General features: G+C 43.0%; 1 protein-coding gene across 1 annotated transcript; it reads right to left on the bottom strand.

Moving 5' to 3' along the window:
* Positions 1-7965: 7965 nt before the first annotated feature.
* SPTLC2 (serine palmitoyltransferase long chain base subunit 2) lies at positions 7966-120309 on the bottom strand. Its single transcript, XM_003260811.4, has 12 exons — positions 119972-120309; positions 93595-93789; positions 74158-74312; positions 71943-72091; positions 65302-65426; positions 58386-58479; positions 52736-52841; positions 51008-51227; positions 47492-47618; positions 17243-17378; positions 14017-14146; positions 7966-8355 (listed from the first exon to the last, which is right to left on the bottom strand). Exons 1-12 carry the CDS (start codon positions 120113-120115, stop codon positions 8236-8238), a joined length of 1701 nt encoding a protein of 566 aa, XP_003260859.1. The 5' UTR covers positions 120116-120309; the 3' UTR covers positions 7966-8235.
* Between the last annotated feature and the right edge of the window lie 9338 nt (positions 120310-129647).

The following is a 129647-nucleotide window of genomic DNA, read 5'->3' as shown; positions in this document are numbered from 1 at the left end:
ATCTTTTATTCCAGCCTGGGGTTTGCTTTTCAGTCTTTTGAAATTTTCATTTTGATCAAGTCCAACTTATCAGTAATGCTTTTTGTGTCCTCAGAAATCATTCCTAAAGTCACAGATTTCTATTTTCTTCTAGACATTTTATAGTTTTAATTTTTGTGTTCAGATGATTTATTTTGAATTATTGTGTATCTATGAGTTAAGGGTTGAAGGTCATTTCGGCCCATATGGATATTTAGTTGTTCTGGGACCATTAGTGGAAATAACTGTACTTACCCCACTGGAACTACCTTGGCAACTCTGTTGAAAATCAACCAACCTTCTATGTGTGGATCTATTTCTGGACTCTAGTATGTTTTACTGATCTATATGACTATCTTAATGCCAATGGTAGTGTCTTGATTACTGTAGCTTTACAGAAAGTCTTGAAATCAGGTAGTGTAAGTTCTTTTTCAAAATTGTTTTGACTATTCTAGGTCCTTTAGATTTCCAAAAAAAGTTTATCAAATTGTCCATGTCTACAAAAAAAACGCTAAGAGTCATCTGTTTCCACACTTTAAACTCCTCACTGGGCCGGGTGTGGCAGCTGATGCCTGTAATCCCAGTATGTCAGGAAGCTGAGACGGGAGGATTGCTTGAGGCCAGGAATTCGAGACTGGGCAACACAGTGAAACCCCGTCTCCACTTTAAGTAATAATTTAAAAAAAATTTTAAAAACCCAACCGTTGGCCGGGCGCTGTGGCTCACGCCTGTAATCCTAGCACTTTGGGAGCCCGAGGCAGGTGGATCACGAGGTCAGGAGATCGAGACCATCTTGGCTAACACGGTGAAACCCCGTCTCTACTAAAAATACAAAAAATTAGCCAGGCATTGTGGCGGGCGCCTGTAGTCCCAGCTACTCGGGGGGCTGAGGCAGGAGAATGGCCTGAACCTGGGGAGGCAGAGCTTGCAGTGAGCCGAGATCATGCCATTGCACTCCAGCCTGGGCGACAGAGCGAGATGCCGTCTCAAAAACACAAAAAACAAAAAACAAAGAACCCAATCCTGTCACTGGTCTGACTCCAACCCCTGCATAAGAGAAAGACCTCACCAAGATCTACAAAGCCCAGTGGGTCTGCCTCTACCACCTCCCCACTACCTCACCTCACCATACAGTTTTTAATCAAGTTCCAACTGTACTTTATTTCAGACCTTCCACTTCCTCAGTTTTCTCTCTCACCCGTCTTTACCAGATCATGGTTACTGTCTTTTTTATTTTTTTTGAGACAGTCTTGCTCTATTGCCCAGGCTGGAGTGCAGTGGTGTGATCTTGGCCTCAGCCTCCCAAATAGCTGGAATTATAGGCACACACCACCATGCCTGGTTAATTTTTGTATTTTTAGTAGAGACGGGATTTTGCCATGTTGGCCAGGCTGGTCTCAGACTCCTGACCTCAAGTGATCCTCCTGCCTCAGCCTCGCAAAGTGCTAGGATTATAGGCGTGAGCCACCGTGCCCGGCCTGGTTACTTTTACCAAGCTCTTTACTTTTCTTCCATAGCACTTAACAGTTTGTAAAATGACATGTATGTTCATGTGTTTATCTGTTTACTGGCAAGTAGGAACCACAAAGCTCAGTGTGCTGCCCAGCAGAGAGATAGCACTCAATATGTATTGGTTGAATGAAGAAAGGCAGATATATCTTTCTGAATATTTTATTAGGGCAAAACAAGATATTTGCATGGGATGCTTCTTAAGTCATCTCAAGTAGTTCCCCTTCAGTTCTTAACATGCACTCTCAAAATCAACCCACCTACCCCAACCCAATACTCATCGCTTCACAGTCATCCAGTAAAGTACAAAATAAAAATAAAAAAATCATCATCTGGCAAAAAGGGGAAACAGGGTAAGAGAGTGATATTTTAACACATTACTAAGATGTTTAAGCTTTTATTTACACATCTCCTTCTCTCAGTTTCCCAGGTTATATGAACATTACAGCAATAGAAAGGGGTTATCATCACAGCACCCCCTTGCAAATTCCAGTTTACAGGTAACTTGGTCAGGGGAAAAATATGGGCCAACGAAATAAGATCTCAGCTCTCCCATAAGCCATTGCTCTCTTCTTCTTCTCTTTCCCCCTTCTCTTAATGTTAGCTGCCTATTACAGAGAGGGATCATCAAGACTGTGTGGACATGCTAGCTGAATTGACAGGGTGGTTTCCAGTGTCCTGTGAAGAACCAGCAAGGATGCTTTTTATAATTCCAACCACTGGCTTCATATCACTGAGGTAACAAGACTGAGTGTTAAGGGTAAAGGCACCACGCCACCCTGGTCAGAGACATGTACTCCACTTTCCAGGAAGACCTGGGCCAAATGACCAAGCTTTGCACGAGAAACCTGGGAATAGTGTTGGAAAAAGCAGACTCTGAGTTGGCTTGAGTCTCCTTGTGCATAGAAGCATCCACTCATCCATGCAGATGGCAACAAGGCAGGACACTCAGAAAGTGTAAGATCAAGGTACTGCTCTTATCTGCACCTTTCATTCAACTTCCCCTCAAGTGCTCCAAAAAGAACAGAGCTTTGGGTATTGCTTCATTAAGAACACAGTAACTGCAGTTTAAAAGCCATTGCATCCTTTAGGGTCAGTTTATTACAACTTATCCTACCAGAAAGAATCACAGTTTAAGGCCATTTATCATGTGCACTACGTAGTAAACAAAACCTTGTCCCCAGCTCCCCCACCAAGCCACTCCCAAGGGTGGACTGTGAATGTGAACACTTCCAGACTCACCAGAGATTAGAAAAAACATTTCTATTAGGGGCTTAAACTAGCCCTTTTGGTTTCCTCCCTAGAAAAGAGCTGCTTAGAAAACAGATGTCACTGGAAATGACAAAAGGAACAACAGTATTTTCTATACATTAAAAGCAAAGGGATCATTGGCTAGCGCTAGCATTTCTTCTGTGTGATAGGGAAGCCAGCCCTCTAATTTGGCTCTCTGGCTGGGCACATGGCAATGGCTAGGGGCCTGGGCACAATTTTTTTTTTTTTTTAGACAGTCTCCCTCTGTCACCAAGGCTGGAGTGCAGTGATACGATCTTGGCTCATTGCATCCTCTGCCTCTTGGGTTCAAGCAATTCCTGTGCCTCAGCCTCCTGACGCAGCTGGGATTACAGGCATGCGCCACCATGCCCGGCTAATTTTTGTAATTTTAGTAGAGATGAGGTTTCGCCATGTTGGCCAGACTGTTCTCGAACTCCTGGCCTCAAGCAATCTGCCCGCCTCAGCCTCCCAAACTGTTGGGATTACAGGCATGAGCCACTGCGTCCAGCTATGGGCACACATTTCATGTGGATAAAGTTGAGGCGAGAAAAAGACATGCTTTTCTTCACACGGAAGGTATTTTTTAAACTGGTTTAATGTATTAAGATGGCTGCTGGGCACTGAGCATCCACGTGAAGCAAGTAGCAGCGTATCTGCTGTAGGTTCTGGGACTGAAAAAAAAAAATCCCTGTAAGTTCTTGGCTTAGTAGCCAAAAAATAATCTTTGCTTTTTTTTTTTTTTTTTTTTTTTTTTTTGAGACAGAGTCTCGCTCTGTCACCTAGGCTGGAGTGCAGTGGCGCGATCTCGGCTCACTGCAAGCTCCGCCTCCCGGGTTCATGCCATTCTCCTGCCTCAGCCTCTCCGAGTAGCTGGGACTACAGGCGCCCGCCACCACGCCCGGCTAATGTTTTGTATTTTTAGTAGAGACGGGGTTTCACCATGGTCTCGATCTCCTGACCTCGTGATCCGCCCTCCTCGGCCTCCCAAAGTGCTGGGATTACAAGCGTGAGCCACCACGCCTGGCCTAATCTTTGCTTTTTATACCTCCCCCATTCACAACCCCTTTGGGCTAAGCTGATTTTTTGAGATGGGGTCTTGCTGTGTTGCCCAGGCTAGACTCAAATTCCTGGATTTAAGCAAGCCTCCGACCTCAGCCTCTCAAGTAGCTGGGATTGCAGGCTGCATCCACACCCAGCTCCTAACAATTTTTTCCCCCTCTTATTGAGCCAGGGTCTCACTCTGTCACTCAGGCTGGAGTGCAGGGGTGCAATCATGGCTCACTGCAGCCTTGACCTCTCAGGCTCAAGTGATTCTCCCACATAGGTGGGACTACAGGCAGGCATCACCATGCCTGGTTAATTTAGAAAAAAATTTTTGTAGAGACAGGGTCTATCTTGCCCTGGCTGTCCTAACAATTCATAATCTTCATGAATGTGGACAGTTTGAAGGAAAACCACTACTCTCACCTCTTTTTCTAAGCACACAGTTATTGCAAGTAGAGATTAAAACTCATTGGCTTACCTAGAACACCAAGAGAGGAAAGATACCTTGGGAATTAAGTCATAGCAATGCTTCAAACAAGACAACTGCCCATAACCCTACAAATTACTGCAAAACAACAATTACCCACATTCTTTCTTGGCCTACGGCATGACCAGCAGTTCTGCACTGTTGCCCAATCCCAGATCACTAGGAACCAGAAATCCTTATCAATTTGGAAAAAGGGGAAAACCAGAAAAGTAGTGGTAAATGTCATCACTTTTTTCCTCCCTGAGAAATCAGGAAATCTCTCCATGGAAGCCACTCATCCCCCTGGTTTTCACCAATAAGAAGGAAGCAAAGTGTATTTACACACTAGAAAATTCAGCTAGGCTGAACTAGTTGAAAAATTTAGATGCAGCCTTCCTTAGGTAATGAAGAAATTTGAAAAAAAATTTTTTTTAAAAGCCAAAGGAGCTAGCTTAAGCCCCTAATGAAAAGCCTCCTCCTGAAATGTAAGGCTAAGTGTAAAAACAGAACCAAGGCGTCTGATATGCTATCTTCAAAGCCCAGCACCACCATATATTGGTTTTCTCTAGAGTAGGAATTTTAAAAATCAAGAACTTGAAGGTACAGAAAGAAAGAAAGGCCAAGTAAAGGAGGAAGACATTACAGAGACAAATCACTGGAAGCATGTTCAACTCCTTGGTGTTTGAAGAGGCATGACACAAATGTAGAGCCCTTAGTGGTTGTGTAGGATGCTTCTGTTCACCTTGATGACTACAGAAGCAAGAATCCTGTTTTAAAATCCTCGCCCTATCATGAATGTTTAAGATAGTGACTAAAGCACTACGATGGCTGGATTCTTCAAACAAATAAGCAGTACTTTGGGGGTTCTAGAGACTAGAAGCTTTTTTTAAAGGTAAGGATTTCCTATCCAAAGCAAAGCAAAAAGTTGAAAAAGTGCTATAAAGTCCATGCCCCTGCTAAGTTAAAGCTTTTAAAAAAATATGCGAGGAGAAACCGCCACTGCTGCTTGGTCCACTCATATGGGCTTTTGACGTCTCCTAGCTATACATTCCCTGGCTTCTCATGTGATCTGCTGAAAGAGGTCTTATAAACCTGAAATAGGTAACAGCAATGCTGAATAAAAAGAGGAATGAGAAAAAGTGCTAAGGACTAGTCACACCTCTATCAATCGACTCAGATGATCGGTTTTGGTAGTCATGGTTAACGGATATATGTTTGAATCCTATCAGAGTCTTGAATCAGGCCGTGTTAAACTGTGTATGAAACTACTCTTGTATGCCCCAAATCGACTTATTCTCAATGACTGTATTTATATATACTTGTATTCCTCCAAGTACTTGGATAAACGATGATACCTAGGATATGACTGGACCCTAGATTTACATTACAGTTTCAAGAAGAGACAACCATGTATAATGTCTACATAACATTTTGTTCTTTAGAAAGTACAGAGGTCCTGGATAGATCACAGGAGATTTGTCTCTTCAAAATAAACTTGTAACAAAATTACACTTATCTTGAAATAACTTTGTATCAACAAAGTGATATAGATATATTTTAAATGCCGGTACTGACATTTGAATTTGCAGTGACTTCATGCAAGCCAAAATAAAAAGACTAGCAGGTAAGTTCATTGCTTATAAGTTTGTGACTTTTACAAACCCTACATTTACATTATTAAATAGTAACTGCACTGCAAAAGCTATCTGGTATTCCAGTGGGATTCTACGGTAGGAAACTAGAAGTGCAGGAAAGGTTGACAATGTATTTGATTTTATAGGACTCCTATTTAGTTACCACAACCTCCTTCTTACTTTAACCTATACATGCTAAATATAGTCTCTGCATCTCTCCTTGGTTCTTTCATTCATCTTTTTCTGTTCTTTAAAAAAGTAAAATAAAACTTTGGAATATCTCAAGGGCTTATTAAAGCTCTCAGATGCTGACAGTGACTAAACGTTAACTCATACTCAAGACATTAAAAACAAAACTTCACAAACAATATTACTTACATCCTCTGCTACACGTAATGTGCACAAACATATCACAGCTGATGACAACACACCCAGGAGAATTTGTATTGAGAATCTTTACCGATAAAAGGAGCAATTTCAAAAACTTAAATGTGTAACATGACTTTTTTTTTGAGACACAGTTTTGCTGTGTCACCCAGGCTAGAGTGCAGTGGCATGATCTCGTCTCACTGCAACCTCCACCTCCTGGGTTCAAGCGATTCTCCTGCCTCAGCCTACCGAATAACTGGGATTACAGGCGCCCGCCACCACGCCCAGCTAATTTTTTGTCTTTTTAGTAGAGATGGGGTTTCACCATGTTGGCCAGGCTGGTCTCGAACTCCTGACCTCAAGTGAGCCACCTGCCTCAGCCTCCCAAAGTGCTAAGATTACAGGTGTGAGCCACTGCACTCGGCCTGTAACATGACTTTCATACACTGTTTTTCCATTCTGTTCCCAATCCTTCTCCTGTAATAATTGATGGATACAAAAAGACAAACTGATCCTGGGTATAATATGCCAAAAGTCCTCTTCACTTAAACTTTGGTTCAACTGAAAAAATAACTTTAAAATGGTGATTTTCAGATTTGTTCTTTGGTCAGGCAGTATAAAGCTCTCTGAAAGAAGTCCCTTTACCTGGTTATAGTATGAAAACAGTCAAAATAGAAAATGTCACTTTAGGAAAGAGATCTATGTGTTCAGAATTTCTCAGAAAAAAGAAAAAAAATGTAGACAGGCAGACCCTAGTCCCAGATGCCAGATTCAATTGTCTTAGGACATCAAGAATAAAAGAGAACTAGCATTCAGAAGAGTAATATTTAAGTGGGTTAGCTTCTAAAAGGCCTAAATTAATAACCTAATCCTTAAATAGGAACATGATAAATGATTTCTGAGCAGAGGATTTACCAATATTTTCCTTTATCAGTTTAAATCCTAATCTGGACCCAGACCTAGCCACAGACTGTCATAATTTTCAAACGTAGAAAGCAGTAGGAAATGCAAGCCACAGACTCTGCAAGGAGTAATCAGTTCTTTCCACACTGCCCCTGCCCCTCACCCACCAGGAGTGCACATCACTCTACGGAGCAGCTTTGTACCCAACACTCCGATGTGAGAGTGGCCTTCCCACCAAGGTGGGATATGGGTGCTTTGAAAACAGTAAAGGCTTTAAAAAGGGGGTGGGACGTGCTATGGTTAGAGCTTGGGAAGAACCAGAATTTGCGCACATCCTCAGACTGTGACCATTATGAAGAAATATTTGATGGTAAAGGAAGAAATCATCTGGTGACCAGAAGAAAATGGAGTAAGACCAAACCCTTGGGAGATTACACAATAAGCCTTTCAGCAGTCATCGCTTACTGTTTTTCTTAAAAGGCTAAACTTAAGATTAAAGGGTGAAAACTTCCATTGATTACTTGAATGGTTAAATAAGGATTCCAAGGTTGGCCACCTCTGAGACCTGGATGGGAAGTAAGTGGAAGGCACTTGCTCCCTAGGGAGGAGGGCCAGGTAAGTCTCCAGGCTGTGGAGCCAGGGCCAGCAGTAGCTCTTGATAGGCCCAAGTCTGCAAGGTGCTGGGAGAGGGGAATGGCCTGTGTGGTTAGCCAGAGACAGGCTAGGGTCAGCGTGATTTCACAAGTAGAATGGTTACAAAATAAAATGTTTTTTTAATGGACCGAAAAAGCAAAGTGAGTCACCTTCATTTTTAAAGGTGAGATTTAGCAAAGGAAGGATTTGAAGCAGTTTTTTACTATTTACAAAATGTCATTTAGAGTGGAGGTGGCCACCTTCAGTAGTTGAAGCAATGTCTTTCACATGAGATGGCCACAGAAGTGTGGTTCCCGGAACTGGCTCACAAAGGCCACAGGCTGTCCTGGGTGAGGGAGAGTTCCTCTGAGGGAGCACCAAAAAGGCTCAGTCTTCTGTTTCTTCGTAAGTCGTCTCGTCAAAGGGCCTGTCCAGTAGAGGTACCAACCGATGACGGGAATACTTCAGCTGCAATAGGTCCCCAACTTCATCTATCTCCTTTAAAGCCTAAAATATACAAGACAAAGTAGAGGTCTGTCAGAGCCAGTGGGATGCAGGCATGCCTGGTGTTTTACTTTGCTAAAAACAATCATGGCAAGATTATCCTTTGGCAGGACTTATGTCTAGTTCATTTACAAGATGAGACTGCAATACAGGTGTGGAAGGAGCTGCTTTTGAACAAGGCCTTCAAGCTCACCATGAATAATGGGTTGTGAATAGCCAGGTATGCAGAATAAAGGCTATAATTCAAAGTATGATATGCCTGGTAGAAAAAGTTATATGCACTCTGAACTCACAAAACCGACTACAATTTGTCATCTCTCCCTTTTGTTTTTGAGATGCAGTCTCGCTCTGTTGCTCAGGCTGGAGTGCTATGGCGCCATCCAACCTCACTGCAACCTCCACTTCACAGGTTCAAGTGATTCTCCTGCCTGAGCCTCCCAAGTAGCTGGGATTACAGGTGCCTGCCACCATGTTCAGCTAATTTTTGTATTTTTATAGAGATGGGGTTTCACCATGTTGGCCAGGCTGGTCTCGAACTCCCAACCTCAAGTGATCCACTGCCTTGGCCTCCAAAGTGCTGGCATTATAGGTGTGAGCCAACGAGCCCAGCAACTTTTTTTTTTTTTTTTTTTTTTGAGACAGAGTCTTGCTTTATTACCCAGACTGGAGTACAGTGGCACCATCTCAGCTCACTGCAACCTCTGCCTCCTGGGTTCAAGAGATTCTCTGCCTCAGCCTCTTGAGTAGCTGGGACTACAGGCACGTGCCATCACGCCCAGCTAATTTTTGTAGAGATGGGGTTTTGCCATGTTGGCCAGGCTAGTCTTGAACTCCTAGCATCAAGTTACCCACCCGCCTCTGCCTCCCAAAGTGTAAGGATTACAGGCATGAGCCACCACACCTGGGGTCTTAAACTTCATTTTTTAAAAAAATCAGTGTTTGGAAAGAAAAAACTGCCAACAGTATTACTGATGTATTCTAGCACAAGAAAAAATATTCATTTCAAAATGTGAAAAATATAAAAGCAAATAAGAGCTGAACTTCAATGTGCTATCACAACAGCGGTACCTCTGGGAAGAGGTGTAAGTGAAAGCTCCATATGGAAACAATTTGAGTCTGAAATTAAGCTGGGAGAACCCATTGACCATTTATTTACCTGACCTCTGTGACAAGATGTAATAATTTAAGACAAAACTCAAAGCTGGCCGGGCGTGATGGCTCATGTCTGTATAATCCCAGCACTGTGGGAGGCTGAGGCGGGCAGATCACCTGAGGTCAGGAGTTTGAGACCAGCCTGACCAACATGGAGAAACCCTGTCTCTACTAAAAATACAAAATTAGCTGAGCGTGGTGGCACATGCCTGTAATCCCAGCTACTCAGGAGGCTGAGGCAGGATAATCGCTTGAACCCAGGAGGCAGAGGCTGCAGTGAGCCAAGATCACGCCACTGCACTCCAGCCTGGGCAACACGAGCAAAACTCCGTCTCAAAAAAAAAAAAAGAGTCAAGGCTGAACACGGTGGCTCAAGCCTGTAATCACAGCACTTTGGGAGGCCAAGGCAGGTGGATCACTTGAGCCCAGGAGTTTGAGACCAGCCTGGGCAACATAGCAAGACCTCGTCTCTTAAAAAAAAAAAATTACCAGGCATAGTCCCAGCTACTCTGGTGGCTGAGGTGGGAAGATCCCTTGAGGCCGGGAGGTGGAGGTTGCAGTGAGCCAAGATCATGCCACTATACTCCAGCCTGGGTGACTGAGTGAGACCCTGCCTCAAAATAATAATAATAAGACAAAAGTGCACATGACTAAGATCACAAAGTAATGGACATTTATAAACTCTGACTGCAGAAGAATCTAGAATTTTTTCATCAATGTAGAAAAGTAATCATTAGATAGAAAAAAAAAAATCTTCAGTAGCCCAAGCGGATCTAGATTACAAGATTTCCTCTGATCCCACTCCAAATATTTCAGACAAATCAGTGTCACGTGAATAGAAGATGACATTCTAATGAGTGCTGACTCTTGTGTGGGGTATTTGGGTATGTTAGGGACAGGCAGCCAGTACATGCATCACCATTCATTAACAAACAGTCTACACAGAACCTCAAGATCACAGGTAAGGTGGGTTTCTAGGAGAAAAACATGTATTCATCATAGAGCTGAGTAACTGAATCCTCTAGGACAGCCATCCTGCCACTCCCCTGAGCCAATATCCTTGCGATTCCCATTTTATAAAATAACAAAATTACAGCTTTGAGATACAATTCACATTCAACAAAATTCACTTTTAAAGTATACAATTCATTGCTTCTAAGTATATTCATAGAGTTGTGCAACTTTTGTCACTATCTAGTTTTTGAGTACTTTTATCACCCTAAAAAGCAACCCCATACACGTTACATCAATCCTCACTCCTCCCTCCTCTCAGGCTGGCTGCCACCAATCTATTTTCTGACCCTATGGATTTGCCTGTTGTGGACATCTCTTATAAATGGAATCGTAAATTACATGGTCTTTGTTTTGGCTTCTTTCATTTAGCCTAATGTTTTCAAGGTTTATCCATGCTATAGGGTTAAAACTTCACTCTTCTGCATCCCTAGTACTGTTTGTTGAAGAGACTATTCTTTTCTCATTGACTGGTCTTGGCTTCCTTGTTGAAAACAAATTGGCCATAGATGCTTGTGCTTTATTTCTGAACTCTCAATTCTACTTCACTGGTCTATATGTCTATCCTATGCTAGTACTCGACTGTTGTAATTACTGTAGCTTTGTAGTAATTAGCTTTGTTTTAAAATTAAGAAGTGTGAGTCCTCCCACTTTGCTTTTCCTTTTCAATACTATTTTAGCTATTCCCTGCCAGTTCCATATAAATTTGAGGACCAGCCTTTTAATTTCTGCAAAAAAGGGCCAGTGGCTTAGGGTCTCCCAGTCCATTTTTTTCTGAGAAATGCTGAACACAGGATCTGTAGGTCGCTATATTGCCATCTTAACAATATTAAATCTTCCAATCCATGAACACAGGATGTCATTCTATTTCTTTAAGTCTTCTTTAATTTCTTTCAGCAAACGTTTTATAGTTTTCAATATACACATCTAAAAATACAGTGTACAAGTGTAAATTAGCTAGTGTACAAGGGAAAGCTTTTTCTTTTTCTTTTTTTTTTTTTTTTTTGAGACAGAGTCTCGCACTGTCGCCCGGGCTGGAGTGCAGTGGTGCAATCTCAGCTCACTGCAACCTCCGCCTCCCAGGTTCAAGTCGTTCTTCCGCCTCAGTCTCCCCAGTAGCTGGGATTACAGGTGCCCCTCACCATGCCTGGCTAATTTTTTGCATTTTCAGTAGACATGAGGTTTCACTATGTTGGCCAGGCTGATCTCAAACGCCTGACCTTCCAAAGTGCTGGGATTACAGGTGTGAGCCACCGCGCCCAGCCAGGAAAGGCTTTCTTGATTAAGTTTATTACTAGATATTTTATTCTTTTGAAAATTGTAAAAGAAATTTTCTTTTCATTTGTTCATTGCTGGTGTATAAAAGCACTAATTTTTTGTGTGCTGATCTTTTACCCTGCAACTTTGCTGAATTCATTTATGAGCTCTAGCTGTGTGTGTGTGTGTGTGTGTGTGTGTGTGTGTGTGCGCATGCATGTGTGTGTGTATTTTACATCACTTTCTATATACAGAATCATGTCATGGGGCCCATTATTAAATGAAAATTAATTTGTATCTCATAATGGTCTACTACATGTTTAGTTCCATAAAACATCGTAAGACAAAATGACTTTAACAAATCCATGGTTTCAAAAAAATGCACTTTATGCTTTAAAAAACTAAATGGGAGGCAAAGCCCAACAATCCCTCAAGAGAATCTTATGAAAAGGATTAGAACTCTCAACTGGCAAACATTCTTGTTGGCAACAGAAATCTCCTTAGATATCCTAAGGAGATATCCTGGTTACATCTAAATTCTTTCATGAATGTGTACAGTTCTCAGAAGTCAAAGTTGTTGTCAGAAGGCATGGATTACTGCCATAGACACTGGTTATAGTTACATAGACTTTTTTTTAAAGGCACGTTGAAATTCTGAGTTAACAGGTGAACATGAGAAAAGAAAAAAGAAAATTCTTAAAACATCAATAGAGTAGGAGGGAAAGAAAAGCTGAAATCTCTAGGTTAAAAAAAAATCATTGCAGAAATTCACCAGTAAAATTTCTGAGAAATGAGAAAAATCTATTGGAAAAATCTGACAGGCGTAATCAAAATAAAGAAAAAAGATACAGTATCAAAAAGTTGAATCTAATTGGATATTGTCAGAATGTGATTAAGAATATGCTCACAACACTGTGCCTATAGTTAACAATACTGTATTCTACATGGAAAAATTTGTTAAGAGGACAGATCTCATGTTAAGTGTTCTTACTACAATTTTGTTTTTTAAAAGGGAATACACTCATACTCGTAGAAATTTTGCCGTGTAGAAATAGAGAAGAAAGTCAAAAGTCTTCGGCTATTCAGGAATATAAAATGTCCATCAAATTGTTACGATGAACTTTTATAAAGAAGCATTCATAATGTTTAAGATTAGCAGCTCTTGCCAGGCAGTGGCTCATGCCTGCAATCCCAGCACTTTGGGAGGCTGAGGCGGGTGGATCACCTGAGGTCGGGAGTTCGAGACCAGCCTGACCAACATGGAGAAACCCCGTCTCTACTAAAAATACAAAACTAGCTGGGCGTGGTGGCGCATGCCTGTAATCCCAGCTACTCAGGAGGCTGAGACAGAACTGCTTGAACCCAGGAGGCGGAGGATGTGGTGAGCTGAGATCACGCCATTGCACTCCAGCCTGGGCAACAAGAGTGAAACTGTCTCAAAAAAGGAAAAAAAAAAAAGAAAAAAAATTAGTAGCTCTCTAACTCATTAATGGGTATTTCTAGCAACTAATTTTATGCAAATGTCATGTTCTAAAGCTTTATAAACTCCCAGATGGCAATACTGATTTAAACTCTGAAATCTTAGATTCGCAACAATAACATATTAAGAGAATATATACAGATGAGAATATATTGAGATCATAAATAATTAAGTTTAGTAATAATGATCCCCAACTAGATGCCTGGCAGTGTGGTGGGTGCTGGGATATAGATGAGTAAAACAGACTTATTCCTATCCTCAATATTTATCTAATGGAGAAGACTGCTATTAAATAATTATAGGTGTGAAGAATTTAGTAAGGGAGAATCTCAGGATTCCAAGGGAACACAGAGCAAGAAGGTGTGGGGCGCCCCTGAGCAATTTTCCTTTAAGTGGAGATGTGAAGAATGAGTGGCAGTCAGCCAGGCAGAGGGGAGAGAAAGCTCAAGAGAGAAAATTTTAGACAGAACAACATATGAGAAAGCTTAGTGTAGAAATAGCTAGAGTGGAAAGAGAATTGTAGAGTCTATAGTGAGGGAGACAGTGGAGCAAGACAAAGCCGGAAAATTCTCCAGAGCTCTCATGATGCAGGTGTGGTGGGTGACAGTTTTTTTTGTAAATGCCAGTGTTTTCGGTAGCACTGTCACCTCCTCTGTCTTAGGTGCTCACAAGAACATCAAGATCAACATATTATGAATTTCATCTAATATACAGGCCCTTTTAATAAAAGGCATATTTATATCAAGGTGAAAGTGCCTACTTACAGTATCAAGTATTTCTTTGGTATGAGCTGCTGACAGGCAAAACCTGGCTCTGGACTCAATAATTGGGGTGGCAGGAAATCCAACCACAACGACACCGATGTTCCGCTTCAGCATCTCCCGTCCAAAGGCGCTGCAAAGGGGAAAACAAGGAACAGAAACCAGGAGGAGTAAGAAAGCACTCATTACAGAGGACTTGCTGTCCTCAATGATTTCAACTCTTTGGTGATGCAAGCATTGGAGACTTCTAATAGGAGTTTCCTTTAACTCCTTTTAAAGTTAAAATTGACAGCTCACAAATACTTTTAAAGTCAACCCTAAGGCAGTCTTCTCCTATATGGTGTCCTTCACAAAACTGAAATAACCAGCCTGGGCAACATGGCGAAATCCCGTCTCTACCAAAAATACAAAAAATCAGCTGAGTATGGTGGCATGCACCTGTAGTTCCAGCTACTCAGTAGACTGAGGCATGAGAATCTCTCAAAGCTTGGAGGCAGAAGCTGTAGTAAGCCAAGATCACATGACTGTACTCCAGCCTGAGCAACAGAGCAAGATTCTGTCTCAAAAAAAACAACAACAACAAAAAAAGTGTCCCTGATATGTAATAGTGGTTCAGAGGCTTCAAAATGAACCTGTATTTAATTAAAATCTGGTCCTTGAAATGTTAAGCTTCGCAGTTTAACATTAATCCTCAAATTCTGAGGATTCTGCAGCTGTGGGGGATCTGCTATAACATGGCACATCTTTTCTGCTAGCAGAATGGCTGACTGGCATGAACTCTCCAGATCACGCATTTCTTTGTCTTGGGAACAACACTGCTTCAGAATTCAGGGCTTCCTTTGGTGTCTGTCAGGCCAGTTCACCTGCTGGCTTCAGGTGATTACTCAGACCACACAACTCATGTTTAACAATCCCCCACCCCTATCATAAGCCAAACTGGAGGCCTGAGGCCTTACTCCACATCTGTGTCTTGTCTAAATAACACATTCTAACTTTTATTTAATTTTGTCTACTAAATTATGTTTTGGTTTTTTTTTGAGTCTCTCGCTTTGTTGCCAGGCTGGAGTGCAGTGGCGCGATCTCGGCTCACCACAACCTCTGCCTCCCAGATTCTAGCAATTCTCCTGCCTTAGCCTCCCGAGCAGCTGGGATTACAGGTGTGCACCACCACACCCAGATAATTTTTGTATTTTCAGTAGAGACGGGGTTTCACCATGTTGGCCAGGATGGTCTCGATCTCCTGACCTTGTGAGCCACCCACCTCAGACTCCCAAAGTGTTGGGATTATAGGTGTGAGCCCCTGCGCCCATCCCAAATTATGTTGCTTTTTGTCTTTTCCTCTTGTTGACCTCCCTTATGTTTTAACTTTTCCTTTAAGCTGTTTACAGCATTTGTTTGAGAACACAAAAATCTGGCCAGGCCACTGGCTCGTGCCTGTAATCCCAGCACTTTGGGAGGCCGAGGCAGGCAGATCACCTGAAGTCAGGAGTTGGAGACCAGCCTGGCCAACATGGTGAAACCCCATCGCCACTAAAAAATACAAAAATTAGCCAGGTGTGGTGGCACACATCTGTAATCCCAGCTGCTGGGGAGGCTGAAGCACAAGATTTGCTTGAACCTGGGAGGTGGAGGTTGCAGTAAGCCGAGATTGCGCCATTGCACTCCAGCCTGGGCAATATAGATCCTGCACATTTGGCATTACATTAATGCCAGTCTTTTCAGCCTTTTCCCACTCTCTGTAGTACCAGTACATCTTCCTCAACATACCTCCTTTGTGTCAGCATGAACCTGGGTGCCCTGTATCTTCAGCACACGCTCCCAAACTGTCTAGTGCCTTATTCTAATTCTTCACCTTCTCTAAATCTTTCCTAATTACAGTGTACACAGTCAGTTACACCTATGTAGAATAAAGGAGACACAGCTTTCTTTAAAGAGAGAGCTCTAGACTGAGTCCTTTGGATTGATAACTCTTCGTGTTTGTTTATGAGAATTCCACTTAAAGAAGAATGAAGAAAATCCTTCCCCATCCCCTCTGAAGCCTTAATACCAACTGCCCATATGACTTCATGTTGAAACCCAAATCCCTCTTTTTCTCTCAGGGAGCACATTTTCCTTACTTCCCTTTCATTGTATTTGAATCACATTACTTCCAGGTTCCCTGATTTAATTTCCTCTCTCATATTCATTTCAGTAAATGTTTACTGAGTGTCGGAGACTGTGGTGGATACTGGGGATTCAAAAATTTACAAAAATTACTCCTTCAATGAGTTCAATCAAACTGGAGAAATGCTTTAAGATCCAGCTCAAAACTCACCCATCCAACAAGATGTGCCTTTCTTACTGAGCCTATACTAAGCAGGTTACTCCTTTATTCTACATCTTCAGGGCCACTTTGCATATAATAAAATTTGTTCAGTATAATTACTGTTCATTTGCTTTTCAAATGTCTTCTGGTTTCATTATACATCTGGACTTCTCAAATACATTGAAAGCTATCCTAGGGCAAGGCTTTCCATTACGTATGCCTCGTACAAACCAAAGAAGCTGGTGTAAACTGCACACCTGGTAAGTATCCAGTAACACACTCTGATAAAACCTCTCTGACCTCATGGCCCACTGCTCGCCCTGGGGCAGGGTGCTCCAATTCCAGGGACCTCTTTGCTACTCTTCGGTCAGCTAAGCAAGCTCGCTCCTGCACTGTGGCCTTTGCACAGATGCTTCTTTCTCCAGTGGCTGTCAGCTCCTTCAAATCTTCACTCAGATGTCATTTTCCTTCCCAAGGAGGCTTCCTTACCCTGACCAACCTATTTAATAGTGTTATCTGCCTGCCCACAGGGCACTCTCAACTCCCCATATAGGTCCTGCTCTACTTTTTCCATAGCACTTGACACCTTCTAACACAGTACACAGTTCATTTGTTTATTATGTATGTCTGACTGTTGCCCCCTACTAGACTGTAAGCTCCACAAGGACAAAGATGCTTGTATTTTATTCACTGATCTATCCCAGGCCCCTAGAGAGTACATGAAACTCAAATGTTTATTGAAAGAACAACAAATTAACATACTTTACAATTTGGAATCCACTATTTGATCTATGGCATATGTACGAAATGAAGGTTAACATAGTAAGGACAAGACCACTTTCCCTACCAAAATACGTAAGCCCTAGTCTCACATTACAGATAAGGATAAGGACAGACTAGTCTGTGATCTGCAACAAAACGTACCCAATTTTGGCAGGCATGTAGAGCATCAAAGGCACTACTGGAGAGTCTTCATTTCCATAGATGATGAAGCCCATCTCTTTCAGGCGTCTCCTGAAATACCTGGTGTTTTCAGCTAACTGTTGTACACACTCTTTACCTGGAAAGTCATGGTGAGAGAAAACAAAATAATATTAAGTAAAAAGGAATGGAAAAAAGACAGTAATCTCCTATCTCCATTCTATCTAATCAGTTCTGTTTCGCTTTTTTCCATTTCACCATAAAATATTTTACACAGTAAACCGTATGGAATATAAAGTAAAATGTCTCATTTTGTATTCTGTCATTCTACCTGTTAATAGCAGAAGTTATAATAATGTAAAAAACATTTAATGGAGCGTTAGCATCCTCAAAGAATTTCAGCCATACCCCCTCACTGAGCACTCCACAAATCCCTTGACAGTAGGTAGGATATTTATGATTATCTTCATATTATAGGTCAGGAGACTCTCACCAAGGTAGTGACATGCCTACAGCTGGAAATGCCTACAGCTGGACAATAGTGCCTACAGTTGGACAAGTAGCAAGTGGCACAGCTGCAACTAGAATTTACGTCTTCTAACTTTAAGATTCATTCCAATTAACTGTGCTGCAAATAAATTTTACACATAAGACCAGAGATGAAGCCCTTAGACCCCCAAATTTTCATCTTCTGAGTTTCATTTTGTTGTTTCCTTACAATTCTTTCTTTTTTTCTTTTTCTTTTTTTTTTTGAGACGGTGTCTCACTCTGTCGCCCAGGCTGGAGTGCAACGGCACGATCCCGGCTCACTGCAATCTCTGCTTCCTGGGTTCAAGCGATTCTCCTGTCTCAGCTTCCTGAATAGCTGGGGTTACAGGTGCACATCACCATGCCCAGCTAATTTTTTTTATTTTTAGTAGAGACAGGTTTTCGCCATGTTGGCCAGGCTGGTCTCGAATGCCTAACCTCAAGTGATCTGCCCACCTTGGCCTCCCAAAGTGCTGGGATTACAGACGTGAGCCACCGCGCCTGGCCTGTTTCCTTAAAATTCTTACCAGACAACAGCAACGTATCTGTAATAGTATAAAATCGTATCTTTAATCCTATTATGCTCATCTTCCCTAAAACACAAATAGATTAAAACACACATTTCTAACTGACTAAATATTTGGGCAGGTTTTGACATTATTGTAAGTCAATCTTTGAAAAGATATCCAAACAATTGTTCTGTTATACAGAGCAACGCAATAAATGTAAAAGATCCGCTTGTAAAGGGCTAAGAACTATTTTAGAATCTTCTCAACCATACTCATGAATAAAAGGCTGCAGTAATATTCATATATAGATTATAAAATCAGCAAGTTCATATTTTTAAAAGTCCAAGCATGATACATGACATAAGTTCTTATGATGAATTAACCAGACCTACAGATAGCTAACAAATGTCCTTAGAATTAGAATACTAACATATCCATCATTCATGGGAAGCTACTCTAGATAAGTTGGCCACAAATAAGTCAAAATTAATACTCTTTATGTAGATAATTTCAAGTTGATCAGAGAAAAACACTCAAGCTTAGATTAGCCTAGTGTGAGCACTGAAGAGCATCATTTATGTCGTTTAAGTTACAAAGAAGAAAGCAGACATTAAAGTGTGTTATATTTAAGTATGTTGGGAACTGATGAGCCAAGTCCCCTAATTTCCCCCTAGAAGTATCAATACATGCTTAATCTACATTTAGAAGATAAGACTTCTTCTGGCCATGGAGTACTAGAGGCTGGATTTATCTTCCTGCTGTAAACAATAGGAAACTGGACAAAGTACATAAACAATGACTTTTAGACACTGAACCACGGGGAGGGCCAGACTGTGCTGCCTGAAGGCAGGTTACAGGCCGCTGCACAGGGAAGGAGGGCCCAGTCTTGCCAGGTGAGGACATCTGAGATTGGAGTGCAGAGCTGTCAGTGAGATCAGAGCTGGGGAGGCTGCCGGGGCTAGAATTTGTTGGGCAGTGTACAGGAGCGGGGGGGAGGGGGTACGATGAGAGAGCTTTAGGGATCTGCAGAAGGGTCCCTTTGAACTTTGGGAAGGGTACTGATTTCTATACGAATGAAAAGAAACTAGCAGAGGCTGGGGAAAAGATCCATCAGAAAGCAATAGGCCAAACAATTCCTGCACTCACATGGAGCTGGGAATAGTTTGTATTTTTGTCCACCAAAATGTAAAGATCTTATAATATGTGGGTTGTCTAACAGAGTCCTCAGAAGGGGACTCCACTCCTATCACCTTGGTAGTGGAGACAAATGAACCCTAGACTAAAACTTGGTCTGAACCCACCCTAACCTTAAAAGCAAGCTTTGAAAGGATCCTATTGATTCCAAGAACAAAGTCCAACATTACCTAAAGGAAAACAACAAGATATATAAACTAGCAATGTAAAATTAATGTCCTACATTTAATTTTAAAATTCCAGGCATTCAAAGAAACAGGAAAATATGACGTACAACCAGGGGAAAAGTCAGTCAATAAAAACCAACCAAAAATAACAGAGTATTAGCAGATACGGATGTTAAAGGCCATTAAAAATATGATCTATATGTTCAAAAAGGTAGAAGAAACATGAGGAGAGAAAGGAAATATATGAAAAGGAACAAATGATTGCTAAGGCAACAATGCTGATGAATCTCAAAACATAATGTTCATTGAAATAAGCCAGACATGAGACTGCACACTGTATGAATTCATTCGTTTGTATGAAACTCTAAAAAGACATACTGTAATGACAGAAAACAGATTCATGGTTGCCAGAAAGTATGGGAAAGGGGCTGATAGCAAAGGGGCAGAAGGGAACTTCCAGGAGGGATGATGAAAATATTCTAACCTTGATTGTGGCATGGGATTACAGGTGTGAGCCACTATGCTGCCCAGCCACCACCTTTAAAAAAATCGCAAACCTTTTAGCTATCTAATCACAAATTAACTAGCCTCTGTTAAAAAAAAAAAGTTTTTTCAAACTAAAAATGGAACTACCATACAATCCAGGAATCCCACTACTGCTGTTTATCGAAATAAAATGAAATCAGTGTATCAAAGGGATGTGTGCACAGCTATGTTTACTGCAGCACTATTCACAATAGCCAAATACGGAATCAATCTAAATATCAGCGGATGAATGGATAAAGAAAATGTGGCAGATACACACAACGGAATACTATCCAGCCATGAAAAGAATGAAATGCTGTCACTTGCACAACATGGATAGGTCTGAAGCTCATGATGTTAAGTGAAATGAGCCAGGCACGGAAAGACACATATCGCATGTTCTGACTCATGTGGGAGCTAAAAAAGTTGATCTCATGGAGGTAGAGAGTAGAACAGTGGTTACCAGAGGCTGGGAAGGGTAGGGAAAGGGGGATTGAAAAGAGGTTGGTTAATGGGTACAAACATATACGTAGATAGGAGGAACAAATTATAGCGTTTGATAGCACAGGATGACTACAGTTAACAATAGTTTACCGTGTATTTCAAAATAGCTAGAAGAGCTGAAATGTTCTAAACACAAAGAAATGATAAAAGTTTGAGGTGACGCATATCCTACTCTGATTTTAATCAGAGTATTTGATACTGTATGCATGTATCAAAATATCATATGTACCCCATAATTATTATTATGTATCAATTTTTAAAAAAGGAAAGCCAGGCATAGTGGTGTGATTCTGGCTACTTGGGGGGCTGAGGTAGGAGGATCTCTTGAGTCAGAAGTTTGGGGCTGTAGTGAGCTATGATTGCACCTGTAAACAGCCACTGCACTCCAGCCTGGGTAACATAGTGAGACTCTGCCACTTACGAAAAATGAGCCAGGCGCGGTGGCTCACGCCTGTAATCCCAGCGCTTTGGGAGGACGAGGCGGGCGGATCACCTGAGGTCAGGAGTTTGAGACTAGCCTGACCAAATGTTGAAATCCCGTCTCTACTAAAAATACAAAATTAGCCAGGTGTGTTGGCGCATGCCTGTAATCCCAGCGACTCGGAGGCTGAGGCAGGAGAACTGCTTGAACCTGGGAGGCAGAGGTTGCCGTGAGCCGAGATCGCGCCATTGCACTCTGCCCTGGGCAATAAGCGTGAAACTCCTTCTCGAAAAAAAAAATTTTTTTTTAAATTTAAAAAGGAGGGCTGGGCACAGTGGCTCACGCCTGTAATCCCAGCACTTTGGGAGGCTGAGGCAGGCAGATCACGAGGTCAGGAGATCGAGACCATCCTGGCTAACACGGTGAAACCCCATCTCTACTAAATATACAAAAACATTAGCCAGGCGTGGTGGCGGGCGCCTGTAGTCCCAGCTACTTGGGAGGCTGAGGCGACAGAATGGTGTGAACCCGGGAGGCGGAGCTTGCAGTCAGCCGAGATTACGCCACTGCACTCCAGCCTGGGTAACAGAGTGAGACTCCATCTCAAATAAATAAATAAATGAATAAATAAATAAATAAAGTGGCTTGTTATCCTTTAAAATTGCTAGGCTGAACCATCAAACTGCCAATATGCTACCATTTTTGACCTTAAAACAGGCAATTTCTTACGGTTTAACTTACTAATTTCAAAGAGAATTAACAGGAAAATAAAATAAAATAAATGTAGACAAATCAGTAAGCCTTGGCATTTATACGTTAGAAAATAGTTATCCTTTGCTCTTAAAGTGAAACTGAATCTTAACAGAAAACATGGTTACCCACTTTGACTTGAATATCATATAAAATACCAGTTAAGGCCGGGTGCAGTGGCTCACGCTTGTAATCCCAGCACTTTGGGAGGCCGAGGCGGGCAGATCACGAGGTCAGGAGATCGAGACCACGGTGAAACCCCGTCTCTACTAAAAATACAAAAAAAAATTAGCTGGGCATGGTGGCGGGCGCCTGTAGTCCCAGCTACTCGGAGAGGCTGAGGCAGGAGAATGGCGTGAACCTGGGAGACGGAGCTTGCAGTGAGCCGAGATTGCGCCACTGCACTCCAGCCTGGGCGACAGAGAGACACTCCGTCTCACACACACACAAAAAAAATACCAGTTAATATTTACTGCAAGAAGACCAATTGCTATTTAACGCCAATCTAGTAGCTCAGTCCTAAGGATTTTTCACTGCAGAGTTTCAGCAAGTATCAAGTCTAATACAGACTTGAAACAAAGAAGAAAGTTTAGCATTGTTTAAAAAAATACTAACTCTTAAGAGGTTTTTATCTTTGGCTCAGAAAGAACACAGATGGAAATATAAGAGGTCGGAATTCTTTCCTACTTTTCAAACATAAATCTTTACTTTTAAGGGTGATAAAAAGCATAAAAGCAATTTGGAGGAGAAAAATCTGTAATGACTTGAATTTTACAAATAAACTTAACTGTGTGGCTGTCATTTTGGACTTCTTCAATATGGTTTGTCAGAATAAAACTATTTTTAGGAACTCTACTGTAAAAAATCTACAGCTTGGCATGGAAGAGACAGAGAAAAGTAAACATGTAGTTAATTTCTTGGAAAATGTAGATAACTTTAATAGGTCATTTTTAGTCGTCAACCTCTTTACAATGAATTTTATTCTCAGGAAGAAAGGAATAGATATAAAAGATCAATAGGCTGTAATAGCATCATTAGATTATTTAGCTCTTTTTTTTTTTTTTTTGAGACAGTATCACTCTGTTGCCAGGGCTGGAGTGCAGTGGCGTGCTCCTGGCTCACTGCAAGCTCCGCCTCCTGGGTTCACGCCATTCTCCTGCCTCATACTCCCGAGTAGCTGGGACTACTGGAACCCGCCACCACACCCGGCTAATTTTTTGTATTTTTAGTACAGACGAGGTTTCACAGTGTTAGCCAGGATGATCTCGATCTCCTGACCTCATGATCCACCGGCCTCGGCCTCCCAAAGTGCTGGGATTACAGGCGTGAGCCACTGCGCCCGGCCTCTTTTTTTTTTTTTTTTTAATTGAGACGGAGTGTCACTCTGTTGCCCAGGCTGGAGTGCAGTGGTGCGATCTCAGCTCACTGCAATCTCTGCCTCTCAGGCTCAAGCGATTCTCCTGCCTCAGCTTCCTGAGTAGCTGGGATTACAGGCACGTGCCACCACGCCTGGTTAATTTTTTGTATTTTTAGAAGAGACACGGCTTCACTTTGTTGGCCAGGCTGGTCTAAAACTCCTGACCTTAAGTGATCCATCGCACCTGGCCTAGATTTAGTTCTCTTAAGGAACTAGAAGGCCTTAAAAAGGATGGAGGGTAGAGGTTGAAGGAGCACCACAATTATCTACCTACTGATAACCACTAGATATTGATAACCTTCAATCACGTTTACAAAACAGAATTAGATTTAGAGATCTTTATTAATCACTGCCAAACAGATTTAAGGTGTACCAATTGCTTTTCAATTATTTTTAAAAGGAATGTTTTATCAAGTCTTAATCCAAATTTCTCAAGATTCTCAGCCATGCATGTAATCTTAAGGTTAGAAGGCACTGCTATATTATTACTGAAATAAACTCCATAAGCCCTCCTAGATAGGTGTGACTTAGAACAGACAGTGTTCTATAAATTTTCTGAATGCTCAAGACTGTTTTTTTTTTTTGAAAGCCAGGAAAAGATCCATGTAATAAAGTAAGGAATATAAAGGCAGCAGACATTTTTGTCTTAAACTAGTACTATTTAGCATTATACTTCAAAGAATAGAGCGTACACTCACCTGCTTAAGTAGTAATGATTTCCAGTTTAGCTGATGAGCTTTTATACAACTTATACCATAACCAACAAAAACATGTTTGAGCCTGCAGCTTCAAAAATAACATTTCTGTTGTTAACTGAAATCTTTCAAAGTAAAGGACACAAATATTAAGGATGTTCAGCCAGAGTAGACCTCCTAACTCATATTATACTTCATTACACAGCTCCTAATCTTCTTAGATTCCCTGAATATGCTGATATATAATCTGTCTTCCTGGGGAAAATAAAATAAAATTACTGCTACTCCTCCAACTTATACTTTATAATCTGTCTTCCTAGGGAAAATAAAATAAAATTACTGCTACTCCTCCAACTTATACTTTCCAATTAATTACAGGGCACTGAAAGAATTTGAAATTGAAGAACTTCCCCACCCCTCTTTTCCTCTTTTTTTTTTTTTTTTTTGAGATGGAGTTTCACTCTTGTTGCCCAGGCAGGATGCAATGGCACGATCTCAGCTCACTGCAACCTCCACCTCCCGGGTTCAGGTGATTCTCCTGACTCAGCCTCCCGAGTAGCTGGGATTACAGGTATGCACCACCACGCCCGGCTAATTTTGTATTTTTAGTAGACACAGGGTTTCTCCATGTTGGTCAGGCTGGTCTCGAACTCCTGACCTCAGGTGATCTGCCCGCCTCGGCCTCCCAAAGTGCTGGGATTACAGGCATGAGGCACCATGCCCACCCACCCTTTTCTTCTTAAAGGTTATATTCTCAAAGCAGGTAAAAGTTTTCTATATCAGTTCAGGGTCCCACAAATACAGCTCCAAGAATGGTTTCAGTTAGTTTTCAGCATTAACTAGGAATTAATGGACATAAAGCAGGATAAAATATGGAAAAATACTACCTATCATCTAGCTCTAATATATACTATAATAGCAAATTGTGGTTATTTCATATCTTTTATTTAATAATTTATTATAAGAATTGAAGCTGTCAATTTTTTATTTTAATCATCTGTTTCAAAGGTCTTATTTTTGTTACTTTTTATTTGTTTGTTTGTTTGTTTTTTGAGACAGAGTCTCACTCTTGTCACCCAGGCTGGTATGCAATGGTGCAATCTTGGCTCACTGCAACCTCTGCCTTCCGGGTTCAAGAGATTCTCCTGCCTCAGCCTCCCGAGTAGCTGAGCTTACAGGCACCCGCCACCATGCCAGCTAATTTTTTTGTATTTTTAGTAGAGACAGAGTTTCACCATGCTGGCCAGGCTGGTCTTGAACTTCTGACCTCAAGTGATCCACCCGCCTCAGCCTCCCAAAATGCTGGGATTACAGGCGTGAGTCACCGTGCCCAGCCTTATTTTTGTTATTTGGAAGTACACCTTTTCTCATATTTTACTTTGGTTGGATTATACTACAGAAAGAGAAGGAACACATTTCATTCCTGTAATGTTTCTCTTTGAAAACTTTTTTTTTTTTAAACAAATATGCCTTTTCTAGGACAGTTTAAACCAGGACATGACAAAGTATGTTCTCCACTGAAAGAAATAAACTTACATACCCTTGATGTTTACTTTGCCTGTGTTGTGAGTGTGTCTCTATTGAAATCTAAAACTGGAACTTCTATCTTAAAGACCCAAGTGTTTATAACATCAGATAAGTCAAAGCAAACTACGTTTTCAAAGGCTTTTACCAAAATAATTATGGAAGCTCTTAGTACTGACTCCCTTTAAGCAAAGTGAGTAAAGAAAATAGAAAGCACAGTGCTAGGCCCAATTAATGTGTGTTTTTTTTCACTTTTTCCAGGAAAGCAATTTCTCTTTTTTTTTTTTTTTTTTTTTTTGAGACAGAGTCACTGTCGCCCAGGCTGGAGTGTAGTGGTGCAATCTTGGCCCACTGCAACCTCCACCTCCTGGATTTAAGAGATTCTCGTGCCTCAGCCTCCCAAGTAGCTGGGATTACAGATGTGCACCACCATGCCTGGCTCATTTTTGTATTTTTAGTAGAGACCGGGTTTCACCATGTTGGCCAGGCTGGTCTCAAACTCCTGGGCTAATATGATCCACCTGCCGTGGCCTCCCGAAGTGCTGGGGTTACAGACGTGAGCCACCTTGCCCAGCCCAGTAAAGCGAAGCAGGGGAATATTACATTTTGCTTTGGTTACTACATCTCTAAATATTACCAAGTCAACTCCTAGCCTGCCTTATCTCCTGATAAGACAGTACTTTATAGTCTATCATAAACAAATGAAAGAATATGCTGATTTATATTAATTTAAATTAACTAAGCACTCTCTTGCATTTATGGTGCTACAGCTAACTCCACATGCTAGAGCAACAGCTTAATCTCATCTCAGCTGGAGGCGTCTTGGACTTATGTGGAGGAGGAGACAGGAGTGACTATTGTTATTACATCATTTCCAAGAACTCCAAAGAGTGTGCATAGTAGAAAATCTCAGATGAAATCAGGTAACGCTTTCAAAAAAAGATAGCAAACCTGGGCTAAAAACATTTCAAATTTCCATCATGCTCAACACTTAAACCACAGGATCTTTTTTTAAAATTTTATTTATTTATTTATTTTGAGATGGAGTATTGCTCTGTTGCCCAGGCTGGAGTGCAGTGGCATGATCTCAGCTCACTGCAACCTCCACCTCCCGAGTTCAAGCGATTCTCGTGCCTCAGCCTCCTGAGTAGCTGGGATTACAGGTGCCCGCCACCAGGTTTGGCTAATTTTTGTATTTTTAGTAGAGGCAGGGTTTCGCCGCGCTGGCCAGGGTGGTCTCGAACTCCTGACCTCAAGTGATCCACCCACCTTGGCCTCCCAAAGTGCTGGGATTACTATAGGTGTGAGCCACCAGCCTAAACCACAAGATCTTTCAATACACCATATAAGTAACTTCTGAGAGGAAGAACAGACTTAGTAGGCTTTTCCACCTCTCCCTTTTAGAAACAGGGCATATTTAAGAGTTATGTTACAGCTAAGAAACTAAACTGATGCCCAGTGAGGTTACATATCTTAAAACAGAGAAACCGACTTGACTCCCTGGTTCTTCTGGTTTCAAAGACTGGACTCTTAACCATGACTCAATGATGTACTCTAGCTCCTGTACTGCTAGGATTGACTAAAAGGGAATGTTAAGCACTTAACACAGGAATTTAGAAGAGGAATAAGTGAGTAACTTTGTTTCATTACAAATAATCAACAACGCACGTTGGCCCACCCTGTTGAGACTCATCTCCCTACTGTGAATTCTTCCCTAACACTGCCTCTGCCACAACACACTGCTTCTCCTTCACTCTATTGCATCGTGTAGCATCCCAGGGAAAGAGGTGGGGCCAAAGATTTCCTTCCATCCTGCATTCTCCTTTCCCATTTTAATCTAGGATTTCTGCCATCCTGCATCTTCCAAAGAGGACACCCTGCAAAATTTCAGTCAACCATCTCCAGTGTTTCTCAGTAAGACTGTTGTTGGCATTTTGGGCAGAACAGTTCTTCGTTGTTTAGGCTGTTTAGTCCCTTGCACAACATTGGGCATCGCTGGCCTCTGGGCTGCGCATGCCAACAGTGCCACAGCAACCTAGTGTGTGACCAGAAATACCTCTAGACTATTCCATATGCTTCTCAGGAAGATGGTACTCTTCCTGGTTGACTGTTGTCTACCATAAGCCCTGAAAGTTATTTCTTCACAGGGACCATGACTTTCTTCTTCTTCTTCTTTTTTTTTTTTGTGATGGAGTTTTGCTCTTGTTGCCCAGGCTGGAGTGCAATGGCGTGATCTCGGTCCACCACAACCTCCACCTCCCAGGTTTAAACGATTCTCCTCCCTCAGCCTCCTGAGTAGCTGGGATTAAGGCATGTGCCACCATGCCCAGCTAACTTTGTATTTTTAGTAGAGATGGGGTTTCTCCATGTTGTTCAGGCTGGTCTTGAACTCCCAACCTCAGGTGATCTGCTCGCCTTGGCCTCCCAAAGTGCTGGGATTACAGGCGTGAGCCACTGCACCCGGCCTGGAATGTTTTATACTGCAATCTGGGTAGTGATTAGATGAGTATATTTATTTATGAAAACTGTATGTGTAAGATCTGTACGCTTCATTGTATGAATGTCAATACTTCAATAAGAATAAAAATAAAATTTAAAATACTTGGAAAATTACCCAAAGTTAAACAAAAATGGAATTGAGGTTAAATTTCTCATCTCTCTATTCATGATTTTAAATAGAACCAACTACTATTTAATAATACCCCTTTTACTTAAAAACAACAACAACAACAATAAAATAGAACCATCTAAATATTACAGGTGTGGGCTCAGGAACTCTCCTCTTAACCTTTGGTTTTAAGACAAATCTGGAAAAATACTGAAATTTTTGGTGCTGCGTATTCCAGGAATTTGTAAGACAGGGTAAGTGTTAGGAAAACAGCACTTCAAACTTACATGTCCTGAGGCAAGAAATTAAAGCTAGTCTTCCTTTCTTTCCCTTTCTCTGTTTAAATGCTCACGTGAATGAATACACAGAATAGAAAATCCTGGTAATAAAAATATTCATTTTTTATCTGTGCATTTGCTTTAATTCTCATGAAGACATTTTCCCTAGATATTTTACTACTAGGTTTTTCTTCTGCATACCCTGCCAAGATGGGGAGGCTGACGGACGGCTGGCACAAAAAATTAGTAACTTAATATAAAAATCTGATTCTGGGCCGGGCACGGTGGCTCACACCTATAATCCCAGCACTTTGGGAGGCCAAGGCGGGTGGATCACGAGGTCAGGAGATGGAGACCATCCTGGCTAACATGGTGAAAGCCTATCTCTACTAAAAATACAAAAAATTAGCTGGGTGTGGTGGCGGGTGCCTGTAGTCCCAGCTACTCAGGAGGCTGAGGCAGGAGAACGGTGTGAACCCGGGTGGCAGAGCTTGCAGTGAGCCAAGATAGCACCACTGCACTCCAGCCTGGGCAACAGAGTGAGACTCTGTCTCAAAAAATAAAAACAAAAATAAATAAATAAATAAATAAAATAAAAAATCTGATTCTGACTGCCTTTTTTGGAGGGCTATGGGACAATACAATTGAAATTATGAGGACACAATGGTGTACAAAATTATTCAGCAAAGAAAAAGTTAAAATGACACCACCATAGTAGCAAAGCATGAACAAATGCTTCATGTTAACAGAGAAGGTCAGTTTCAGGTTAAAAAATTTAAATGTCAGCTGGGCACAGTGGCTCACGCCTGTAATCCCAGCACTTTGGGAGGCCAAGGTGGGCCGATCACCTGCAGTTCGGAGTTTGAGACCAGCCTGACCAACATGGTGAAACCCTGTCTCTACTAAAAAAATACAAAAATTAGCTGGGCGTGGTGGTGCACACCTGGAGTTCCAGCTACTTGGGAGGCTGAGTCAGAAGAATTGCTTGAACCCAGGAGGCAGAGGTTGCAGTGAGCCAAGATTGTGCCATTGCACTCCAGCATGGGTGACGAGCGAAACTCCATCGCAAAAAAAAAAAAAAAAAGTAAATGTCTCTGGGTGAGTATAATAGGAATGTGTAACAAAGTCCTCCTAAAACAGCTCTTGTAGAAAGAATATGCTGTCTAGGATGACTGGAATCTGAAATTCTGAAAAGCAAATATGGTAATATTGACAAAGTAATAATTTCTCAGGACCTGACACCTTTACCAAATTAGTATGTTTGACTTCATTTTAAAAGGGGCAAAGCTGAGCAGGGAGTGTACATGCAAGCAGACAGTTTCGGGAAGGCTGGACTTGTACCAGGGCTTACGATGTTCCTGAGCTAAATAAACCTTAGGTAAACAGACCATTCTTTATGTGTGCAAGCATGTCCTTTAACAGTAAGAACTGCTGGGATTCCTGACTCCATTTATTCAGGAAATTTCCAAAAGTAATTTTTACTTCTTTCAAGAAAGGGGAAGTAGGTTGGGCAAATGAACGTTTAGATTTGATAGCAAAAGTAACAAAAAATATTCCTAAGTCTCTGGGGTTTGCTGGTGCCAACTGAATTTTGAATTCCCATTATAACCTCTACTTCTTTCTTTTAGAATAAATATGCGCTGGGCGCAGTGGCTCATGCCTGTAATCCTAGCACTTTTCGGAGGCCGAGGCGGGAGGATCCCTTGAGCTCAGGAGTTCAAGACCAGCCTGGACAATGTGGCAAAACCATGTCTTTACAAAAAATACAAAAATTAGCCGGGCGTGGTGACGCACGCCTGTGGTCCCAGCTACTTGGGAGGCTGAGGTGGGAGGACTGCTTGAGCCTGGGTGGTAGAGGTTGCAGTGAGCTGAGAGCATGCCACGGCACTACAGCCTGCACAACAGAGTGAGACCCTGTCTCTCTCTCTTTCTCTGTCTCTCTCTCTCACACACACACACATACACACACACACACACACAAATGCGTATCTATAAAAAGTCTCAAAGGGAACATGTAAATTTGTTCCACTTCACATTATTTACTCTATATAAATAATAGGTTTCATCAAATTCAATATTACCAATTTTTAAAAAGTGCTCATTTTGAGAAAGATGACACATTCATATTGATAAATTCACCAAATTAAGTGTTAAAAGAAACTGTATACATACAGTGGTTGTGGATATGTTTCAGGATTTCTGAAAGAAACTTAAACACTAAAGAAGTCAAATTAGGAGGCTACTAACATTTCTGAAACCTCAGGGCAGTCTAACTTTATGATATAAAAAATTTTTAACAGAAATCTAGTATATAAAATTAAATAATAAACATTTCACATATTTCAGTGTGTGTATATATATATATATATACACACACACACACACACGCACACACACACGCTACACATAGAGGAGATAGAAATTGATTTCACCAAAGGCAAAAATCTCACCAGAAGACTACACAGAAAGGGGAGAACATATTGTGCACCAGGGAAGCAGATGTCATTAAAAAAACAAATGCTGAGTACTCACGATGCACCAGATATTGCTCTAGACTCTGGACATACTGCAGCAAATGAAATAGACAAAACTCCTGCCTTTATGCAGCTTACATACCAGTGTGGGAGATGGACAACAAACAAAATTAATACTCACTAAAGAAGTGTTTCAGGAAAGACCTGATGCAGCCAAGTGCTATTTCTTTCTTTTTTTTTTTTTTGAGATGGAGTTTCGCTCTTGTTGCCCAGGCTGGGGTGCAATGGTGCCATCTTGGCTCACTGCAACCCTCTGCCTCCCGGGTTCAAGCGATTCTCCTGCCTCAGCCTCCCGAGTAGCTGGGATCACAGGCATACGCCACTACAACTGGCTAACTTTGTATTTTCAGTAGAGACAGGGTTTCTCCATGTTGGTCAGGCTAGTCTCGAACTCCCAATCTCAAGTGATCTGCCCGCCTCAGCCTTCCAAAGTGCTAGGATTACAGCCGTGAGCCACCACACAGCCCCAAGTGCTATTTCTATAAACTGCCAAGGCCCAGAAGCAAAAAGCACACCCAGCATATGCAAGAAATATGAAACAGTGAGTGAGGGGAAGAGTGGGATAGAGGAGGTCAACAGATGGACAGATCCCAAGGGCCCACAGGTCTTCACTGACTTTAGGTGGGATGAGAAGGCCGTTGGGGAGGGTTCTTAAACAGAAGATAGATATGATCTCCCATCAGGATCACACTGAGAGCTATCTATATTTAGAATAGATGCAAAGAGGGAAGCAGAGACACCACAGGAGGGAAGATGGTGGCTTGGATGAACACGGTAGCAAGCGGTAGAAAGTGGACTGAGGATACATTTAGAAGGCAGACAGAAGTGTTACAAACAAGGTATGAAACAAATATTTAATGAATGAATGAATCCTGCATATGGGGAATGAGACCAACATGGACCAGACTGCTTAGAAAAGGGGTCATGGACTCATAAAATTTTACTGGAACTCTCTGCACGGATATCTACAATTCCTGATGTTCAGCATTGCTTATTTAATTTTTCCAAAGCATTTTTGCTTGACTGATTCCTCTACTATTATGACTGGCTGGCTATTAAAACCAGATGAAAGTGGACAGAAATCTAAGTCAAGTAAATAACAATGAGATATGGAGAAGCAGAAAAGTTCAAAGATATTAAGGAGGCATGATCCATAGGCACTGGTGACTAAATACAGGGGATAAAGGAGAGAAATGATGATAGGGATTTCTTGTTTGAACAACTTCATGAATAGTGATGCCATTACCTGAGATAGGAAACACAAAAGAAAAAGTTGGTTTGAGGGGAAACCAGCAAAAAGGCTAAAAACTGTGGAGCCACAACTCAATTTTGGTGGAGCAAGTATTTCTAGAGGCTAGATTTTGAAATGCAGTAGGTCAAGACTACTGCTTCCAAACTTGAACTAGAATATTAAAAATTATTTTCTGAGATGATGAAAAGGTTCTATAAATGGATAGTGATGATGGCTGCACAGCACTGGATGTATGTAATGCCACTGAATTGTACCTAAAAATGGTTAATTTTGTTACATATATTTACACAATAAAAAAGTTTTAAAGTTATTTATTATAGGTGACACTGTTTGCTCACTGTAGGTCAGGTGTTTTTTTGTTTTTTTTCTCTTTATTTTTGACCAATGGATTCACATCACCAGGTGATTTTTTAAACAGCTTTATTGAGATACATATCACATGCCATAAAATTCACCCATTTAAAGCACACAGTTAAATGTTTTTTAGTATAGAGTTCTGCATTTCTCATGACAATACATGTTAGAATATTTTCATCACTCAAAAAGAAACCAGTACCCATTAGCAATCCCCCTTTTCATCCTAGTCCTTCCAGCCTATAGGGTGGGTTTAAGCAAAACTTTTGTGGGAGGTGGGTTGAGTAATATAATTTATTCCAAAGCCACACTTTTCTATGTAAACAAAAGACAAGTAATAACTTTTAAAAAGAAGAAAAAAAAACCTCTCTTAGAGCTCTATTTCTTTTTCTACCATTAGATCAGTGGTAAACATAAAATACTACTAGTAAAAACTCCTACGGACAATTTTCTGCAGTTTAGATGAAAATCATGCAAATCAGTAAATACAAGCAATTTTTAAATTTTAATTTTGTTTTTGTTATTTTCTAACAATGTCTATGTATTTCCTTTTTTTTTTTTTTTTTTGAGATGAAGTCTTGCTCTGTCGCCCAGACTGGAGTGCAATGGCGCAATCTCAACTCACTGCAACCTCTGCCTCCCGGGTTCAAGCGATTCTCCTGCCTCAGCCTCCTGAGTAGCTGGGACTACAGACGCCTGCCACCACACCCAGCTAATTTTTGTAATTTTAGTAGAGATGGGGTTTCACCATCTTGGCGAGGCTGATGAACTCCTGACCCTGTGAGCCACCTGCCTCAGCCTCACAAACTGCTGGGATTACAGACGTGAGCCACTGCACCTGGCCTATGTACTGCTTATCTTTAAAAACCTCGAAGGAACCAAAGAGCGCTATGAAAGATAAAGGGCAGAAGTAAAAAAAAAAAAAAAAAAAAAAAAAAAAAAGTTATGGAAAGATTCCCTATGGCACATTTTAAGACATGTCTCTACTTTGTAATTCATTAATTTGCTCTTGTTTATAAGTTCCTGTTACTGTACTTATGCCGTTTATGTGTGGTCCAGTGTTGCCAGAACAAACTGCAAACTCTGAGGACAAATACTGTTATGTTTTTTTCCCTAGTACCTCCCCCAAGAATACTGAGCAGATAAGCCAAGTTGAAATATGCTGGGAAAATGAAAACACTTTATGTATTCAAACTAATTTAAATTACAAAGCAAAATGACCTATATATTCAATTACATTAAGGCAAACAATCATCTAATAAATTAATAAATATCTAGTACACAAAAAGCATTCTGGAACTGGACCCCATGAGTTCAAACTAGCTCTAATACTAGTAACTATGTGTCCTTGGGTAAGCAACTTAATCTCTTTGTTTCCTTAACCTCTCAGTTTCCTCCTTTTGTAAAACAGGGAAAATAATGTCTAACGTTTAATACTTGTTCTGAGAATTTAATGAAAAGCAGTTAGGACAGTGCTAACTACATGGTAAGCAGATAATAAATGGCGACTGTTATTTCACTTGTTTACGTATTCTTCCCTTAAAATCATGCTGTTCCTATCTTCCATACAACATGTTTTGACCCTTCGGCTTAGCCTTAACTTTGAAAAATGAAATGAATGACTATCTTACTTCCATTGTTGTTTCTCGTTCTCCATTTTCTATTTCCTGTGCACACTCTTATTAATTTTAACACACAACACAAGGACACAGCTGAGTTTACTAACATATAATCACTTCATTCTCTAACGCTCTGATTTAGTTTATAAACAAGCTTCATATATTTTACCCTCTATGATGCTATGAACTTTCCAAAGATTTTGAGGTTTTCCTTTATTCTCCAATTTAGAGTACCTCTACCATCCCAACACCCAGTAATTATCATCCAGGTGAGGCAAATTACCTTTGCAAATCTGAGTGTTCAAGATGGCAAGCAGACACCCTCCTTTTCTGAAAACTACCACTCATGCACACCCCATCATAACAGGGATGGGACCCTGTCTCTACCTGAGTTAATTTTATTCTTAATCTTAATTTTAATCTTAATTATCTAATAATCTAGAATAGACACAGAGGTATGCTTGAATGGAGGACATTTTAAACTTGAAATAAAAGACAGTCATTTTGGATGTCATACATCAAAGCAGTAATGCAGCTTTCATAAATAAAGAGAGAACTAATAATTCCACTATCTTCCTGAATTTCACTTATTATTAGCTTTAATTTGGTTCTTTGGTGATATATAAACTTTTTTTTTTTTTTTTTTTTTGAGACAGAGTCTTGCTCTGTTGCCCAGGCTGGAGTGCAGTGGCTTGATCTTGGCTCAATGCTACCTCTACCTCCTGGGTTCAAACTATTCTCGTGCCTCAGTCTCCCAAGTAGCTGGGATTACAGGCATGCGTCACCACATCTGGCTAATTTTTGTATTTTTAGTGGAGATGGGATTTCGCCATGTTGCTCAGGCTGGTCTCAAACTCCTAACCTCAAGTGATCTGCCAGCCTCGGCTTCCCAAAGTGCTGCGATTACAGGCATGAGCCACTGTGCCCAGCCCCTTAAGAGGCTTTTGAAGCTATATGTTATTTTTTTGTAGCTGGCACATGGTTAAGTAGTCAAAAACAGATTGCTGACTGAATAAACTTCTTATTGTGGCTTGAACTAATAAAAAAACACAATCAAGTCGGGCAAGGTGGCTCACGCCTATAATCCCAGCACTTTGGGAGGCCAGGGCAGGCAGATCACCTGAGGTCGGGAGTTCCAGACCAGCCTGACCAACATGAATAAACTCCGTCTCTACTAAAAATACAAAATTAGCTGGGTGTGGTGACGTATGCCTGTAATCCCAGCTACTCAGGAAGCTGAGGCAGGAGAATCGCTTGAACCTGGGAAGCGGAGGTTGCAGTGAGCAGAGGTCGTGCCATCGCACTCTAGCCTGCCAGCCTGGGCAACAAGAGCGAAACTGTCTCAAAAAAAAAAAAAAAAAAAAAAAGTAATAAGAAGGTCTTCTGGATATGTTTTGAAGATCAGATAGCAATAAAGGAATAATATGCCTTAAAAGGCCTCAAACATCCAAAAAAATGTAATGGACAGAGTTCTTATCTGCTAATAAAACAAATTTAACACCACATTCTCAATTAGCTGTGCATATGCGGGAAGAGGAAGGCACAGCAGCCCAGATCATCAAGAAATGGTCTCCATTTGATTTTGAAGTACATTTTATTTATTTTTACTTTTATTTTTTAATTTTTTAAATTTTTTGAGACAGAGTCTTGCTCAGTCGCCCAGGCTGGAGTGCAGTGGTGCAATCTTGGCTTACTGCAACCTCTGCTTCCTGGGTTCAAGCGATTCTCTTGCCTCAGCCTCCTGAGTAGCTGGGACTACAGACGGCCACCACCATGCTTGGCTAATTTTTGTATTTTTAGTAGAGATGGGGTTTCGCTATGTTGTCCAGGCTGGTCTCGAACTCCTGATCTCAAGTGATCACCCGCCTTAGACTCCCAAAGTGCTGGGATTACAGGCGTGAGCCACCGCACCCAGCACATTTTATTATTTTAAAGGTAGATCTCTCATTGCTAACATTTAATTCTGGCATAAGTCCATATATACCAGTTCCACTGAGAGAGGAAATGAGTGATAATGCATGTTTAGCTGCAGAAGTAGTTTACAATTACAAATGTGCCATACATAATCTGTTCACAGAACCAAAAATATGTGTAACATGTAAAATCTAAGAATAAGGCAAAGTGTAACTGTACTCAGAAGGTATGTTTGCAAAACATTTTATTTATTTATTTATTTTGAGTCAGGGACTCACTCTGTCACCCAGGCTGGAGTGCAGTGGTGTGATCACAGCTCACTGCAATCTCCGCCTGCCAGGCTCAAGTGATCCTCCTGTCTCAGCACTTCAAGTATCTGGGACTATAGGCATGAGCCACCACGCCTGGCTAATTTTTGTATTTTATTTTATTTTTTTGTAGAGACAGAGTTTCACCATGTTGCCCAAGCTGGTCTCGAACTCCTGGGCTCAAGTGATCCACCCGCCTTGGCCTCCCAAAATGGTAGGATTACAGGTTTGAGCCACCAGGCCCAACCTACAAAGTTTAAATATAAATAACAAACTAATTATTACCAAAAGCAGCACATTCATCTATCAAGAGTAACCTTTTCCTAGCAATGCCTTATGATGGCCTACTTTCATTTAAATTACTATTTTGAACTTAGAAATGCAAGGACTCTATGCACACAGGCTGGATGATCCAGACATACACCCATCTAGAGGCGGGGGGCGGGGGGTCATGTGAAAATGTGTTCTAACACTAAGTCATCAAATTTTCTTTTTTTAAAAAAGAAGCAGTCTTTCCTTCGCTCATCTTTTAAAATGATCAATGGTCACTTCCTTTTTTTTTTTTTTTTTTTTTTTGAGACGGAGTCTCGCTCTGTCACCCAGGCTGGAGTGCAGTGGCGCAATCTCGGCTCACTGCAAGCTCCGCCTCCTGGGTTCACGCCATTCTCCTGCCTCAGCCTCTCCGAGTAGCTGGGACTACAGGCGCCCGCCACCACGCCCGGCTAATTTTTTGTATTTTTAGTAGAGACAGGGTTTCACCGTGGTCTCGATCTCCTGACCTCGTGATCCGCCCGCCTCGGCCTCCCAAAGTGCTGGGATTACAAGCGTGAGCCACCGCGCCCAGCCTGGTCACTTTCTTTAACAGCTCTAAAGTGGAGGGAGAAGGCAGCAGATAACACTTTAAACTCTTGTCACAACACTTTCCAGGTCAGTAAATTATATACTCATCAGAAGTATCTAGATGAGATGCATCATGAATATATCTAAGAATATCTAGGCCAGGTGCAGTGGCTCATGACTGTAATCCCAGTGCTTTGGGAGGCCAAGGCGGGTGGATCACCTGAGGTCAGGAGTTCGACACCAGCCTGGCCAACATGGAGAAACCCCGTCTCTACTAAAAATACAAAGAGTAGCCAGGCATAGTGGCACGCGCCTGCAGTCCCAGCTACTCAGGAAGCTGAGGCATGAGAATGCTTTGAACCCGGGAAGCAGAGATTGCAGTGAGCCAAGATTGTGCCACTGCACTCCAGCCTGGGCAACAGAGTGAGACAGACTCTGTGTCCAAAAAAGAAACCAAAAAACAAACAAAAAAACCCACAAAGAATACCTTAAAGTACCAAGTGAAAAGTGAAGAAAGAAGTAGGGTGAGAGGGAGAGCAGAGCATGTAAAGAAAAAAAAAGTCAGTGAAGATATTTTTAAAAACCAGAGTATACTGGTATTTGAATTTATTTCTTTTGTGTTTTTTTTCGCATTATCTCAGAGAAAGAAAGAATCTTATCTAAAAGCTCAAAATGAAAATAAAAGAAATATTAGCTAAAAGACAGGACAGACTGATTTTAACAACATGTTTCCCGTGAGTCCTAAACTAAATGGCACTGGAAAATCTTTCTGTTAAGAAAAGGAAAATAAATGGACCTTCAACAGGCTCTTTACAAGCGAAGGCATTTTCGTGCCCCAGAGAACAGACTTGTAAAAGGGAGATTTATAAGGAACTTCCAGGAAGCATGAGTTCAGTAATTTTCTAACACTGAAGCAAAATAATGGGAACTAGGTTACCATCTCAAAGACACAATCCCTATTTTGCTAGACTGGTGACAAATATCAAAGTGCTCAGCCGGGGCCACTGTCAAGCTAAGGAACATCAAAGTAGACAGATCTGCGTCATCATATCCTAGGGATGCTGTTCTAAAGCAGCCCCTTGGTTTCCTATCTCCCTGTAAGAACTAGAACTGCTTTTGCTAACACCAAGTACTGCACAGTAAATTCCTCTTAAAAGCACGGTTTATCACCCCCACCCTCTTGTGGCTTAATCTTTTAATTCACTTCAATGCCAAAAACTAGGATTTCCTAAGGCCATAGGATGTACGACAAGCAGCAGGGGCAAGCTTAAAGTTGCTGATTCAATATAATCAGAAGTTTAAAAGAATGGTTGCTAATGCGCAGCCAGAAACAGAGGGCCCTCCACAAAATGCAGAAAAGAGGCCAAGTGCCTGTGAAAAATCAAGAAACTGAGTTTTAACAGGTGCCAACCCACAGGCAGGACAGAAAGTCTTTTGTTTGTTTGTTTTTGAGACCAAGTCTCACTCTGTTGCCTGAGCTGGAGTGCAGTGGCACGATCTCAGCTCACCGCAACCTCCACCTCCCGGGTTCCAGTGATTTTCCTGCCTCAGCCGCCTGAGTAGCTGGGACTACAGGCGTGCACCACCACACCCGGCTAATTTTTGTATTTTTAGTAGAGACAGGGTTTCAATTCTATGTTGGCCAGGCTGGTCTCCAACTCTTGATCTCGAGTGATCCGTCCATCTTGGCCTCAGGAAGTCTTAATAGACTATTCTACTGTCCTCTGTTGGGGCTGGAACATATCCCAGGCTACTTTGAGACAAAGAGATAAGGAACATGAACACTGTAGTAATGTATCTACCCACAGATGAAGACAGCTAGCAAATAAAGGTAATCTCTGGTAAAGGCTTGGCTTGGATTTAAGTTAACAGTTTTAGAGGTAGAAGGCAAGACAATAAGACAATCAGAGTTTTACAAAACGATTAATACTAAACATTTTAACAACTTTATAGTGGGCAAGGCCATTTGTAGGTTATGTACTAAATAATTTGTGGATTAATAGGTTATAAAAATACAAGTAGCCCCCCCCAAAAAAAGTAAAACAAAAATAATTAATTCCAACTAGCCTTAGGAACCATGACCACAGATCTCTGAATCCTTAGTTCTGTTTTCCTCCTGCACCTAACTGGTTTCTAACTTCTCCACCTATAGCACTGATTCAATCAGCCAGAATCATCAGCTGTTCGGAAGGAAGTGTCAGCATCCCAGGCATTTAAGAGTTCCAGAAACAACCAAAAATGGCAACTTAGCTCTGCCACCAAATGCCTGTCTTACAAGCCAAACATTTCCCTCATTTATATCTTGACTTCCAGTTTCTTTTCCTTTTTCAATTACCATCAATCAGTAGAGTTGCTTTGGTTCTCTCTGAGGTAAACAAGTTAAAAGAAAAAAAAGAGGATTGTCAAAAAGACAATCCTCTTTTTTATTTTCTAGAGATAGGGTTTCTTTCTCTCATCCAAGCTGGAATGCAGTGGTGTGATCATAGCTGGGCTTGTGCAATTCCCCTGCCTTGGCCTCCCAAGTAGCTAGGATTACAGACGTGCACCACCACACTTGGCTAATTTTTAGAATTTTTTGTAGAGACAGAGACTCACACTATGTCACCCAGACTGGTCTCAAACTCCTGACCTCAAGTGATCCTCCAGCTTCAGCCTCCCAAAATGTTACGATTACATCACAAAATGTCAGGATTACCATATCCAGCCTAAGGTTTTCTTTTCAATGCATATTCTAGGGCCTCATCCACAAAGACTCAGTAGTGTGGGTGGAACAAACTAGAATCTTCATTTTTAACAAGCAGCAGTGGTTCTGAACTGGGACCTTACATTAGAAGCATCTGGGGTGCTTTTAAATAATATCATGCCATGGCAGGGAGGCCTTGCCTCAAGATATTCAATGGGTCTGCAGAAGGTCTCTAACATTGGCACTATTTTTTTAAGCTTTCCTATGTGTAAGCAAGGTATGAATCACTGTACTAAAAGTACCTCTGATGCAGGTGGTCCATGGACAAAGTTTGAGAACAGGGGCTTAAAAGAGTTCATGTTAATGAGGTCTTTCTGAACCTCTGACAAAGACTCTCTCCTTTGACCAAACTTGAGCCAGGCTCCTCTTGGAGTCCTTTCTGATAAGGTCCTGACGTTGGGCCTCCTTCTCGACTCTTGTAGAATCCAGTTTGAGCAATAATCGTGCTAAGTCAGATTACAGAAAATCCCCTACATGACTACCCCTGGTATCTTATCACCCCGCCCTACCTTCAACAAGAATGCTGAAGGCAAGCATCCCCCTTACCCCTGATGTTTCCTCTTAGTATTTTTCTATCTACTCACTCCCACCCTGTTCCTTGGCTGTAAATCCTCACCTGTCCTTACTGGAGCCAGACTGCAGCCCACCCTCTCTCCCCCACTGGAAGACCCCATTGCAGTCATCCCTATGCTTATTACCATGGCCCCCTTGAAGGAAGTCTGCCTTATCATGTTTCACAAGTGCCAGGAATAATTTTTTCTTTAACACCTCACTCTACTGCCAAAGTAGATAGCAGGGAGATAGATACAAATAAAATATTTAGATAATTAGAAAAACTATAGGTGACAATTAAAAAAAATCAATTCCTTTTTGGAAAGCTTTCAAATCTGGCAAGCTCTTAGAAGGGTATCAGGCACTTTTTTTTTTTGAGATGGAGTTTTGCTCGTCTCCCAGGCTGCAGTGCAATGGCGTGATCTCAGCTCCCTGCAATCTCCACCTCCCAGGTTCAAGCCATTCTCCTGCATCAGCCTCCCAAGTAGCTGGGATTACAGGCATGCGCCACTATGCCCGGCTAAATTTTTTTGTATTTTCAGTAGAGATAGGGTTTCGCCACGTTGGTCAGGCTGGTCTCAAACTCCTGACCTCAGGTGATCCACCCGCCTCAGCTTCCCAAAGTGCTGGGATTACAGGCGTGAGCCATCGCGCCCAGCCGGGTATCAGGTTCGTTCTTTGAGCAGATTCCATCTACCAGGTCACTTGTTTATACATATTAAGTATCTGCTATAAAGTTGGGGAACAGCTAGGATCAAGTCTATTTGATGAAAAAGCCCTCAGACATAATTCTGGGGGGAGAAAAGCAATTCCAATCATGTGAAGGTTTAGAAAGTTAGAATTATTCTTCAACAAACAATAGACGCTGGGCATCCTAATTGCTAGCTTCAAACTAACTTTGAAACAAGACACAAAAGGAGAGAATGCTCTTGTTGCAAGAAACTTTTAATAGCATTTGGATTTGGAAGAAAAAGATAGCAGTGGAAGAAAAAATAGACACACCATGTTGCAAAAGCTCTTGAGTATTCAGAATCCATTTCTGAAGCAGAAAGGTGAGGAAAGGGCTACTGATCCATGGAGAGAAAACAGGGAGGCAAATGCCCAAAAGAGCTTTCATTTGTTGGGCTGATTACTCACAATTAAACTTTGGAAAATTAGCAGAAAATTAGAAACAGATTATAAAATAGTCTGTTTTAATAAAATGCTAACTATCATCATGCAACCTCAGAAGTAGAAGCAGAGGGAGTTAGAAAAGCTACATTCTAGTTGGAGACAAGATATTGAGAAAACTTGTCCCATATGTGAGCTCAAATTTCTCCACCTGTAAGGTGGTCATATTGCTTGCTGATTTCAGAAGGCTTAAGCCACTGGTTAAAAGGCCTTTTGTGCTCAATAATCAAGAAGCTACTTTAAAAAAGGAAAATCTTTTTCTTTGATTGCTGATAATTTACTAGAGTGACAGTATCCACAGAAAATTTCATTTATATAGAAAGTTATTATAAAAGAAATCTAAAATATGAGTTTGCTTCAAAATATTAGCTGGTTTAAGGTTTTAGGGGAGTGGGAGTGAGTGAAGGAGGAGGTTGTAGAAGAGAATGGAGGAGGAAATTGAGAAAAGACAAGCTGAACAAAGGAAGAATTTATGTGTGGCTCTGAGACTAGTCCTTCCCGGGAATCTTATCCCTACCACTGGACTGTTTCTTCAAAGGCAAAGATCACCCATTGTTCAACTCTGCATCTCCCACACAGCATATCTACCACTATGTAGAGTAGTTGCTTGTTGCTTGGTAAGTGTTTAACAAATGGTAAAACATTTTTTTTTTTTTTTTGGAGATGGAGTTTCGCTCTTGTTGCCCAGGTTGGAGTGCAATGGCGCGATCTCAGCTCACTGCAACCTCCTGGGTTCAAGCGATTCTCCTGCCTCAGCCTCCCAAGTAGCTGGGATTACAGGCATGCGCCACCATGCCCAGCTAATTTTCGTATTTTTATTAGAGACAGGGTTTCTCCATGTTGGTCAGGCTGGTCTTGAATTCCCAAACTCAGGTGATCCGCCTGCCTTGGCCTCCCAAAGTGCTGGGATTACAGGTGTGAGCCATCGCACCCGGCTGAAACAAGTTTTTTTTTTTTTTTTCCTAACAATAGCATTCTAGGCAGAAAGTCACACAACAGGAGGAAGCGAGTCTGATTCCCAGCATCAGATAAACTGCTAAACTGTACTGTGGGTAAGAACAAAACTGTGCTTACCAGAAAACTTTTTATTTCAATGAATTTCTAATAGTGAAATAAATTACTTTAAAGCACAACAAAGAAGAAAGTCAACACCCAAACGTTCTTGAGCTCAGAAAGTATGGTGCTTGATGGGAGGGTTAAAAGCTGTCAGCCCTGAAGACAGGCAGGAAAGTCTCTCTTTATGACCCCCTCCCGGCAAGGCTGCGTTTTTTCAACACTTCTAACCCTTCTGCATGGGAATCTTGGAATTTTTTTTTTTTTTTTTTTTTAAGAGACAAGGTCTCGCTATGTTGCCCAGGCTGGAGTGCAGTGGCTATTCACAGGCGTAACCCCACTACTGATCAGCAGGGGAAGTTTTAACCCGTTCATTTCCAACCTGGGCCAATTCACCCCTCCTTAGGCAACCTGGTGGTCCCCTACTTCTGGGAGGTCATCATACTGATGGCTGAACTTGGTGCAGACACGTCTCTGGCACAGTGTGCTACAGCCCAGGATTCTTGGGCTCAAGCGATCCTCCTGCCTCAGCCTCCTGAGTAGCTGGGACTCCAGGCATGTGCCACCGCACTGTCCTGGAATGTCTTTTTTTTTTTTTTTTTTTTTAAAGTGTCTCAGTTCTCTTAGATTAGTTTTTGACAGTTCCCTGGTATTCTCAAGGTGATCATTTAACACTTCATTAACAAGTCTATTACTGGAATTAATTCAAATGAGCCAAACCTAGTTTTAATTAAACCTCAATCTGCTCAGGGTAGTCTTTTTTCTCCTACATCAGTAGCTGCCTGCAAGGGCCCAGTTCCTTTCAAAACAAAGAAGTACAAAACTCTATAAAGTGTTCTGACATTATTTAAAAATTTATCTATGAAAATGTACCTATCTAGTTAATTTGGTTCCATAATTTGGTCATTCTGGCTTAACATTCAACTATTCAAGCAATGTTACAATAAAGTACTTGAAGAACTCACTGATTTTCTGGTATTTCCAATCATGTGTGCATTCATTCAGTCATTCAATAAATTTACTGAAAGGATCCTAGATGTCACACACTAAGCTGGGTGCTGTGCATGTTATTATTAACTACACCTTTGGACAGAAATAAAATACATCAAAGCACAGCTCTGGAAAATGGAAAAGCAAAATTTTAGTTGATTTGGTCAAACATTTTGCCTTGATTCGTATGTAGATATTACAGCTACATTTCCATTAGTGGACGTGGATTAGTGATGTGGAAAGTAAAAGTGAGAATTTCAAATGTCTAGTGGAATTTAACAGAATTTCCTAAGCCTCATTTTTTCTACTCCCTGGCCTGTGCTCAGTATTCCCACTCCAGGTACAGGCATCCTGGCAGCACAATTCCCATTCATTATTATCTCACCTGGGATCCTAGTGAAGTTGCCTTTCAATATCTGTCAACCTAGTCATATGTCCTGTTCTTCCTTGGGAAAAGCATAGAAACTGGAGGGGAAATATGGAAAAAGTTGGGAGGAAGGGGAAAGGAGTGCTCACAAAGTCGAGTGGAAACTGGATCTCACCTTCCCTTGCATGCTGCAGCTTTTCTGAAGGCTCTGTACTCTCACCAAAGAGCATTTCTTCACACAAAAAGATGAAAACATTTAACAATAAGCAACCACATATACATGTTTAAGCCTTACTTTCAATACCAGGTGCTTAATGTACTCTGGAATCCAACAATAACAAAGTTTTAATGATAAATGCAATATATTCACTGACATGGTTTGGATGTTTGTCCATCTCAGGATGGAATGTGATCCCCAATGACGGAGGTGGGGCCTGGTGGGAGGTGTGTGGATCATGGGAAGGATCCCTCGTGAATGGCTTGCTGCCATCCTTGGGTAATGAGTGAGTTATCGCTCTGAGTTCTCCCAAGATCTGGTTGTTTAAAAGAGCATGGTACTTCCCCTTATTTTTGAGACTCCATCTCAAAAAAAAAAAACCAGCCACAAATTCTTTGACATGCCTCCATTGGGGAGGTGGAATCTTGTTCCCCGCCCCTTCAATCTGGGATGGCCTTAGTGACCTGCTTGTTAACAACAGGTCAGAAAAGGTCATGGGGTTTCCACCAGGTTCTTTGGAATGCTTGCTCTCTGAAGCATCCTTTCTGGGTACACAGTCACGATGTCATGAGGAGCCTAAGCCACACGGAAAAGATACATGCATGAAGGTGCTCTGGTCAACAGCCTCAGCTGAGCCTGGCTCCAAGTCACTCCAGCCCAGGTGACATGTGAGTGGAGAAGCCTCCAGATGATCCCAACCACCAACCATCTCAGTCTTTCCAGATACTTGAGTCTTCCAGGCCAGTCCCAGACAACGGAGCAAAGACAAGTCATCCCTACTGTGCCCTGACCGAATTCTTGACCTGTGGCATCTGTGAGCATAATCAGACGGCTGCTGTGTCACACCACTAAGCTTTGGGGGTGGCTAGAGGCAAAAACTAGAAAACTGGTGCTGATTCAAAGCCTATATATAATTACCATGCTTCATTTTCTCACTACTAGCACAGCCCAGATTTCATCATTTAGTACAGATAAGTCATTTATCTAGGGGTGATGTGTCACACAGATCCATGTTCTAAAACAGGGCAAATAAATTATCCAATGTTAACTTTGATAGCTCTTAGCCATTTCTTAGTCACCTAAACCTGTGTGCTGAATCAGTAAGGTAAGTGTGCCTATGTGAAGTACCTAGAGAAACGCTAGCTATATGTATACATATGTGTGTATATATGTCTGTCTCTCAGATTCACACACACTGTTTCCACTAACACCACATCAGAAGGAGAGGAGATATAGCTGTTATTAACAGGGAGCTACTCACAGGCTCCACGATGTGTTTGCAACATTAATAAAACAACTTCTTCAAGGAATTAATTCACAAAACTGAAAATGATCACATTTCACTATTTCCAAAAATCTCTGAGATAACAAGGATCTAGCACAGATCAGAAAAAATGTTAAGGTAAAATTCTGATTTAAGAAAACAGTCGACTGGGCGTGCTGGCTTATGCCTGTAATCCCAGCACTTTGGGAAGTCGAGGCAGGCAGGTCACCTAAGGTCGGGAGTTTGAAACCAGCCTGACCAACATGGAGAAATCCAGTCTCTACTAAACATACAAAATTAGCCAGGCGTGGTGGCACATGCCTGTAATCCCAGCTACTTGGGAAGGCTGAGGCAGGAGAATCGCTTGAACCTGGGAGGCAGAGATTGTGGTGAGCCGAGATCATGCCATTGCACTCCACCCTAAGCAACAAGAGCGAAACTCCATCCAAAAAAAAGAAAAGAAAAGAAAACAGTCAGCTGGGCATGGTGGCTCACACCTGTAATTCCAGCACTTTGGAAGGCCAAGACAGGCAGATTGCTTGAGCCCAGGGGTTCAAGACCAGCCTGGGCAACATGGTGAAACCCCATCTCTACAAAAAATACAAAAAAAATGGCCAGGTGTGATGGCAGACTCCTGTGGTCCCAGCTACTCGGGAGGCTGAAACAGGAGAATCATGTGAACCTGGGAAGTGGAGGTTGCCGTGAGCAGAGATCGCACCACTATACTCCAGCCCGGGAGACAAAGCAAGACTCTGTCTCAAAAACAAAAATCAAAAATCAAAAAAAAAAAAAAAAAAAAAAAAAAAGAAAACAGTCTTAAACCAATCAAAATCAGATGTGCCACTTTATTCGATGCAAGCCAAATCAATCTTACAATAAAGTATTACATAAATGTAGAGTGGAGAGCTCATGGCTGATAATGTGAAATCTTTTACAAATGCCAAACTGACTTTATAAGCATTAAAAAAGCAACAAGTGGGCTGGGCATGGTGGCTCACGCCTGTAATCCCAGCACTTTGGGAGGCCGAGGCGGGCAGATCACAAGGTCAGGAGATCGAGACCATCCTGGCTAATGCGGTGAAATCCCATCTCTACTAAAAATACAAAAAAATTAGCCGGGTGTGGCGGCAGGCGCCTGTAGTCCCAGCTATTCAGGAGGCTGAGGCAGAGAATGGTGTGAACCCAGGAGGCAGAGCTTGCAGTGAGCCGAGATCACACCACTGCACTCCAGCCTGGGCGACAGAGCGAGACTCCGTCTCAAAAAAAAAAAAAAGCGACAAGTGAAATTATTGTCTCATATATGCAATGAAAATATTTTCTTTTAAAGTAAAAACAGACACCCAGTTGCTCCCCTTTTAGTACCACTGTTCTGCAGTCAATGCTGCCCTCTGGTGTTGCAAAATGAAAGTCAAATGTCAGAAAGTGAACACTGAACTTTACTGTTCACAGTAGTATGTTTAAATCAAGGCATCTAGTTGGGACTACAAATCCCATCAAAGACAAAATAAACAGATTCAGGATGTCATTTATTATCTACCGTATATGAAATTAGAAACTCTTTAAAAAGGCATTAAATCAGGAATACTAATTTATGAAAACAGCAGCTCTTAACTATGCTGTTAATGAAACATCACTAACAGTGAATTACACCTTCACATAAAATTATGTAATTCAAGAAAAACCTTGAAGGTATATTACCTCTGAGTTAAGAGGGTATGTAGGATAGTAAGAGTAAAGCCTCCCATCTATAAATAAGAAAATTCCGCAGGAAGTGAGCCAGGGTCGTTCTCATGGCATATGTATCAAACACACTAAAAAAGTGTCCATGGAAACCATACACCAGCCAGCTCTGCCTATTAGTAAACCTGACTATTTATTTTAGGAAAAAAGCTTAAGAAAAACAGCATGTTTGGCTGCTAGGTGGACTTATGCAATGTTTCAAGAAAAAGACTTACCAAGGCTGGTGCCATCCTGCCCCATGATGCACTTCATGGAGGTGATGATCTGCTCCACTACAGGAGGTGACAATGACGTGGCATACACTGCACTATGAGAATGTGTTCGCAGGTAGTCTATCAGCTCCTGGGGAGTTCACAGAGGCAGATAAGTAGAGACAATTCTTGCATTCACTGGCAATGTCAGTCCTTTCCTTCTAAGTTCTAGAGGACTCCTCGCTTCAGTGGCACTGGAATAGGGACACTAATCTGAGATACAAGGTCAACCAACATGGTCGAAGCATACTGCTGGCAACAACTGGGTCAGAAACATGGCAAAGTTCTTAGGTTTGGGGTGGGTTTTTTTTTTTTTTTTTTTTTTTTTTTTTTTTTTGAGATGGAGTCTCGCTCTGTCGCCCAGGCTGGAGCGCAGTGGCGCAATCTCGGCTCACTGCAAGCTCCACCTCCCGCGTTCACGCCATTCTCCTGCCTCAGCCTCTCCGAGTAGCTGGGACTACAGGCACCTGCCACCATGCCCGACTAATTTTTTGTATTTTTTTAGTAGAGACGGGGTTTCATCATGGTCTCGATCTCCTGACCTCATGATCCGCCCGCCTCGGCCTCCCAAAGTGCTGGGATTACAAGTGTGAGCCACCGCGCCCGGCCGGTTTTGTTTTTTAAACATGGAACAACATAGGAGAAAAACTAGTTTTAAAACAACCCCTCTAAATTTGGAGAATGTATCATTTAAAGTTAGAAATATGGCCGTGCATGGTGGCTTATGCCTGTAATCCCAGCACTTTGGGAGGCCAAGGTGGGTGGATCTACTGAGGTCAGGAGTTCAAGTCTGGCCTGACCAACATGGTGAAACCCCATCTCTACTAAAAATACAAAAATCAGTCGTGTGTGGAGGTGGGCACCTATAATCCCAGCTACTCGGGAGGCTGAGGCAGGAGAATCGCTTGAACCTAGGAGGCTGAGGTTGCAGTGAGCTGAGATTGCGCCATTGCACTCCAGCCGGGGGGACAGAGTGAGGCTCCGTCTTAAAAAAAAAAAAAAAAGTTAAAAATAAATGAACAAGGCTGAATTAAACAAGGTGTTTGGATTGCTTTCTAGATATAATGATTTAATTCCAAGTATCACAGAAAATGTCATCTGCAGCTCTCTGTGCCTGTAAAGCCCATCCTTCCACCCCTAAATAAGTTCTCTAACATCAACTTTAAGAGCATTAGAACTTCCTCCAGATATGCAGAAATGTATAAAATGATATAAATGTGAAATAGAAATTTACAAGGTATTTTATTAAAATGCCAATGACATCTCACTGAATAAAGTAAAACTCTGTTATTTACAAGGGTTTCAAAAAAACTTAACTGTATATCCCTATTCTTTGATATCTTTTAATTTCACCAAATCTTTAAAATGCACACACAAGAAGCTTATGTACCAGAACAAATTAGGGAGACACAAATGTGGCTATAAAACAGTTTTATCTCAAAAATATTAAAAATTGTACTAAAAAAACCAAAAGCACAAATATATTGTACTTAAATGATCTCCCAGAGTTTTATTTTCCTATCCTTTGGTTCACAGTCACAAGGCTTACTAAAAAACAACTAACTCTCCAAAGTGAGCCTGGTCCCATTAACAAAAAGGTAAAATTTGAGATAAAAATCTATCAAACCTGGCCGGGTGCAGTGGCTCACACCTGTAATCCCAGCACTTTGGGAGGCTGAGGTGGGCGGATCACGAGGTCAAGAGATCGAGACCATCCTGGCCAACACGGTGAAACCCTGTCTCTACTAAAAATACACAAAATTAGCTGGGCATGGTGGCACGCGCCTGTAGTCCCAGCTATTTGGGAGGCTGAGGCAGGAGAATCACTTGATCCCAGGAGGCAGAGGTTGCAGTGAGCCAAGATTGTGCCACTGAACTCTGGCCTGGCAATGGAGTAAGGCTTGGTCTCAAAAAAAAAAAAAAAAAATCTATCAAAGCTGATTAAAAGTCACTGAAAATGAGTTCTCTCTAAAAGGCTATCAAGTATTAAAAGAATGACCTTTTTTTCTGTGATAGGGTCTTGCTCTGTTGCCCAGGCTGGAATGCAGTGGTGTAATCATGGCTCACTGCATCCTTGATCTCCCAGGCTCGGGCAATCCTCTCATCTCAGCCTCCCCCATACTTGGGACTACAGGCATGTGCCACCACACCCAGCTAACTTTTTTTACTTTTTTGTAGAGATGAAGTCTCACTATGTTGCCCAGGCTGGTCTTGAACTCCTGGGCTCAAGCAATCCTCCCACTTCAGCCTCTCAAAGTGCTGGGATTACAGGTGTGAGCCACTGTGCCCAGCATAACCATTCTTTAAGACTCCCAATATTGAGTTGTGAAGCAAAATTAAGATCATTTATGAGCACTTCCTCTGTGCCATATACAAATACCTGACATACATTATTTTTTCCCTAACACTGCAGTCAACATTTAAAAATAACAGCTTCATTGCGATATAAGCCACATACCACAGAATTCACCGTTTTAAAGTACAATTCAGTGGTTTTTATTATATCCAGAGTTGTGCCACTTTTACCACTAATTTTAGAACATTTCCATAACCCTGAAAGGAAACCTCATACCCATTAGCATTCACTTTCCATTTCCCTATCCCCTCCGCCTCCGGTAACTACTAATCTACTTTCTGTTTCTATGCTTATTCTAGTTACCACATATTTTAAAACATGCAATATGTGACTTTTTGTGACTAACTTTTTTCACTTACCATAATGTTTTTAAGGTGCACCCATGTTGTAGCATGGACATATATTACTTTTTAAACCTTTACTACAATCTTACAAGCTGGGCATATTTATCTCTATTTTACTGACAAGGAAACTGGGAGGTTAAATGTTTTCCCTGAGGTCTAACAAAGTAAGCAGAGAAATATTCAGACCCAGGCCTCTGTCTTTATGGTTCACCATTTCTACCACACCACAGATTCTTACCTGCATCAAAATTCACCATATGACTTTTTTATGACTACAAAGACCCAGAAAAGGCAACTTCATAGTTTAAAAATTGAAAAATACAATGCTTTGTAGTACCCCACAGCTGACACAACTTTTTTGCTTCCTGTCTGCATGTTCACTCATGATATATTTGTGTCCAAGGGCAAGGTGACCTGCTATTCCCATGGGCTCCCATGACAACCCCACTGTTTTTGAAACTGTGAGCACAATGAAAAACCAACAGAAGGCTGGGGCGGGCAGGGAGCACCACTGTGTGTTCTTTCACACAAGAGGGTATTCTATATCTCAGATCAGCATGTAGCTTAGAAAGAAGCTCAAATAAGAAAACAACAAACAATGAACAGAACCAGCCTTTAGTTCAGTGAGGAGACATTAGAGTCACTCACTGGTATTATGAGCCTAAACCAGAGGCAAATTTGCGGACATCCCAGTTCAGGGCCCCATCTGCTAGGCCTAAGGTACCAAATCTAATTGCCAGTGACTTTATCTCTAATCGCTCATTCTCATGGCTCGTTTACCTTCTTGCCTCCAATATATCCTCCAGAAGCACCAAAACTCTTTGTGAACGTTCCCATCATAACATCCACATCCTCGGGATCCAGGCCAAAGTACTCCACCACACCCCGGCCTGTGGGGCCCAGGGCACCAATGCTGTGAGCCTCATCCAGATACAAGTATGCCTTGTATTTCTTCTTGAGGGCAATCACTTCAGGAAGACGAACAATAGATCCCTCCATGCTGACAAAACATGAAAAAAATATATATACATACATATATACTGAGACTTCTTAAATCAAAATTGGGAGTTTGGCACTTCATTGAGTTTACTGCTTTTTTTTTTCTTGAGACAGAGTTTTGCTCCATTGTCCAGGCAGGAGTGCAGTGGCATAATCTCGGTTTACTACAATCCCTGACTCCTGGGTTCAAGCGATTCTTGTGCCTCAGCCTCCCAAGTAGCTGGGACTAGAGGTGCCCGCCACCACCACGCCCAGATAACGTTTGTATTTTTAGTAGAGATAGGGTTTCCCCATGTTTCCCAGGGTAGTCTCGAACTCCTGGCCTCAAGTGATACACCTACCTTGGCCTCCCACAGTTCTGGGGTTATGGGCATAAGCCACAATGACCGGCTGAGTTTATTGGGTTTTAAATGGTCTGACAACTGTATCTGTGGCTTAAACTGACAAAGGTAGATGAAGCCATGGCAAGGCAAAAGACTAGGGGAAAGAAAACTGGACTTTTAAAACAAGCACTGGCTGGGCGCGGTGGCTCACACCTGTAATCCCAGCACTTTGGTGGGCTGAGGTAGGCGGATCACTTGAGGTCAGGAGTTCGAGACCAGCCTGGCCAACACAGTGAAACCCTGTCTCTACTTAAAATACAAAAACTAGCTTGGCATGGTGGCGCACACCTGTAATCCCAGCTACTCGGGAGGCTGAGGCAGGAGAACCGGGAGGCGGAGGTTGCAGTGAGCTGATGACACGCCACTGCACTCCAGCCTGGGCGACAGAGTGAGATTCCATCTTAAAAAAAAAGCCACCCAAACCACCAAAAAAACAAAAAACAAGCACCAAACACAAGAGATCTTAATTCACGACAAAAAGAATTAAGGTCACAGAAGATTCTTCTAAAGCTTGTAATTACAGGCAACATGAGACTTTGCATCACATTGCACAGGCAATTAAAATGACACAAAAGAACAAAAAAAATTAGGTGGTAAAAATACATGTAAAAGCTGTAAAGTTAACCAAAATAAAATATTTCTTTTTAATTTTTATTTATTTTTTATAGAGACAGTCTCTCACTATATTGCCAAAGCTGGTCTCAAACTCCTGGCCTCAAGCGACCTCCCACTTTGGCCTCCCAAAGTGTTGGGATTACAGGCGTGAGCCACTGCACTCAGCCTAAAATATTTATTAAAATTAAATGGTGTGTAATTTGTTTTGACATATTAAAATATATATTCCAATTCTTGCCCCTACATATAAGTTCCCTTTACAAACTAGAAAAATAAAAGACCCAAATAGAAAGGGGATTTGGTGACTACGTTGTATAATGGAAAGAATAATGAAGAACTAGACAAAAAGACTTCTGTTCTAATGCTGATTCTGTTTCCAGGTATTTTAGCGACTTATAAATACTGTCTCCTTAGTTTCCAGAGGGGGGTAGACTAATGTTCCCTTCAGTTAAAAAATTCTATGACTTCATGGGGCCAAGCCACAAAGGTAAGAATAATAAAGCAGGATTACCTATATATTCCTTCCACAAGGATGAGAATTTTCTTCCAGGGCCTTCGTGTCCGAGGCTGACCATAAACAATGGCATCTTTCAATAGCTTCTCTAGGCTTTGCATATCTACAGAGCACAAAAAAGAACAGTCATACCACATCTTCCTCTTTCCTAACTTTATTCCGGAAAGGCAGAGATATATTTCTCATTCAGAAACTATGCCTCAGATAACAAAGGACATAATTAGAGTTGGGCAGAAAAAAGCAGGGCAAAATAGGTGAATTATTGCCACCTTGAATTGAAATCCAAAATGTAACAAATGTTCAAAACCATCAAAACTTGACTAAAGGACTGTGGTGGTTGACTCAGTTCATTAGCTTGCTTATAAAATGATCACTGTCTCATGTTAAATACCCTGCCATGAAGTTAGCTTCTGTGTGTTTATCGAAAAATACAGAACCAAACTGTATCTCTAATCCCAGTGAGTCATTCGGAAATAAATGCGTAAAAAAGAGCGAGAGAGTGTGAATAAACCATCACAGATACATACTCCTCCTAAAAAAATAAACACAAGGGGTAAAAAAACTTCACAGTGCGTGCTCCATTTCCTTTCACCCAGGACGTACTCAATAAACGCTTGTTAAAGAGTTTTATTTTGGTACTGGGTTAAAAATACACCCGTCTGGGGCATGTGTAAGTCTGTGTGTTAAGCAAGCCTGACAATCAGTTGAAATTATTCCATGTTTGACTTCATCAGTTGTCTATAAACAACCAAGTTCTTGTGGCTCTGTTGGTTCTTATGGTGGTTAATGGGCCTGGAAACAACTTGGCTGCTACTGCCATTAATGATGATCATAACTTCCTTGTTAAAGACAAATGCTTTGATGACCATTGTTGCCACACTACAGATTTCATACTTAAAATACTTGCCCTGAAATGAAGTACTTAAAAAAAAAACTCCCCAAAATTTAAGCAACATTAAGTCTAGGGAATTAATAGGGGTGGGAGACATTCTACCATAAAATCTTTTTTTTTTTTTTTTGAGATGGAGTCTCCCTCTGTCATCCAAGCGGGAGTGCAATGGTGTGATCTCGGCTCACTGAAGCCTCCACCTCCAAGGTACAAGCAATTCTCCTGCCTCTGCCTCCCAAGTAGCTGGGATTACCGGCACCCGCCATCACGCCAGACTAATTTTTGTATTTTTGTAGAGATGGGGTTTCACCATGTTGGCCAGGCTGGTCTTCAACTCCTGACCTCAGGTGATCTGCCCGCCTCAGCCCCCCAAAGCCCTGGGATTACAGGCATGAGCCACTGCGCCTGGCCCTACCATAAAATCTGATTTTGTATTCTGTATTGCTTGTCACTGGAGGAAGGGGTTATAAAAGTACATGATTTTGCTCTTTGCAGAAAACAATTTTGACAGAAAAAGAAATAAGGTAATAAAAACACAGAACACAAACACAAATAAGATAGCCTAAGGTTGTGATTGTGCTTACACATTCAGTAATTTTTAAGAAAAAATCGGCATACGACCTAATCAAGATTCAGGAGATGTTCCCTACAGAAGTAAATTATGTCCTGATTCAAAGCCTCCAGTTGTTTTTTTGTTTGTTTGTTTGTTTTTGAGACAGAGTCTTGCTCTGTCGCCAAGGCTGGAGTGCAGTGGCGTGATCTCTGCTCACTGAAACCTCTGCCTCCCGGATTCAAGTGATTCTCCGGCCTCAGCCTCCTGAGTAGCTGGGATTACAGGTGCACGCCACCACATCCAGCTAATTTTTGTTTTTTTTTTGTTTTTGTTTTTTTGTTTTTTAAGATGGAGTCTCTCTCTGTCGCCCAGGCTGGAGTGCAGTGGTGCAATCCCGGCTCACTGCAAGCTCCGCCTCCCGGGTTCACGCCATTCTCCTGCCTCAGCCTCTCCGAGTAGCTGGCACTACAGGCGCCTGCCACCACGCCCAGCTAATTTTTTGTATTTTTAGTAGAGACGGGGTTTCACCGTGGTCTCGATCTCCTGACCTCGTGATCCACCCGCCTCGGCCTCCCAAAGTGCTGGGATTACAAGCGTAGCCACCGTGCCCGGCCAATTTTTGTATTTTTAATAGAGGCGGATTTCACCATTTTGGCCAGGCTGGTCTCAAACTCCTGACCTCAGGTGATCCGCCCGCCTCAGCCTCCCCAGGTCCTGTAAAGCCTCCAGTTCTTAGGCAGAGAGCAATGTATGGCGATCAGCTGAAGACAAGTAAAAACATATGAATTATTTTAGTTTTCTATGTTTATATATAGAAGGAGGAGAAAAATAATACTGGTCAAAATTTTAGATAAAAGAAGTATCAGCCAGGTGTGGTGGCTCACGTCTGTAATCTCAGCACTCTGGGAGACCAAGGTGGATGGATCACTTAAGGTCAGGAGTTCAAGACCAGACTGACCAACATGGCAAAACCGTGTCTCTACTAAAAATACAAAAAAATTAGCCGGGTGTGGTGGCGGGCACCTGTAATCCCAGCTTCTTGGGAGGCTGAGACATGAGAATTGCTTAAACCCAGGAGGCAGAGGTTGCAGTGAGCCAAGATCATGCCACTGCCCTCCAGCCTGGGTGACACAGCAAGACTGTATCAAAAAAAAAAAAAAAAAAAAAAAAAGAAATATCTATAGCAGAATGCTTAACCATATTATCTACTTAGAAAAAAAAAATTTAACCTCTCTCCAATGTTATGCCCCCAAATTCCACATAAATTTAAATAAAAAATATCACAAAACTCCTAGAAGAAAACATGAGAGAATAATCTTATGATCTGAGAATAAGGAGGGTATTGTGTAAAATCCAAAAGTAGTAAAACAAGCGTGGCAACAAAAACATTTTCATGTGTCTGCACAGGAAGACACTGAAAACAAAGTCAAAAATATAAAAATAGTGCAGTCTGGGCATGGTGAATCACTCCTGTAATCCCAGCATTTTGAGAGGCTGAGACAGGAGGATCGTTTGAGCCTAGGAGTTCAAGACCAACCTGGGCAACACAGCAAGACTTTGTCTCTATAAAAAATAAAAAACACTAGTCCGGCATGGTGGTGCATGCCTACAGTCCTAGCTACACAGGAGGCTGAGGCAGGAGAATCATTTGAGCCCAGGAGGTCAAGGCTGTGGTGAGTTGTGGTTGTGCTACTTAACTCCAGCCTGGGTGACACAGCGAGACCCTCTCTCAAAAAAAAATAATAAAATAATGCAACATAAAGGAAAAGATAATTAACATAAAGGGCTCTTATAATCAGTAAAAAATAGAAATAGTTTGAAAATGGCCAATTTATAAAGAAATACAAACACATTAGTTTACAAGTAGGGTTTAAAAAACAGTAAAAACGCAAAAAGTTGCTCTATACCTAATAAGCAATGAAATAAAAAGTAACATTATTTCCTCATTAGATTTGGGAAGATTTAAAACGATTCACTGTAGCCTATGTTGGCCAGTGAGTAGGAAAAGTCAATCTCATGTTGCTGAGGAAAAATTCATACAAGACGCAAGCATGTGTATGTTCATTGTAGTACTATTCATGACAGCAAAGATATAGGATCAATCTAAATGTCCATCAACAGTAGACTGGATTAAAAAAATGTGGGCCAGGTGCGGTGGTTTATGCCTATAATCCCAGTACTAGGAGGCAAAGGTGGGTGGACTGCTTGAGCCCAGGAGTTCAAGACCAGCCTGGGCAACACGGTGAAACCCCATCTTTACAAAAAATACAAAAAACAAAAACAAAAACAAAAAACTTGGCCAGGCGTAGTGGAACACACCTGTAGTCCCAGCTACTAGGGTGGCTGAGATGGGAGAATCGGTTGATCTGGGGAGGTAGAGGTTGCAGTGAGCTGAGTTCATGCCAACGCATGCTAGCCTGGGAGACAGAACAAGACTCTGTCTCAAAAATAAAAATTAAAAAAAATATATATATATATGTACATATACACCATGGAATACTATGTAGCCATAAGAAAGAATGAGATCATGTCCTTTGCAGCAACATGGATGCAACTAGAAGCCATTATCCTAAGCAAACTAACACAAGAACAGAAAACCAAATACCACATATTCTCACTTGTAAGTGGGAGCTAAACACTGAGTACATACAGACACGAAGAAGGGAACAACAGACACTGGGGCCTACTTGAGAGTGAGGCAGGGGAGGAGGAGGAGGGTAAGGTTCGAAAAACTACCTATCAGGTACTATGCTGATTACCTGGGTTACGAAATAATCTGTACACAAACCCCCGAGACATGCAATTTACCTATATAACAAACCTGTACATGTACCCCTGAACCTAAAATAAAAGTGAAAAAAAAAAAAAGGTTCATATAACGTTTAGAGGCAATTTGGAAAAGTATTAAAAATGTATACTTTTAACCATGCATTCTGAGACTGCTAGAAATTTATCCTAAGGCACTAACCAGATGATTATACAAAACTGTAACTGTAGTGCTGTTCCCAGTAGAAAAATTTAGAAACAGCCCTGATGTCCAATTGACGGGGCAATTAAATGAGGGCACATCCAGACACTGACTGCCACACTGGCATTTAAGAATGAGGTAGAGTTACATGTAATGACAAACAACAATCACCGTGTGTTGTAAAAAGAGGCCAGGCATGATGGCTCACACTGTAATCCCAGCACTTTGGGAGGCCAAGGAGGGAGGATCAACTGAGGTCAGGAGATCAAGACCAGTCTGGTCAACACAGTGAAACTCCGTCGCTACTAAAAATACTAAAAATTAGCCAGGTGTGGTGGCACACCCCTGTAATCTCAGCTACTCGGGAGGCTGAGGCAGGAGAATCGCTTGAATTTGGGAGGCGGAGGTTGCAGTGAGCCAAGATTGAGCCACTGCGCTCCAGCCTGGGTGACAGAGCGAGACTCTAGTCTCAAAAAAAAAAGGAAAATAACAGGTTACATAGTGATATTTAATAAGATCTCATTTCTCACTGCAAAACATTTTAGACAAGACAAAAACAAGAACAAAAGCAAAAATGATCCTTCCATCCAGGGGTACACCCCTAACATTTTGGTATACATTCTTCCAAACTTTTGTCTGTGCCTGTACACATTTTGGGAAAAGATGATATTAACATACAGTTTAGTCATCTTTACTGCCTATGTGTGTGTTTTAACTATGAAAGTTACGCATTTTTATTCTAAATAATCATTTTAATAATACATAAAGATATTCCCACTGAGGGAGGAAAGGTCTGGCTCAGGGCCACCCTTCTCTGTGCTCCCACAGCATCTATTCATAGCTGTACTTCAGCACGTGTCCGCTGTATTGTAAGGACTGGCTTATCTATTAAGTCTCTTCATTAACCAGTCAGAGATCTTAATTTATTCATTTAAATACCGCTAGTCTTATGGCAAGATACACTATAGGCATCGAGTAAATGCATTTGAGTAAGGGATCTGTAAACAAGGAAATGGGATGGAAAACTTAATGGTCAAATAAAAGGATAGTATTATATTTGTACAAGAGGCTTCCTTCAACCTCTAATTTTAAAAGACTGGACCAGAAGAACATTTTAAATGTTGCTACTTTGTCTTCATTTATACTTTCAACTGCTAATATAACTAATGTTAACTCCCACCATGGATCGAAAGAATAGTAAAACCAAGGCCAGCAGTGAATTCTTCAGCAAACTCACTGTTGTGTTTGAAGATTCGAATGGTTGCTCCTGACAGTCTGGCTCCCAGAACCAGTGATGCATGGTTCAGTTCATCACTCAGAATCAGGCAACCCTGCAACATCACAGAACAGAAAGGTAAGAAGCTGGAGGGGAAAGGGTTAGTTACACAAATCACAAAATGCCACAAGCACTAATAGCTGTATCTTATTAAGGAAATCATGCACAACAGCACAGTGATCAATTTTAAGAAGAGGAAAAAACTGTACACGATCATTTGTTTTTTGTAAAGACACCTTAAAAGTAAATGCAAAATTCTAGCCTTTTAATTTAATATCTTCAGTCCCATGACTGATGTAAATATTCAGATATATGGCAACAGGTCTTTATTTATATCTAAAACATGACATATCAGTCTCTAAAACGTTTTGGTTTCTTTACGTGAGAGAATTCCATGTAGTTTTAGTATGATGTTCTGTTTATCTGTGGGAAATGGCAGCTGATGGGGTCATGTCTGTGGAAATGGTGCATTCTCTCACTACTACTCATATCCAGAGTCCAGGGAAGATCCTACTTACTAACTTTTTCCCCACATAACAGGGACTGTAGGCTTCAGTTTTGTCTTAAAAATCCCCAAACAAGCTTTGCTTTAACACACAAACATCAGTTTCTGCTAAGGCAACAAGAAAAGGCTGAAGATCTCGGTTTGGTTTTTCTTTTTCACTGCAGTTCTTACTCTTCCATCTCTCAGGGGGCCCTTCAACCTGTCAGATCAGAACTCAGAAACGGTTTTTCTCTGTCAAAAATAGCCTCAAAATATCCAATTAGATGAAAAAGGTGAGAAAGTATATAGCATGCTCCCACGAGAATAAAAAGAAGAGAGAAGATACAAAGACACACAGTCATCCCTCAGTCTACAGGAGGACTTGGTTCCAGAACTGCCTCATCCCCACATTTATCCAAATCCATGCATGTTCATATCCTGCAGCTGGCCCTGTGGGAACTGCAGGCCCTCCATATACTTGGGTTTTGTGTTCCATGAATACTATATTGTGTGTATGTGTGTGTGTGAGATGGAGTCTTGCTCTTATTGCTGGAGTGCAGTGGTGCGATCTTGGTTCACTGCAACCTCCGCCTCCCAGATTCAAGTGATTCTCCTGCCTCGGCATCCCAAGTAGCTGGGATTACAGGAGCCCACCACCATGCTTGGCTAATATTTGTATTTTTAGTAGAGATGGGGTTTCACCATGTTGGCCAGGCTGGTCTTGAACTCCTGACCTCAGGTGATCCACCCGCCTCAGCCTCCCAAAGTGCCAGGATTACAGGCGTGAGCCACTGTGCCTGGCTGAAAACTGTATTTCTGCTCCATATTTGGTTGAAAAAAATCCATGTATAAATGCACCTGCATAGGTCAAACCATGTTGTTCAAGGGTCAACTATATATATACACGTTTATCTATTACAGAATATTCTTAAAGGAATACTTAAGAAACTTGTAATAGTAGTTGTGCTTGAAATTTTTATTATGCACATAATATTTATTAAGATAAAAAAGCTACCTAGTTAAAAATGTATAGATTAAAAATGAAGTGGCCAGGCATGGTGGCTCATGCCTGTAATCCTGGCAATTTGGGAGGCCAAGGTGGGTGGATCACTTGAGGTCAGGAGTTTGAGACCAGCCTGGCCAACATGGCAAAACCCCGTCTCTACTAAAAAGAAAACACAAAAAATTAGCTGGGCATGGTAGCAGGTGCCTGAAATCTCAGCTACACAAAAGGCTGAGGCAGTGAGCCAAAATTGTGCTGCTACACTCCAGCCTGGGCAACAGAAGGAGACTCTGTCTGGGAAAAAAAAAAAAAAAAAAAAAAAGAGGAGGAGGAGGAAGAGGAGGAAGAGGAGGAAGAGGAGGAGAAGGAGAAGAAGGAGAAGGGGAAGAGTAGAGCTGGCAGTATCAACAGACTCCTGGCTTTCAAATCTTTATGTATGCATGCATACACACACACACACGTGTGTATGCATGAGTTAGCATATATACGTATATTTTCTAGCTCTAGTCACTGAAAGGTGAGAAGCAGTGACACTCCTTCAGCAATAAACACACCTAGTTCCCAGACCTTGGTTTCTAAATATCATTCTCCAATAAAAAGAACCAGGGCTTCTTGGAGAACTGGTTAATTCCAAAACTGGGATAGGGAAAATATAAGATGATCCTGGGGCATTTTATCATGCCAGAAAGTATAAGAATGCTTTAAAAGTTATTATATATTCAAAGGACACAGGTACCCACCTGAAGCAGCTCCCAATGGCCAAAACTAAAACTCGAGCAACAAAAAAGAAGCAATTGTGTTGAATTATAAGCCAAGTAATAAAAATATTCACAAACCCACAATGACAGAAATAAATAAGGGAGAAGCAAGAACTCTTTCTTACACAAAAATTCTAATTAGTAAGTATAGAAAGAATGAGAAAAATAGAAAAATCACCATTAGAACACCAAGGTAATAACTGCCACAGGCAAGATCAGAGATGCATACTAAAGTTAGTGGGTGAAAGTTTAATCCAAAATGCTATATACGGTCCCAAAATATCTCTGCCACAATATATGGTGATTACAAAGGGAAAAGCAGTAAGTTGGTAGTAGAAAATCCCTGCTGACACCTGAGCCAAGTGATTAAGATTTACATCATCAGTAACATGTATCGAAACCACATAGTCTCTCGCATGATTCACTGAGAAGGGTATCACCTCTGTGGTAGCTTTCTCAATAATGCACGGACTCAATCAAACCATAACAACACAACAGACAGACCCAAACTGGAGACATTCTACAAAATAAGGGACCAGTACCCTTCAGAAGTATCAAGGTCATGAAAGACAAAGAAAAACAGGAACTATCTCAGATTGGAGGAGACTGAGGAGCTACAACAGCTAAAGGCAATGTGGATCCTCACATGGATCCTGAAGCGGAAAAAGGACATCAGTGAAAAACTGGTGAAAACCAAATACGTCCTGTACTTTAGTTATAGTATTGTGTCACAGTTAATTTCTTAGCTGTAAGAAACAGTTCCACTGTTATGCAAGATGTTAACATAAAGGGAAGTTGAATGAATGGTATACAGGAACTCTCTGTACTCTTTTGGATCTCTTTTTGTAAGTCTAAATTAAAGTTTCAAAAAAGTGTTAAAATTGAAAAAGCGAAACTGGCGGAGAAAATAAAGAGAGGTCAGATTTCTCTTCAGCAAGTCTTCAAATTCTTTACTTACCACTCTTGGTATTCAACTCTATCTTAAAAAGAACCCTCCCTTCCCTTCCCCTCCACACAACTTTTATTTTCTCCTCTTTCCAGCTAAATATTTTTCTGGCAAACCTGCAAAAGCATTATGTTCTTTTCTTCTGGCAAAAAGGAACTCTTTTTAGACAGCCTTTTTTAGACAGCCTTATTCATCATTTCAATGTATCAATCTGTCTTTTTCCCTTAGAACTTATTCTGAAGCTTTATTAAATCTTTGGTTCAAAAATAAAAGACATTCATACTAGCAGTCAACATCTAAGCACTTAATGTTTCAGGTATCATGTTAAAAGATTTAAAAGCATTATTACTTTTAATCCTCACAATAATTCTATGTAGTAGACACTATTATCACTCTCACTTTACATATGAGGAAACTCTTGTTCAGGAGTTTAAAATCTTGCTCAAGGTCACAAGCACAGTAACAAAGTAATAATAACAATACTAATTATCACCCAGGCTGGAGTGCAGTGGCACGATCTCTGCTCACTGCAAGCTCCGCCTCCCGGGTTCACGCCATTCTCCTGCCTCAGCCTCCGGAGTAGCTGGGACTACAGGCACCCGCCACCACGCCCGGCTAATTTTTTGTATTTTTAGTAGAGACGGGGTTTCATCTTGTTAGCCAGGATGGTCTCGATCTCCGCCCGTCTCGGCCTCCCAAAGTGCTGGGATTACAGGCGTGAGCCACCGTGCCCGGCCCTGGAATATAAATCCTTATGGTTGTATCTTCCAGTTCTGTGTAGAAAATGTCTAATTCTAGATAATCCTCTGTTAGAGCTTGTAAACATACAGAGAGAAGAGCAAGATGAGATTCTCTAATCCTTTAGTGTTAAAAATTCTAACAAATAAGAATCTCAGGCTTGTACTTCAAAATGCAGGACAGCAACGTATTATAATGTGAAGTCAAAGAACCATACGTTTATGTCTTACAAGGAATTTTGTGTATTTTACCTAAGTTGTTGAGTATTTTGGCATGAAGTTGTTGTTAATATTCCCTTATTATCCTTTAATGTCCATAGGACGTGTAGTGATGTCCCCCTCTCTCATTCCTGTTACTGGTAACATGCATCTTATCTCTTCTTATCCTGACCATTCTGGCCAGAGATTTATCAACTATATTCATTTTCTCAAAGAATCAGCTTTGGTTTCACTAATTTCCCTATTGTCTATTTTCTAATTCATTAATTTTTGCATTTATCATCATTATATTCTTCCTTCTGCTTAGTTTGGGTTTAATTTGTTCTTTTTCTAATTTTTTAAGCTACAAGCTTTACTTTTCTTTTTTTTTGAGACGGAGTCTGGCTGCTTTACTTTTTTTCTAATACAGGTTGAATATTCCTTATTCAAAATGCTTGGGACCAGATGCATTTCAGAGTTCAGATTTTTATGGATTTTGGATTATTTGCATTATATTTACCGGTTTAGCACCCTTAAGCATTTTCTTTGAGCTGTCATGATGACACTCAAAATATTTACGAGTTTGAAACATTTTAGATTTCAGATTTTGGGATTAGGAATGCTCAACCTGTATAAACGTTTAATGCTACACATTTCCATCTGAGCATTGCTTTAGCTTCATCCAACAAACTGTAATAGGTTATATTTCCATTTAGTTCAAAATATGTTTATTTTCCCTTGTTTTTTCTTCTTTGGCCCATGGGTTATTTAGAAATATGTTGTTTAATTTTCAAATATTCAAAGATTTTCCAGACATTTTTGTGTTATCAATTTCTAATTTAAATTCCACTGTGATCACAGAACATACTTTGAATAATTTTAATACTTTTAAATTTACCAAAACTGGCTTAATGGCCTGGAATACGGTCTTTGGTAGGAAATGTTTTCCTGTTGTTGAGTGAAGTATTTCATGACTCTCAATTAGGTCAACTGGTTGACAGTGTTTTCCAAACGTTCTATATCATTACTGATTTTCTGTTTCATTCTTCTGTTAATTAAGAGAGAGGGGTTAGGGCAGGGCACAGTGGCTCACGCCTGTAATCCCAGCACTTTGGGAGGCCGAGGCAGGCGGATCATGAGGTCAGGAGATCGAGACCATCTTGGCTAACACGGTGAAACCCCATCTGTACTAAAAATACAAAATATTAACCAGCCATGGTGGCGGGTACCTGTAGTCCCAGCTACTCAGGAGGCTGAGGCAGGAGAATGGCGTGAACCTGGGAGGCGGAGCTTACATTTAGCAGAGATCGCGCCACTGCACTCCAGCCTGGGCAACAGAGAGAGACTCCGTCTCAAAAAAAAAAGAGAGGGGTAATGTCTCTAATTACAATTTTCTATTTGTCTGCTTCTTTTAGTTTCATCAATTTCTGCTTCATGTACTTTGAAGCTCTGTTAATAACCCATTTATGCCAGAGGTTACAATTTTTTGAATTGCAAAATCAGACCCTGGCGATGACCTTGAGCAGTAGGATATAAATAACTCCCACATGCTTAGCGTTCCAATAATGGAACATTAGGCATAAATGGGATAAGCACCTATACATTTAAAATTATAACCTCTTGATGAATTAATTCCTTAATCATTACACAATGTTCCTCTTTATCACCAGAAATATTTCTTGCTCTGAAATCTGTTTACATTAATACAGGCACTTCAAATTTCTTCTGATTATTATTTGCATGCTGTATTTTTTTCTATCCTTTTCCTTTTAACCTCTGCGTCTTCATATTTAAAATAGGCTGCTATTTTATATTAGGAAACCTACTTAATTTTATCTGACAATCTTTGTCTTTTCATTGGAATGTACAAACCATTTATATTTAATGTTTATCATCACAGGTGGGTTTATATCTCCTATCTTGCTGTTTGTTTTCTATTTGTCCCATCTGTACCTTACAGACCCATACACTGCATAACTAAAAAGGACTTTAGAGTTAATCTAGCTCAACGACTTCATTTTACAAAAGAAACTTGGAGGATCAGAAAGATTATTTGACATGCTCACAGTCACACAGCTAAGCGTGACCATATAAACAACCAAAAAACAAAAACTCAATTCTCCTGCTTGAGTTAATCCACCACGTTTTCAATATACCATTCCTAGATGTCATGTTAAACATGAGAATAAATAACCTCAAGGGGCCTTTCAGGATGAGAGTACCAATCTGCTGAAATATAATTTACATTTACATACAGATTGTGCCCTCACACGTGCTATCCACTTGGAAATATATATATATGATATATAATATGTAATATATATGATATGTAATGTACATATATGTAATATATATATAATATACAATATATTATATGTATATATAAATATATAAACACAGGCTGGCCAACATGGTGAAACCCCGCCTCTGCTAAAAATACAAAAAATTAGCCAGGCGTGGTGGCACACAGCTGTAGTCCCAGCTACTTGGGAGGTTGAGGCAGGAGAATCGCTTGAATCTGAGAGACAGAGGCTGCAGTGAGCTGAGATGGCGCCACTGCACTCCAGCCTGGGCGAAAGAACAAGACTCCATCTCAAAAAAAAAAAAAGAAACACAATTTGTGGTAGAAATATCTTTGACTAAACTATGTTTAGCCTAAAGTTTACAACAGCTTTTAGCTCACTCTGAATGCTTTTCAAAACAAAAGAAGATATACATGAGGGAGTTTTCACAAATGACAGAGTGTCTTACTTTGCCAACAAGAGCAGGAATGTTCATTGAATTCGTTGCAAATCCCATGCCATACGCCATAGCAGCTTCTACTCCTAAGAACCTTGCTACAAGCTCCTCTAGTTCTTCATGCTTGTCCAGGTTTCCTGTGTCGAGAAGTTAATAAAGTCAGTATCACAAAATCCTGAATTTAAGAATTACTCATCACTTTATTAAAAGAAATCATAGTGTATGTGTTGTGTCCTTTTCAGACTGAGATCTATGAAGGAGTCAATATTATGAAGAGTAATATTCTTCATAATATTGTGAAGAGTAATATGTGCTCATAAAGAACACAATAGTTGAATAAAATCTGATTCGGCACCTGCAGTGGAATTTCCCCAAAGGGGGCTGCCAATAATGTCTCCCATTCCTGTTTGTGCACACTAGTTCCAGGTCTAGGCCTTAGGAGGCCTAGCAAAATCTGCTTTTACACTTTTGAAGTCAGCTGCTACGTAAAACAAACCAAATGGCCTGTTGCAAAAACAGAACATGGGCGGGGGGGTGGGAACTGGGGGATAAGAGACTATGGAAAGAGGAGAGAAAGATGTAAGCAGAGGGGGAGACAGAGAGAAAGAGAAACAGAGAAATGCCCAGCCAGCCCTTAGCCCTTCCTGCCACCCAGCTGAGGTGTCAAACATGTGAGTTAAGACATCTTGGATCCTCTGTACACAGTCATAATTGCCTACCCAATACCACATGGAGCTAAGATAACATCAAGCCGTCCCTAAATTGCAGAATCATGAGCAAATAAATCTGTTGCTGTTTTAAACCACTAAGTTTTGAGATGGTTTGTTATACAGCAAGAGATAGGTAAAAACGTTTCTTCCTGGCAGGGTGCAGTGGCTCACGCCTGTAATTCCAGCACTTGGGGAGGCCGAGGAGGGCGGATCACCTAAGGTCAGGAGTTCGAGACCAGCCTGGTCAACATGGCGAAACCTTGTCTCTACTCAAAATACAAAAATTAGCCAGGCATGGTGGCGCGTGCCTGTAATCCCAGCTACTCGGGGGCTGAGGCATGAGAATCACTTGAACCTGGGAGGCAGAGGTTGCAGTGAGCTGAGATCGCATCACTGCACTCCAGCCTAGGCAACAGAGCGAGAGTCTGACTCAAAAAAAAAAAAAAAAAAGTTTCTTCCCTCACTGTGAACTGACTGGTAAATTTGTACTGCAATTTTATATTGGTACTCAAATCTTTAAGGACTAAATGACATTACAGAGAGAAAAGATGCTGGGAAAGAAGAATGCTAAACTTGGATGCCACGTGTCCTTAAGGCTTGCTTAATCAAAGTCCTTAGGAACTCTCTGGGCTAAATACTTCTAAATAGCAATAATAATTTGCCCTGGCCGGGCGCGGTGGCTCACGCTTGTAATCCAGCACTTGGGAGGCGAGGGGTGGACACGAGTCAGGAGATCGAGACATGGTGAAACCGTCTCTACTAAAAATACAAAAAATTAGCGGGGGGGGGGGCTGTAGTCCCGTACTCGGAGAGGCTGAGGCAGGAGAATGGCGTGACCGGGGGCGGAGCTGCAGGAGCGAGATCGCGCACTGCACTCCAGCCTGGGTGACAGAGCGAGACTCCGTCTCAAAAAAAAAAAAAATAATAATAATTTGCCCTATCTACCTCATGACATTGTTGTGAGGATCAAAAGAGATAATACATTTGAGCTTTTTTTTTTTTTTTTTTTTTTTTTGAGAGAGAGTCTCGCTCTGTCGCCCAGGCTGGAGTGCAGTGGCGCAATCTCGGCTCACTGCAACCTCTGCCTCCTGGGTTCAAGCAATTCTCCTGCCTCAGCCTCCCAAGTAGCCAGGATTACAGGTGCGGACCACCACGCCCGACCATTTTGTATTTTTAGTAGAGACAGGGTTTCACCATGTTGGCCAGGCTGGTCTCAAACTCCTGACCTCAAGAGATCCACCCATCTTGGCCCCCCAAAGTGTTGGGATTAAAGGCGTGGGCCACCGCGCCCAGCCGAGCACTTTATAAAATATCAAATGCCACAAAGGCATAAGGTATCCTTACTATATGTCGTCACTGCACAATGCTCCTTTAACCACAGGATTAGATCACAAGGCTTGTCATTTCTGGAGTGCCAGTTAGAAACTCTGTTTTAAAGACAGAGGGGAAATAAAAATGTTCTACTCCCATCTTCCTCTTGAAAATCATCACAAAACAACTGGATAACCAAGAAATAAAAGCTAAAAGCTCAATTTTTTATTAATTAGTAGACATCTGTAATTCTGAATATAATTAATGAAAATGGAAAATATATAGAAGAATGATGTTATGGGTTCAATTGTGTCCCACCAAAAAAGATATTTTGATGTCCTCATTCCCAGAAGAATGTGACCTTCTTTGGAAACTGGGACTTTCCAGAGGTAATCAAATTAAAAGGAGGCCATTCATTGGCTTCAACTTAAAATTAGCACCTAAAAGTAGGGTCAACCTGTCTTTTGAAGCTTTGAAACCAGGCATTGATTTGCTCTAACTATGAAAGTTTTAGATGGTGTCTTCTTTCAATTTAAAGCTGTTTCATCTACATTGAAAATCTGTGATTTACTGTAGCCACCTTCATCAATTATTTTAGCTAGATCTTCTGGATAACTTGCTGAAGTTATCAGCATTCACTGCTTCACCTTGCACTTTTATGTTGTGGAGATGGCTTCTTTCCTTAAGCTTCATGAATGAACTTCTGCTAGGCTTAAGCTTTTCTTCTGCAGCTTCCTTACCTCTTTCAGCCTTGATAGAATTGAAGTGATTAGGATCTTCTTCTGGATTAGATTTGGGTTTAAGGGAATGTTGTGGCTGCTTTGATCTTTTATCCAGACCACTAAAACTTTCTCTCTACCAGCAACAAAAGGCTGTTTCACTTTCTTACAATTTGTGGGTTCACTGGAGTAGCACTTTTAATTTTCTTCAAGAACTTTTTTTGCATTCACAACTTGGCTAATTGCTTGGTGTAAGAGGCCTCGCTTTTGGCCTATGTCAGCTTTTAACATGCCTCCCTCACTAAGTTTAATCTCATGAAGGTAGCGAGTAAAACAATACTGGAAGGATGTGTGTTGAGATGAGGTAGGGGGAGCAGGGGAGATGAAGAAAGAGTTAGAAGAAATAAGTTCTAATGTTTGATAGCAGAGTAGGGTGACTATAGTTAAAAACAATGCATTGTATATTTCAAATAGCTAGACGAGAGGACTTGATGATCCCAACATATAGAAATAATAAATGCTTGGGGTGACGAGTACCCTAAACACCTTGACTTGATTCTATACACATTCTATACATGTAACAACATATCACATGTACCCCATACAAATGTACAAATGTTAGGTATCAATAAAAAATTTTTAAAAAGATTTAAAAAATAAGTAAATAAATAAATAAATAAATAAATAAATAAAATGAGGCCATTGGGGGATGCTAATGTCTTTATAGAAAGGGGAAATTTGGACACAGAGACAGACATGCACAGAAGGAACACAGAAGACAATGCTGTTTTTTTGTTTTTCTTGAGACAGAGTCTCACTCTGTTGCCCAGGTGGAGTGCAGTGGTGTGATCTCGGCTCACTGCAACCTCTGCCTTACAGGTTCAAGCGATTCTCGTGCCTCAGCCTCCTGAGTAGCTGGGATTATAGACGTGCACCTTCCATCACGCCCAGCTAATGTTTGTATTTTTAGTAAAGACAGGGTTTCACCACGTTGGCTAGGCTGGTCTTGAACTCCTGACCTCAAGTGATCTGCCCACCTTGGCCTCCCAAAGTGCTGGGATGACAGGCATGAGCCACTGTGCCCGGCCAGAAGACGACAATGTTTGACACACAGGAAGACAGCCGTGTGGTGGAGTGATGCGCTATAAGCCAGGGAACGTCATGGATTGCTGGCAACACCAGAAGCCAGGAAGGATTCTCCAGGGCATCAGAGAGCATGGCCCTGCTGACACCTAGACCCCAAACTTATAACCCACAGAATTATGAGACTAGACATTTTTGTTGTTTTAAGTCACTCTGTTCTGATATTTTGTTACAGCAGCCACAGGAAACTAATACAACTGGAAAATGATAGGGTTAGAAGAAGGTCATATCTATGTCCTTATAGAGTGGAATTCTTTCAAAACCAAGTAAATTCACTGTATGGAACCCTAGAGAAGCTTAAAAACCGGAGCGAACAGGCAGCAAAGTAAGCAAGGGTTAAAGTCGGGCTACAAACAAGATGACTGGAAGATGATATAAAAATGAATACGAGCCCTCATACATTGATGGAGAGATTGTAAAACAGTGCAGTCTCTTTGGAAAACAGTTTAGCAATTCCTCAAAAAGTCAAACACAGAGAGTTACCATATGATCTAGCAATTCCACTAGTAAGTATAAACCCAAGAGAAACAAAAATATATCATACAAAAACTTGTACACCCATGTTCACAGCAGCACTGCTGACAATAGCCAAAAAGCAGAAACAACCCAAATGGCCATCAAGTGATAAGTGGATAAACAGGACGTGGCACCCTCACACAAAGGATTATTATTCAGTCATAGAAAAGAATGGAGTGCTGTTACACGCTACAACATGGATGAATTTGAAAATATTGTGCTAGTGAAGGAAGCCAGACAGAAAAGACCAAATGTTATACAATTCCTTTTATATTTAATGTCCAAAGTAGGCAAATCTATAGAGACAAAAAGTAGACTACTGGTTGCCAAGGACTTACAGGGGGAAGGGAAACAGTATCCAATGAATGCTACTGAGTACAGGGTTTCTTTTAGGAGGAATGAAAATATTTAAAATTTGATGGTGGGGCCAGGCGTGGTGATTCACACCTATAATCCCAGTGCTCTGGAAGGCTGAGTTAGGAGAATCACTTGAGGCCAGGATTTCAAGAACATCCTGGGCAACAGCCTCTTGAAAGAGATCCCCATCTCTACAAAAATCACATTAAAAAATCAGCTGGGCATGGTGGCATGCGCCTATAGTCCTAACTACTTAGGAGGCTGAGGTGGGAGGATGGCTGGAGTACCAAAGTTTGAGGCTGAAGTGAGCTGACTGCACCACTGCACTCCATCCTGGGCAACAGAGACCCTGCATCCATCTATGCATCAATCTATCTATATATCCATGTATCTAGCTATCTAAATAAATAGATATAAAAATCTGCACAATTTTATTTTTTTTCCCTTTCTTCATGTTGTTTTAAATTTCATGAGCTGACAGAGTTGCTACGGAAGATTAAATATGGATGCAAATTCTTTGTTATTCTTCCCATTTGGAGGTGGAGGAGGGCAATCCCCACAACGCTTGAATCTGGGCTGACCTTAGCGACGCTCTGACCAATAGAAGAGGCATAAGTGATACTCTGGGACCTGTACAGCTAGGGCATAAAAAGCCTTCCAACTTTCAACTGGGTATCCTTGTTTTTGTTTTTTGACACAGTGTCTCACTCTGTCATGGGCTAGGGTGCAGTGGCACAATCATAGCTCACTGCAGCCTCAAACTCCTTGGCTTGAGGGATGCTCCGGCCTCAGCCTCCTGAATGGCTAGGATCACAAGTATGCACCACCACGTTCGGCTACTTTATGTTTTTAGAGACCGGGTCTCACTATGCTGCTCAGACTGGTCTCGAACTCCTGGCCTCAGCTGATCTTCCTATCTTGGCCTCACAAAGTGCTGGGATTATAGGCATGAGCCTCCATGCCTGGCTTCAGTCAGGTATCTTTGCATGCTTGCTCTAGAGGCCTGCTGCCATGCATGATGAACAACTCTCCAAGACCACCATGGTATGAAGAAACCCAAGCTAGAAACATGGAGAGGCCACACAGAGCTCCAGCCACTCCAGCCTAGGTGAAACATGTGAATGAAGAAGGCTTCATATGTCTCCAGCCATACAGCCACCACTGAGTGCAACCATGAGAGGAACCTTGGGTAAGAACCACCCAACTGTGCTTGCCAATCCCTAGAACCCTGAGAAATAACTAACAATGAACTGTTCTTTTAATCTACTGTGCTTACAGTAATAAGTATTTGGAAAGTTTTCATAACTTCTAGGGTTGTCAGTTCTCTGAAACAAATTGGAACAATCTGAAATCTTCCTCTGAATTAAAATAAATTGAATCTCTTTATATAAAGCTATTACTCTTTTATATTTTACAAACTTAAAACAATAATAAAAAGTTTATATTTATTGTCTACTATGTTCCAAGTGCTCTACATGGATTAGCTTACGTAAGTCTTAAAAGAGCTCTATAAGGCAGGAATTATTATTAGCCCCAATGTACCAGTATGAAAGCAGATTAACTCTCATATGCCCAACGTCCTAATAAGTGGCACTCTTAACCACTAACATTCGCAAAAGCCAATGAAATCAACATTAAAGTTATAAATGAAACACTGGCAGGACTTTTCGAGGGACATTGTATATGTATAACACACTGGGAAAGATAAACACATCTCAAAATGTGTTGAAAGCATTGAAATCATCCATCACACTTCAGAAAAACAAAGCATTCTTCACCTTATCTAAATGACATGACAAAGTGTAGATACTTAATACTCTAGGTCAACATTACTATTATTTGTCCCTGACTAAAACAAGTCAAAAACAGTAGCTGGCCAAATACAGCTGTCACTTACCAATTTCCTGCCGAGTACTGCACACTCCAGCTCCATACTCCTCTAGGACTTTGGCGGCTGCTTCTTGACATGATCCAGTATTCCGTGCAAATCCAAGATAGTTATAGGAACCCATATTTATAACACCTTTTATTATATTCCCTGTATACCTGTGTATAAATAGCATAAAACAATGAAACTCATGAGCAAAAAAGTACTTACATGTAATAGCAAATGCACTGGTAACACAAAAGGAAGCAGAGAGAACAAAGTCCATATAAAAAAATCTCAAACACACTACCAATTATGGAAATGGAAGTTAAAACAATCAATTTTCATTTATTAATAGTGATAAAGATTTTAAAACTAACGATATCCAGTGCTGGCCAGGACAGTCACCTTATCTTACAGGACACTGTACATAAGAATATCAGGTTTGTTTTTTGGAGGGCAGTTTGGCAGTACGTATCCATTAAAAGATATACATACTCTGACTCAGTAACTCCCACACATGAGCATATAAACACATGAGGATCCTTTGAGAGCCAATGCACAATTTGCCACATCTGGTCCTCAGGTACAAGGACCAGTGACATTTCATACAAAGAAAGCTGAGGCAGCCTGGGCCCCTAACTAAGGACAAAATGGTTCAAGGGCCCCACCAACCTAGGATGAACATGAAGCATGGATAAGGATAAACTGTTACTGTTTTAATTCCCTGAGATTTTGAGATTATTAACATAGCCCAACCTGTCACACCATGGCACATCTATACTGTAAAATACAATATAGTCACTACAAATAATAAACTTGCTGTGAATATACACATGAGAAGGGGTGTCACTAATATTTGACCAAGCTAAGAAGGCAAGCTGTAGGCCGGGCACGGTGGCTCATGCCTGTAATCCCAGCACTTTGGGAGGCCGAGGTGGGTGGATCACGAGGTCAGGAGATTGAGACCATCCTGGCTAACACAATGAAACCCTGTCTCTACTAAAAAACACAAAAAATTAGCCAGGCGTGGTGGCGGGCGCTGTAGTCCCAGCTACTCGGGAGGCTGAGGCAGGAGAATGGCGTGAACCCAGGAGGCAGAGCTTGCAGTGAGCCAAGAATGGCACCACTGCACTCCAGCCTGAACGACAGAGCGAGACTCTGACACTTTGGGAGGCCAAGGTGGGCAGATCACTTGAGGCCAGGAGTTTGAGACCAGCCTGGCCAACATGGTGAAACCTCATCTCTACTAAAAATACAAAAAGTAGCTGAGCATGGTGGTGCATCTCTGTAGTCCCAGCTACCAGGGAGGCTAAGGTGGGAGAATCACTTGAACTTGGGAGGTGGAGGTTGTAGTGGGCTAAGATTGTGACACTGCACTCCAGCCTGGGCAACAAAGCGAGGCTCTGACTCAAATAAATAAAAAAGTAAACAAACAAACAAATACAGTGTTAAAAATACAAAAAGTTTTCCAAACCATTCAATCCATTTAAGTAAAAACACTACCCGTATCATCCTTAAATCATTTGAGAAATCAAAATATCCAGAAATAAATTTGCATACTTGATTCTGATAAGTGGCATAATGGAAAGGATAGCTTTTCTTCCTTTTTTTTTTTTAAAAAAAAGTCAAGACCAAAAATAAAACAGACTAAACTTTTGTATACTGTTTCTTATCAACAGGAGTTATTTTTAAAAATAAATAAGCCAAGACAGGCGTGGTGGCTCATGCCTGTAATCCCAGCACTTTGGGAGGCTGAGGGGGACAGATCACTTGAGGTCAGGCATTCAAGACCAGCCTGACCAACATGGTGAAACCCCATCTCTACTAAAAAAAAATACAAAAATTAGCTAGGTGTGGTGGTGCATGCCTGTAGTCCCAGCTACTCCGGAGGCTGAGGCATGAGAATTGCTTGAACCTGGGAGGCGGAGGTTACAGTGAGCTGAGATCACGCCACTGCACTCCAGCCTGGGTGACAGAGCAAAACTCCATCTCAAAAAATAAATAAATAAATAAATAAGCCAAATTTTGTTCTGAACTATAATCCAACACAGTATCAAATGTAATAGAAAGATGTATCTTAAAAAGCTCAACAATGAAGAATATGTACGGAAACCAATCATATTGTATCCTCAGCTGCTACTCCTATTTGGAGAGAATACTCAATTTATAATAACATATTTTCTCAAACGAAGAAACCCTTTTGTAATTGTTGTCAAGAAATAATTTCCCAACCAAGACTCACTTGAAGGACCAATTATAATCATGAGACTGTCTCTCCATGATGTCCACCCTGGCTCCAGGCACACTACAGATTGGCCGATTCCAGTTGTCTCTTATCCTCATGTACAGGTTCCTTGTATAAAAGTTTTCAAAATCTTGATACAATGACACGAAGTCCTGCCAAGAAATGGTGACATACCATAAATTTAACTGAGTTACTTCATTAAAAATTTTTTTAACAGATGACATGATTTTTTATTTATGTAAATTTATGGGGTACAAGGGCAATTTCATTACGTGCAAAACTGTGTAATGGACAAGTCAGGGATTTTACAGTATCAATCATTCAAATAACATACATGGTACCCATTAAGTAATTTCTCATCATCCACCCTCACTGCCTCACCCTTCCAAGTCTCCATTGTCTATCATTCCACTGAGTTACTTTAAAAACAAACTTTACAACTTCCATTTTCATACTGTAAGAGCACCTGAGAATGAGAGGCCACTTATATTTAATTAACTGCTAAATCAGGACAGGCTTGGTGGCTCACGTCTGTAATCCCAGGACATTAGAAAGCCAATGCAGGAGGAATGCTTGAGCTCAGGAGTTCGGGACAAGCCTGGGCAACACAGCAAGACTCTGTCTCAACAAAAACATTTTAAAAATTAGCCAGGTGCAGTGCACCTGTAGTCCCAGCTACTCGGGAGGCTGAGGCAGGGGGATCCCTTGTTGCCCAGTAGGTTGGGGCTGCAGTGAGCTATGATGGCACCACTGTACTCCAGGCTGGATAACAGCAAAAACAACAACAACAAAAACCCTGATGTATCAGGAAAACATCTGGAAAGGCATCAATTCTCTATGTTTATTTTAACACAACTCTTATCAGATAAAAGTCACTTAACTTTAATAGTTGACATATATTACATGGTTTCAAATAACTAACTTCATGAATGTAGAGCACAAGAATGTAAATTAACAAAGTAGTCCTCATAAAAATAAAATGTAGTCATACAATTCTGTCATTAAATGGTTTCCCTCCCTAATAATCTCAAAAAGACTGCTCTTCCCTCCCCACAAGCCTCCCCCCACATTAACAGATTAGGGGAAATGCCATACAAACCACATAATTCCAATTTCAACCAAGAAAAATAATTCCAAAATTAAGATTCCATCCTTTGCATATTTTCAAGGATCAAAATGAAACAAATCCAAAGAGAAAATAATAAACAAGAAACACTATAAAGTAGGATATAGGGGCCAGGTGTGGTGGCTCACACCTGTAATCCCAGCACTTTGGGAGGCCGAGGCGGGTGGGTGGGCAGATCACTTGAAGTCTCAGGAGTTCAAGACCAGCCTGGCCAACATGGCGAAACCCGTCTCCACTAAAAATACAAAAATTAGCTGGGCATGGTGGCAGGTGCCTGTAATTCCAACTACTCAGGAGGCTTGAGGCCGGAGAATTGCTTGAACCTGGGAAGTGGAGGTTGCAGTAGGCCGTGGTCACTGCACTCCAGCCTGGGCAACAGATTGAGACTCCATCTCAAAAAAAAATGGTTATAGGAAGCCACCCACCTTAGGTTCTTTTCCCTTTAGAAAGGAATTTTTTTAAAAAGAAAAAAAAGAAAAAGAGGCCAGGTGCAATGGTTCATGCCTGTAATCCCAACACTTCGGGAAGCTAAGGTGGAAGGATCGCTTGTGGCCAGGAATCTGAAGTGACAGTAATCTATGACTACACCACTGCACTCCAGTCTGTGCAACAGAGCAAGAACCTGTCTCAAAAAGAAAAGAAGGCAGGACACAGTGGTTCATGCCTGTAATGCCAACACTTGGGAGGCTAAGGCGGGAAGATCACTTGAGCCCAAGAGTTCAAGACCAGCCTGGGCAACATAGTGGGACTCTGTCTCTACAAATAAATTTTTAAAAAGAAAGAAAAGAGGCCGGGCATGGTGGCTCACGCTTGTAATCCCAGCAATTTGGGAGGCCGAGGCGGGTGGATCATGAGGTCAGGAGATCGAGACCACGGTGAAACCCCGTCTCTACTAGAAATACAAAAAATTAGCCGGATGTGGTGGCGGGCGCCTGTAGTCCCAGCTACTCGGAGAGGCTGAGGCAGGAGAATGGCGTGAACCCGGGAGGCAGAGCTTGCAGTGAGCCGAGATCGCGCCACTGCACTCCATCCTGGGCGACAGAGCGAGACTCCGTCTCAAAAAAAAAAAAAAAAAAAAAAGAAAGAAAGAAAAGAAAATACATTCCCAAAATGAATTCCTATCCTCAGGAACTTAATCCTTCCTCTGAGAGATTAAGTTGTACTAAAACTTAAGTCTGTAAAAAATCAAGTCACAGTGGAGCAGAAATGCTATGCCTGGTGTGGTATGACCACTACTCAGAACACATGTGACCAGACCATATGAGATCTACTTAAACTCTTGAATGTAAAGGGTAAACCAAACAACAAGAAAACGAAACTACAGTTTTACTGTATCAGCCAACTACTGAGTTTACAGCCATCAGATCTGGGCTTGGTGCCAATATAAATTAACCTGTTAACTAAATCAGTCAAAAACATTGAAAAAGCTTAAGCCTTATTCTGTAAAAGATTTTCATTTCTAAAGAAGGCTACATATAACTCTAAAATTAATAATTTTCTATGACACCGGACTCTCAAGTGCCTACTAAATGAGCCTCCCAGTAGATAAATCTTACAAATAAGGCTGAGCAAAGTTAGAAGCTACTCTAAGAATCTGCAGTACCTGATACCAACTCTCTTTTTTTTTTTTTTTTTTTTTGTTTTTGAGGCAGAGTTTCACTCTTGTTGCCCAGGCTGGAGTGTAATGATGTGATCTTGGCTCACTGCAACCTCTGCCTCCAGGTTCAAGCTATTCTCCTGCCTCAGCCTCCCGAGTAGCTGGGATTACAGGCGTCTGCCACCACGCCCAGCTAATTTTTTGTATTTTTAGTAAAGATGGGGTTTCACTATGTTGGCCAGGCTGCTCTCAAACTCCTGACCTCAGGCGATCCACCCACCTCGGCCTCCCAAAGTGCTGGGATTAAAGGTGTGAGCTACCACGCCCGGCTACCATCTCTTTTACAATTGGTTCTAATAGTTAATTTTCCTCAGGACAGAAAATATCCATAAATAACATGTCTATCACAATTGGAAATTTTTCATTTAAATGGTATGTCCATTTTGATAGCCTTCCAACAAGTATACTGGTTGAATGAAAATAGGAATAGAGATATCCAATTCTAATTGAAACTTTTTATTTGGCTGTTATTACCCATGCATTTATTTCCCAAAGGAAAAAACAAAAAGTAGTCTTCAATCCTTTTCATTCGTGTCAAAAAGGGTAAGAGTACTAACCCTTCTAATGAAGAAAATGACTGATTATCTCATTTCTTTTTTTTTTAATTAAAAAAAAATTTTTTTTTTGAGACAGAGTCTCACTCTGTCACCCAGGCTGGAGTGCAATGGTGTGATCTCGGCTTACTGCAACCTCCGCCTCCTGGGTTCAAGAGATTCTCCTGTCTTAGCCTCCCAAGTAGCTGAGATTACAAGTGCCTGCCACCATACCTAGAAAATTTTTGTATTTTTTAGTAAAGACAGGGTTTCACCATGTTAGGTACATACCTAACCATGTTGGTCAGGCTGGTCTTGAACTCCTGACCTCAAAGGATCTGCCTGCCTCAGCCTCCCAAAGTGCTGGGATTACAGGCGTAAGCCACGGCGCCTGGCCGATCTCATTTCTTTATAACCTTTCTAAACACTGCACATTAACGTTCAAAGTATTAACTCCAATATTAAGAGAAATATTTCCTTGCAGACAAATTTTTATTAGCGACAAAAGCAATATTTTTTGTTTTTACTATATAAAACAGAAAAACCTTAGAGTCTGCTCCAAATACCAGAGGGGTTATCAAACCCCAAGATAGAAAAAAGACTGCAGGCCAGAATGAAGTAGAGCTTCACCCCTCAGCCTTGGGCTAAACAAAGACAACCAGAGGCACAGCTGTCTGGGATTAGGAAGGAAGCAATGGGTTCCAATTTCCTGAACAAAGAATTGTGCCTGCCATGGTCAGGCATTTCCATCTCTCCTTAACAAATGATTAAGTCACACTAGCACAGGGTAAAGGAGGAGAAGCTGTCACAAAGAGGGATGTTAGAGATCAAAAGCGGGTGGCATAGAATGGTAGGAGAGAGGGCTGAAGTCTCAGCTCCCCTTTACTCCTTAGCTAAGCTCCAGGGTAGCAGCTCTGATCTCAGTCAGTAGGTTCAGCAGAAAGATTTGATAGGCATGGCTGGGCGCAGTGGCTCACACCATAATCCCAGCACTTTGGGAGGCCAAGGCGGGTGGATCGCTTGAGCCCAGGAGTTTGAGACCAGCCTGGGCACTGTAGTGAAACTCTGTCACTACAAACAATACAAAAATTAGCCAGGTGTCGTGGCACGTGCCTATAGTCCCAGCAACTTGGGAGGCTCAAGGTGGACAGATCACTTGAGCTCAGAAGGTTAGGGTTGTAGTGAGCCAAGATCAGACCACTGCACTTTAGCCTGGGCAATAGAATGAAAAGCTGTCTCAAAAATAATAATAATAATAGTAATAATAATTTAAAAAAAGATGAGAAGGGCAGCAAACCAAACTCCCTGCAGCTTAGCCATGAAAAAAAGGAGGGAAGGAGTCACTACTTGCAGTTCCAGTTCTAGGCAATGGGAGTGTATTTCCAAAAATATCAGGTTAACTTTAAATATTCTAAGACCACAGTTAAAGTAAGGGGGTAATCTTTTCATTCACTCATTCAAATATATCTTACTGAGTACTCGATACATACTGGATTGTATGCTAGACTTTCAGGATACATTAAAGAACAAGACAGTTCTCTCCGCAAAGAGTGATAGCCCCACTATTCCAACCCTCATTCCCCCATCTCCACCACTCTCTTCCCCCTCCTCAGTTTGGCCACTGTGAAGTGACTTTAGTTAAGGCTTATGTAATACTCATCATCACTGACCTAATACTCAGTTATTGAACAAACATTTACTGAGCAGTACCTTCCAGGCACTAAACTGGGCACTGGGAACAAAAATGAGTAAGAACAACCTCTACACTCCCTAAGAACTCTTAGCGTAGTGGAGAAACACACAAATACAATATAGTAAGTACTATAAAAGGGTGTTTGTCCAGAGAAGGAGCAAATACCTAACTGATAAGGGAGTGACAATGATAAAGTCAAGTTCAAGCAGCCTTAAGGATATACTCATAAACATTCTTCCTGAAGATCCTCACAAATCCCATATTCTAGCACATGTAAGTAGAGGGAAAACAATACCTACTTGCGACTAAATGCTGGATCACCGAACTTGAAATACTCACTTAAGAGCCTTCTCAACTCAAGAGAACAACTCAAACTCTTGGATTTGCTGCTTAGAGATCGATGAAGACCTTACCAAAAGTAGTCTAGGGACATCCCAATAAGAAGTCAATAAATATCCTTTACTGGTTAAGCCTATTTAAGGTAAGCCTTCTAGAAAATATCCTATATTGTTTAATATAATATACATTAAGTACCACCTATTCTAGCACCTATACAGGCATTAAGAACACAGGGGGCAAAGCTGGATGCTATCACTTTCTGAAGTCCACTTTCTAACAACTGTCCCTTTGTTAAGCATCATTCTGGCCCAACACGGATAGCCAAATATGTTTACATGATGATGATAAAGATGATGAATAATCACAACAGCAGCAAGAGTGCCCATCTACTGAGTATTTACGACATACCAGGCATTTGCCGAGTGCTTTACATGCACATATATTTATATACTTATATATGTAAGTATGTAAATATACATACTCTGCACACTCTTAAAGAAGATATCATTTCTTATACTTTCAGAGAGGCTAAATGGCTTTCCCACTTAGGAAAGCAGCCAGAGGCAGAGCCAGGAACTAATAATCCAGGCCTTCTAACTTTACTCTGTGATCCTAACCCCAATGCCACACTGCCTCTCATTTGGAGATGCTACTAAATCAATCTGAAATACTTTGATAGCGTTCAAAGCACTTCAAGACCACTGTGCTATTGTCCTTCCCATTCTTTTCCTATGTTCTGCATATGACCAACACACACATAACAAACCCCCTGCAAGACACACAGACACACACACACACACACACACTTAGGAGATGGAAGGCTAAAAACTGTATTTCCTGGACACCCTTGTGATCGGGTTGTGGATGTGATGTAGGTTCTACCAGTGAGAAGCACACACAAGAGCTGGATGGCAGGGGCCACGCTTTGCACCAGCGTAGGAGACAAGCCCCTGCAGACCTCAGTGCTGGATCGGCACCAGCGCAATTCTGTGTGCCACTGCCTATTCACCAGCCTCTGGCAGTGCGACAGTTGTGATGCCAGCACTCAGAGTACTCACAGCAGGAGCAGTTTCCTAGTTTGGGGTAGCTGCCCAGTTAGGGGAGGGAGGCCCTTAACCTCACTGCTCTTGCCCCTCCACAAAGCCATAAATGCCTAATTCCCTGTTGGCTTGAATGACCTACAGTGTTTCTGGTAACTCTACCAAAATTGTGACAATTTCAACAACACAGTCATTATAATTATTGTTGAGAAATAGATGTTTAATAACTTATTAGATGTATTTTACAGATTCGCTGAATATAAAATTTAAATTATTTGGCCAAGTCACATAACAATGCAGTGACAAAGCCAAAACTGACTCTAGTATTATTCCAAACAAACACTATTAGTGGTAATGTTACTACTAATTCCATTAAGAATTCTTAATGTCAGTTCTAATTTAATAACTTTTACTTATTTTAGAGTCTGGGGCACCAATCTCGATATAACAAAAGGCAAAAATTTCTCTGAAACATGAGCATTTGAGGCAAACAATCACTGCTTTGATGTTAGGATAAAAAGCTTGGAAAACATGCTTAGAACTGTCTCAGTGTCTTCTCAAGGTCAGGATGATTTAAAGTTCGACCCTTTACCTATGCATCCAGTGCAGGGAAAAAAAAAACTGGGACAAGTAAACCAACTCTAGCAGTCTTTAAGGAACAAATTTATTTCAGCTTTACTTCTATTCAAAACTTGCTAAGTAAAGGAAAAAGTGGGGGAAAAATTTAAATCTACAAAACTATAAAGTATTTAGACCTTCACAGATTACTTTTAAATGCCATACTTATTTTAAAAACTTTCTCACTAGGACATCCACTGGCCAAAAAAATGACCCAACCTAAATCTCACACCTTATACAATTAACTCAAAAGGAGCACAGACCTAAACGTAAAATATAAAACTATAAGACTCAGAAAAACCTTAATACATTCCTGGTGGACACGTAAAATGGCACAGCCAAGGTGGAAAAGTGTGTTGGTTTCTCAAAGGTACATGTAGACTTTGACAACGATGAACCTGATAAATTGTTTTTTTTTTTTTTTTGAGATGGAGTCTTGCTCTGTTACCCAGGCTGGAGTGCAGTGATGCAATCTAGACTCACTGCAACATTCACCTCCTGGGTTCAAGCAATTCTCGTACCTCAGCCTCTCAAGTAGTTGGGATTACAGGCGTGCGCCACCATGTCCAGCTAATTTTTGTATTTTTAGTTGAGACGGGGTTTCACCATATTGACCAGGCTGGTGTCAAACTCCTGACCTCAAGTGATCCACCCACCTTGGCCTCCCAAAGTGTTGGGATTACAGGTGTGAGCCACCAGACCCAGCCAAAAAAAAATTTTTTAAAGGTAAATATAGACTCCACGTGACCCAGCAATTCCATTCTTAGGTACATACCAACTGGAAACAGATACTCAAACAAGTACTTGTGGCCAGGCGTGGTGGCTCACGCCTGTAATCCCAGCACTTTGGGAGGCCGAGGCAGGCGGATCACGAGGTCAGGAGATCGAGACCATCCTGGCTAACACAGTGAAACCCCGTCTCTACTAAAAATACAAAAAATTAGCCGGGCGAGATGGCGGGCACCTGTAGTCCCAGCTACTCGGGAGGGTGAGACAGGAGAATGGCGTGAACCCCAGGGGGCGGAGCCTGCAGTGAGCCGAGATCGTGCCACTGCACTCCAGCCTGGGCGACAGCGAGACTCTGTCTCAAAAAAAAAAAAAAAAAAAAAAGTACTTGTATGTGAATGTTCATAGAAGCACTATTCACAACGGCAAAAACGTGGTAACAAAATGTGGTATATCCACATAATGGAATAGTATACAGTAATATAGGAATGAAGTACTGTTACTTGCTACAATGGTACATGAATCTTGAAAACATTATGCTAAGTGAAAGACAAGCCACAAAAGAGGGATGGTAGATGCAAAACACTTGTAGGATACATAAATATTTCCTAAAAACCACTTAGAAAAATACACAAACCCAGTAGAAAAACGGACAAAAGATTTGAACGGGGACTTCATGAAATCAGCACTTCCAATGGTCATTAAACATATAAAAAGCTGTTCAGCTTCACTGGGCAACAGAGAATTGCAAATTAAAACCACAATGAGACACTAGTACATATACCAATTGAATTGGCAAAAATTTCAAATTCTGGCAATACCGAGTGTTGGTAAAGAGATGTGGAACAATTCTTGGCCGGGCGCGGTGGCTCACACCTGTAATTCCAGCACTTTGGGAGGCCGAGGTGGGCAGATTACGAGGTCAGGAGATCAAGACCATCCTGGCTAACACAGTGAAACCCGTCTGTACTAAAAATACAAAAACAAAATTAGCCAGGCATGGTAGCAGGCACCTGTAGTCCCAGCTACTCGGGAGGCTGAGGCGGGAGAACAGCATGAACCTGGGAGGCAGAGCTTGCAGTGAGCCGAGATCGCGCCACTGCATTCCTCCAGCCTGGGTGACAGAACGAGACTCTGTCTCAAAAAAAAAAAAAAGAATTCTCAAACACAGCCAGTAGGTGTACAAACCAGTACAATAACTTTGGAAAACAATTTGGCACTATCTAGTGAAACTGAAGACATGCATACTCTATAACTCTATAACTCAATAATTCCAATCCTGGAGAAACTCATATTTACATGCAGGAAATGCATATATCAGAACATTTACAGTAGTTTTATTCATCACTGACAAGAAATGAAAAAAGCCTCAATATCCATTATTATTAAAATGAAGGAAGGCCAGACGTGGTGGCTAATGCCTGTAATCCCAGCACTTTGGGAGGCTGAGGCGGGTGGATCACCTGAGGTCAGGAGTTCGAGACCAGCCTGGCCAACATGGCGAAACCCATCTCTACTATAAATACAAAAAATTAACTGGGTGTGGTGTCAGGCACCTGTAATCCCAGCTACTCAAAAGGCTGATCTCTTGAACCTGGGAGGTGGAGGTTGCAGTGAACCGAGATTGCACCATTGCACTCCAGCCTGGGCGACAAGAGCAAAACTCTGTCTCAAAATAATAATAATAATAATAATAATAATAATAATAATAATAATAACTAATGCTGTTTGCTGGTACGATAGTACTACTAAAAGATTTCAAGACATTTCATTATAAACATAATATTGCATATCAAAGACAAGATAGTAAAAAAAATAACGTTTTGAATTTTTATTTGGGCAACTTTTTTGTTGTTGTTGTTGTTGTTATTGTTAGAAACAGTGTCTCACTCTGTAACCCAGGCTGGAGAGAAGTGGCATGATCATAGCTCACTGCAGCCTCAAATTCTTGGACTCAAGCTATCTCCCCACCTCAGCCTCTCAAGTAGCGAGGACTACATACAGGTGCACACCACCATGCTTGGCTAATTTTTAAATTTTTTGTAGAGACAAGATCTCTCTCTGTTGCCCACGCCGGTCTAAACTCCCAACCTCAAACACTCCTCCTGCCTCAGTCTCCCAAACTGCTGGGATTATTGGTATGAGCCACCACACCCAGCTGGAAAATGTGTTTTCTACTAAAGAAGGAAATAGCCTCATGAGATAGATTTAGAAATAACTGAAACATGACAAAAGTGTTTCAAAACTTAAATTAAGAATTTTAAAATCCCAAATAATTCCCACCTGAGGAAGTGTTGAAAATGGAGTCATCACACGGTTAAAATTCATTATAGCTGGACGCAGTGGCGGATGCCTATAATCCCAGGATTTTGGGAGGCCAAGGCAGGCGGATCGCTTGAGCTCAGGAGTTCAAGATCAACCTGGGCAACAAGGCGAAACCCCGTCTCTACAAAAAAAATACAAAAATTAGCCAATTGTGGTAGCGTGTGCCTCTAGTCCCAGTGACTCAAGAGGCTGAAGTGGGAGAATCACTGGAGCGTGGGAGGCAAAGGTTGCAGCGAGCTGAGATGGTGCCACCGCACTCAACCCTGAGCAACAGAACAAGATCCTGTCTCACAAAAAAAAAGAAAAAAAATCTGGCCCAGGCACAGTGGCTCACGCCTATAATCCCAGCACTTTAGGAGGCTGAGGCAGGCAGATCACTTAAGCCCAGGAGTTCAAGATCAGCCTGGGCAACGTGGCAAAACCCAGTCTCTACAAAAAAATACAAAAATTAGCAGGGCATGGTGGTACGTGCCTGTAGTTCAGCAACTTCGGAGGCTGAGGTGGGAGGATCACCTGAGCACAGGGAGGTCGAGGCTGCAGTGAGCTGAGATTGTGCCACTGCACTCCAGCCTGGGTGACAGAGTGAGACCCTGTCTCAAAAACAAACAAACAAACAAACAAACAAAAACACAAAGAAAGAAAAGAAAAAGGGAAAGGGAAAGCATTATAAATTCTAAAAGTATTTTATAAACCAATAATTCTGTTTTTATCTTAACTTAATGAAGAAAAGTAGGTGAAATACTCAATGAAAGGTTTTCAGACTATAACTTTTAAACCTTTCAACCATGGTTAATTAACGACTTTCCTTACTGTTCATATAGGTCATACCACCGTCTGTCCTTTCCTGTTTTTAATGTTAAAAACAGGAAGCCACTTCCTTGCTGTTTCTATGCTGTCCATGAAAGCGTAGAATGAGATTTCAAGATAAAAAAACACTGGTTTTTCCTACATCTAAAACAGTCATTTGCATGTTTGTGTGTGCATGTGTGCACCTACACACCCACCTCAACTACAAATACTTCAAAATACTTTACATTGTTATTGTTACCACCACTCACAATACCATTCATCTTAAACTTTTTTTTTTAAGAGATAATGGCCGGGCATGGTGGCTCACACCTGTAATCCCAGTACTTTGGGAGGCCGAGGTGGGCAGATTACCTGAGGTTAGGAGTTCAAGACCAGCCTGGCCAACATGGTGAAACCCTGTCTCTACTAAAAATACAAAAATTAGCCAGGTGTGATGGCGGATGCCTGTAATCCCAGCTACTTGGGAAACTAAGGCAGAAGAATCGCTTGAGCCCAGGAGGCAGGGGTTGCAGTAAGCCAAGATCGTGCCATTGCACTCCATCCTGAGCGACAGAGCGAGACTCCGTCTCCACACGTACACACACACACACACACACACACACACACACAAATACAAAAAATTAGCTGGGCGTGGTGGTGCATGCCTGCAGTCCCAGCTACTCAGGAGGCTGAGGCATGAGAATCTCTTGAACTCGGAAGGCAGAGGTTGCAGTGAGCCGAGATCATGCCATTGCACTCCAGCCTGGACGACAGAGCAAGACCCTGTCTCAAAAAAAAAAAAAAAGACAAGGTCTCATTCTGTCACCCAGGCTGGAGTGCAGTAGCACAATCACAGCTCACAGCAGCCTTGAACTCCTGGGTACAAGTGATCCTCCCACCTCAGTCTCCCAAGTAGCTAAGACTGCGGGTGTGGGCCACCATACCCAGCTAATTTTTTAATTTTCTTGTTGAGACAGGGTCTTGTTACATTGCTCAGGTTGGTCTCAAACTCCTGCGCTGAAGCTATCTTCCCACCTCAGCCTCCTAAAGTGCTTGAAATTACAGGTGTGAGCTATCACACCTGGCCTCTGGCCTCATCTCTTAAACATTTACCGAGCGTCTAATACGTGCCAAGCACTCTGTAGTATAGAGTAGTAAACAAAAAGGTAATAATCCTTGCCCTCTTGGAATTTGTATTCTGGTGGAAGAGATAAACATATAAAATACAAAGTCTGCTAGTCCAGGCTCAGTGGCTCACACCTGTAATCCCAGCACTTTGGGAGGCCGAGGTGGGCAGACAACATGAGCCCAGGAGTTCAAGACCAGCCTGGCCAAAATGGCAAAGCCCTGTCTCTACTAAAAACACAAAAATTAGGTGTGGTTGCGCACGCCTGTAGTCCCAGCCACTTTGGTGGCTAAGGCAGGAGAATCGCTTGAATCTGGGAGACAGAAGTTGCAGTAAGCCAAGATTGCACCATTGCACTCCAGCCTGGGCAACAAAGCAAGACTCTGTCTCAAGAAAATAAAAATAAATAAAAATAAAAATAAATAAAGTATGTTAGACAGTGACAAATACTAACGGAAACAAAAGGAAGCAGGAAAGGGGGAGTCATGCTGCAAATTAGCTGGGGTGCCCTGGGTAGAACAGAGGACAAAACGGAAGTGAAGGAACTAGCCATGGGACTATTTGAAGGAAAAGCTTTCCTGGCATGAAAAACAGGGAAAACAGGTAACAGGGAAACTCTTGCAAACCTAATACTGGCACTAGTCCAAACGGATACACAGGTAAACCTACTGGCACTAGTCCAAACAGATACAGTGGTAAACCTACTACGAAACTTCCTTGAAAGGTTTGAGTATAGTTTCTTACCAGTGAGAAATCCCTACAGTAAGTAGAGATGACTGCTCCATATGATGAAATATTATTCAGCAATAGGAAGCAATGAAGTACCAATACATGCTACAACATGAACTTCAAATACACTACGCCAAATGAAAGGAGCCAGACACAGAAGAACATACACTGTATGATCCCATTTATATGAAATGTCCAGAATAGTAAATCTACAGAGACAGAAGGTAGATTAGTGGCTGCCGAGGGTGCGGAGGCTGGATGAGGAAGGAGTGACTGCTAATGGTTCATGGTTTCTTTTTCAGAAGAGAAAAACATTACAGAATTAAATTTTGGTGCTGGCTGCACAACTCTGTAGATATACTAAAAACCACTGTATTGCCGGGCGCGGTGGCTCACGCTTGTAATCCCAGCACTTTGGGAGGCCGAGGCGGGCGGATCACGAGGTCAGGAGATCGAGACCACGGTGAAACCCTATCTCTACTAAAAATACAAAAAAATTAGCCAGGCGTGGTGGCGGGCACCTGTAGTCCCAGCTACTCGGAGAGGCTGAGGCAGGAGAATGGCGTGAACCCGAGAGGAGCTTGCAGTGAGCCGAGATTGCGCCACTGCACTCCAGCCTGGGCGACAGAGCGAGACTCCGTCTCAAAAAAAAAAACAAAAAAAAAACCACTGTATCGTACACTTTAAACAGGTAACCTTTATGATATGTCAATTATTTAAAAAGACTACTGCTGTCCTGTGCCCAACAACTAACACAAAACAATGAAATGTAGTGCTCTTTATTTTTTATTCTTATTTTTTTTTAAGACAATCTCACTCCATTGTCCAGGCTGGAGTGCAGTGGCGCAATCTTAGCTCACTGCAACTTCCACCTCCCAGGTTCAGGTGATTCTCGGGGAGCTAAGTAGTGCTCTTCTGTATGTATGTATGTATGCATGTATTTATTTATTTTTAGACGGAGTTTCTCTCTTGTTGCCCAGGCTGGAGTGCAATGGTGCGATCTCAGCTCACTGCAACCTCTGCCTCTCTGGTTCAAGCGATTCTCGTGCTTCAGCCTCCCAAGTAGCAGGGATGACAGGCATGTGCCACCATGCCCCAGATAATTTTTGTATTTTTAGTAGAGACGGGGTTTCACCATGTTCGTCAGGCTGGTCTCAACTCCTGACTCCAGGTGATCTGCCTGCCTTGGCCTCCCAAACTGCTGGGATTATAGGCGTGAGCCGCCATGTCCGACCAGTTGTGTTCTTTTTAAATGTAGAATCACACACAGAATTAAAGAAGACAAACCAAATGACCAGTCCCCTAGCTTAATGCATCAAAATGACAGGTACCAGAATATTCTTAGTACGCTACTTTTTTTTTTTTTTTTTTTTTTGAGACACAGTCTCTATCGCCCAGGCTGGAGTGCAGTGGCATGATCTCAGCTTACTGCAACTTCCGCCTCCCAGGTTCAAGCCATTCTCCTGCCTCAGCGTCCCAAGTAGCTGGGATTACAGGTGCCCACCACCACGCCCGGCTAATTTTTGTATTTTTAGTAGAGATGGGGTTTCATCACGTTAGCCAGGCTGGTCTTGAACTCCTGACCTCAGGTGATCCGCCCACCTCGGCCTCCCAAAGTGCCGGGATTACAGGTATGAGCCACCGCACCCACCTGTACGCTACTTTTTGAAGGAGGTCAAGAATAAAATCCCTCTGGGAATTCCTAGTAATGTATTTGAATTAATTTCTTTCTTTTGTATCTTGAAAATAAGGCTATTGGGATATAGACATATAAGGTCCCTTCCCCGTATCCTATCCCTCCCATTTTTAATCTACTTATTTTTTCTAATTTTTATTTTAGGTTCAGGGGTACCTGTGCAGGTTGTGCAGGTAAACTCGCATCACAATGGCCTGTTGTATAGATTATTCTGTCACCCAGGTACTAAGCCTAGCACCCAATGGGTTATTTTTTTCTAATCCTCTCCCTCTTTTTGCCCACCACAAGTGTTGTTTTCCTCTTTGTATCCATGTGTTCTCATCATTTAGCTCCCACTTGTAAGTGAGAACAGGCCGGGCACGGTGGCTCACTCCTGTAATCCCAGCACTTTGGGAGGCCAAGGCAGGCTGAGGTCAGGAGTTCGAGACCAGGCTGGCCAACATGGTGAAACCTTGTCTCTACTAAAAATACAAAAAATTAGCTGGGCGTGGTGGTGTATGCCTGTAATTCCAGCTACTTGGGAGGCTGAGGCAAGAGAATTGCTTGAACCGTGGAGGCGGAGACTGCAGTGAGCCGAGATCATGCCACTGCATTCCAGCCTGGGCGACAGAGTGAGACTCCATCTCAAAAAAAAATAAAAATTTAAAAAAAATAAAAAAATAAGTGAGAATGTGGTATTTGGTCCTCCTATTTTTAAATATCTGATCATGAACAAGCTGTGGAGGCAAAATGTTAGTTTAAAATTTAGTGAGTGTGTAGTAACTACCTAATTTACTCCTTACATTCCAGGCTATTTCCTATCTAAATATTAGAATATTTTTTTCTGAATTAAATTTTTTCATTTTGTAGAGATGAGGTTTCATTATGTTGTGTCAGCTGGTCTCAAATTCCTGGCCTTGAGTGATCCTCCTGCCTCAGCCTAGAACATTTTTATTAATCCAAGCTTTTGCTGTATCTGTCACATACATGTTTCTGAACTACTAGCTTCACCTCACATCACAAAGAAATAAACCATAGATTGAGAAAAACAACATTCTCATCCAAAACATCACAAATAACAGAGGATTAAGGGGTAAAGAATTCCAAGAATTTTATGCAATTTACATAAAATAGAACAAACTCATGGTAACTCATCTTTATTGGTATGATCATGTGATTTAGTTGTATTCAAAGCAACATACGGTATTTCCCTGCAACAAATAATTAACATAGTTAAACTGGGCTCTCTTATAATGAAATGAGGAAGAAAACCAGGATGTGGTTATGAATACCACTCTCTCAGTGAAATGAGGAAGTAGCAACATTATATTTGCATTTTATGATCCCAAGCAACCACTTTCCCTTACCTCCTTCCAGTTTAACACTTAATTTGCCTCCCTCTTTCCCCATATCTAATACAGCATTAGAAAACAAACATGATCGGGCCGGGCGCGGTGGCTCACGCTTGTAATCCCAGCACTTTGGGAGGCCAAGGCGGGCGGATCACCAGGTCAGGAGATCGAGACCACGGTGAAACCCCATCTCTACTAAAAATACAAAAAATTAGCCGGGCGTGGTGGCGGGCGCCTGTAGTCCCAGCTACTCAGAGAGGCTGAGACAGGAGAATGGCGTGAACCCAGGAGGCGGAGCTTGCAGTGAGCCGAGATGGCGCCCCTGCACTCCAGCCTGGGCGACAGAGCGAGACTCCGTCTCAAAAAAAAAAAAAAAGAAAACAAACATGATCTATCACAGGAAAGGAATGACTTTTCCTTTCCCTCTAAAAGCTGAATTTTTGTAAGAAAATGGCAGAAGCTGGCTGTTTTAACTGCTAATGTTTCTACATTAGAATGAATATTCTATTGAAATGAATTTGAATAATTTAATACAATCCTCTCCATAAACTGCAGAGGCAAATGCTCTCCTCAGCCTCCCATTTCCTTGTATTACTTCCTCCAAGAATTGTTTCCTGATTAACCCTATGCTACTCAGATACTTTTCTTGTTCTATATCTTCATATAATCTAAGTATTATTTACTTGTATAATGGTTTTGCAAAGGCCCATAACTTTCAAATGTTTATTTCCTCAACAAAATTAGAAACTACTTAAGAATAAAATCTGTGTGTTCTAATTCTTTCACACAAACGATACACAGGCAGCTCCCAACACTTAAACCACCAATTTACTTCCTGTAAACATGAAACAAGTTCCAAAGATAATGTACTCACAAACAAAGTAATTCAGATGCATCTTGTTGGTTTCATTCATTCATCACACTTTGAGCACCAGCTGTGCAAGCTCTATGAAAAATCCCCTGATAGAAAACTGCCCTTGGGGTCATGGTGGCTCACTCCTGTAATCCCAACACTTTAGGAGGCCAAGGCAGGAGGATCGCTTGAGCACAGGAGTTTGAGACCAGCCTGGGCAACATGGCGAGACGCTGTCTCTATTTAAAAACAAAAACAAAAAAACTACTCCTCATTGCCTACCAAACTTCTTACTTTGATTTTCAAAACACAATTTCTCTTCTGTCTACATTCCAGATTCTCCCATACATTCTTTATGCCTTTGCCTATACTATCCCCTCATCCAGGAATGTGCTGTCTGCACCACAATCAGCACTTCCCTCAGCACCAGCTATACATGTATTGTATAATGAAACTTATTAAGTTTCGACTATGCGTCTACACTAGGAGATGTCCCTGCAGATAAAGAGTTTTTAGTTTGAATATATAAATAAAACTTCAGCTACCATCGGTCATAACTGCCATCAACCCAGTCTAGTAGGAGGATTCAGGCCTGTGAACAAGTAACTGCAATACTGTACAACCTAGGAAGGGTATGGTAAGCTGTCACTGAGGGCTATACAAAATCAACGTACTGTAGATGCACTCTGGGTGGACATGCTCAGGGGTAGAAGGGGGATCAAAAAGTATTAAAAATGTGGGCCGGGCACAGGGATTACAGATGGGCTTGCATCTGTAATCCCAGCACTTTGGGAGGCTGAGGCAGGTGGATCGTTTGAGGTCAGGAGTTTGAGACCAGCCTGGCCAACATGGTGAAACCTCGTTTCTACTAAAAATACAAAAATTATCTGGGGAGTGGTAGCACATGCCTGTAATCCCTGCTACTTGGGAGGCTGAGGCATGGGAATTGCTTGGACCCGGGAGGCTGAGGTTGCAGTGAGCCGAGATCATACCACTATACTCCAGCCTGGGCGACTGAGTGAGACTCTTGTCTAAAAAATAATAATAATAAAATAAAAAATGTTAAAAATGTGTTTGGGTTTTAAAAGATAAAAATTAGTTAGGGCTACTGGACCAACTTCTGAATGCAGGGCTTTGCCTGCATTACGTATTCAAAAAACTTATTTACCTTCTCTGTGAAATAACTTGCAGGGCAATGAGTAGGATGGCCAACTAGTGCTGGGGCTCGGCTGGAGTACAAGATGGTTGAGATGAGAGAGAAGGATGCCTAATCTTGAGTTCTCCCAGGAGCCACTTTTGAATCCATATATCTACTGACTGGTTTTGTCTTCCTAGTAACTAACAATGTTTTCGTGATATACTCTTCCCATTTGCACATGACCACTATCCATAATTACCTGAATAATTGTTTCTTCTGCAATCAATGTTCACTGGCTCGTCTCAGCGTTGACTTTGCTCACCCCACACTTGCCTCTTTTCCTCGGACGCACAGGGACCACAAAAAAACTCTAATGTCTTAAGTCCTTCTCTAATCTGGTACATTCCCCTGGGCTGAAAGACAACCTTTTGCCATGTGGGACATGCCAAGAACACACAGGTTTGTTTTATTTTTAGTAAAATCAGGCATCTTTAACCCTCATTTTATTTATTTATGGAGACTAGGTAACACATATGTAATGTATACAACTCCAGAAGTGAGCTTCAAGTCAGTAACAAGTTAAAAAAATAAAAAACCTGGCCAGGCGCAGTGGCTCACACCTGTAATCCCAGCACTTTTGGAGGCCAAGGCAGGTGGATCACAAGGTCAGGAGATCGAGACCATCCTGGCTAACACGATGAAACCCCGTCTCTACTAAAAATACAAAAAAAATTAGCCGGGCACAGTGGCAGGCGCCTGTAGTCCCAGCTATTCGGGAAGCTGAGGCCGGAGAATGGCGAGAACCTGGGAGGCGGAGCTTGCAGTGAGCCGAGACCAAGCCACTGCACTCCAGCCTAGGTGATAGAGCGAGACTCGTCTCAAAAAAAAAAAAAAAAAAAAATTAGCTGGGCGTGGTGGCAGTTGCCTGTAGTCCCAGCTACTTGGGAGGCTGAGGCAGGAGAATGGTGTGAACCCAGGAGGCGGAGCTTGCAGTGAGCCGAGATCGCACCACTGCACTCCAGCCTGCGCGACAGAGCAGAGACTCCGTCTCAAAAAATAAACAAACAAACAAAAAACCCCTCAGAGGTACAAAGGAACGTGCAGAGAAAAGTGAAGTGAATGAAGCCCTCTTCCCCAGACAACCATGCTCATATGTTTACCATTCCTAAAATAAGAGTGTTGTTTATTGGAAATAGAATCGGTTGGCCACATTCTGTATTACAGCTTGTTTGTCCGGGGAGAGGAGCTGACGTGTGAATCACCCAACTATGTATAATGTATCTATGAGAAAACACATTATTAATTCCAAAGAACACAACCTTTTCAGAAAATGGTAAACACAACCTGGGATTCAGCACGGTGGTATGAACAGAAAGACCATGGCTTTTTCACGTCACAGTCCTCTGTCCACACAGCAGCTCTGACGCCTGGCATCTTAGGAAACGTTTAACTTGGGACTTTTTGATTTCTAATCCATAAAACAGGGATAGTGCCACCCACCTCCTTAGGTTTTTCTTGATTAAACCCATGTTGAATGCTTTGATATCTTTAACCTTGTTTTCAGCTTTCTTTGTAGAATGTTTTCATTTAACTGCATCTGAAATAGTTTAATTTTAATGTGTGCCCAAATTTCTGAGAAAAAACTTTTGTGCAAAAATACTAAGATTTCCATAAAAGCCTTCTATTTACAGAATCAAAAACTCTCTAACAGTTACCTTTTGTTCTTCTCTTTCTGTTGCATGGTGACACTTTTCAATTCTCCAATACCTCAAGAAATCTCGAAGATATCCAAAGAGGGTGAGTACGCCATACCCCACATATGTGAGCACAGCAACCAGCATTGGTGTTTCTTCAAAAGCTTCATTAAACGGTCTTTTATATAGTCCTCCATTTTGTGTAACATGATGGATCTAAAAGAGAGGTTAAAAATGTTTATTTCCATCATGGCAAGAAAAATATTCCCACCTAAAATCTAGGTCCTTAGAGATTTGCAGAATTATACCTTAAGAATTTTCTAAGTTCCGCCGGGCGCAGTGGCTCACACCTGTAATCCCAGCACTTTGGGAGGCTGAGGCGGGCAGATCACTTGAGGTCAGAAGTTCAAGACCAGCCTGGTCAACATGGTGAAACCCCACCTCTACTAAAAATACAAATATTAGCCAGGATTGGTGGTGCACACCTGTAATCCCAGCTACTTGGGGGGCTGAGGGAGGAGAGTTGCTTGAACCTGGGAAGTGGAGGCTGCAGTAAGCCAAGGTCACACCACTGCACTCCCGCCTGGGTGACAGAGCAAGACTCTGTGTCAAAAAAAAAAAGGGGGAATTTTCTAAATTCCAACCTCACTGGAAACAAGAAAAAAAAAAAAAGAATTTTAGGCCAGGCACGGTGGCTCACGCCTATAATCCCAGCACTTTGGGAGGCCGAGGCAGACAAATCACCTGAGGTTGGGAGTTCGAGACCAGCCTGACCAACATGGAGAAACACCATCTCTACTAAAAATACAAAACTAGGGGGGCGTGGTGGCGCATGCCTATAATCTCAGCTATTCAGGTGGCTGAGGCAAGAAAATTGCTTGAACCTGGGAGACGGAGGTTGTGGGGAGCCGAGATCAAGCCATTGCACTTCAGCCTGGGCAACAAAAGCGAAACCTCATCTCAAAAAAAAAAAAAAAAAAAAAGAATTGGCCGGGCGCGGTGGCTCAAGCCTGTAATCCCAGCACTTTGGGAGGCCAAGGCGGGCGGATCACGAGGTCAGGAGATCAAGACCATCCTGGCTAACACGGTGAAACCCCGTTTCTACTAAAAATACAAAAAAAAATTAGCTGGGCGTGTTGGTGGGCGCCTGTAGTCCCAGCTACTCGGGAGGCTGAGGCAAGAGAATGGTGTGAACCCGGGAGGCGGAGCTTGCAGTGAGCCGAGATCACGCCACTGCACTCCAGCCTGGGGGACACAGAAAGACTCCGTCTCAAAAAAAAAAAAAAAAAAAAAAAGAATTTTGTAAGCAACAGTCAAATATAACACTAAGAGATAAGCAGGGCTACTTGTTTTCAATAGAAATAACCTATAAATTATATGCCCTTCAGATGAACAGTAAAAGAAGGGGAGCAAGAGGGACTGCATAAGAACACCACCTAACAATGATTTTTATCATTATTTGATTTTCTTAAATAGATTCTAAAATGCCAGCATAATTTCTTTTGTTCTAATAAAAAAAGCAAAAAATATAAATCAACAAAGAGAAAGCCTGTCCCAAAAAAGTACTATATTGGCTTACAGATGAAGAGATTACAAGTTCAAAAGTATATTCAGCTTTAGAATGTAAAATATTTGTAAATGTTTTACTACCACACACTCTTAAAGCACCCAGCCATAGTATTCCAAATAATTATCAGCAGTAGGCCCCTGTAGAAACATGTAGTTCAAATTAACCTTTGTTGGTAGTGATAACACAAGTAAATCATGCAAAAAACTAAGATGTTTATTTAAATGTGGTCCAGGCTGGGTGCAGTGGCGCATGCCTGTAATCCTAGCACTTTGGGAGGCCAAGGTGGGCAGATCACTTGAGCCCAGGAGTTTGAGACCAGCCTGGGCACATGGCAGAATCTTGTCTCTACAAAAACTAAAAACAAAAATACTAGCTGGGGCCGGGTGTGGTGGCTCACGCCTATAATCCCGGCACTTTGGGAGGCTGACGCAGGAGGATCACAAGGTCAGGAGATCGAGACCATCCTGGCTAACACGGTGAAACCCCGTCTCTACTAAAAATACAAAAAATTAGCCAGGCGTGGTGGTGGGCGCCAGTAGTCCCAGCTGCTGGGGAGGCTGAGGCAGGAGAATGGCGCGAACCCGGGAGGCAGAGCTTGCAGTGAGCCGAGACTGTGCCACTGCACTCCAGCCTCGGCGACACAGTGAGACTCTGTCTTAAAAAACAAAAAACAAAAAACAAAAAAAACACACACACTAGCTGGACATGGTGGCACATGCCTGTAGTCCCAGGTCCTCAGGAGATAGGTGGGAGGATCACCTGAGCCCAGAAGGTCGAGGTGGCAGTGAGCCATGATCGTGCCACTTCCCTACAGCCTAGGTGATAGAGAAAAAAAAAAAAAAAGCGTGGCCCAGCATTATATAAAAGTAAAAAGAAAGTGAAACCCAGAAAAAGGGGAAAAATTGTTAGTAACTGTCACAAATTCTTCTGTCCCTCTTCATCTTAAGTATTCATTCCCAAACATTGTAAGATTATCCCTTGTTTTAACCTTTGAGATACTTAGATTTTAATATACAAAAAGCAAGCTACTTTACTTTTGATCTCATAGATGAAAACTTTTTGCTTCTTGGTCAATTTCAATGGAAATCTTGCTTTATAGAAGAAATCTGCCAGATAAGTTTGTGTGTTAACTTTATTTTTTTTTTAAATAGTAAATCTTTTTATTTTTATGTTTTTTCTTTAATTCACTCTTATAGTTGAAGATAATAGTAAATCTTGGTCAATTTGGATAGTGTCACCTTATTATTTTCATTTTGAATAATTTCTAATAGCTGGTCTGTGTACCCTTCTTCTATGCATCTTTGCCCAGCTAACTGAAATAGGCCAAAATCCTCTTCTTTAAAGTCTTGCTCTTCTAGGATTTGACATCTCTTTATTATAGACTGAAGTTCCTCTACAGCCATTCCTATTTCTCCTAGTTTCGATGTTAAAATCAGCCAGATCCGTCGCCTCTCCCAGCCGCCGCCACCTCCTCCGGCCGCTTAGCCTGCTCCGTTTGTGTGTTAACTTTAATCTTAACTTTGGAACAACTGCAGTGAGGATGGTTAATCAAAATTTACCAGGGGCATATCGTCAATTAAGCATTATGAAAAGTCCCAAAGAACTAAAAGATCCTTTCTTGCCCTCTCAGGCAATCTGATCAGAGATATGATATAAACAAATAAAAACAAATTAATAAAATTTACATAGCTATACAATCAATTGTTATACATATCCAAGGGGTAAAGATATTTTAGAATATCCTATCCTGGTAATGTTAGTTTTGGAAAGCTGCTTCAGTGTTACAAATTGGAATCGTTTGGAAAGACACAGTTGTGTCACAGTTGTGACAAAGGACAGGCATTCAGATAGGCATGGCAGATGGATGGAATCTGTTGGTACTGATTCAACTTGATGATCTAAATAACTTCTGAAAACTATTCACAAACTTATTTAGGTCTTCATCAATCTCTTCCACATAGGAGAAAAAGTTTGGTTTCCTCCCTCCCTCCCTCCCTTCCTTCCTCTCTGTCCCCCAGGCTGCAATCTACTCGGCTCGCTGCTGCCCGCGCCGCGGACTGCCTGGGACTGCCGCCGCGCGCCACCGCTGCCTACTTTTTCGCGTTTGGCTGCAGGCGCGCGGTCGCCATGTTGGCCACGCTGCTCACCAGCTCCTGACACCGAGTGCTCTGCCCGCCTCAGCCTCCCGAGGTCCTGGGACTGCAGACGGAGTCTCGCTCACCCGGTGCTCGGTGTTGCCCGGGCTGGAGTGCGGTGGCGTGGTCTGGGCTCGCGGCAGCCTCCGCCTCCCAGCCGCCTGCCTTGGCCTACCAGGGTGCTGGGATTGCAGCCCCTGCCCGGCCGCCACCCCGTCTGGGAGGTGGGGAGCGTCTCTGCCCGGCCACCCATCGTCTGGGAGGTGAGGAGCGCCTCTGCCCGGCCACCCATCGTCTGGGAGGTGAGGAGCGCCTCTGCCCGGCCACCCATCGTCTGGGAAGTGAGGAGCGCCTCTGCCCGGCTGCCCCATCTGGGGAAGTGAGGAGCGCCTCTGCCCGGCCGCCCCATCTGGGAAGAAGTGAGGAGCGCCTCTGCCCGGCCGCCCCGTCTGGGAAGTGAGGAGCGCCTCTGCCCCGGCCGCCCCGTCTGGGAAGAAGTGAGGAGCGCCTCTGCCCCCGGCCGCCCCCATCTGGGAAGAAGTGAGGAGCGCCTCTGCCCGGCCGCCCCGTCTGGGAAGTGAGGAGCGCCTCTGCCCGGCCGCCCCGTCCGGGGGGGAAGTGAGGAGGCGACCTCTGCCCTGCCGCCCCGTCTGGGAAGAAGTGGAGGGGAGCGCCCTCTGCCGCGGCCGCCCCCGTCCGGGAAGAAGGAGGGAGCGCCTCTGCCGGCCGCCCCGTCTGGGAAGTGAGGAGCGCCTCTGCCCGGCCGCCCCCGTCTGGGAAGTGAGGAGCGCCTCTGCCCGGCCGCCCCGTCTGGGAAGTGAGGAGCGCCTCTGCCCGCCGCCCCCCGTCTGGGAAGTGAGGAGCGCCTCTGCCCGGCCCGCCCCGTCTGGGAAGTGAGGAGCGCCTCTGCCCGGCCCCCCGTCTGGGAAGTGAGGAGCGCCTCTGCCCGGCCGCCCCGTCTGGGAAGTGAGGAGGCCTGGGAAGTCTGGGAGTGAGGGCGCCTCTGCCCGGCCGCCCCCGTCTGGGAAGTGAGGAGCGCCTCTGCCCGGCCACCCCACGTCTGGGAAGTGAGGAGCGCCTCTGCCGGCCCCCCGTCTGGGAAGTGAGGAGCGCCTCTGCCCGGCCGCCCCGTCTGGGAAGTGAGGAGCGCCTCTGCCCGGCCACCCCCGTCTGGGAAGTGAGGAGCGCCTCTGCCCGGCCACCCACCGTCTGGGAAGTGAGGAGCGCCTCTGCCCGGCCCCCCGTCTGGGAAGTGAGGAGCGCCTCTGCCCGGCCCCCCGTCTGGGAAGTGAGGAGCGCCTCTGCCCGGCCACCCACGTCTGGGAAGTGAGGAGCGCCTCTGCCCGGCCCCCCGTCTGGGAAGTGAGGAGCGCCTCTGCCCGGCCACCCACCGTCTGGGAAGTGAGGAGCGCCTCTGCCCGGCCACCCACCGTCTGGGAAGTGAGGAGCGCCTCTGCCCGGCCCCCCGTCTGGGAAGTGAGGAGGCCTCTGCCCGGCCACCCACCGTCTGGGAAGTGAGGAGCGCCTCTGCCCGGCCACCCACCGTCTGGGAAGTGAGGAGCGCCTCTGCCCGCCCCCACCGTCTGGGAAGTGAGGAGCGCCTCTGCCCGGCCACCCCGTCTGGGAAGTGAGGAGGCCTCTGCCCGGCCACCCACCGTCTGGGAAGTGAGGAGCGCCTCTGCCCGGCCCCCCGTCTGGGAAGTGAGGAGAGCCTCTGCCCGGCCACCCACGTCTGGGAAGTGAGGAGCGCCTCTGCCCGGCCCCCGTCTGGGAGTGAGGAGGCCTCGCCGGCACCCCGTCTGGGAAGTGAGGAGCGCCTCTGCCCGGCCACCCACGTCTGGGAAGTGAGGAGCGCCTCTGCCCGGCCACCCACCGTCTGGGAAGTGAGGAGCGCCTCTGCCCGGCCACCCCGTCTGGGAAGTGAGGAGCGCCTCTGCCCGGCCACCCACCGTCTGGGAAGTGAGGAGCGCCTCTGCCCGGCCACCCACCGTCTGGGAAGTGAGGAGCGCCTCTGCCCGGCCACCCACCGTCTGGGAAGTGAGGAGCGCCTCTGCCCGGCCACCCACCGTCTGGGAAGTGAGGAGCGCCTCTGCCCGGCCACCCACCGTCTGGGAAGTGAGGAGAGCCTCTGCCCGGCCCCCCGTCTGGGAAGTGAGGAGCGCCTCTGCCCGGCCGCCCCGTCTGGGAAGTGAGGAGAGCCTCTGCCCGGCCACCCATTGTCTGGGAAGTGAGGAGCGCCTCTGCCCGGCCACCCACCGTCTGGGAAGTGAGGAGCGCCTCTGCCCGGCCGCCCCGTCTGGGAAGTGAGGAGCGCCTCTGCCCGGCCACCCACCGTCTGGGAAGTGAGGAGCGCCTCGGCCCGGCCACCCACCGTCTGGGAAGTGAGGAGCGCCTCTGCCCGGCCACCCACCGTCTGGGAAGTGAGGAGCGCCTCTGCCCGGCCACCCACCGTCTGGGAAGTGAGGAGCGCCTCTGCCCGGCCACCCACCGTCTGGGAAGTGAGGAGCGCCTCTGCCCGGCCGCCCCATCTGGGAAGTGAGGAGAGCCTCTGCCCGGCCGCCCCGTCTGGGAAGTGAGGAGAGCCTCTGCCTGGCCACCCATTGTCTGGGAAGTGAGGAGCGCCTCTGCCCGGCCACCCACCGTCTGGGAAGTGAGGAGCGCCTCTGCCCGGCCGCCCCGTCTGGGAAGTGAGGAGCGCCTCTGTCCGGCCACCCACCGTCTGGGAAGTGAGGAGCGCCTCTGCCCGGCCACCCACCGTCTGGGAAGTGAGGAGCGCCTCTGCCCGGCCACCCACCGTCTGGGAAGTGAGGAGCGCCTCTGCCCGGCCACCCACCGTCTGGGAAGTGAGGAGCGCCTCTCCCCGGCCACCCACCGTCTGGGAAGCGAGGAGCGCCTCTCCCCGGCCACCCCGTCTGGGAAGTGAGGAGCGCCTCTGCCCGGCCGCCCCATCTGTGAAATGAGGAGCACCTCTGCCTGGCCACCCATCGTCTGGGAAGAAGTGAGGAGCGTTTCTGCCTGGCCACCCCGTCTGGGAAGTGAGGAGCGCCTCTGCCCGGCCGCCCCGTGTCTGGGAAGAAGTGAGGAGCGCCTCTACCCGGCCGCTCCGTCTGGGAGGTCTACCATGGAGGCCAGAAGCAATGTGGGGGCTGGACGTGGTGGCTCACGCCTGTGGTCCCGGCACTCTGGGGGGCGAGGCGGGTTGATCACTTCGGGCTAGGAGTTCGAGACCAGTCTGGCCAACTTGGCGAAACATGAAAAATACAACAGACAAACCAACCAACCAACTCAGTGACAACAAAACAGGTCTACCCTGGAGTCATACTCTAATTTTTTCTATTTTCCTCCCTTTCTGATCCTTTGTCCCACTTTCTTTTTCTTCCTCTTCTTCTCCCTCTTCTTTGTCAAATAGAGGATTGAGTTATTATCACTGATCCACATAAAGTCCCTCTCTACCTTATTTTAACTCCCACCCCCCATTTCTATTCCCCGACTGCCCATGTGTAACCTTCCTAATATGTTTGATACGCATCTTTTTGTTTGTATGTATTTTTAGAAAATGTTTATTGTTTTTGTGTGCAAAAAAAAATTAAAAAAAAAAAAGTTTGGTGTCAATATTTAATACTTAAACTTTTATGTGGGAGTAAGATTGTAATGTGTTTAGAACAGAATAGCTAAAATTGAGCCAATATCTTAAGACAGAAAATTACTTAAAAATTAACAACATAACAATATAAAAAAGTTATTAAGCTGGGCAAAGCAAAATGAAAAGCAATTTAAAAGACAAGAAAAATTAACATTCTGATCATCTCTTTAAAAACTGTATCTGAAAACATTTTGCCTTAAGAACTCTGTTTAATACCAGTGCCGAACTCTCCCTAACTATGAAATTATTTAAACTATTTACTCTCAACTGTACACATCATTAAAAAGCCTAGAAATTACAGAGCTCCCCCTCCCCCCGCAGTCTCAAACCAATGTGCAGCGAGTTTACAGGTCAGGAATGCTATGGGTGGGTATCTTTTAAAGATATCCGTCTTGATTTCAGGCACACCCACACAGGCAGGATCAGGTCAATTCATACTGTAGGCTGGACTCTCTAGGAAGGAGGATGCTAAACCATTATGAAGAACTGTGTGATTTTACCAAAGCCTTATTCAAAATTAAATGTATTTTAAAGAATTAAGGTTCAACTAAGAAGTGGCTGGGGTTTCTTTTTTTCCACCTTCAGAACCTGTGAAAAGAAGTGACTGTGGAATATGGCTTCAGTCAAAACAGAGGGACTGATGATACAGGGAGGCGGATGGGCACGCCAACTGACACGCGAGCCTCTCAAAGGTGAAGTCTTTAAACTGAGAGAACAAAATCACTTCACCTTTAAGAACTGATGCTAAATCTTATCTTTCACATGATTCAAACAATAATAATGATATTACTCTCTTATACATAGGTAATAATCCATGAGGAAAAACACCAGGTCTGCTTTGCTCATTATTGCACATCTAGCACCCAGGGTAGTATTTATGAAGTCTTAATAAATAGTTAACACTTAATAACATTTCCTATCAGTCTGGTCACAGTCTGTTCACGTTAAGCAAACAAGAATGTGACGCTATATTAGCATTATTAATCAAGGAAAGATTTAGGAATATCAAGAAATGTTTGCTTGAACAGAAAATGTAAAAGAAAACAAAAATGCAAAGGAAGAAATTTTTTTCAGACAAGACTATAAGCACACCACCATAAAACACATTACAGAACAAGAGAAGGAAAAAAAAAAATCAAACTAATGAGCCATTTTGTCCACACGCCTGTGGGCTGTCAACCATGTTTATTAAGCAGCTGAAAAGGCACTCCTAACCAAAGCAATAATGGGAAAGTATAATAAAAGATAAGCCATATGTGTAATACATATGTTTCCATATGACTAAAATTGTCTGGAAGGAGACACAGGAAAATGGGGTAAGGAGTAGGGTGGGAAAAGATGGCATATTTTTTGTTTATAACCTTCTAAACAGCTTTGATTTTTCTTTTCTTGTTTTTTACGAGTATATATTGTCAGGCCTCTGAGTCCTTGCTATGCCATCATATCCCCAGTGACCTGCACATATACATCCAGCTTGCCTGAAGCAACTGAAGATCCACAAAAGAAATGAAAATAGCCTTAACCGATGACATTCCATCATTGTGATTTGTTTCTGCCCCACCCTAACCGATCAATGTACTTTGTAATCTCCCCCACCCTTAAGAAGGTTCTTTATAATTCTCCCTACCCTTGAGAATGTACTTTGTGAGATCCACCCCCTGCCCGCAAAACATTGCTCCCAACTCCACCTCCTATCCCAAAACCTGTAAGAACTAATGATAATCCACTGCCCTTTGCTGGCTCCTTTTTTGGACTCAGCCCATGTGCACCCAGGTGAAATAAACAGCCTTGTTGCTCACACAAAGCCTGTGGGGGGGGGCGGGGCAGGGGGGGTTCTCTTCACACGTGAAACATTTGGTGCTGAAGACCCGGGTCAGCGGGACTCCTTCGGGAGACCAGTCCCCTGTCCTCATCCTCACTGTGTGAAGAGATCCACCTACGACTTAGGGTCCTCAGACCAACCAGCCCATGGAACATCTCGCCAATTTTAAATCGGGTAAGCGGCCTCTTTTTCTCTTCTCCAGCCTCTCTCACTATCCCTCAACCTCTTTCTCCTTTCAATCTTGGCGCCACCCTTCAATCTCTCCCTTCTAATTTCAATTCCTTTCATTTTCTGATAGAGACAAAGGAGACACATTTTATCCATGGACCCAAAACTCCGGTGCGGGTCACGGACTCGGGAAGGCAGCCTTCCCTTGGTGTTTAATCATTGCGGGGACGCCTCTCTGATTATTCACCCACTTTCCATTGGTGTCTGATCTCCACGGGGACACCTGCCTTGATCATTCACCCACGTTCCCTTGGTGGCAAGTCAACTGCGGGGATGCCTGCTTTGGCTGCTCACCCACATTGCAGCCCAGGGCTGCTCCCCACCCCCCTTCTCCGTGTCTCTACCTTTCTCTTTAAACTTGCCTCACTATCTATAGCCTCTCTAGTGAATTCTCATCTACTTCTTCTCAGCTAGACCTTACATGCTACTTCTTCTCAGACCTTACATGCTACGAGTAAGCTCAAGTCTACACTGCAATCCCAAATTCCTTTCCAGAACTCCACATTCACATTCCCACCTGCCTTCTACATAGCTCCACTTAGACTTCATGGGCACCTCAAACTCAACAAGTCTAAAGTTGAACTTCTTCTCACCATCCTAACCCTCCCTCCTCTCAGCTAAAACCTGATACTCCTCTTCTATTACCTATTTTGGTCAACAGCATCACCATCCAGTCTACCCAGTCTCCCAAGTTTGGAGTCATCTTTGGCTCCACCTTATTTTCTGGCTTCCAGATAGAATTAGTAATAACTTTCTGTGCTTTAGTCCAAGAGCTTCCTGTGGGGCACAAGAGAATTTTAAGGAGGTTGAAAAGGTTTCTTTTTTTTTTTCTCTTGACAGCATCTCACTCTGCCACCCAGGATGGAGTGCAGTGGTGCGATCATGGCTCACTGCAGCCTCTACCTTTCAGGCTTAAGTGATCCTCCGGCCTCAGCCTCCCAGGAAGCTGGGACCACAGCACAGTAAGAGATTAACATAAGATAACATAAGATTAACACAATAAATATTTACTTATTTATTGTAGAGATGGGATTTCACTACATTGCCCAGGCTGGTCTCAAACTCCTGGGCTCAAGCTATCCTCCTGCCTTGGTCTCCCAAAGTGCTGGGATTACAGGCATGAGCCACTGTGCCCAGCCTAGTCTACAAGTTTATTCAGATTTTGCCAAACATCCTAATGATATCCTCTATAGCAAAAGAAAACCCTGGAATATATGTTGCCTTCTGTCTCTTAAGTCTCAGGAAAATTTTTTTAAAATAATTAAAATTAAAAAGTTTTTATTGCACTGTAAACTGACTCAGAAGAAATGATCCTGAATAAAGGTTTCAAGAATCCCATGAAAGGACAGGGAGTAGCTATGTTATAATGCAATAACAGTGAAGTAATTATTAGGAAACAGAAGCACACATTTCTGATATGAATACAAAATCACAAAAGCATAATTTCCTTAAGCAAATAGGCACATTCCAGCTGCATGCTACAGCAGGATAACAGAACCTGCCCAGCTGGTGAATGGTTTGGAACTTTATTTTTAAAAACTTAATGTCTAATATGAACCACCCATTATTCGTCAGCAATCAAAGAACTGTAATCATGCTTTGTCCATTAAACGAACCCTATTCATTTTCAAGTGGTATGTTTCTGTTGCTCCTTAAAATCAGTTCTGCTGAAACTGTCCTTGCAATTTTACTGAAATGTACTGGCCTCTCCCTACTGCATACCACACATACTACAGAGAACAGTTTGGAGCTTTACACAAATCACATAGGCTATACCATGCTCTGAATGTGTATGTCCAGAAGTGTCTCCTTTTCTCAGCAGGGAAATTTTGAAAAGCAGGAAGTCCACAAGTTTTTCTTGTAAGCAGCATAAATTCTTTAATTTTTGTCAGTAAGTATCTCATGTGGAATGGAATGAAAAACGTTTCCAAAACTAGCTGTGAAACACATTTATATTTTGACATTACCATTTTCCTATTGAAAACCCCCAAAAGGAGATCTTCAAGCATATATAGAGTGGAACATTTCCATTTCAGTTCAGTGGCATCCTGTACACACTGGGCACTCATGTCTGCCCAGGAGTTATCACACTAACTGGCCTCCAAAAGCCTCCGCTGTAACACTTTTCCATCTCTAGATAAGCATCGCCGTGTAAGAGATGCAAGAGCCTGAAGACTGGAGTACAAGTGCAGCTCTGCCACAAATTCTCTATCTTCATCTGAGCCCTCCCCCACTGCTGACATGTTCTGAGCCTGTAATACCATCCCCTCCACTCTGACCCCTCCACATGCTCCAATCTGGTTTTGTGGTGCACACCACTGGAGAGGCAATCCGGTTTGTGTCAACTTCCCTTCTCTGGGAATACTCCCTGATATGCAGGGATGGGCCCCTGGTGGTCACGTGTATGCTTTGTGACCATATTTCCTGGACCATAACTGAATGACACAGCATAGACACCTCTGCCAAAAGAAATCCAACAACCCTCTTTTATGGGGGTTTAAAATGTCAGTGGGGAGAGAGTTTGAAGGGCAGTGGGTCTCCAATGTCCTGAAGAAAGGGTTCACAAACTCCTGCCACTGAGGTCCCAAGAGCTGTGCCAATTCCTGCCTTTCTGAGATTTGTTCAATTTCATCCCCCATCCCATTTTTGTATACCTATCATCCTTCCAATAAATCACTCTTTGTTTAGTTTAACCAGAGTCAGTTTTTGTTACTCTCAACTAAAACAGTTAGCAGATAGTGATTCTATATAAAAATCTCTTAGAACTTTTTTTCTACATTTTTATTGGGTATTTATCACATTAGCAGAGCCTGTAAACTTTAAGGGCTTCAAGAAATTTTTTTTTTTTTTTGAGACAGAGTCTCGCTCTGTCGCCCAGGCTGGAGTGCAGTGGCGCGATCTCGGCTCACTGCAAGCTCCGCCTCCCGGGTTCACGCCATTCTCCTGCCTCAGCCTCTCCGAGTAGCTGGGACTACAGGCGCCCGCCACCACGCCTGGCTAATTTTTTTTTTGTATTTTTAGTAGAGACGGGGTTTCACCGTGGTCTCGATCTCCTGACCTCGTGATCCGCCCGCCTCGGCCTCCCAAAGTGCTGGGATTACAAGCGTGAGCCACCGCGCCCGGCCGGCTTCAAGAAATTTTTAAAAAATATTTCCCGGCCGGACACGGTGGCTCACGCCTGTAATCCTAGCACTTTGGGAGGCCAAGGTGGGCGGTTCACCTGAGGTCGGGAGTTTCAGACCAGCCTGACCAACACGGAGAAAACCCATTTCTACTAAAAATACAAAATTAGTCTAGCGTGGTGGTGCACACCTGTAATCCCAGCTACTTGGGAGGCTGAGGCAGGAGAATTGCTTGAACCTGGGAGGCAGAGGTTGCGGTGAGCCAAGATCCTGCAACCACATTCCAGCCTGGGCAACAAAGCAAGACTCTGTCTCCAAAAAAAGGTAAAATGACAAACTCATGCACACACATGCTAATCTGGAATGCTATAAATCAAACTGAAAACACTGGTTATTTTATAGTGGAATGGCTGGCCACTTTGACTTTCTACTTTAAACATTTGGCCTATTTATTTATTTTAAAGAAACAGGGTCTCACTCTGTTGCTGCCCAAGCTGGAGTAGAGTGGCATAACCATAGCTCACTGTAACCTCAAACTCCTGGGCTCATGTAATCCTCTCACCTCAGCCTCCAGAGTAGCTGAGACTATACAAGTGCTCGCCACCATACCTGGTTAATTTTTTTTTTTAGATGAGGTTTCCCTATGTTGCCCAGGCTGGTCTTGAACTCCTGGCCTCAAGGAATCCTCCCAGTTTGGCCTTCCAAAGTGCTGGAATTGCAGGCATAAGCCACCATGGCTGGCCCAGAACAAACTTATGTCATGTTTGTGGCAACAAAAATTCAAAAAACAATGAGACTTCCATTTCCAGGTTAGCTTTAATAGAGACAGGCAAGCCAGCGCTTTCACAGTAACGACTAGATAAACTATATAGATTATTCAAATAAATAAATGGCTTTAAAGATTGAAGAGCTGTCTTCTATGCATAGCAAAGAGGACTAGCAGAATTAAAATTCCAGAGGGAGAAGAGCCCTTTCTAGGTGAGCCGAAACTGCCAGCCATTTTCTCTCTCCCTGTGGTACTTGTAGAGCTTCAGCGTGAGTGATGATAACTGAGGCTTGCCACAGGCAGGACTCCATCAAGAGAAAGAAAAAACAGCAGAACTTATAACAGCTGTATGGGTTGGCATGACAGACTAAATTCCATAAGAGCCCTAAATTTATGGCCAGTTTCTACACAGACATTTACCTCCAGCTGGGGAGGCTGGAGGCCTGAACTAGAAAGGCAAAGTGAAATCAAGCACAATCTCACAGTGCTTAGCAGATAAAGCTAGAGGGAGTGGCCTATAACAAACATACAATGGATCCCACCCTTGAGATACTACACTGAACTCAAGGGCTTAAATCTTCAGCCCAGTCCAACTCAGTTGTTTGGATAGAGGTGTTTTACACTTCACTATATCTGCCTAAGACTGCAAAAGGCAAACATTAACTTTAGACTCTAAAGGTCTTTACACACATTGTCTAGAAATCGTCAAAAACTTCTGCTGCCAGGCGCAGTGGCTCACGCCTGTAGTTCCAGCATTTTGGGAGGCCGAGGCGGGCTGATCACGAGGTCAGGAGTTCGAGACCAGCCTGACCAACATGGTGAAACCCTCTTTCTACTAAAAATACAAAAATTTGCCAAGCATGTTGGCGCACGCCCATAATCCCAGCTACTCGGGAGGCTGAGGCAGAAGAGTCGCCTGAACCTGGGAGGCAGAGGTTGCAGTGAGCCGAAATTGTGTTCCACTGCACTCCAGCCTGGGCAACAGAGCAAGACTCTGTCTCGAAAAACAACAACAATAACTTTTGCTTTCCCAGGAGGGAGGGGACTGTGTGTGTGTGTGTGTGTGTGTGTGTGTGTGTGTGTGTAGGTACAGAATACAGCAGTCTACATGTTCACCTTGCATCAGCACTGCTAGCCTAGGGAATCTCTCACAACTTGATCATCCCTCCCTTTAATTTCACATGCCCAGAGAAGTGGAGATTTCTCATGTTCAATTTTTTAACATTTTCAAAACTACAAAAATAATTTTTCAACATTAAAGTCTCTTCTAGGAATCCAAAGCCCTATTCCACTGAGAAAGTCAAAATCAACACAATCATTTCATTTTTTTCCCCACTCATTCTACAAATACTTAATTTCTATCTATATGTCAAGAACTGTACTCTAGGCTGGGCACAGTAGCTCACGCCTGTAATCCCAACACTTTGGGAGGCCAAGGCGGGAGGACTGCTTGGGCCCAGGAGTTTAAAATCAGCCTGGGCAACATAGTGAAACCCTATCTCTACACAAAATTTTCAAAAGTTAGCCAGATGTGGTGGTGCATGCCTGTAGTCCCAGCTACTGGGGAGGCTGAGATAGGAGGATCTCCTGAGCCCAGGAGGTTGAAGCTGCAGTGAGCCATGATGGCGCCACTGCACTCCAGCCTGGGTGATAGAACAAGGCCCATCTCAAAAAAAAAAAAAAAAACAAAAAAAAAAAAAACCAGAAAAACTGTACTCTGTATTTGATGATACAAAGAAGAGGTAATCCTTGTCTTCAAGAATTGTGCAGTATTTTTTGTTTTTTTTTAAGAGAAAATGGGTGTAAATATAAAAGGGAGTAAGGAAATCATTTTAAAGAATATCACCTAAAGGAATTTATATTTAATTTGCAAGATGAAAAACACATACAAAGTAATAAGCATTTCTCTTACAAATGTTTCTCAAGGAGCGCCTCTGCCCGGCCACCCACCGTCTGGGAAGTGAGGAGCGCCTCGGCCCGGCCACCCACCGTCTGGGAAGTGAGGAGGGCCTCTGCCCGGCCACCCCGTCTGGGAAGTGAGGAGCGCCTCTGCCCGGCCGCCCCATCTGGGAAGTGAGGAGCGCCTCTGCCCGGCCTCCCGTCTGGGAAGTGAGGAGCGCCTCTGCCCGGCCGTCCCGTCTGGGAAGTGAGGAGCGCCTCTGCCCGGCCACCCACCGTCTGGGAAGTGAGGAGCGCCTCTGCCCGGCCACCCACCGTCTGGGAAGTGAGGAGCGCCTCTGCCCGGCCACCCCGTCTGGGAAGTGAGGAGCGCCCTGCCCGGCCGCCCCGTCTGGGAAGTGAGGAGAGCCTCTGCCCGGCCACCCATCGTCTGGGAAGTGAGGAGCGCCTCTGCCCGGCCACCCATCGTCTGGGAAGTGAAGAGCGCCTCTGCCCGGCCACCCACCGTCTGGGAAGTGAGGAGCGCCTCTGCCCGGCCACCCACCGTCTGGGAAGTGAGGAGCGCCTCTGCCCGGCCACCCACCGTCTGGGAAGTGAGGAGCGCCTCTGCCCGGCCGCCCCGTCAGGGAAGTGAGGAGCGCCTCTGCCCGGCCACCCACCGTCTGGGAAGTGAGGAGCGCCTCTGCCCGGCCGCCCCGTCTAGGAAGTGAGGAGCGCCTCTGCCCGGCCACCCACCGTCTGGGAAGTGAGGAGCGCCTCTGCCCGGCCACCCCGTCTGGGAAGTGAGGAGCGCTTCTGCCCGGCCACCCACCGTCTGGGAAGTGAGGAGGCCTCTGCCCGGCCCCCCGTCGGGAAGTGAGGAGCCCTCTGCCCGGCCCCCCCGTCGGGAAGTGAGGAGCGCCTCTGCCCGGCCACCCACCGTCTGGGAAGTGAGGAGCGCCTCTGCCCGGCCGCCCCGTCAGGGAAGTGAGGAGCGCCTCTGCCCGGCCACCCACCGTCTGGGAAGTGAGGAGCGCCTCTGCCCGGCCCCCCGTCGGGAAGTGAGGAGCGCCTCTGCCCGGCCGCCCCGTCGGGAAGTGAGGAGCGCCTCTGCCCGGCCCCCCGTCGGGAAGTGAGGAGCGCCTCTGCCCGGCCCCCCGTCCGGGAAGTGAGGAGCGCCTCTGCCCGGCCGCCCCATCCGGGAAGTGAGGAGCGCCTCTGCCGGCCGCCCCGTCGGGAAGAAGTGAAGAGCGCCTCTGCCCAGCCGCCCCGTCTGGGAAGTGAGGAGCGCCTCTGCCCGCCACCCATCGTCTGGGAAGTGAGGAGCGCCTCTGCCCGGCCACCCACGTCTGGGAAGTGAGGGCGCCTCTGCCCGGCCACCATCGTCTGGGAAGAAGTGAGGAGCGCTCTGCCGGCCCCCCGTCTGGGAAGTGAGGAGCGCCTCTGCCCGGCCGCCCCGTGTCTGGGAAGAAGTGAGGAGCGCCTCTGCCCGGCCGCTCCGTCTGGGAGGTCTACAATGGAGGCCAGAAGCAATGTGGGGGCTGGACGTGGTGGCTCACGCCTGTGGTCCCGGCACTCTGGGGGGCGAGGCGGGTTGATCACTTCGGGCTAGGAGTTCGAGACCAGTCTGGCCAACTTGGCGAAACATGAAAAATACAACAGACAAACCAACCAACCAACTCAGTGACAACAAAACAGGTCTACCCTGGAGTCATACTCTAATTTTTTTTATTTTCCTCCCTTTCTGATCCTTTATCCCACTTTCTTTTTCTTCCTCTTCCTTCTCCCTCTTCTTTGTCAAATAGAGGATTGAGTTATTATCACTGATCCACATAAAGTCCCTCTCTACCTTATTTTAACTCCCACCCCCCATTTCTATTCCCCGACTTCCCATGTGTAACCTTCCTAATATGTTTGATACGCATCTTTTTGTTTGTATGTATTTTTAGAAAATGTTTATTGTTTTTGTGTGCAAAAAAAAATTAATAAAAAAAAAAAAAGAAAAAAACAAATGTTTCTCAAGCTGCCTCCTCCTCTTCACTTGACTGACAAAATCAAGGAAAGCAGATTAAGCAATTTGTCAAGTCATGGGAAAGCTAAATATCAAAGTTGGAACTAGAGTCCAATTATTTATAGGTTGGTGCAAAAGTAATTGCCATTAAATGGTTTTTGCCATTAAAAGTAATGGCAAAAGTAATTACTTTCAACGGCAAAAACCGCAATTACTTTTGCACCAATCAATACATTTTTCCATTTGCCATTCCTCAGTTTATATTGCCTGAGATTTTCTTTTTTTATGTTATTAATTCCATGGCCTTCCAATGAATTGAGATTTTCTAAGAATCAAATTTTCCTTTAATTATTTCAGAGGTAGTACAACTTAATCCGATTGTTTTAAAATAATCAGCAGCTTAATATTAGAATTTTACTTCAAATTCATCTTCCATACTTATTTTTGCTATTTAAATAATTAGCTATTTTTGTTATTCATGTTATTAGCTACACTTAGATGGAGACAAATGGTTATATGGGTTTCCTCTACTAAGAAAATGTGTTTCTAGGAAATGAGGTTTCACACCAACTAATTTAGTTGTCCTGGAAATAACCTGCTTGCCCATATAAAAGTCAAGCTTACACAGGAGGCAATAAAGACACTACCCTTTAGCACAGCCTGCAGAGCTCTCCAGCACGTGGTGGACTGCAGTCCAACCAGGATCACAGGCCCAGTTTCTCAGCTCAGCTTCTTCATGTTTGAAATCAATGTGAGAAAAGAGCAGAGAAACGAGCTGACACGTTTCCCCTTCCTTGTAGCACCAGCCGGCATCTCACAGCTGAAGCCCTTGGTAAGACAATGGAGAGGGTGCTGCAAAAGTCACCACTGGCCCCACTGCCCTGTAGGGAGAGCTTAGGGAGAGGTGATGAAGTATATCAGAGTGTGCCAGACCCCAGGACCTTCTCTGGCCTCTTCCTACTTCTCACAAGCTGTCCTCTCATGCTAGTAAGAACATTCAGTAAACCGCTATTGTTTTAAACCACTCGCAAACCTGATACACTACAAATTAGGCGATGGGTTTCTTTAACGGCTCGTGTATCACCACAATCCATTTCTTACTTATGTCTGTAACATTATTTTAGGGATCTAGTTTTTGTCAACCAGCAGAGTATGTATGAAATATGACACAATAATTATCATCAAAAAATAGAAATAAAACTGCATTCAACATCTAGCTTTATAAAAACTTAAGATTTAGCTTATATGCTTTAGATCTTTTTTCCATTAAATAAAACATTAAAGTTATCATTCATTCAATACTTATTGAGTCCCTGCTATGAGCTAGGCAAGATCCGAGCACTAGAAATACACTCCTGTGAGACAGGCAGACAACAGATAAGCAAATAGATACACCGTATCAGATCACACTGCTACAATCAGAATAAAATCGTGGAAAAAGAGCATTTTAAACAGGGTGGAGGTAAGGTGTAAGCAGACGGACTTGGAGTAGGGAAGAGAACTCTGTGAAAAAGCTTTCCAGGCTGAGGTAACTGTAAAGGCTAAAGCCCCAGGGACCCCAGGCATGGTGGCTCACGCCTGTAATTCCAGCACTTTGGGAGGCTGAGACAGGAGAATCGTTTGAACCTAGGAGGTGGAGGTTGCAGTGAGCTGAGATCACACCACTGCACTCCAGCCTGGATGACAGATTGAGGCTCCATCTCAAAATAATAATAATAATAATAATAATAATAATAATAATAATAAGGCCCCAGGGAGGGGTGCTTGATGGCAATGTGTTTGGGGAACATCAGAAAGCCCAGATTGGCTAGAAAGCAGTGACCTGGCAGGATATGAAGTCAGAGAGGGATGGGAAAGTTCATGGTGGGCCTTGTAAACCCTATTTTGTATTTTGTTATCAGTGACAGGGTCCATCAGGACAGTGTCAAGATCTGACATGTTTAAGTAGTTCTCCAATCCTTTTAAGAAGTTTGTCCTGGGGAAATGCTGTATTTCCTTTCCTCCCCAGAGGAATTGGGAATTTGGTGTTTATCATTCCCCTGCATTTTTAAATACTTTCACTATATAAACACGTGGCCATAAACAATGTAGTATTCTCCTGAATGTATTAGTACTGCATTCCTTCAGTAGTATTGCTGAATAATATCCTTTTATATGGATATACCATACTTTATCTATTCATCAGTTGATAGACATTTGGATTGTTTCTACTTTTTGGCTATTATAAATAATGCGGGGCTAGACACAGTGGTTCACGCCTGTAATTCCGGCACTTTGGAAGGCCAAGGCGGGTGGATCACTTAGGTCAGGAGTCTGAAACCAGCCTGACCAATGTGGTGAAACCCCATCTCTACTAAAAATATAAAAAATTAGCTGGGCGTGGTGGCGCGTGCCTGTAGTCCCAGCTACTCAGAAGGCGGAGGCAGGAGAATTGCTTGAACCAGTGGGGTGGAGGTTGCAGTGAGCCACACTGCACCCCAGCCTGGGCGACAGAGCAAGACTCTGTCTCAAAAAAAAAAAAAAAAAAAAAAAAAAAAAAATCTTGCCACTCATGGTGGCGTATGCCTGTAGTCCCAGATACCTGGGAGGCTGAGGTGGGAGGATTGACTGAGCCCAGGAGATGGAGGCTGCAGTGAGCCATGTCCTGCCAGCCTGGGTAACAGTAACACCCTGAATCAATCAATCAATCAATAATGCTGCTATTATAATTAATATACAAGTTTCTGCAGGAACATGTGTTTCATTTTTCTTGGGAGTAGAATTACTGGGCCACATGCTAACTCTATGTTTAACTGTTTCCTAAAGTGGCTGCATCATTTTATAATCCCACCAGCAATGTATCAGGATTCTAATTTCTCTATATCCTCACGAACGCTTAATACCTGGTTTATTCTTTTAGCAATCCTAGTGGTGTGAAATGGTATCTAACTGTGGTTTTGTTTTGTTTTCTTTTGTTGAGACAGAGTCTCACTGTCGCCCAAGCTGGAGTGCAGTGGCACCATCTCGGCTCACTGCAACTTCTACCTCCTGGGTTCAAGCGATTCTACTACCTAAGACTCCCAGAGTAGCTGGGATTATAGGCACGCGCCACCACACCTGGCTAATTTTACATTTTTAGTAGAGACGGGGTTTCACCATGTTGGCCAGGCTGGTCTCAAACCCCCGACCTCAAGTGATCCGCCCATCTCGGCTTCCCGAAATGCTGGGATTACAGGCGTGAGCCATGGTGCCTGGTCATATACTTTATTATTTTTTAATTAAATAGAGATGGGGTCTTGCTGCATTGACCAGGCTGATCTTGAACTCCTGGGCTCAAGCAATCCTTACACCTTGACTTCCTTAGTGCTGGGATTACAGGTGTGAGCCACTGTGCCCGGCCCTTAATATGCATTTTTCGGAGTAAGACTGGATTATACCTACAGTCTCAGTACAACCGCATATTTCACTGTACTTAGAAATTATCACAAAATAGTCTGGCACAGTGGCTGTAATCCCAGCACTTTGGTAGGCTGAAGCAGGAGGATGCTTGTGGTCAGGAGTTTGAGACCAGCCTGGGGGGCTGGGTGCAGTGGCTCACACCTGTAATCCCAGCACTTCAGGAGGCCAAGGCAGGAGGATCCATTGTGCCCAAGAGTTTGAGATCAGCCTGGGCAACATAGTGAGACTCTGTCTCCCTCTCTCTTTATAGATATATATATTTATTTATTTTTGTTTGTTTTTTTAAGTAAAAAAGAGACTAGCCTGGGGAACATAGCAAGACCCATCTCTACAAAAAAAAAAAAAAAAAAAAAAGCCAGGCACGGTGGCTCAAGCCTGTAATCCCAGCACTTTGGGAGACCGAGGCAGGCGGATGACGAGGTCAGGAGATCGAGACCATCCTGGCTAACATGGTGAAATCCCATCTATACTAAAAATACAAAAAAAAAAAAAAAAAAATTAGCCAGGTGTTGGCGGGCGCCTGTAGTCCCAGCTACTCGGGAGGCTGAGGCAGGAGAATGGCGTGAACCTGGGGGGTGGAGCTTGCAGTGAGCCAAGATCGCGCCACTGCACTCCAGCCTGGGTGACAGAGCAAGACGCCGTCTCAAAAAAATAAAAAAAATAAAAAATTAGCCCACTGTAGTGGTGCACACCTGTGGACCCAGTTACTTGGGAGGCTGAGGTGGGAGGATCGCTTGAGCCCAGGAAGTTGAGGCTGCAGTAAGCCATGACTGCGCCACTGCAGGCCAGGCTGCAGCGACACCCTATCTCGCCAAAAAAAAAAAAAAAAAAAAAAAAAAGGAAAGAAATTATCAGAAAGTAGCAGACCGATTTACAATAGACCACATTAAAAAACAAACCTCCAGCTGGGCGCGGTGGCTCACGCCTGTAATACCAGCACTTCAGGAGGCCAAGGCAGGTAGATCACCTGAGGTCAGGAGTTTGAGACCAGCCTGGCCAGCACTGTGAAACCTCATCTCTACTACAAATGCAAAAATCAGCCAGGTGCGGTGGCGCATGCCTGTAATCCCAGCTACTCGGGAGGCTGAGGCTGGAGAATCGCTTGAACCCAGGAGGCGGAGGCTGCAGTGGGCTGAGATGGCGCCACTGCACTCCAGCCTGGGCGACAGAGTGAGACTCTGTCTCAAAAAAAAAAAAAAAACAACCTAACACAGAGATTATCCCAATGCTTTATGATCCCACATTAAACATGTATTATTTCTATAATGAGAAGTAAAAATTATTTTTTTAAAAAAGGAAGAATAGCTGCCTCAAGCTTTGCAATAAAAAGTAGTCTTAAAGACAAACTTCAGATAAATTTTCTAACAGTAAATGGGTCAAGAGCAAAGGACTTACTTTTTTATCGGTCACAAATTGTGAATTACATTACAGAAGCGTCTCAGAAACTACCCAGAAGGGAACTGACTTTGAGTCCGCAAACCATTTATTTAATCAACTATGGCACACCCACTCAGAATGCAAACAGTGCCTCTACCCATCCCTCTGAATTGCCTATTCTACCAATAAACACTGCTTCTTTCTTTCAAAAATTGAATCTAATTAAATCAACCAATTAACTGTCTTGCTCAAAGCAGTACAAATTTCTATGGCACATGGGCAAACCCTAAAAAGTGGGCAAGTCTGACTTTTCTGAACATCCTAGTTCTAAAATACTATCTTAAGAACATAGTTGCTTACACATTTCCCAAGAATTCCTGTTAAATAAAATTCCTAAGTACCTCAAATAACTCTGGAATTCTTCAGATGCAGCTATGTAAGAATCAAGATATGCTTCCCCTTAGAGTGAAAACTGAAATGAAAATCTTGTCCTCCAAGTTGTAATTACATTATTTCTGAAAAGCCTTGAGGTATCTGAGGTATCTTATCAGGACCTGCTAAATCTAAACAGATATATGACTATTCTAACTATTTCTACTGTTCTGGCCTCATAACTATCTTCTCCTTTTCCTTAACTATCACATTAAATCCCCAGTTACTGTTTCCCCTCAGTGGAAACAAAAGCTAGTAGCTATTTAGTAAACCAGCTTTCATTAGTTATTTATTTGCCTCCTCCTAAGAAGCAAGACTAACACTTTGTTCTTTCTACTTTGTCTTATTATTTAACATAAGAACACAACTCTTGCCTCAATTCCTCGAGATAGAATTTTTTACTCTGACAGCCAGAGAGCTCTCATCCTTCTAATATATCATTAAAACTACACCCAAAGGGAAAAAAGTTGGGGTCAAAACTGTCTCAAAGGTAGATAACTTTTTTCGTTCACACTTATTAACTAATTGAGGAAAGTAAAAGGAAAACCTAAATCTCAAAACTTCTATAAAGAAATGGAAGCTCTTTTAAAAAGAGCTGTTAACATGGAGTTTCAAAAACAAACACACGAACAAACTACTATATTTCAGGTGCAACCAAAACATGGCATTTATTTAATCAAATGTTAAATCCACAAGAAGAAATCTGGTAATTAAGATCATGGAATAATCCAATTTGCTATAGAGAAAAACTTGCTGCAAATCCCCTGGAGATCTTTAAAAACAGTATAGAATTTTCTATCAAGACTGATTTTAATAAAGTCCTACAAAGAGATAAAGGACTGAATTAAATAAACTGCCAAAGGTTCTTTCCAATGCTAATGTAAAAGTTTCCCTTGGGCAAATTGCCACACTTTACCTCAAATAAAGGCTTGTGCTCCTCCCACTCATCTGAATAGCAGAGAGGAAAAATTACTGCTCTATTGTTCAACTGTTACTATTGTGAAAACTATGTGTCTACTGTCATCACTAAACAGCAATGTCTGATTGTTGCCTAACTCCTTAACACAGCATCTAGCTAATCAGATTCTAAGCCCAAATCCAAGAGTTGTTCTTTTACTATATACTTTCATTCATCCCTTCAAGCACAGAAACATACTCTTGAGAGTGTAAAGTGATCTTAGACGTTCCTGGCTTCTCTCCTGTTCATTAAAAGACATGGTGGGAGATGTGAGGAAAAGAATTTACATCTCAACCATGTTATACTCTAAATTCATATTTTAGTGAAAGCATGACACACAGCTGTATGCGTATTTTTGATGGCACAGTTGGCAACATTTCCCCCAGAAAGAGGGGAAAGATAGGTAGAGGTTGGAGCACAAGCACATCGCTTTAATTAAAATGAAAACAACTTTTTAAAAATGTTAAGATATTGTATTGCTCTCACGTAGTTACCAAGATCTCTCTTTTGTATAAGAAAGAAAAAAATTCACAGGCAATATTCCTCCATCTGAGAGTGTAGAAAGCTCCAGATCTGAAGTCTGTTTTAAAAATACTGGTGAGAAGTAGTTTTCTAGAAGGGATACTGCAGCCCTCACAGCATTCCAACAGACCGTTCTTCCAAATGCCACCAATGTGCCTTGAGTGAAACTTTTATAAAACACGTCCCCAAAAGTCAACCAAATGTTATTCATACAGATTTTAAAATGTCATATTAGTACCTTGATATTTCTTCACCTTATTAGTTGGCAAGCTCTGAAGAAATATCATTCTACAAATGCTAAATTGTTAGAGATTATGGGAGAAAGGTCCTTGATTTCCTACTAAATCAGAACATAACTCACAGAGATTGAAAGGAACATTTGAACACAAAGCACCGCTGAAGTGTGAACACCTTTCTCGACTTCCTTTTTCATTTTAAAAAATCATACCGGCCGGGCGCGGGGGCTCACGCCTGTAATCCCAGCACTTTGGGAGGCCGAGGCGGGAGGATCACGAGGTCAGGAGATCGAGACCATCCTGGCTAACATGGTGAAACCCCGTCTCTACTAAAAAATACAAAAAATTAGCCGGGTGTGGTGGCGGGTGCCTGTAGTCCCAGCTACTCGGGAGGCTGAGGCAGGAGAATGGCGTGAACCCGGGAGGCAGAGCTTGCAGTCAGCCGAGATCACGCCACTGCACTCCAGCCTGGACGACAAGAGCGACACTCCGTCTCAAAAAAAAAAAAAAAAAAAATCATACCTCGGCCAGGTGCGCCTATAATCCCAGCACTTTCAGAGGCCAAGGCAGGCCGATCACCTGAGGTCAGGAGTTCGCGACCAACCTGGCCAACATGGTGAAACCCCGTCTCTAATAAAAATACAAAAATTGGCCGGGCCTGGTGATGGGCGCCTGTAATCCCAGCTACTCGAGAGGCTGGGGCAGGAGAATCGCTTGAACCCAGGGGGTGGAGGCTGCAGTGAGCCGAGATCGCGCCGTTGCACTCCAGCCTGGGTGACACGAGCAAAACTGTCTCAAAAAAAAAAAAAAAACCTCAATGAAATTACCTGCAATGTATTTTCTAACTCCTACCCGTTAAATTTCCCTATTACATTCTATACCACAACAATTTTGTCTTATAAGTCGTTTACACTGCTAGGAAAACGACAAACTATTCCACTGCTTATAATGAGCTGATTGTTATCACTTCCTCCCTCACACAATTATTTCTTTAAAAGTGAAAACAAATCTTTTGATCTGTGTATTACTTCGCTTAGACACCTTACAACTTCAGCGGAGGTCAAGTCTGTTTTACTTATTTTTTCCCTCAACTCTCAGTCTCAGTATCTCAACATGACCTGGAAAAATGCTTTATTTTCTGCTTCGCACCAAACAGTAACAGATCTATCCATCATAACCACTCATCTGGGGAGGAGCCTGCCAGATATTTATGTTAAAGCCAAATTAAGATCACCATCCTATCAAACTGCAACAGTCACACTCCTGCTAAAGGGGAACAGAGTACTTTCTAAGTGTTCCTTAATATCTGTACAAGACTTAAACGTATTAAAGTCAACTGGAAATTATCGCAACACTCTCTTCCAGGAACACCGTCTTGCATCTTTTTAACCAGCTCATCTTTAAAAACACATTTCAACAAAATATCTGACAGTCCAGAGCACTGTAAGGTTGATAATAAGCATTGTCTTGAATTTAGAACTTTTCAAAATATTTTAGAACTGCCTGAACTTGGTTGATGATTCAGCATGGCTAATTAGTATAGAGTCATCACCAGGCTAAACAATCCCCTTGTGTGATAGCACTCGTGTTCAGGAAAGGGTCGAAGGGGCCACCTAATCCAACCTGGAGCCTGGGGTAGAGTCTCACCACGGGCAGAGTTAAGAGAATGATGCTTTCGAGGGACCAGCTTGGATTCCCTTGCCAGATCTACGGACCAATGTCCTGGCTGGGAAGTGAACGTGGTAGTCCAGAATGTGGTTGGGAGAGGCTGGGTGTGCTTCCATCTGACACCACCGCCTAACTTTCTTTGCTTCTTAAGGACCCCACGGGTGGTTTTCTTTGGAGGGCTGCAGGACTTTAAAACGAAGCAACAACCTCGGGGGTTTGAGAAGGGACCCTCGGGAGCCCATGGGCGGCTCCCACTGGGGTCCGAGGGGCCCCTCATCGCTTCCCCTGGGAGCGGCACACACTTCTGGCAGGATGGGGCAGAGAAAAGTACCCGGGGCTCTGAGCAGAACCCAGAGCTCCGGGAGTAAGGGAGGAAGACCTCCAGGCGCGGAGAGGTGGGGAGCCCCCAAGCCGTCCTTGAGCCTCCAGGCTCGTGGAGGTCGGGCCAGCGGCCGGACACTGCCGCCTACACCTGCGAGCGGCGCCCGCCCCGCGGATTGCCCAGCGGATGGCCCGGAGACCTCGCCCCGCCCGGCCGCCCCTCCGCCACTCCGCACCGCCACCCTGGCCCCGCCGCGCGGGCCCCTCGTACCTGGCCGGCGGCGGCTGCGGCTGCGGCTGCGGCTGCGGCTGCAGCGCTGCTCCTCACGTACCCGTTCCGTACTTCCCCGTTCGCCACGCAGCCATTCGCCCGCACCGTGCGGCGGCAGCAGCAGCCTCCGGGCTCCGGCCGCATCTTACAGGCAGCACCAGGCGCAAGGCAGGCTCTGTGGGCGGTGGCAGCGGCGGCGGCGACTCCAAGTCCCGCTCCGCACCCCACCCACCTCCCCGAAACCGGAAATGGCTGCAGCGCCGCCGCCAATTCCCGGGCGGGCCTTCACAGAGGGCGGGGACCTCTCCGCAGAGGACCAGGCTCGCCCAAGGCCACGCAGCGAAGGGAAAGAGCGGCGGAGACCGGCCGAGAGGGATGTGGACCTGACGACCGCTGACCAATCTGGAAGAGAAGGAGGCGGACCCCATGCTGCTGCCTGGCCAATCACGGACGAGAGCAAAGCGCCTGGCCGGTGGAGAGGGGGCTTCTCTAGAGGGACTCCGGGGCCTGGCAGCTGATTGGAGGCCGCATCCAGGTCCGGGGTAGGGCTTGCCTGTTTAATGGTCCAGACCGAGGAGGAGGCGGAGCCCAGGGAAAAGTAGCCAATTAGAGTGTGAGGCAATAAAAGGGGCTAAACCGAAGTCTCTAGAGCGGGTTCCCAGGTTCTCCAGGACAGGTGGCGCCCTCTCTGCCCTTGCCTCGTGGGAAGTTCTGGGGTTTATGTCCTAGCCCAAGACAGGCAGCTCCCTTATTTAATTAACTGATTCCTCTGTGAGTGTTTATAGAATAGGTTTTTTGACAATCTCTTACCATTCTTCAATATACACTACACATTCACTATTTCTGAATTATTATAAGTAATAATTCAGATGTCTTTTCACGTGCCCTTCGCATGTGCCCTTGGCAGGGTTTTCTATACAGTCTCCTTTAAATTAAGTCTGTCCTTCAAAGTTAGAAAACTTGGTCTAATTCCAACTCTGCCAATAACCGGAAGATAAAACTTGAGCACTGTATTTAACCACTTTAGAAGCCAAATTCTTTAAAATGGAGTTAATACTTCCTGCTTCATAGACTTATTGCAAGAATTATATCATTAACCCATTATGCATCTCTTATAATACTAGGCTCATAGTAGGAGTATAATAAATATTATTTTCTCACCCTTTTTGGTTCCATCTTCCCATGGGGTTAGAAAGCAAGGAAATTGATCTACATTACAATTAGAGACTTTCTGTTATCCATAAAGAATTTAGTATCATAATTAAGAGAATGGACTCTGGAATCAGTCTGGATTTTAAATCCTAGCTGCGCCACTTACTAGCTGAGTGACCTCTATGTGTCTTCATCTGTTCAGTGGGGACAATAATAGTTGTCGTGAAGATTGAATAAGTTTATGTATGTAATGTATTTTGTTTAGGACCTAGCAATTAGTAAGCATTCATTAAGTGTTGGTTACTAGTAATTGCTAAATGCACCTATGAGAATCCGTGCATTCTTTCCCCACCCTGCAGGAGCTTTAGAAAGGAGGTCCAGAAGGTATCGGTTTTGCATGACTTAGGAGCTGAATAATCTAACAGAAGGTGGGATCATTCATCCCACACATCCTATTTGAGTTGACAAACACTATCGATCCCAAAGTGAATATACTTCTGTATGTGTAAGGCTAAAAAGGAAGCATGTGGCTGTGCTTCATGGAGCTTACATTTCAGTGAGAGACAAGATATACACATAGAAAGAAAACAATAGTTAAAGACCAACCTAAGGCTGGAGAGATTAGGCAACAGGAGTTCTGATGAGGGAAGCTGAATGGCAGTGATGAGTCTAACCAGGTAGAAAGTTTTCAGGGCAGGAATCTGGATGGAAGCAGGGCTAAGGGATTTAAATGAAGCTTAGGGAGTGAGCTGAATGAATCTGGAGAAGGCTTGCGAGGAAGATGTGCAATGAGATAGATCTTGGAAGATGAGCGGAACTTGGAGAGCCGGAACTGAGAAGGATGGGGGGGGTGTTCTGAGGAAACATTCAGAAACTCGGGTGCCGAGTCTGGAAAGATCAAAGCCTGAACTACAGGCTAAGAGGAGTAAAGGAGTCTGGCTAGATTAGGGGAATCCTGTTAGCCAATCCCTCCTCAGGGGGCTGGCCCCTTGTCTTGTTCTGCCACTTGTATATCTCACCATGTATAGTCTTGGACAAGTCATGCAAACTCAGCCCTGGTTTCCTCACTCATCTTACAAAGTGTGTACCTGTACTACTTACCTTACAGGCTTCTGTGAGCATCAGTGATATACAGATGATCTGATTACTTCACATGCCATTGCTAAATCACAAAAATGATGCTGCAGTAGGCAGTAGGAAACACCCCAGGCTCCATGTAAACAGGAAAACAACTCCTTCCAGAAGCATAAGCCGCTTAATCATCATTTTACAGTGTTCATATGCAAAGTTCTATGCTAGGCACCAGGAAGACAACCCTTCTCTTCCTTCAAGATTGCTCAAACCACTTCAACTGTGACCTGTTTTGAACCCCTACCTCCCCACAAAATTAGTTCCTTTCTCCTCTGTGGACTTTATACACACCTGTGTAAGCATGTATCACACTGCTTTGAGATTGTTTGAGAGGGAGGTTACACAATGCTTAGAAGCAAGAGTTCTGCAGTCAGATATACCATAATTGAAGACCAGTTTCAGCACTTAAAATCCTTATGATTTAGGCAAAGCCGCCTAACCTCTCTATGACTCAGTTCCTTCATCTGTAAAATGGGATATACCTCATAGAGTTGGAGAATTAACAAAAGCATTTAGTGCCAAGACCTGTTACATAATATTAAATGAGTGTTGGTAATTATTCATTGGATAAATGAATTACTTAAGTGAATGAATGATTGATTGAATACATTTATACTTACAACCAGGCAGCAAGCTTGGTGAGTTGAGGGGATTATCTAATTCATCTTTGGGTTCCCAGTACCTACCACATGCCTGTCACATAGCAAATGCTCAATAAATGTTTGATGAATGCATAAATGGATGAATGAATTAAAATTTGGCCTTGGCTGGACATGGTGGCTCACACTTGTAATCTCAGCACTTTGGGAGGCCGAGGCAGGTGGATCACTTGAGGCCAGGAGTTCGAGACCAGCCTGACCAACATGGTGAAACCCCGTCTCTACAAAAAATACAAAAATTAGCCAGGCGTGGTGGCACATGCCTGTAATCTCAGCTACTTGGGAGGCTGAAGCACAAGACTTGCTTGAACTTGGGAGGCAGAGGTTACAGTGAGCCGAGATTGTGCCACTGCACTTTAGCCTGGTTGATAGAGAGAGACTCTGTCTCAAAAAAAAAAAAAAAAAAAAATCTGGCCTTGTCTCTAAGGAACCTTCTATCACATGGAGACTTTGTTAATTGAGGTTCTTTGGTTGCAGATAATATAAGCCAATTTTAAAAAACTTATTCAAGAGGCCAGGCGCGGTGGCTCACGCTTGTAATCCCAGCACTTTGGGAGGCCGAGGCGGGCGGATCACGAGGTCAAGAGATCGAGACCATGGTGAAACCCCATCTCTACTAAAAATACAAAAAATTAGCCGGGCGTGGTGGCGGGCGCCTGTAGTCCCAGCTACTCAGAGAGGCTGAGGAAGGAGAATAGCGTGAACCCGGGAGGCGGAGCTTGCAGTGAGCCGAGATTGCGCCACTGCACTCCAGCCTGGGTGACAGAGCGAGACTCCGTCTCAAAAAAAAAAAAAAAAAAAAACTTATTCAAGAAAGGTAAATTTATCAGAACTCTCCTGAAGACAGGGAAGTGTTGGCACTCAGGAAAATCCTAAACCTCAGCAGCAGAAAATTATAGACCTTCCTTCCTCCTAACCAAACCTCTTCTGGTGCTTAGCTCTCAACAACCTACAACTTTCACATTCATGAGGTCAAACTTCTACACTCTCAGGAAAAAGAAATCTGATTGGCCTAGCTTAGGATGAAGATGGGTAAATCTGACCAATAGCAATGGCCAGAGCACAAGGTCAAACTGCTGGAGGTGAGGAATCAGTTACAGACAAAGAAGAATCATAGCAGAGAAGGGAGGAACAACCCTAACAGTGTTCACTACAAGGAGATAGAACCCGGGAGTGAAAAGGACAAATAGCAATAGCTTGGAATGGATGTTAAAGAAGGAGGCTGGCCAGGTGCAGTGGCTCACACCTATAATCCCAGCACTTTGGGAGGCCGAGGGGGTTGGATCACCTGAGGTCAGGAGTTTGAGACCAGACTAGCCAACATGGTGAAACCCCTGTCTCTACTAAAAATACAAAAATATTATCCAGCATGGTGGCGGGCGGGAGGCTGAGGCAGGAGAATCGCTTGAACCCACAAGGTGGAGGTTGCAGTGAGCTGAGATCGTGCCATTGCACTCCAGCCTGGGCAATAAGAGCAAAACTCCGTCTCAAAAACAAAAACAAACAAACAAAAAACCCAAACAATTAGCCAAGCCTCCGGCAATCACAGAAACCATACTTCAACCACTCAACAGGCAGCCAACTGTTCAGTGTTCAAATAAGGCAAATGCCAAGCTATAACCATTCCAACTGTTTATGTGTCTCACTTCTGTTTTCTGTATGTTGCTTTCTTTTTTCTAGTCATAAATCCTGTCTGACCATGTGACAGTGCTGGAATCTCTCTGAACCTTCTGATTCTGGATGGGGGCTGCCCAATTTGAGGATCATTATTTGCTCAGTTAAATTCTGTTAAATTTAACTTCTTTTTTTCTTTTCTTTTTTTCTTTTTTAGGATGGAGTTTCCCTCCTGTTGCCCAGGCTGGAGTGCAATGGCACAATCTCGGCTCACTGCAACCTCCGTCTCCTGGGTTCAAGCGATTCTCCTGCCTCAGCTTCCCAAGTAGCTGGGATTACAGGTGCCTGCCACCACACCTGGCTAATTTTTGTATTTTTAGTAGAGACAGGGTTTCACCACATTGGCCAGGCTGGTCTTGAACTCCCGATTTCAGGCGATCCACCCACCTCGGCCTCCTAAAGTGCTAGGATTACAGGCGTGAGCCACTGTGCCCGGTCTAAATTTAATTTCTTCGAATTTTTTCTCTTAGTAACACCCCTGCCAAAATAAATGACTTCCAACTACCCTTTCCATTCTTAGGTCACTTGGTCAAGAGTCAAATACTGGAGAGAATATCTGCTTGTTTGAGTTTAGGTTGCACTGGTCCTTACAGGTGCAAACAGAAGAAAAAAGTGTCCTTCACTTTTCATGGTGGGAGGTGCTTACCAAGACACACCCTCCTAAGAAGAGTACGTTAAATGAGAAGAGGTGATTTCCCAAAAGGAAATGGGGGACTTAATAGAAAAAGGGAATGGACACTGGGCAGGCAAAAATGGCCAATGTCCTTTATATCAGTTAAGGCTGCAGAAGAATCACAAGATAGAGCTGTGTATTGTGGTATGCACCTATAATCTTAGCTCTTCAGGAGGCTGAGGCAGGAGGAACACATGAGCCCAGGAGTTCAAGACCAGCCTGGGCAGCATAGCAAGACCCCATCTCAAGAAAAAAGAAAAAAAAGAAGAACCACAAGATGGAATGGAAAGGGCCCTTCAGAAGTAGTCCGCTTTTGCACAAAAACCAGAGATAGACAATGCAGAGGTATTATTTGAACCTGACTCTGAGAGCATCATTTGGTCTTCCCTTTTCTTTTTCTTTCTTTCTTTTTTTTTTTTTTTTTGAGATGGAACCTCACTCTGTTGCCCAGGCTGGAGTGTAGTGGCGTGATCTCAGCTCACTGCAATCTCTGCCTTCTGGGTTTGAGCGATTCTTGTATCTCCCAAGTAGCTGGAATTACAGGTGCATGCCAGCATGCCCAGCTAAGTTTTGTATTTTTAGTAGAGACGCGGTTTTGCCATCCTGGCCAGGCTGGTCTCGAGCTCCTGACCTCAAGTGATCCACCCACCTTGGCTTCCCAAAGTGTTGGGATTACAAACATGAGCCACCGTGCCTGGTCTGGTCTTCCCTTTTCAAACTTTTCTTGCTTCATTCATTCATTTAACTATTAGGCCAATCGCACAACAAGTATTTTTTGCTGGCCATCATGTTGGGTACCACAAATACAGTGACAAATAGAAAGAAACGTGGTCTTTGTGCTTGTGGAGTTTTCAGTCTTGATTTACAAGAAATGCGTTTGCTCTTTCCCCTTTCATTATTCCTAATCTAATAGAGTAAGTGAAATAGACTAATTCTCTCCCTGGGTTTCTGACCCTACTTTTGTGGAAAATCTTGGATGCTGTTTTTGGACTATTTTCAGTGGCAATATTTGCATCCACAAAACTGGGCAGGTCCTGGGACAAGAGTTTAGAATTGCATTGTGATCATGAGGCCTGAGCTATTTAAATGAATGTTTGCATGCAAACATGAAGCGTTAAGAGGAATGATGGTTTCTGATTATACACCTCCAGGGTGCCAGCTAAGCACTTAGTAGAGATTTTAATCTGTACCCAACAAAGCATTTGCAATGGGAGTTCTGCAATAATACAGATGAATGTTCCAGGAGTGGGCAGCCAGAGCCTATGTCTCAATGGCAGGTCTCTGCCCTTGAGTTACCTCTGCTCCAGAAGCACCTGAGAGCTTCCTCCACCACACCCCACACTGCCACCCTGGACTTCCTCTGGGCACTCACCTAGCTGAATGTTGCAATAATTTCAGGTTCTGCTCCAGAAAGCAAGTGGACTTTTACTTCTGGCTTCAAGAGGGAGGAGAGGAGATGGTGATGCAGATTATAATGGTGGTGGTGTTAGCTGAGACTCTGAGTTGCAAGTTTTGAAACTGAATTTAAAATAAATTAAACATAAAGATGATTTATTGACTCACATAACCAAAAACTAAGGGTAGATCTGATTGGATCTAGGTACTCAAGTGATATCATCAGAAATCTATCTCCAAAAAATAAAAGAAAAAAGAAATCTGTCTCCATCTCCAGCTTGGGGTCCCTCTGAATTAGCTTTATTCCCAGAAAGGCTGCCACCATATGATGGCAAAGATGGCTTGTGGTGGGCAAGCTTCCATTCAATCAGCTTTAAAACTTCAACTGAAAGACACTGCCTGTTTTCTGTAGTCTTCTCGAGATTCCGAAGTAGACTCCTATTGGCCCAGCTTGGGTCACATGCATCAGGTGACTGTTGAATTGATTGGCCAGGCTTGAATCTTGTGCCCACCCACTCCACCAATTCTGAGCCACAGGCTCAGAGAAGGGGAGACCAATGGTTTTCCTCTGGGAGAAGATGGGTGCTGTTGCCAGAAAAAAGGTTGCTGAGTAGGCATAAGCCACAGATGTCCATTGCACTGATCATGTTAAATATGATGACGACAGTAAGAAGCAGGAAGTGGGAATGCCTTGGAGAGTCTCAACATTTTCCGATGATATTACAAGAAAGACTGCATTTAGACTCTCCCTCCTCCACAAATCCGACCTACAAAAGTTATCTCAAATTAATCCCTCCCTATGGTAACTGTCTGTTCTGTGTGTTTATTTAACTGATTTAAGTGATTGATATCTTCATCTTCATCAAATCATTATCCTAAAGCCATTAACAAACATTGTTTGTATATGTAGCTGTATAAGAAAAACAGAAATACAGACAGAGCATTAACTCTCTAAGAGAGCAATAAAGGGCGGGGCACAGTGGCTCATGCCTATAATCCCAGGACTTTGGGAGACCGAGGTGGGTGGATCACCTGAGGACAGGAGTTCAAGACCCGCCTGGGCAACATGGTGAAACCTCATCTCTACTAAAAAAAAAAAAAAAAAATTAGCCAGGCATGGTGGCACACACCTGTAATCCCATCTACTAAGGAGGCTGAGGAAGGAGAATTGCTTGAAGCAGGGAGGCAGAGGTTGCAGTAAGCTGTGATGGTGCCACTGCACTCCAGCCTAGGCAACAGAGTGAGACTGTCTCAAAAAAAAAAAAGAAAAAAGGAGCAACAAAGGACTCATAAGACAACATACCACCAACTCTGAATGTTATATATTGTGAACTTAGAATGGCAAAAATTGAATTGTACTGAATATGAAGTATATCTCAAAAAAACAAAAAAATTGCTTTTTTAAAAAAAGAAGACATAAATAAGAAATTGCATATGTTCCTAGGCAATGTGACATACGCATTCAATGGTGTGATGGAATTTGCATATTTAAACAGAATAGGTGAAAGGTAAAGCTGTCATTCTTTTCCACTTCATCACAGAACCCTTAGAAGATTTAGCTATTGTCCCCATCACTTTCTTTATATTTACTGTGCAATGTTACACATTCATGGACAGAGGGTTGACTATTTCCCAGTCCCTGACAACAGGGAGTGGTTCATGGACAGACACAAGAGCGTAGTTGATTGAATCATGCTTAAGACTTGAGATTTTGGTTCAATGACTGGGGGAAGGAAACGTATCTGTTTTCCCAGAAGGTGTGGTATGTGAATGTGAGACCTACAACTGCTACAGCCATTTGGTTACCACGAGAAAAACCCCACTAAGAATAAAAGCAACATCAGGAAGTGAGCAGAGAAGCTCACAGACACATGGAGCTGGTGCTCTGATCAAACTACGCATGAGGCCAACACTAGACATTTCAATTATGCTGAGTCAAGAAATTCTCTTTAGTTGTTTATGCGGGTTGAAGTTTTGTGTTTTTTAAAAATTGGAACTTAAAGCACCTAACTATTACAATCCTTCAGTACAATATTTTTCACAGCATTATTGAAGTATAATTAATAGTAAGTAAACTGCATATATTCAAGTGTATGATTTGATGAGTTTTGACATATATATATCTACCTGTGAAATCATCTCCACAATCAGTATGATGAACATATCCATCATCCTCAAAAGATGCCTGGTGTCCTTTTGGAATCCCTCTCTTCCTTCACTATTCTCCCAGACTTCCTGTCTTATAGACTAGTCAACATTCTCAAAAATGTTATATAAATGAAATAATGTAGTATATTCTTTCTTTGTCTGGCTTTTTTCATTCAGCATAATATTTTGAGATTCATTCATGTTGTTGCTTGTATCTTTCTTCCTTTTTGTTGCTGAGTAGTTTTTTTTTCTTTTTTTTTTTTTGAGACAGAGTCTCACTCTGTCACCCAGGCTGGAGTGCCGTGGCGCGGTCTCGGCTCACTGCCAGCTCCACCTCCCGGGTTCACACCATTCTCCTGCCTCAGCCTCCTGAGTAGCTGGGACTACAGGCGCCTGCCACCATACCTGGCTAATTTTTTGTATTTTTGTATTTTTAGTAGAGACGGGGTTTCACCATGTTAGTCAGATGGTATCGATCTCCTGACCTCGTGATCCGCCTGCCTCAGCCTCCCAAAGTGCTGGGATTACAGGCAGCTACCGCGCCCGGCTGTTGCCGAGTAGTTTTAATTGTATGGATGCACAGTTTATTTATCCATCCACCTATTGATGGATATTTGGATTGTTTCTAGTTTGGAGCTATTACAAATAAAGTTGCTATAAATATGTGTGTACAAATCATTGCGTGGACATAAACTTTCATTTCTCTTGGTTAAATACTTAGGAGTAGGCCAGGCTCATGCCTGTAATCCCAGCACTTTGGGGGCCGAGGCAGGTGGATCACAAGGTCAGGAGATCGAGACCATCCCGGTCAACATGGTGAAACCCCGTCTCTACTAAAAATACA

Source organism: Nomascus leucogenys, chromosome 22a, assembly GCF_006542625.1.
Source record: "Nomascus leucogenys isolate Asia chromosome 22a, Asia_NLE_v1, whole genome shotgun sequence".
Classification (NCBI taxonomy): Eukaryota; Metazoa; Chordata; class Mammalia; order Primates; family Hylobatidae; genus Nomascus; species Nomascus leucogenys.
The sequence above is the reverse complement of the archived record's forward strand: the minus strand, read 5'-3'. Positions and strand labels throughout refer to the sequence as shown.

Coding starts and splice junctions, on each gene's coding strand:
- SPTLC2 (XM_003260811.4), bottom strand. CDS start 120,115: ATGCGGCCGGAGCCCGGAGGCTGCTGCTGCCGCCGCACGGTGCGGGCG. Junction 93,790..119,971: donor CCGCAGCCGCCGCCGGCCAG/GTACGAGGGGCC, acceptor CCTCTCTTTTAG/ATCCATCATGTTACACAAAA. Junction 74,313..93,594: donor CAGAAAGAGAAGAACAAAAG/GTAACTGTTAGA, acceptor ATTTCTTGGCAG/GACTTCGTGTCATTGTATCA.